The sequence below is a fragment of the Streptopelia decaocto genome (genome assembly GCF_964273445.1).
Source record: "Streptopelia decaocto genome assembly, chromosome: 4".
In the NCBI taxonomy this organism is placed as follows: domain Eukaryota; kingdom Metazoa; phylum Chordata; class Aves; order Columbiformes; family Columbidae; genus Streptopelia; species Streptopelia decaocto.
Genome location: NC_138658.1, coordinates 46,943,389 through 47,087,567, shown reverse-complemented (window position 1 = coordinate 47,087,567; position 144,179 = coordinate 46,943,389). Strand labels below are relative to the sequence as shown.

At 38.0% G+C, this 144,179-nt stretch overlaps 3 protein-coding genes across 12 annotated transcripts; 2 read left to right on the top strand and 1 right to left on the bottom strand.

The window, feature by feature from the left end:
* Window positions 1-29,773: 29,773 nt before the first annotated feature.
* FGF20 (fibroblast growth factor 20) lies at window positions 29,774-33,588 on the bottom strand (the record flags this gene model as incomplete). Its single annotated transcript, XM_082051393.1, has 3 exons — window positions 29,774-30,019; window positions 30,873-30,976; window positions 33,288-33,588. 3 exons carry the CDS (start codon window positions 33,586-33,588, stop codon window positions 29,774-29,776), a joined length of 651 nt encoding a protein of 216 aa, XP_081907519.1.
* Window positions 33,589-41,594: 8,006 nt separating this feature from the next.
* On the top strand, window positions 41,595-95,755 carry MICU3 (mitochondrial calcium uptake family member 3). 9 transcript variants are annotated; one of them, XM_082052048.1, is made up of 15 exons: window positions 41,595-41,913; window positions 54,087-54,240; window positions 58,174-58,205; window positions 59,058-59,136; window positions 62,073-62,120; window positions 63,508-63,590; window positions 67,680-67,751; window positions 69,089-69,127; window positions 72,768-72,863; window positions 77,930-78,027; window positions 79,812-79,983; window positions 85,631-85,739; window positions 86,721-86,820; window positions 89,472-89,546; window positions 93,390-95,755. In XM_082052048.1, the coding sequence occupies exons 1-14, from the start codon at window positions 41,632-41,634 to the stop codon at window positions 89,515-89,517; spliced, it is 1,410 nt and encodes a 469-aa protein (XP_081908174.1). In that variant the 5' UTR covers window positions 41,595-41,631; the 3' UTR covers window positions 89,518-89,546; window positions 93,390-95,755. The 9 variants fall into 9 exon arrangements, with proteins under 9 accessions (XP_081908174.1, XP_081908171.1, XP_081908172.1 ...); XM_082052045.1 differs by having other exon boundaries at window positions 86,721-86,878; window positions 93,390-95,754; XM_082052046.1 differs by lacking the exon at window positions 69,089-69,127 and having other exon boundaries at window positions 86,721-86,878; window positions 93,390-95,754.
* Window positions 95,756-103,238: 7,483 nt separating this feature from the next.
* On the top strand, window positions 103,239-137,421 carry ZDHHC2 (zDHHC palmitoyltransferase 2). Of its 2 annotated transcripts, none has more exons than XM_082052060.1 (13): window positions 103,239-103,467; window positions 113,610-113,636; window positions 116,703-116,797; window positions 120,179-120,299; window positions 121,243-121,312; window positions 122,890-122,922; window positions 125,343-125,463; window positions 126,179-126,311; window positions 128,714-128,840; window positions 129,017-129,109; window positions 130,218-130,327; window positions 130,798-130,875; window positions 133,857-137,421. In XM_082052060.1, exons 1-12 carry the CDS (start codon window positions 103,296-103,298, stop codon window positions 130,836-130,838), a joined length of 1,143 nt encoding a protein of 380 aa, XP_081908186.1. In that variant the 5' UTR covers window positions 103,239-103,295; the 3' UTR covers window positions 130,839-130,875; window positions 133,857-137,421. The 2 variants fall into 2 exon arrangements, with proteins under 2 accessions (XP_081908186.1, XP_081908187.1); XM_082052061.1 differs by lacking the exon at window positions 133,857-137,421 and adding an exon at window positions 131,478-131,542.
* The last annotated feature ends 6,758 nt before the right edge of the window (window positions 137,422-144,179 follow it).

Sequence of the window (144,179 nt, the reverse complement as noted above, 5' to 3'; positions counted from 1 at the left end):
ACTTTCATGTTTTTATTCACACACTTTTGAATTGGGATTTGTGTGTGTGTGTGATTTTGACATGAATTTTATAGATATTTTACCTCCTTTCCTCTGGGGTCTGTTCTGTGATTGGTTGCAAAGGAAAACAAGTCAGCCAAAGTTTCTATTCTTTTTACGTGAAAAATGGCCCTGTACTGTGCATAAACCCTCTTGAGAGTAGAAAGTAGAGCTATCTGTGGAAAGAAAAGGGATGTGTTTCACACCGGTTTATCTGTTTACAGAAAGAGAGGGCAGCTATTATAATGGTCAGAAAGCCATTCTCCATCAAGGAACAGCCGGTTCCCTAAACAAGATGCAGGCAGCTGGCGGTAATGGTCACTATATAAAACAGAGTTCTGAACACTCATCAAAATAGACAAGCCAGTTTTGAAAAGCAGCAAAGAGTCTTTGTTAGCCAAAACACATGATAAATAAAGCACAGATCTATCCAGGTTGGAAAAGTATTGAGCACTGAAGTAAGCTAAACTTCAGAGTATACATACAGATCCTGATTTTTCTTCCAGGCTGACTCTTTCCTTACATGCTGGGCAATGCTGCTGTTGATTCTGGATCTGATTCCCCAGACATTGAGCTCAGGCACTGTTTAGTTTACTGCAGCTCCTGTCTGGAAGCATACTTGCATTTTCTTTCATTAAATTCAGAAAGCAGGTAGTGTACATTATCTAAACTTGTGCTGTGACCACTTTTCACAGTAAAAAAAAAATACTAAGTTATCAGAACTTACAACAGATTAATTGCTATAAGAGAATTCACAACTGTAGCTGTTACGTATAATAAATAATGTTATTACCTGTTGTTCACAGCTAAGCCTGAAAGCTAAACAGAAAATCCACAATTTTCTCCAATTTTCAATTTTCTTTATATCACTGCAGGCAAAGAATTTTACTGAAGGAGAGCATGACAAAAATATTCACTGAATGAATACAATTCCAGTTGCTTTTTAAAACATATGGAAAGAAAGTGTTAGCTTTGGTTTTCAAGTGCATTTGCACTGAACTATACAACATATATAGAAGTTCTATTCAACCAATCATACTTTGCTTTTAGTGACCATTTATTCTCATCATAATGTAAATATTCATGCTTTTAATGAATTAATTTAATATGTGGAAGTATAACTGGCTTGAATATATTATGCTAATGAAAATATCAAGTGAAATATGATGGATATATGAAATAGTGACTGGGTCAAGGAAGCAGTTAAATGTCTCTGAGTGGTACGTGTTTCTAAACACATTTGTTATACTATATCTGGACAAGTATAAAAAAACAATTTTACTTAAACTGATACAGCTTCTGTTTTGAAACAGGATCCAATGTTTTTCTTCAATGATTTCAGGCTTAATAAGCTATCTTTTTCTTAATGACCTTAGGAAACTATGAAAAACCAGCAGTTCCACATTATAACATCTCTGGTTTACTTAGAGCCTAAACACTGTGCAGATAGCTGCACTAATGGCTATCTCAGTTGACCTACCAGTAACCCCTGCTTTGACCTGTAGGAATCACCCTCTCTCTAGAGGGCAAAAAGTTATTTTAATTATGGGGCTTACTGATTCATCTGTTTCAATTGAAAGCGTTTAGGTAAAAAAACATTTCCAACACTTGCCTGGATTTTACAGAGTTGCTCTGAAAATCTCTTTATGACTCTAGAAAGAATCTTGATTACTCTTCCCTCAGGGGAAGAAAAAAAAAAAATTAAAAAAAAAATATATATATATATATAATTCAAGCCATCTAACTTGAAAATGGACAAATTTGGAGCACAATGCATCTGGCTCTTAAGAGTTTGGCCTCAGAGGCTCAAAGGGACAACATACTTATTAAACATGTTTAAGAAAACAGTACTTTCTCAAAGCATGTAGTAGACCATGCTGGTTCAATATGCCTGAATAGTCTATATGAAAAGCTGTAGATGGTCTATGAAATCCAGGTAAGAAAATAATTTGACCCATCATTAGAGAGAGTTACCAATTTTTATGTTGGAATACTTTGGAGAACAGAGCACAGTATAGCCCTAGCAGAGACCACGTTCTATTGCAGTATAACAAACACACACTACTATCGTGTCTTGTCAGTGCAAAATATATCTTTAGAGAATTATTTCTTACTCATTTAACTAAAATCTTGTAAAATACATATTAAAAAATAACACTCGCCATAAGAAACAATGCAAATAAATCTTGTGTTACACTCGACATCTAACAATAAAATCTTTTTGGAAAATTATTTTCCTTTCACGGCATTATTCATTTGGGCAATAGGAAGGAAAAAGCAGTTGAATATTAGGCATGCCAGCAGTGCACAAGCACCTTTTTGTGTTTACCTGGTATTTTCTACTTGTCAGGTCTTGGAGCTATGAGAAGCTTCACTTTAAATTTACTTTATTTTTGCCTATTAAAAACATTGGGTCCTAGTCCTACTAGCAGTTCTAAATTTAGTCTGCTACTATGGAATGAATTTATACATAGTTTTGATTTTTTTGGCTATTGAACATGTTTAAAGAATGAGACATCAAACAGGGAACATAGCTCAGAGAATCAAAAAAAAAAAAAAAAAGTGATTATTTTCAAGTCAGAATCTCTTTCTCCTGGATGAACATCAACTGTCAATAATATTGCTGAGTGGAGAGATGGAAATTAAGTACCAAATACAAATTCAAAATTTATACATAGGTATAAGAAGAAATAATCAGGGAAGCTATTTTTGCTTATCCAACTCAGAGCGTAAAAGTGCAATTTTTTTCACTATTCGTTATTTTTCCTAAACATTAAATAACTATATACAATAGTGTGTTTTACAGTATTTTATGTAATTTCCTTTATACAGAGGGACATATTCTGCATATCAAGGTTAAGGTATTTTTACACATTTAATCATCAGCATATAATACTTACGATATTGGAATACGTCCTACTGTTTAACAGCTGTGGGTGTCTACCTTCTCGCAGTTAGAGTAATACCAGATATAATCTCTGATATCCATGGAACTATTCTGGTACTATAACTGATGAAACCAAAACCTCAAGCACTTCAGCATGTGTGGTGCCTATGTTACCTGCCCTCTTTAGTGTATGTAGAAGAGACGGCAGGAAGCAGAACCAGGGGTGCTGCATGGGAGAGAAGGTAAAGCAGAGGCTGTAAAACTGCTGGTTTCTTGCATCAGCTCTGTGCCTCCGCCACAAAAAGCTCATTTCAGTGCACCCTTGGACCCTGCTGAGTTTCATCCCAAGCAGCAGATGCTTCTTTGCTTCAAGGCCCTGTATACTACTCATCCCTCAAATGAAATACTTGGTTTGCTATTAATTAAAAAGTGGCATTTCCTGCTCATGTAGCACATCCTTTTAGCATGTGGTGAAGGCTTCTCATTCTTTTATATTCCTATTTCTACAAAGGATTGCTGTATGCAAGACTATTACCTAACATGTACTTCTGCAGGAAGTGAATTCCTTTAGCACCGAAAACATGATGGGTGACAAAAAACAGGACAATTAGTTGACCTCTTCCTTACTCCTTTAATGTCTATGAACAGTATAGATAGCTTTTTTTTTTTTTTTTTTCTATAGAAGGGGAATTAATGCAGCTTCTTCCTCTTCTGCCTGGTAACCTGTTTTCATGAAAATGTAAAGATCTTTTAAACCTCTGTTCCAGTGTCAAATTTGTTCTGCAAATTGATTTTTCTGTTTGAAAGATATTAGGGTCTTCCAGTACACTCAGTTGTATTTATCCACAAATGCATACCTTTATTATGCTTGCAGTCATTTACATAGCAAAGCAGGCTGATGAACCAATTGGACAATATTTTAAGTTTTTTTATGTTATCATATTATGTGGATATGTAAATCTCATTGAAGTGCTACAAAGGAATTCCAAGGGGTTTTTTGCATGTGTAGTAAAGCAGCTGCCAAGAATAATCTGAAGTGATCAACCACAAAAACCACTAGTTAGAAATTAACAGTGTAAAGTTAAATAACTTAGTCCTCTGCCTTGAATACAAGAACATGGATGCTTATTCTATGTGGGCTGAAAAACTAACACCAAAAACTTACTGTATTGGGTCCTACATGTATCCCACAGATTCATAATCCGAATAACTGCCTGTTTCCCTCTTCTCATAGCTTTTTATTCTGTATTTACCTTCAGATGTTTGAGTGCTTACTCTACCAGCAGATATACCTCAGAAAACTCACCACTGAGCTTCATAATAACACGATAATATAACCTAAGGTGATAACAATAACAAGGTGATATTTAGGCACTTAGCATCATTTGAGCTCAGAACTACTGGAAAACAAGTTTGAAAGTATGATGATAAGCTTTGAAATTCACAATCAATTATGTGTTTATAGTAATGTGAGAGTTTTCTGGGCTCATTCACCAGATGCTTTTAGCTGTTCCTACATAGCAAATTTTATAATTAAAAGCTAACTACAACATTTCAGTTTTTTACAAGGAAGGTAGATGATTTCCACTCTCGAAAACAGACATGGCTTTGTGAGGAAACAAAAGTATGTTACTGAATTGCAGAACTGAGTGAGGCTGATATTAGTAGCATAATTTACACCTACAGAAATTACTTATCAGATATACATATCTGATGTCTAACAGATAGAGCATGTGTGTGTGTGCAGATGTGTACGTTACAGTGGAAGGTAAATATTGGATTCTTTGGGGAAATTAGATGTTATGTAATTTCAAAGTATTTGTTAAAGAAATCAACATGTTTTATAATTGCAAATACATTTAATGTATTTAGTATCTAGCTGTAGGAAATTTATAAGCAGAAAGAGATTATTGATTGAAAATTGTTTACTTAGCTTTGAGGATTACATTAAAAACTAAAAACTGGAGGCAGAGTCCTGTACAACAGAAATAAACAGAAAAATATCAGTTTAATTTGAGTCAGAACTTCAATCTGCTTTAGAGAAATTTGCATATTTAATGACACAAAGAGTAACTGTTGGACTGAAATATATGAACAGTTTAAAAGATGTAAGAACCAGAAACTTTTTTTTATAATGCATCATCCAGATATGCACAAATTAAATATTTTATTTCGAAGTACATTTCAAAGTTCCCTAAATTCTACCATCTTGGCCGTTTTGGAAGTTCGTTTTAACGTTTAGGACAAAGTCAAAAGCAAATTCAGTAGATCTGGGGTCTATTTAGCTGCTTGCTGGAGTCTCATTGTAGGGCAAATACGCTCCAGGTGCTTCTGTTCTGCTCTCTGTCTGCTCTCTGTTCCCAGAATGTGACTGAAGTGAGTAGCAGCAGTTTAAGTCTTTAACCTTTAGACAGTCCTAAAAGCATTCCACATCCTCCTGAACATCACACAGGCCATTGTGGTGTCATAAGCACTGGACCCATAGCCACATCTGATTTCCAACGTGCAAACCCTTACTTGGAGGCTTTGATAGACTGTTAGAAATGACAAGGAAAACAATATAAATGCTGCACATCGATTAGCAGATCATTATTAGCCCTTTGCACACTAAAAGTTGAAACCTCCTTGATCCTCGACTATAAAAAGCCTTCTGAAGCATTTTGAGTTTCTCTTTGATTCTTGTTCCAAGCTTTAATTTTCTCACAGTGCTGCAGCTCTGGGTTTCATTAGGGTTATAATCTCAAATTCCTTTGTGCCTCTACTTGTTTGGAAGTGTTACTTCCACTCTCATCTATACATACTTCTCCATCTGTGTCAAAAGTTAACTGATAATATCAAAATGCTTCAAACAATGCCTGTTAATGAGCATTGTTTATTTTTTGCATCTGATACAATTTGGTTTTCTCATTCCGCTGTAATATAAAAAATTCTTATCATGTATCTCAAAACAATGGGTTCATTATCATATTATTCTCAATTTCTTGCCAAGTATTTATATTTTGATGCATTTTCAGCTAAGTCATTTTTTTCTGGAAGGTTATCTTCAACTAAATATTATTATTGATTTATGTTGAATGTGAACTCCCTTTGTGCAACCAAAACCAGGAAGACTTGTACCTTGAAAATGTGCACCTATTACTCCAAAATATAATGCGTTATACTCTTACCACCTTTAAATCAGTATGAATAAATACTTTCCAAAAAAGTCTGATTTGTGAACTGTTATTTAGCCATTTCTTATAACCATATGATAAGCACATAATAACACTCCTGTATATTAATGGAAAGTCAAAAGCAGGCAAACACCAGAAACCCAATTTTTTAAAACTACTTGATATTACCGATAAAATTATTATGCAAATCCTTTGGGTTTGTGTGGCTTCTGCTCATCAAAACATCTGTATGTCTACTAATTGACAGATTTCTGGAAGTTTGGTTTCTGACTCATTCTACTACTTATCACCTCACCTAATTCTACATGTTAATTAAAATACACACTATTTCTAGTGGTAGGAAGTGCTAAGCATCTTTCCAAGATATTGCAAGAGTCAGGAGCGGAAAGAAAAAAAGAAACAAGAATACCAGAGTAAAAAGCAATAGCAAGGAGGGGAAAAGACCATTTTGATGCCAAATTTTATTTTAAATGTCAAAGAAGAGAAGAATTTATAATGATCAGAATAAAGAGATAAGAAAATCAAAGCATAATTTTAATGCTAATAATTAATTTTTGCTTGTTTGAGATAGCTGTACTATGGATCTAATAAATTGTTTTGGTGAAATTTAGCCTTTGAAACTTTTTTTACTTTATAGTAAAAAAGATTCTTGAATTATTTGACTGCAAAGCTCCATAACTGGTTAAAATGTACTGGTTGCTGTGATCAAGACCGAGCATATGTAATATTAAAATAAATGAATTCTTTTTATAGTCTACTGGTGTCATAAAACTGTCATCTGAGGTATTGCTCACATTAGGTTTGAATTTGAAGCTACTTTATCTCTTGTCAGACTTTCATTTGTCTTTCTCGGGATGAACTGTTTGAGGAAGATTTCAGCTACAACAGCACAGCCTTTTCTGAGAATGAGATTTTGGCACATGTCAGTCTTAAAAATTCTTGCACTGAGAAGTTCTGTGCTCATATCTTCAAAAGCAGAAATCTAAAAATTGTTTAGGCAGTGGCCCTGATGTGAGATGCACTATTTTTTGTCTCTGAAAAATACACTTCATAGCAGTTGAATTATAAGCCTTTCAAAGACTTCTCTTTGCACATGGTAAGTCAAGGTTTCCCTGATTCCATCTGTACCGAGCATACTGTTGTCCAAAGATGGAAGGATGAAATAGGACTTCTTTATGATTGCTCCAGATAATTACTAAATTACGTGACACAGGACCCTGGAGCTGAAACCAAAACGTCAGTTTCTCCTATCCTCAAGTACCTTCCAGCTGGCTCCCACACAGTGCAAAAGAAGAGGAAACTGAATGCAGAAGAGTGACGAGTGTGGAGAGGCAGGCTGGAAGTTTGAGAGCACTTGCGGAAAGCAAAAATAGAGAAAGGAATTGCAGAGCTAGGGAGAAACAGTGGCTGCAGAAGGGGCTATAGAAGACACAAATATCTGGAGCTCAGAAAAATGCAGAGGAGCCAATGTGCTGGGAAAGATGCATACAGAGAAGGATCGTGAGGAAAAACTAATTTATTTCAGAAATTATTATAAAGTGCCAACTAGAAGAAGTGAGATTCAGGAAAAGAAAGAGCATTGATGAAGCTGAACCAACTCAGGTTTTACATGGTGCAGTTACACACCTAATGAGATGTCTCGATGAGACATGTAAAATTAATGAGAGATTGCAAATAAAATTAGTGAGCACTGCAATTGTGTACAAATTGCTTTCAAAAAATTAGGTATTCTTAAAAGATCATTCTTCATGTCTCAGTTTTGGTACTCAAAAATGGACGCAGAATATTTGGCTGTCATGGAGGCACCCCAGGAATCAGTTTAGGCAAGCAATACACTCCAAACAGATTTAATCCTAGCCAGAACTGTTTACCTAAGAAACCAGTTAGAAACAGGTTTTATCCGAAATTATTCAGCACTCTGGCAACATTTCATAAACTGCAGGTTTGATATACCAGTTGAGGCTATCACTACCATATGGCCACGTAAGAACAACAGGGACCCACAGCCGCATGCACACACAAAATGAAGAGGTCTCTCTCACTCAAGGGTACCCAGAAGAAACAATCGCTTGTCTGGGGTGGGCAAGGGCTCACTCAAGGATATATCCAGAAGAAAGTCACTCACCAAGTAGAAGGTGAGGGCACTCAACCCACAGAAGTCTCCTTAGATGGTGTCTCTGACCAGAGGGGACGTCTCTCTTCACAGACCCACTGCTCTGAGAAGATCACTCCAAAGGGGCCTTTGGCAGGGCCCTCATTTTACAGCCTGGTCAGATGTGGCTGTGGACATCATGTGCATGGGCGAGGAGCTTCCCAGCTATTCTGGGCCTGGGCACCTCCTTGTTTGAGGACCCTGTCTATTGACCAAGGATCCCAACCCTCCTGGCCGCAAAGCCGGGGGTAGGTGAATATGGTGAGTCATCCTGTCCCAGTGACTGTCAGCACCTTGGCACCACCCTAGGTATGCAGTGAGGACACACACAGTGGGGCACAAAAGGTGTTAAAGAGCCATCAACTGTCCTACTGAAGCCTCAGGATCTCATGGCGGGGGAGTGCAACTGCCACATTGGCCTTCACCTCTCTGCACTTGAATTCCATAGCTGCAAAAATGGCAGACTGATAATACACTCTCAAAGGGATAATAAAGGTAGGCTTAGGACCAGCCATGAAGCAATTAGCTGGTGTGATAAGAGAACCAGAGAAATTCCCAGGAAAATGAATGAATAATTCTGCAGTCAAGATTTTGGATGATTTAACATAGACAAGGCCTGAGGCTAAACCACATAGTGAACACGATAAAAAGAGATGTTAGATAACTATTATTCACTCCATAAGTTACAGGTCTACTGGGAGAAAAACTGTATGTGATTGTGTAATTAAAGATCATATCATAATACATATGCATGAGAGGATGAAATAAGGTTGAGCAGGAAATGTTCATTACTGTCTGTCCTCCTTTTCTGACTATTTCAAATATCCTGTTAGAATAAAGAATCATTTACAAGTTTTGCATAAGGATAGCAAAGGGAAATAAATTTTAAAATTTATTTAAAATAATGTTAGCATTTAAGGAAAAAACTGTTTAGTTCTGGAGTTAAATAGACAAAAGAATATTATTCCACCAAAAAAAATCAATTCAGAACATTTAGGTATGACTGAAGTCACCTGCCACTGCTTCATTCACATTGCAATAATGTGTTGCATGTGTTTCTCTGCTCCATGATGTTTGATGAATCGAAAAACACAGCAGACTGTAAGTTACTGGGAAGTCTGCACCTCACCTGTATTCTTAGACAAAATTCCATCAAATCCTCATTATCCTCCATGTTTCCCTACCATTTTCTCTTTGATGTTTTCAGTCCATCCAACGGCATCCAGAGAAATTTTCTCAGCTTTTTCTTGTCTTTGAAGTAACTTTGCCAGTGTCATCGTTATCATGAATATCAGAATAAACACAGAGAAGTCTGGAATAAACTTTTTTTTTTTTTTTTTCAGTCTGTAAGCATCACTTGGTTAGTGGCACTGAAGGAGGTCTTGAGCCAAGACAGATATAGTATAAACACATGCTGAAAATCCAACCACTGTTAGTTGACTGATGTCAAGAAAACATACATGTTGCACCTTGCTGTGCAAAAACTTAATTAAAGCATTCTTTCACTACAATCTTCCTAAGTGGAACATTCCTGTTCCTTGAGATTAGCTTTTTTTTAAAACTACACATTTGATATTTCTGTTAGAAGAAATAATGTTTAAAAAATGTTGTTGTTGTACTTTATTACACTTATTTATTGTTTTCCTACATGGATAAGATGTGGGTTGTATTGATAGCTCTCAGATCACTTTAGAAACTACAGAAGTTCTACTTTCTGTTATTTTCCAATCCTGAATTTTGTGTTACTGTCAAATACTGTGTTTTCTCCATTCTTTAAATCTGAAATACCTTTCTTCTTATTTTTTTTCTCAACTTCAACAATTCAGAAAATATTCCAAAATGTTCCTGATCAAAAGTATTTAACAGAATATTTTATAAATTTTTTATGAACATAATCTTGAAAATGGTTAATTAATAGTGAAATCGAAATCGAAATAGAAATAGAAATAGAAATAGAAATAGAAATAGAAATAGAAATAGAAATAGAAATAGAAATAGAAATAGAAATAGAAATAGATAGAAATAGAAATGTCCATCAACACAGAAACTAGGGCTACTCTTACAACAAAGTAAAACAGTACTCCCCTTTTGGCACCTGAGCTCAGTCTTAAATTTTTTTCTAATGCATTCTACTGAAAGTTAATGAAGTCATTCTGTGTCAGTCATGTTCAGACATGAAAGTGATTCAAAGCACAACATTTGCAACTTTCAGTTTAGGTTTCACAGGGCAATAAAACAGTTTGCTAATATAGAACAATTGTCAAACTTGTCTGATTATCTGAGGAGAGGGAAGATTCCCAAATGGACTCCACTGGCAGACATTAAACTGGCAGCTGGTCAGCATTACCAAGTGAGTAATGAACTACCAGTGACATCTGAATGGGTTCTAGGCAGGCTCTGATGTACCAAGATAATTTCTCCGTTTTAAAGAGTAATCCTTTCAGTGTCATTGACCTGACGATAAAATGCATCTTCACTTAAGCTGTGAAGTGTGTTATCAAAACACAGAATTACAGTAACTGCTAAAAAGATTTAAACAAGGAAATTAATCATAAATAAAATTTCTTCCCTTTCCACATCCAAGCCAAGTATTGGCATGACGAGATAATGCAGTAAACATCACAATAACATGACAGAAAGTCAAATTTAACCCCTCTAAGTCCTCTGAGCTTATGACACAGCTGACAAAATTTTCCACTCACAGAGTAACTTTCAGTGTGATGATTTGTCAAAACCACAGAACTGTTTTCAGGTAACAAATAATTGCTTTATAGATTTCCAGTAAGATATGTGACATAATTTTTGATTCAGTTCAGTGACACAGAACTGAAATTATAGAACATGACCTTGCATAGGAAACTCTTCCTGTGTTTTGCAGTAACAGCTTGAAAACACACTGATACCACAAATTTTTGGTCTAGTATTGTCAAACACAGCACTACTTTTGGAGTGTTATCTTTGCATTTGAAACAGCGTTTTACAAGTTAAACAGAAGTCAAAAAATTGTTGTGTGGGCTAGTTCCATAACTTCGCACTGTATTATTACAAGCATTACTTGAGTATTCAAGTGCTTAAGAACAGAATACCTGGCAGCAAGATCTCACTATTCTCTTCTTGCTGATAAAATATAGGAAAGTGTAACTGCTGCAAAACACTTTGAAAAGCTGTTGCTGTATTTCTAAGGTCAAAGTTAATCTGCTATCTGGAAATCACGCAGAAAATTCTAGTTATCACAGAGACAGAATGACGTCTTGACTCCAAGACAGAAAATGAACCAGCTCCTTGCTTTTCATACTGCTGTGTCACCCAGGAATACCAGGATGCTCTCCTGAAAGCCCTTTCCAGCACCAAGCCAATACTTGCAATGCAAATAAGAAAATTTTCATAGAAATGGGTTTAGGAATGAATGGAGGAACACTGGATTTTTTTTTAACAATTCTAATTATCAGACTGCTTCAAGCAATTTCAGGTAAGTCCCTGAGGGAAAGTAAACTTGTCTTAAACTTACTCTAAGTTTCTGCTCTGCATGGTCTATATGCAAATCAAAGTAAGTAATGAACAACAAAATTGTGAGAGACCAGCTGCTCAAAACTAGTTTCACACTCTTAATAGGAAGAGACCGAACTAGTGGTTGCATAAGTTTTATAACTATTCAAAAGGCCTTTGTTATACTTTGTTCTTCACAGAAGATATATCAGAAAGAGGCAATGGTAAGCTTTTGTATGTTTTAAGAGTTATTAAGTTGGGAAAAAAAGTTACTGTGCAGATTCTGTTGACATTGAAGGCATACAACCTCTGCTGGTCTAAAGGAAGAAGATTATTTAAATGTGCATATAATACATGTATGTACATATTATATATGTGTATAATCCGCATATATATAACATTTCTTTTGCATGTGTAATGGATTTTTAAGTTACATGAGCTTTTTATATCTTTCACTGTTTATTCTTTAATACCACACACATAATTCAATTAAAAATTATTTTTATTGTAAAGCAGAAATGTTTTCCATTTTGCCAGCACATCTATCATATTTTTCAGTCAATTTTACACATTATTTTTTATAAGTTCAGAAATGTTCTATAGGCATTAAACGCATAAAATTTGTTTGTCACATTTTTCTGATTATATATCAGTAATTGCAGGTTTCATTAATCACCCGCTTGCTGTTCTTTACCTCTTGGTGACTCTTGTCTTGTAGAGAAAGATCTGCAGTAATATAAACCATCAAGTTTAAAAAAACTCTCCACCTCTTATATTGACAGACATAGCTGTGCTAGTCGTTTTAAACTTAAGACCAATAAGAAATAAACTCTATTTTATCCTATTCTGACAAAACAACAAAGCAAGGGGGGTTTTCCTACAGGTTTAGTGTAAAAGTCCCCAGATGACAAACACAAAAGCCTAGATATCAAACAGGATGAAAATGCTGATGTTCAACACCTGCAGTGCAAGGAGGCCAAGAAGTAAAGCCTTTGCTAATCAACACACCTGCCTGACACTGCAGTTTTTAACCCTTTCCTTTTTCTTCTCAAATTCCTTCCTTAACATCGGAGAGGGTTCTAATAGAATGACGTAATCAAAAGAGATGTTAAAGCAGTTTTAAACTGGAAACTACATTCTGCCTTATTGTAAAAATGTATCAAATGACTGTTTTATTTATTTTAAAAGGCTACTTGGCTTGACAGATTTTTAATAATACTGAAAAGGATTATTCATGGCTACAAAATTAAGGAAAAATAATACAGGCTGTGTGGAACTGTTTTCTGTGCCCACCAAAATGTTTGCGCCACTGCATTATGACATCTGACCAGACGTATGCTGCTAAAACAACATAAGTAGTCTAATCTTTCGATCTGCTTTTCAGACAATGCAGTGATAAGATTAAAGGTCATCCAGCCAAAGCTGAGGCCAGGTATCCACTTTTGCAGTCCACGAGCACTGAGTATTCATGCTGAAGTGCAGGAAGCTTACGTGTAGTGTCACAAACACATCAACAGAGGCCCATGTTGTGGCAGTTCTTACACTCCATCATTTTTCAGTCCTTCAAAAAGAAAAACGTTTGTCAGTTTTTCTTCTGTTCTAATTAATACTAAACATGAGGGTCACATTATTAGGTCCTCAGTCACTTTTGATATAATCCACACAGGCTAACTGCCATTATAGATAAAAACAGTTTGCCTAATGATGAAAACAAGTGCAGTTTTAAGCTGACGTTGCCTTCTGCTTAGTTCACTGTTCTATGTAGAAACCACCTTCTAGTGTCTTCCATTATTGTTAGGAAAGTTCTAAATAAATTCAAAACCCATAAACATCTACTGGAATAATATAAGATATATACATGAGATATTTCTGCTTCATACAGCAGAAAGCAGGGTTGAGGTATAAAGGGCAGACTCTATTCAATATGGTTATAGCTGTGTAAACTCTGCATTTTCCCCACATCTCAGCTGTACGGGGGTATGATCACACCAATGAAGCAGCAGCAGGATCTGTGATCTTGTTGGAAGGATTAACAAAAATTGTTTATGTCTAAAAATAGTTGATCCCATCTAATAGCAGGTTTGAATGCAAGGCTCATTTGCATTTTATTCATCTTTGCCTCCATAAGAGAAAAAAATCTACAGAGCTGCTCACCAAGAGCTTTTAAAGTTTTATTCATTCATATGACACTTCAGTTAGATGAAGAGCTGGCTGTCATTTAAGGTAATCTATTTTTCAAGCCTGGACCCCAGAGGGGAATAAATTAAGCAATGAATAATCTGACGATTCATTGTCATCACTTGATATGGCTCAGGAAGCAAACTCACAGAAAGTCCTAAATACAGAGGGTGTCTTAAAAGCAATTTGAGAAAGGCTGACTGTTCCAGAAAGGAAGACATATGAATGAAGAGCAGAGGATGATGGTTTTCATTAGTATCTCTGAACATGGCTTTAAGAATGTTCAAAAGTGGTACAAAAACTGAAACTGAGGCTGGACACCCATGTGGCTGTTATTACATGATGTAGATTTGTATATTCTTGTGCTAGTTACAGTAAAACAAGGAGGATTTTAAAACACTTTGCAAAATCATTGTTGGCCAACTTCAGCTTTGTGTCACTTCTCCATAAAATCAGTGTGCACAATGTTGGAGATCTGAAAAAGGGTCTTGTTAGATTACATTAGCTAAAGGAGCTAAAATGAAAGATCTTACTCCTTTGACAGGGTAGCAGAGCAAAAACATCTACTTAAAAAATCCAACAGTGTGGTCAAGGAATTAAAGGTTCAGAGTTAAAGCCCATTCAAGGGTAACCCCAGAGCAAATAGTCTGCCACATTGGGACTTAAAACAGGAATCCTAGTTAGAGTCCCACTAAAAGGGACACATTTTCCAGCATGTTAGAAGTTAAACTGTTAGCAAGCAAAACATGGGCAAATGTAAGAGTTTAAGAAATATGGGGAATTCACCTCTGAGTTTGCCTCTTCCTTTCTTCCTGAGTGTATTTGGGTTACTTGATAGAAACTACAGAAATATTTTCAACAGTGATACAGCAAAAAGTGATTTTCACGCTCCAAGATCTCAGAGGCAAGGACACAGACAATTTTAATATTTATTACCTGACCAAAGATGTTTCAGGTTTTAGTATGCTTCCCAAGAATATTAATTTATCTCTTGCAAGACAAAATTATATCCCCAAATATTTGACTATACCTCTGTAGAAACAAAGAAATGCCAGAAAAAATTCTTTTGACTTGCCACCTTCTTTAGCCCATCCATTTAACCTCCATTTGAACTTTTGCAGTAGTTAAAATGTAGATTGATGCTTTAAACAGAGATTAAAAGTGCTGACAGTGTTGGAATAATGGTTTGAACACACTAATAGGTTTTACTGTCTGAAACTTTTGATAATCTGGCCCTGAGTGTCGTGGGTCTCTCTGAGTGGATTCCATCTGTCCCATAAAGTTATGTATTGAAACCTAACACAGCCCTTTGATCTTCCCTGTGTGAAGATCCTTGTGTTCCGTAAAATCAACAAGATGCTCTCATTCACTGAAAAGCCAGATCTCATACTTGGTGATTGGCAAGACTATACTACTTGTTAGTGTATGTGTCTTTTCCCCCTTTGTTTATGTCAGGTTCCAGTGGCAGGATGATCCCAACAACACTGGTGAATATCAAAGTCTTTATTATTATAACAGAACCAACTAGCATTTGGCCATGTTGGCATAATATCAATGGAGATTGTAAAATAAATATTAACTAACTCTGCAGTAAAATACACTGTAGTAAAAGTTGGTTGTTTGTCTTTAGTGAAGTGTTTTAACATCTATAGGTGTTCTTCACTATAGTTTGTTACATGAGGACTAATAAGGTTACTTCAGATTGGCGTTGCTGCAATAGAAACTGGGCTGAGAGCAGGATGTTTTGGTTTTTTTTTACCTGATCGCATATTTAGAAATACAACTCAGCAGATTGTTAGGTTTTGCTAACAAGATTGAAAGCCCACTTTCCACACAAAACACCTGTGCTCAGATCTTCAGCTACTCCTGATACTCTTGAAGAATAGCTCGGAGGTGCAGGCTGTCTCCACACCAAGCCCACATCCACAGTAAGTCCCCAGCACAGTACAGAGCAGATGTGGGCACTGTCTTTCCTTGCGGAGACACTCAGCTCTATACCCAGTGCTACCACCAAGCTACTAAGGAGCTCTGTGAGACCCCCAGAATCATCAGTACAGGGGAAATCTGAACAGGGCTGAATCCCAGCTGGGATTCAACAGTCCCAGAAAATGAAGTACTATAGGCCCTTAGGGGATCCCCTCATCCTGCCTCAGCATCCTCAGAGCAGCGCTGCTGTGTCTGAGTGCTTTCATGCAGACAAATGTAGGGCAGGATTTTCCCTTAGTGACTTATCAAGTTCATTCAAGAACTGTACTGCATATCTGCAATCAGAGCCCAGGTGCCTCTACTCCATACACCCTCATCCCCAAAACTCATTTAGGTCCTTATGTGTACTCTTTGGTGAAAACAACCTCTGGCACTGTAAACACTGTGTAGGATTGTTCAGCATCCAGAAGAAAATTATTATGACGTGTGAAATGCAACTTCACTTAATTTGTTTTTTATCTTCATGTCTTCAGAGGAAACCTTATTTGCTGTACTTGTTTAGTTCAGAGTTTTATTTAAATATTATCTGAAGATGAGCTTTTTTCCAGTTGCTTGTCATATCATCAGTTAATTATATTACTGGTATGATTCATCCATGAATAATTGTCATATTTTCCTACTATTATAAATGTCATTAATAGTGAAGTTGTATCCTGTATTATACTATCTGCTTCCAAAAACAGATAACAAAACCATGAAATGTTTTCATGTAATTTACAGTTGTCTCATTAGATGGCAGTGTAACATTCAGAAAAAAAAGTTTTATTCTTTCATATGTACGTATTTCATATTCACCAGGAAAAGTGGTTGATTTTATGTTAGGTGATAAATCTAATCCTTTCCTAAAGAAAAATTTGCTTTTACATTTTCTAATGTTCAAATCTAATATCTGGAAGTGCATCTTAATGTTAAATGATAAGTGTTACTAACTGAATCAGGATATTATTATTCTTGCCAAAAAGGTATAACTTTTAATAAATATTATTTACTGTCATCTTTAACTCCTAGACTCTAGTCAAGAAACCCATGTTGGAGAAATTAATGTGTTGAGAGGAATGTTTTGGTTTAAAACAGTCTTTTTATCTTTTTGATTCTGGGGCCAGCTGAGAATCAACTCAGCTCCAGATAAAAGTTTGAAACTACTGTAATATGTTGTCCTCTGTAGAAAGAGCCATTACAATGTCAGGGATCATTAGAGAAGTATGCCTCTTGTATCACAGATACCTACACTGACTGTTTCCTACACTGAAATCTGTTTTGTTCTGCTCCACACAGATTTGCTCTCTCAGTTTTCAGAAAATCTTATTTTTCTAGAACTGAAAGCATATCTGAGGACTTTTGTTTTTCTTTCCTAATTCCTTTATACTCCTTTTCTCCCATGCCTATATATCTATTAGGGAGGAAGAAAAAGCATGAACATAGAAAAAAATAACTTCTGCCTTAAGGGACACTAAATATAAGAAAGATAACATTGAAGTAGATGGTATGACCAGTAATGAAGTCAATCATACATCTTCAAAATACCTAGTTAAGCTTCATATACTTCTGTGTTTACAATTTTAATTTTATCAATGCAGACAGTCCTGGAATGGGTTTGCAGGACTATTCAATGGTAACTTGCTGGTTCTGAAGAATCTTATATTGAAATTCAAACACCTAATAGTTCTCACGCTAATAAAAAGCACAAGACCTCTGCCCTACTACAACTTATTTACAACTGATTTTCAGTATGCTGGGATGCATTCCTTAGCCTTGAAAGCTTCATGTGTGACAATTCACAGTCCTGAAGAAGACTGAGACAGTTTCCCTTGAATGCATTGGTTTACTTTGAATTGGTGAGAAAAAAAAGTGTTATCCTGATATGATGACACCCAGCCCTCCATTATAGTCAATTGAGTAACACTATTTTGCCCGGAAAAGAAGTTATTAAATGTAAGAGCCCTTTGAAAAAAGGTGCAGAAAGGTGCTGTTTTTATCCAGTGACCAGGTAATTGAAACTGCATATGAAATTCAGTCTAAAGAAACACACATGTGGAAAAAGCTATCTTACACAATGGTGGCTATGAAACAGCTATTAACAGTCAGGAAAAACAAGCAAACAAACAAAAACAAACAACAACAACAACCCACACCCTTACTGTTAGAACTACACTAATTCTTCTTCAGCATTTCTCCATTTCCAGCTATTCTGATACCAGTAGAACTCGTTTCAGGAAAAAAAAAATCCTAGTTTAAAAATGGGGTTTACATCTCTCCCTCTTTAAAATATGCGTGTCTCCAACAAGGTTACTGATGTACTGTTTCTTCTGATTGTACTTTCCAAGGTTACAGAGCCAGCACTGCAGGTGCCTGATAAGAGACAGCACAATCCTTAATGTTGTGCTGTCCTTCAATGCACACAAGTCTCAGGCAGTGTGCCAAAGTGGCCTGCTTTTGTCTCCCAGTATTCCTTGAGGGATTTCTGTTTTTCAAATAATGTCTGAAGTTACAAGCATTTTAAGAATCTCTGGTTCTTTAAAATTCCATCTATTCTTCTGGAAAGGCAAGCTGTCGACATGCCATGTCTTTTACTGGCATTTACCCTGACAGCTAGGAGAGTATTTCTGTGAAAGGTGGAGTTCTGAGGGCACAGAATTACAGTGGATGTTTTGCAAAGCCCTACTTTAGGGTAGTTGTTATGTTTGCAGCCTATCAGAGCTGACTGAATTTTCCTGTCTGTTTGAAATTAGCATGTTTTCCTTTTCTTCTGTGTTAAGCATATCACAGGTTTGGCCACACATTTTTGTCTCTGATAGCAATGTCTCTTTGGTGCCCTGTCTTGTTTTTTTGCTATATTTAAAAAAGGATTACTATTTGCCCCCTACTTTTCTTTTCAAAGTTAATTAAGAATATAGGATTCTCTTAATTTAATTTTCTGCTTCACTTTATCAGCAAGTTACTCAGTTCCAGGAAACTGGAAAGCAGCAAACCAAGGTTATCATTGGGCCCTTGGGAGCAGGAAGATGACACATAATGTGATGAGATGACATAGGTCTACTAAAAATAGAAGGAAAGCACACAGGCAAAAGAAGAAAACAGTTATCTTAGCAATGATAATATATGAAAAAAAAAAAATTGTCTTCCAGTCTTTTCCTGTGTTCTCCTGTCTACATGGCTAGAAATGGGTTTTGCTTGTTTTTTTTTCCCATGACAGCTCTAACCTAGCAAGCAGAAATATAACTTTCAAAATGAGGTCTTTAAAAATTAAATCCAGGGTGATGATCGCAGAATCACAGAATGGGTAGGAAGGGACCTCTGGAGATCATTTAGTCCAACCCCCTTTAGTTCACCCAGAGAAGATTGCACAGGAAGGCATCCAGGTGGGTTTTGAATGTCTCCCAAAAAGGAAACTCCACAACCTCTCTGGGCAGCCTGTTCCAGTGCTCTGGCACCCTCAAAGTAAAGAAGTTTCTCCTCAGGTTTAGATGGAACCTCCTATGCTTCAGTCTGTGATGATGATGATGATGATGATGATGATGACGACAATGACCATTAGTATTATATTATGACTGCTATTAGTATTATAGAGAAAAGATATCGCAGATCACATTTTATGAGTTCATTAAGATGCATCATAGGTGGCTACAGCTCCCAGTGAAGCTGAAGCACTCACTAATGGCTCTACATTATGTGTCCCATCATGCCTTCATGTTAAAATAGCTTCTGGCAAAGTTTGTCTTCTCATTAGACACAATCAGATGTTAACTCAGATTTGAAACATAACATTCTCTCATTCATGTTTCCTAATACATTCACGTTTCAAATTTTAAAAATAATTTATTGGAACATTATTTCTTTCTAAAATACTCGAAAAACATGAATGTGCTACAGAGCCATCAAAGGAATTTAGGAAATTTTAAGTGTAAATTGTAGACACGAAAAACTACAGAGGTGAATATCAGCATGTAACTCTAATATTATGTTTTATCTATGAGTGAATGTGTCAGACCAGGATAGAATAGATAGTCTAAAGTCTTTAGATTTTTTTAATATCAGTCATTGGTGACAAAAAAAAAAAAATGTTACTATTAAATTATAGTGTGATCCGCATTCCCTATCAAAGAAATTCATGCTCCTCATATAGTTTGTGTTCCCCATACAGTTTGTAGAGCATGAGAAAAGTACCATTATGTTTGCCAGTAATCACCCTTGTTTGACTATTTAGCTGGCAAATAAAATACAGAACGCTCAGGGATATGAAAACCTGTACCACAAGAGGCCTCAGGTGCCATAGTTCACAGAAAATGGGAAGCGGTGTGTAACTCTACAGAATGTTTTTGAAAGAAAACGGTTCATCTGCCTTTTAAGGAGACAGCCGATGAGATTTGCGTCAGACCAGACAGCTTCTGATCCTGCTTCCCAGCTATATAACCAAGGGCTAAATGCTCACAAAGCAGTTTGATCTCAGGCTGCCGTTTCCTCCCCTCCCTGCACACACCTTGTGCACAGCCTGTGCTCAGGCACCATCGGCGCTTCCCAGCCTGGCTCTTGCACCCATCCCAGCTGCACCTCTGCAGAGAAACACACGGGCGTTAGTGCTGCAGGCCAAGGCAGCCACCCTGGTCCAAGCCTTGGTGTGTCTGGGGAGGCAATACAATGGTTTCCTCTGGAACAGTGAGAGATGCCTCTTTGTGAAAGCAGGGGCAGCTGTTCGAAATCTGGAGTTGCGTCTGACAGTAAACATGAAACAATAAAGCGTCAGTGGCACAGCCCTCATCAGAAAAGTCCAGCTCTCTCCAGAGAAACAGGAGATATTGATTGATAAAGGAGTTCAGGCTACAGTTTCTAAAAATGGGAGGGTAACTGAGAAGACTTGATTTCCTCATTAAGCTGACTGTGGCTTGTGAAGGGTATGTGCATAAAATAATCGATGACTGACGGATCAACTTTTGGAGGGATTCAACTGTATGGAGAGAATAACTTGTAAAAATAGTCAGGGACATGGGAGTGGGAATTCTTCAGGATGTGTTAATCCCATCCTGCCATTCTCAGTGCTTTGGACCACTGTCTAATCCTGTTTTAGCAAAAGAGAAGTAGAAACGTTAGCCAATTATGACTTGATTAGCTGAGTGCTCCCATATATTTCCAACAAACTTAAAAGAGATTAATTTCCTGCTAAACTGTATATATCTACTTCCTGATAGCGTGAAAAAAATATGTTATACCTCATAAGTCAGTAGCAAAATACGTTCATTTTAATATCACTACACAGTTATTAATTTTATATAGAGAAGCAGAACACCAGCCAACTTCCTTCTCTTTTTTCCAGCTATGTGAAGGAAAACCTGAACAAAAAACATGAAGTTCAAATAAACCCAAAGATCAAATATATATATCTTTTGATTATTTTTCCTTTACTGTCAGATCTCTTCTGCTGATTTGAGTAAGCTACCTAGGAGAAACAATGTATAAAAGTCTGTCTTCAGATCTCTGATAGGAAATCCCCACTGCAGCAATAAATATTGTATCTATGGCAGGCAATTGGCAAGCTACCTTGATCATGATAGTCCCTGGCTGACAATCACACAGAAGTGAGACCAGAAAGTATATCTTAAATGTTTCAGCACTTGGATTTTCCTAACTACTCCTTTCAAGTTCTTTATGAACAACTTGTATATAGATCAAAACATGCTAATTTAATCATTGCTGGCCAGCATCATAAAAGAATCATATGAAAACATATGGGCACACTCACCAACTTTTTAAGAAACCGAATCTTTCATAGAACTATTGAAGTTTCTTCATGAGATAAAAGAGTTTTGCTGTTTTAAAACAATAGTACCTCTTTTTTAATACAAACACATATTGAGAGTGCTATGCATCATTCATCATCTGTCACTTTTTCATTTAAAACACTGTCAAAGGGCTGACTAAATAAAGGTAAAGGTAGCAAGGGCTAGTACACTGCACAGGCAAGATAGGTTTGGTTTTTGACCCTGGATGCACTGCCTAACTCCCCAAAGCAACAAGAAAAAAATATAAAAAATATACGCAATACCTGTTTGTGAGATGTACCTTATTTTTTTCTCTTGCTACAGTCTTTGAAGGAACATTGATGAGCTGCAAGTGATCTGTTCTCAGAGATGCTCATGGACGGGAAATGCATCCTAAAGAGTGACCTGAAGAATGTGAGAGGAGGCAAGAGCATTAAGAAAATACAGACTCACCATATAAAAATTGTCAACAGAGCAAACAGAATGGCTTAAGGCGAATTCTGCTAATAACTTAGAATTAGATTAATTGAGCTTTTCAAGGTGTATATGCCACAAAGAAAACCTACAAAAAACATCTACATATTCCTTATTGCAGTTGCTTGCCTAGCACCACCTTCAGAACGGAGAACACTTTACATAGTGAAGATTAGCAGACACATTCCTAGATAGAAGAATTAACCTCCTATTGTAAACTTGAGGAGTTAACTGAGGTTATAAGCCACAAAACCATGACCACTACACAAATGCAGGTATCTTAGACCAAAGTTTTAGTAATAAATCAAATGCAATGTGGTACTTGCAGTGGTACTTGAAAACAGCCATGGGACATTTATAACTGCATGAGACAATTTCATATTGCATGAGACAATTTCATACTGCACCTTACAGTGTTCATCAACCACAAAGCACAAAACTCACCTCAGGACACTTTATGATTTTGTAGTAGACACTCGAGGCATCATGATCAAAAAGAGGAAGTGTGACTAGGTACTATGCCATACACAGTTTAGGGTTAAGTGTTGGCATTTTCTGGTTTATAAATAAAGATAATAGTACAGAATTAAGAGCATTTTCTGACCACTTGTTGACTGTTAAGTATTGGATTCTAGCTCACTAAGGAGAGTTTGGACAAAGCAATCTTCTCACAGCAAAAATCTACTGACTGTTTATTCAAAGAGGAATTGGACTGTAGCAAGAGCAGGAGTTCTCTTGGATTAGCTGGAAAAAGAGCAATAAGAAGAAAAAAAAAGACACAAACAGGTATCCAGATCCCTGCCCTAAATCACGGAGGGTAACTGAAGTGTTTTTGTACAGGAAAAAAAAAAAAATAAAAGAGAGAGAGAGAAAGAATCCTCTGATCTATGTTAAGAACTACAGTTCTGAAAGTTTGACTGGAGGGCCAGCAATACAGTATAGCTTTGTAGAACCATGACAAGGAGTTTCCTGAACAGGGTAAGCTACCACCTGACATATTAAAAATCAAAACCCTCTCTAAATCACATCTGGAATACAGTAGGCTACAAGCATGCATCTATATCTTCATTTTAAAAGTTACCAAAGGTATAGATCATTTTAATAGGCCCATTCTGTAGCAAGCTAAATTTTTTGACAAATTTACACGATTATATGCGTTATAAGACTTTTCTGCATTTGTTTAGCTTAATAATTAATTAGAGACATTGTCCCTTTATAGGTGGTGAAATCGAAATATAAACACTTTAATAGACAGACCCAAGTTTGCATACCTAAAAGAAAAGACAGAACAAAAAGCAGAATACATTTCTGACTTTTCATGCTGTCATTGGATTATGTGACTTTTCAGAAAGAGTAGATGGCCAAAGTGGACCTAAATCTAAGAAATGAAGACATAGTCTTTGTCCAAGTGAAAAGAGAAAGACTTTCTGGCTGGAGTTCGAAACCTGATAACCCCCATATCAATAGACTCTCTAGTAGGAAAGACAAATAATAATGAAAAACATCTCGGAGTTTGCAAAAAAGTCCTGAGAATATTCCCCTTCCTATCATTTCATGTCCGCCATGTTCATGCCAAGCTCTAGCCAACTGGCTTCCATCCATACCTCTACTAGAAAATGAAATTATATTTTCTGGATCCAGCAAAACAGGAGACATAGAATTAGCATTATCAGGATATTGATTACTTGATACCTAACATTACATCATGCTCCTACCCAGAACCTTCAGCACAACAGGGGTCAACTGCTAAAAACTCTTGGGTTTAAGCATAGTTGCTTACCACACTGAGGTAAATCTACCCACCTTGAGACCCTTGTTCATGTCTATGGCACCTTATAGCCACTGGAATTAGAGGCGGATTAATAGTAAAGAGACTATATATACTATATATAGACTATAGTCATATATCATATATATATGTTATACTAAACATGTTCCCTGAAATAGTCAGCCACTGAGCCTGTTATTGCCAGGAACAAATGAAACACTTGTAATTAGTTTGAAAAGCATCATTCATAAGTATATGCTAGTGTAGATATGTATATATAAAAGACGACATTTGTGAGACAAACGTGACTTAACTTGGGTTCTATTCATAAATCAAGCAAAACTCATTACTTGAAGATATCCATGAAAGCAATATGTGGTTTGTGATATTTTCAGTGTGAATAAAATATTATTCCGTTTCCCTATAATTAGACAAAATATATAAGCAAGGACTTTACCACAGAAAGACTTTTATTAAGTTCACTTCCAAAATAACTGCCTTTCTAATGTTCTTACTCCTTTCCCTGTGAGTTGCATTTATTGGAGTTTTTCTATAATAGGAGAAAAATGCCAATAGTATTTTGGGTTTGTTTGAAATACAGAGAGCTAGTATCACTGCTACTTTAATTCAGTATTTTCTCTTTTTCCTGAACTTCCAGAATGGTTCTAGTGTCTGATCATGTTGCAGATGAAATAGTTATTTTGGCAAGCTGCCAGCCAATTTCTGTTTGAAACCTAATATCTCTCCAACTGGTAATAGAAGTAACTGTTTGACCTTTTCCCTGGGTTTTTTGCGGTTTTTGTTGTTGTTGTTTTTTGTTTGCTGTTTGTTTGTTTTTCTTCCTATTTGTACACATCTTATTCATAACAATGCCACAGTTAAGTATGTTTCACCTGAGAAGCTTTTACACGTTGCTGATTTTCTGCCCATGGATCTCTGACTGTGAAGAGCCCATACAGCATCGTCAAAAGTGCTGCAAAACTTTCTCTCAAAAACTTAAAACTAATGCCATAAACCAAACTTGATTAACATTTTGGTGGTATACAACAACTTCAGGATGTTCTCCTTCTCTCTCTCTAGCAATATATTTATTGCTTTGTACAGAGCTGAGAACATGTACTTCCAGATGTACACTGACACCAAGTACCCTAACAGCAACAACTTCACCACAACAGCTGAATATACTACTGCAAAGGAATTAAGAGAAATGTCTGATAAAGTGCAGGTGATGCAGACATCCAGGAAGTGTAGAGTTCCACCACCATCTTCTTCAATGTTGTGAAATGTTTACTTCATTTTTCTGCCTCATAAAAGGAAATGGCCCACAGGAGAACCGACTTCAGGTCCTAATCCTAGGTTCTACAATGAGGGCCCAGAATATACACCTGTCTTATTCTTACTCCCTTTCCTACGCAGTGGAGCTGCGGTACTGTCTGATCTCAGGCAGACATTGTTATGTTCATATAACTTGGGCCTTCAAATGGTCGCACCACTAAAAAAAAACACCAAATAATTGCAGAGAATTTAACAGCAGTGAAGACAATTGTTTTTCTCACATGAAAAGCAAAAGGAGCAAATGCAGAGATTTCCAAAAGACTGCCTTACTGGTAGCATCTGCATGCAGTACAGAGCAAGATGAGCAAAATGTAAGCATCTTAATGCAGTGTTCTCAGTATTTATGACACAGGCTTGGTCCAGTACATTAAGGCAATGCTGAAGACACATTTATGGTGTATAAAACCGCCTCACCTCTGTTTAGTTCTGTGCTGTACAGAAAAAGAAGTAAGGCTAACCTAAGGCAATGGTATAAGTAGAACCATGGTACAGTGGTACTAGTATGATTACATAAACTGGGGGGGGAGAGGAGGAAAAAAAAAATAGGCATGGCAACCCTAGCTCATATAGCTGCTGATAAAGGCCTGTGTTTACGTAAAACTTCACAAAGTTACTGCAGCAAGATTGGATGGCTATGAAAAAAGAGCTAAAAAAGTAGAGGAAGAACTTAAAATAGCTGGAAATGAAAGCTATTATGAAAATGAACTTGTTAAATGACTCTCACATGTCAGAAAGTAAATTCTGCACAATGAAATGCTACCAGAGGGCATGAGAGTAGCAGTGATTTGAACTTCTGGAGAATCAGTGAAGCTGGCTGTCAGGCCTGAGCATGAAAGATAACATCAATAATCTTATGACAAAAAACATGGAGATATGGATGGGACCGAACTGCTCCATGCAAACACAAATGGCTCAGACCAATGAAAGGACTGTGTGTCTTTTAGACTAGATGTCCACCTTCTCTGATTATATCAGCTCATCTAATAAAAAATACCCTTTTCCAGAGGTACTCAGGTTCTCCTATATCCTGTGGCTATCACAGCTAGAAGACTAACACAGAAGACTTAAAAATTCTACCTTCTGCATTCTGACCAAGAGCACAAAGATTGCTAAAAGTAACAACTTCAAATATGCTGAGAAGTTTATTCCTGGATTTCAGAAAACCTTCTGTACAGCTAGTGTATTGTTTCTGACACAACTTGGAAAAGAGAGCTGCAGAAAACAAAATATGTGACAAAATACAGAACTGGCATGGAGCACTCAGTTTCCAGCCAGCTCTGAGATCAAAGTGCTGAGTTTTACAGCTACGAGGAGAAGCAGTGGGAAGCAGAAGGTGGAGCTGCACCTGCTACACAAACTGCACAACTACCTTGAATGGTTCTCCTTCCCTGGAAAAAAAGTAAATAAGGTGGCCAATCATGCAGAGAATTATTTCAAGATGTGACATTTTCTCTGCCTTCAAAGATTTCTTCTGAACCTTGAACAACATCACCTCTTCCAGATTACCCTGTTCATGACATTAGTGCAGCCCACAACTTTCAGATGGATAGGGTTAGGCAAAATGTAATTAGTGGTAAACTAAATCATTAATTCTACTGGTTAAACAGAAGCAACCTCTCCCCCTCTATCCAGCTGGGTTTCCTGACGTGGGAGTGAAAACCACACAAAAAACCCACAACCATTGGCAGCTAAAGCTATAAATCTAATGACATCTGAAAACAGGTATTTTGAGGTGTTATTTTTGCACCCGTCGTTTTCAATCTAGAAAAACATTAACTGCATCTGAAGATCACGATAGACAGAATGTAACAGAGAGCAAATAAATGCTACAAGCAAAATGAAATGGGAAAAGGCAACATCTTTCTTAAGTGGCAATATACCAGAACCACAAAAGGTGGGTCTGACAGCTTTTCAGTGTTCTGGAGGTTTTGTACAGTTGTTCATCACCACTGTAAATGCTCCATTACATTTTGTTCAAGGATTAACTGGCATATATCTAAAATGGGAATGGGCAAGAAAAAGACAAGCATAAATCATTTTTCTTTTTCATCTATATGCTGGCTAAGTGTTTGGATCCAGAAGTTTCATCTGATTATTCAGCACTTAAAAGCTATCCTGGGTTACTGTTCTGGACTGGATTGTATCTGTGAAAAAAAATGCACAATGAAAATAATAATGAGGATGTTTATAGCCTTTGCCATCTTCAAAGTACTTTTGAGGTATTTGGATTAACAGTAAAATGCTAATCCCAAGAACGATAACTGTTTAATGGGTCTGAGTTAAACACTGAGCATGTTTGCCAGAAATGCCTGAGAATTATGTCCTGAGCAGCAGCCGCTGTTTTGTTACTTTTGTTTTGTTTGTTACAGTGTTTGTTTGTTTGTTACTTCTTAACATGCAGAGGGAAGTACTCAGCTACTTAAAGCATATTCTTTTGTCTTCAGTTATTGATCTATTACCAGTGGAACTTAGGGTCACCCATGAAATCATTATTTTATAGTAAGGCAAAGCACATTACAACATTATTTTACTAAACTGTTGAGTGCACAGTACATCTTCCACTGTCTGTTTCTCAGAAAAAAATTAATGAAGACTTTATTAAGTTACATATTGCTAGCCACAAAACACTGAAACATCTTTTCAGGTAACTGTACTCAATTTCTGTTTGGCAGAAAGTAAAATTATTTTGTCCACAGTCCATCAGTAATCTATGTTGATCCACTTCTCATTATAGATTGGAAGAGGTCCCGATACAGTGATGGTTCTAACAAGTGTGTTATATACTGGAAAATGCTTTTTGTTCATACCTTGATTTGATATAAATGATGTACATGCAGTACTTGAATTGTATATGCTTCCACAAAACTGAACTCAAACGAGTTAACTTGAGCTGGAGCCCACTGGGAGCATTAGCACCTGAAACATAAGACCACCTCTGGTACAGTATATAATACATATTGCTGCCCTCTCCTGGAGTACCTTTTCTTGCCTTTCCTGCAGTCCTCCTGGAGCAACCTTTCCCACAGAGGTGGCAATCATCTGACAGCAAGCTACAGCAGGTTTAGATCTAAATCATGTAGGGTCTGTCATTAACCATTAGTATTCTTCCAGAGAGCAGAGGCTTTCCTGTTACATAACTGACAGTTCTGAATTAAGTCAAATTAGTGCCATCTACCTGTTACATAGCTGTAGCTAGCATAAAGACATACCTTATCTTTGTCCTGACAGTGTTCACACAAAAACCGATGCTGAGATTATTCCCTAAATGAGGAGTCAAGATAAGAAAGTAGTCTCCTTACGCTCTGCTGTACTCAGGGGAGAAACAACCTTCACTCGCACAACCTTTTCACACAGCAAGACCAGAAACTTCTTACTCTGACACTGTTTCCCCTTAAATATATTGATAGAGAATATAATGAAGATATCTTATACATTAGTGAGAATCCTACATGAAAATTTTAAGTAATACAGAGAATAGTTATTTGTGTGTTAGTAAAGATAGTAGGAATCATTTGGCAAAAAAATCAAACATTATTTGAATCAAGATTTCAAGAACCAATACTACTTTTTCTTTCAAAGTAACTGCAAAACACTCTTTACAATTGTTGCAGGTTTGAATCACTACAATGCCAAGAGACTCAAGTTAAAAATGACAGTAAACCCGATAAAATGAAATAATTTTTAATTCCCCTATTAAATGTGCATTTGAATTCAATACAGATCTGTAAGGCACTCTCACAGGTAAAAAAAAAAAATAAAATTACACATTCTTTCCAAAGTAAGGATAGTCACAATGCAATGGTATGTGCATAAAATGTAACCTTATTTGTAACTGATAAACAATGAGGTACAAATGTTCAGGTTTACCATGTATTGCAATATAATGTCATTTCTGTATTGTGACACTATTAAGAGTAAATATTAGCACTGTAAATGATTTATCATTGGGGTTAGTTCCCTGTACTCTCTTCATATCCCAGTAAAAAATAAACTCTTTAATAAATAAATATATAAAATAAATATATGCTATCTGGAGATGTATAAATAGGTCCATCCTGAAGAAAAGTTCCAGCTCTGACTATGATGCATCAGCATCTAAGGTCCAGCACTAAAGTGGAGCCACAAAAACTTCATATGCAGTTCACAGGCTTAATCGCTACTTAACAGTCTATGTCTTTCTAATTCTTCCAGCTGTTGTCTCATCCACACGACGTAGGTAGTTCTTTGTTAATTTATGGACCACAGGTAATCCAGACAAAATTGCCAAGAGTTTGTTATTTTTCAAAAAGTCACACTCCACCTTCCCTCTAGTTACCAGCTACCACCAGTTCAGCAGGTTTGAAGGAGGCCAGCCCACTCTCAGCTTTACGGCTTTGTCTCCTAAATCCAAAGGTTAGAAAACAGAGGCTTGCCCATCACAAAGTAGCTTCTTCCCATCCAGCACCCTAGAGCTCTGCAGGTTCCTCACACTGGTATTGCCATGAAAGCAGGGGCAAGATCAAACAGCTCCAGTATAGGTTTTTTCCGAAGTTGCCTCCTTCCTCAGCTGTAGCCTAACACATCTTTGTACAGTTCTGGAACTCTCTCAGGATCCACAGGCCGGGGCAAGAAATGTGTGAATTTCTGGTGTCTTTTGGACCTTGCCCCATCTCTGGGAGTACCATCTTTGTTAAGTGCTACAAAGTATCGCCGCCCTGAATCTCCATGTTTGTACACATTGGATGAGTAAGTGTTGTACCAGTTTTCCTCAAACTGTTCCCTGAAGATGCATTCGGAAGTTAGTTTCTCCTACAGAAAGAAACAGTGAAGAAAAATAAGTCAAGCTGTTGCTAGATATCTGAACATACATAAAAAAAGATAAACAAAATGTTTTAGGATTTGTGCTGCTTTACTGTTCCTTTAGCTGTTAATAAGCCCAACCCAAAAAGAGCATGTGGAATATGTAGACCTGGCACTAAGTTTGGAAACCTGCTTCATCCTTTTGAAAAAATGGACCTGATAGATACAATTTTGGATTTAAACACGAGTTATGTAACTCTCTAAGGCAGCGTTACTCATTTATGATTTAAACAAAATACACACGACCTACAGGAACTGGATTATCTAGAGTTCTATTCTGGGGTATCCACCATTCAAGAAATGAGACTGGACACGGGTGCAAAGTAAGAGACCAGGATGGTACTTCCATGTGTTCTTTGTGGTATGCATCACTTGTCACATTTTATCAAAGATTAAATTTTATAGTCATGCTGAAGTTGTTCAACAGATACAAATCAACTGTAAGGAGTAACAAGCTAATTTTCATTCTTAAATGCAAATATTCCAGTGTCAGGATCTACACATGCTGCCAGTACTCTTTCACCATTCAGATTTTTCAAACAACAGAGGTAACTAACTGTAACATGTAGTATTGTCCCGTTTGTTCCAGCATTTGAAAGAATCATTTTATGTTAAAAAGCTGGCACCTGGAAATACCACCACATTAGACTATACATAAAGCAAGACAGAGTTGTTTATTTGTTCCATAACTAACTTTTTAACTTTTTCCAGCTGCTTAGCTAGCTACTTGAGGGGTTTGCATTGTGCTAAGAAGTGAATCAAACCCTCAACACATATGAGCTGACATGAAAGTGTTACTTACCGAGCCATAGAGTTCCCCCTTCTCATTCATTCCAAGGTAAAGGCCACTGTCCACACCTCTAATACTGACCAGTCCCACTGCCACACTGATGAATTCAAGGATACCTGAACATATATCCAAAGAAAGAAAAAAAAGAAGAGAGATTGATTTAACTCAACTTGTAACAAAAATAAATAAAAACATCCAAAATTGAGTTGAAAGCAAGTGGAAAATGCACATATTACAAAAACTGTGGCCTACTTTTTTCCTGGAGTTTCAAATATTGCATGGAAATGCATACAACATTCACAGGAAAGCAATCTCAGAAGCCTCATCTAGGAGAAAGAATCCTAGAAACCTTTTTTTTTTTATATACATTGAATATGAGAGGATTTTATTGAGTGCTGAGGCTAAAGCCTTCAGTACTATGCAGTTGCAATTTATAACGAGTATACACTATTTGCTAAACTGCCTATTCAAACATCGAAAGATAGGTTTGAATTACCTGAAAATATACTTTGCTTTCTCTATAGCATTATCTTAAAAAAACACATCCATTATTAGATCATTTGAATGGAAATCAAAGTACAGATGGGAATTTTATGTAACAGAATCTACCCACAGGGAAAAAAAATAATTTGCCAGACATCTTATCTAGCAAATAGGCCCACACCTCTTGACACAACTTGCTGTTTCCAGTGCAGGCTTTTTTGTGCATGAAATATGCTGCTCTATTTGCTAATGTTTGGATTATAGCATTATTTATATTACATTTGCCCCAAAATGTAATATATATTAATAATATAAGGTATTTGGGAGATGAGGCACTATTTGAAGCCTGAATTTGGCAAGGGTATGCCAACATATTTAACCAATTGATAAGAACGGATTACAGTACATATAAAACATGAAAGAAAGGGAACGTGTGAACTGCCTTTTTGGAAGTTATCAATGTAAACAAAGCCTCAAAAATAAGTTGTTCTAGAATCGTACATAAGAATTTGCTGTGCGGCAGCCCTGACATTAAAAAGAAATCTGAATGTAAGGTAAGTGGCTTTCAATAGTGCATTTGATTTTGATTACAACCTTTTGTTTATTTGCTGTATTTATGATTACTCTTTTTCAATCAGGACCATTTTTTACTCTCAGACAGATGGACTGTCTGTACTATACAATAATTTTAAATGTTTTTAATTTTAATTGAGCTTTGGCAGGTTTCTTATTTATGTTACCAAGCAGTAAAGAAAATAAATCCTTTACAAAGAGTAAGCATTAAAAAGTCTATTGCATGTAAATCATCCTGGTTTTCCAGTTCCTAAAGCACAAAGTCCCATAAAAAGAGGTGGAGGTATTTTGTCTTTCTGGTATCATTTTCAAAGCCACCCTTTTTCAAAATGATAATAAGCAGGTGACTCAACCCACAAAGCAACCACATCAGACAAACTTGCCGAGAATAGTGGTAGAATAAAGGAAGAACATTTCTTAAAAGCCCAGTAAATGTTTGATCTGGGGCTAACTTTTTTTTTCTTTTAAAGCAAAGATTTATTTCATGTTTACATGCTGTAGGAAATCTTCTTTCTGAGAACTGTCTGTTTAACTACTGCTTTTTTACTGCTGAAAACATCCATGTGTTATAAAAGCAACTAAGAGCCATTCCAGCAGATTGTTTTGACTATGGGGAGGATGATAGGAAACTCTTTAATCACCTTTTTATGACTGCTAAATCAATACACACAAAATCTCACATGTAGCTGCCAATGGCAGGTTTGTTCAGATGTCCAGTTCCTACAACTACTATTTAGGATTTACTTTTATATCACAGGAAACATTTACATTTTGGGGTTGTCTTCACCTCCTTTTGGTTTATTGACAGAGAAAGTACTTGGGAAGTGTTTTAAGTATTTGAGCAAAGCGGCATTTTAGGCCACTCTGCTCCAGCTTTCTGTCCTGCAAAACAAAGCAGCCTAATGCACCTAAGCGTCAGCACGTCTGAGTCCATGATCTATATTACTCTACAAAGACTCAAGAAGCTCCCATACATATACTGAAAAGAAAAAGCATCGGCCTGACTTTTGATCTTTCCCACTAAACCTGCAGGCATATGCACACACTTATAGACATCCAGCATAGGCTGAGCAAGGCATATGTGTGCATGTCTCTGGGCTTGCATGGGACGTGCAGCCTCCCTTCACCACCCCGCTCTGACGCCCCCGAGCAGCCCCCACGGTTCAGTGCTGAAGGGGAAGCTCATACACCTGCCCCAGCACGACGGGCACCGCACCTCCCGCCTGAGAGCACGGCGACTCGCGCCCCGGCACACACACATGCGCTCAGGTGCACACAGACACGTACACGCACACACACACACGCACACACCTGTGGATGCGCACACACGCACAGGCAGCACGCGCACACGCCCGCGGGCAGCGCGCCTACCGAAGAGGCTGTGGTCCTGGCGGGTGCCGCGGACGCTGCCGTCGGGCAGGATCTGCAGGTGGAAGCCGGTGCGGCAGTACAGCTGCCGCCGCCGCAGGATGCCCTGCAAGTGCGCCAGGTCCGCCGCTGCTGCCGCCGCCGCCGCTCCGCCGCCGCGGGCCGCCCGCTCCGCCGGGGCCCGGCGGTCTCCGAGCAGCGCCGGGCGCTCCCCGGCGGGCGGCAGCAGGAAATGGGCGCCCACCGGCTGCCCCAGGCCGTCCAGGCCGCCCAGGAAAGCCCCCACCTCGGCCAGCGGAGCCATGGGGGCGCGGGGCGAGCGGGCTAGGGCGCGGCGGCAGAGAGCAGCTGCCGGCCTGTCCCGGCGGGCATGTGGGGGTGCGCGGCGGAGCCGCAAGCATGGGGAGCCGGCAGAGCCGAGCCGTGCTGAGCCGAGCTGCGCTGGTGTAAGCCAGGCGGCGGGGTGGTGTTTATACGCCCCGCATGTGTACATATATATATACGGCGGTCCCCCTGACATATGCTAATGAAGCCCTCCGCGGGGAGGCTGCGTTTGAAATTGTAAACCGGCTCCCCCTCTCCTCGCACCTTCCTCTGATCTGGGAGGACGGCGGGGAGGGAGCTCCTGGCGCGCCTCCCGCGCCCCGCCGCGCGCCGCCACGCACCCACGGGCGCGGACACGCGTGGCAGGGACAGGCGGGGAGTGGGGGGACGGCCCCGCACGGAGCGGGCAGCGGGCAGCGCGAGCCGGGCCCGGCGGGAGGTGGCGGAGCGTTACGTGGACAGGTGCAAGGAGAAGCGGGAGGCAAGAAGGAGAAGGCGTTACCTGAGGGTTAGACCTGCCCAGACACACATGAAAGAAAGAGAAAAAAAAAAAAAAAGAAAGAAAGAAAAAAAACCCAAACCACAAAGATCTGACAGTTCTACTCCGTTTCTAAAACGCTAATAAAATGTACATGCATTATCCTTTCCTTTTATCACTTCAGCTACAGGGAGGGGAATTTCTAAAGAAATTGGCATCGTCAGGGAGGTGTTTTCCCTTCTGCAAATTCTCCCTCACATTTAATTTATCATTAACGTGACATGAAACGGATCTATAGAGTTTGGATATTGACACAACGTCTTGAAAACATAAATGGGCAGACCTCTGGTTTGGGATACTTTCAAAACCTACAGAGACGAAGAAAGAGAAATGGCTCATCTAATCCATCTTCTTTGGGGGTTTGCATTGGGCCTGTAAACAGAGTCTGTGAGCATCACAAATTAGCTACTTTCAGCTACTGAAAGATCTCCATTGTCTTTCTACAGTGTTTTGAATAAATTTAGGATTTGCTGTCCTGTTCCAGATGAGCATAGGCAATTTTTTCATCTAAGCAGAATGGTTCATGCGTGCAAATATGTTGGTGAAAGACATGTTCATTATTAGCAATGTTAAAACAACAGTATATTAAAACTAAGAGCTTGGCTTTTGCCTTCTTTGGTGTTTTGTGGGTTTTTTTCTGTAATGTCTAATGCATTTTAGGGCTTAACCTACATGACCCATCTTAGCATTGAAGATACGCAATGTAGTTCCTTGCCAACGTTAAAACACAGTACTGGAGTATAAAACACAAAGAACTTTCCTAGTTAATTCTTTCAAAAGTTTGAGAGAGTCACTTGGTGGTTTAAGGTTTCATTTAAACAAAAAAGTTGCAGAGAATCATGAAAGATTAGTTCTCCTGTCTTGCTCCATGGTCTTTTCAGTCACAGTCTAAATCTGAGAGATCAAATAGATTTGACTGCTTAGCTTTATTTGCTATGGAGAGTATAGGGCTAATTAATTGGCAGGTGCTTTAAAGCAGGTAATGCTACACCTTTTCATCATTGCAGTCCTAAGTACTGCCCCTGTGTGCACCTGAATTATAAAAAGTCTGCTTTAAAGCAAGTGATTTACTGTGGAGGGATTTAAAACTGAAAAAACTAACGCTAAATACAATGATCAGATAAATCACCTCAGAAGAGAGCACAGGCGGACCTGCTCTGAAGGCAGTTACAGATGGATGTTATATTATTTTACCTTTCAGATAACAGAAGCCTGTCATGTGGTGAGACCCAAAAATCCACCATAATTGAGATTTCAAAGCACATCTGTGTAAACATTATCACATCAGTGTAAAACATCAACCAATGAGCTTTTTCTTTGAACCAAATCTACTTAATTGCAGAGCTAAATCAAAGTAATAGATCAAAGTTGAATAATCTATATGGCACCTATTTTTCAAGTAGCCTGTACACCGATTACTCAAATATACCTAAAACGTTTGAAACACGCATCGAGTATTTTCATTGACATGACTGATAGGTCAAGATCAAACTGTTTATCACAGCTGCTAAGTTGCAGGACATGCACTAGGATGGTACAGCTAAATGGAGCTGAGCCTAAAGATACACCACTATGGATAATGTTGCCAGGAACAAGCACTACCCTCCAAGTCCTACAAACAGGAGAGGGTTCTTCTGGTTAGATGGCACCACTGTCCCCAGTAAAGAAGATTTAAAAAAAAAAAATCCTCAACCATTACACACTGGAAGACCCTTATGGCTAAATCTTTCCTATTATATAACTGAAAGGCTTAGAGTAGAGCAGAATATATAATGTGGATCTTTTCCGAGTGGAGTCTTTAATGTCTGGGCACTAAACCGGTTATGCTGTTTTATAAAGTACCAGAAAAGAAACAAAAAGATAAGAATTTTTTTGGTGTTTGCACTAGTCATGTGACAGGAAAAGATAACACTAAAGATTTTTTTTTTACACCTTCTTAGACTATACCATGGGAAGTTAAATAATTTTAAAGAGTGTTTTTACAAGAGTACATAATTCAACTTAAAGTATACAGTACAATCTAATCAACTCTACATATACTTCCTAGAGACCACACTTTCAGTGTTGTTGAACAAATACATATGTGGTAGAGTTTTTATTTCCATAGCAAGTAGTTAGGGCTTCTACAGACAATATAATTACTGTATATTTCCTAAGAATAGCATATTGTCACAGGCAAAACCTGCTGGCTACCAAGGGAGTGGAGAAAGCAACGGACTGAAATCTTTGATAGATCACAAATATAGAGAGAGTGAAGAGAGAGAAAGAGAGAGCTATACATCTATCGGGTTGATTTAAAAAAAAAAAAAAAAAGGAAAAATTGTTAGCTGTAAAACGTTCATGCCCTGCAATTTATTGCACCTTCATTGATTTTAGAACTCACTTACAACAGTGCTGTGCCAGCCATAAAATTTTAATTATATAATAAAATATTGGCTAGGAGAATGAAGTGGAGGCTCATGAATACATGAGAAAACAAATGCAGGGTGGAACAAAAACTACTGGGTAGAACATAAAGGAATATGTCCAGCTGGAGATACCTGTGTACCATGGTCATTTCCAGATTCTTCCTAGATTTGGACAAGAAAACATGTCAGTTGCTTTCAACAAGATGAGCAGAACATGCAGAAGTTACAGTGAAAGCCTTTCAGCACACTGCAGGTTTGAATAAAATAAGGTGTATTCTTGTGCAGGATTTACTAGGAAGAAAAGAACAGAATCCTTTTCAAGGCTTCATGTACAAATCAGGTCATAATCTGATGATCTAAAGCCTTATAAATGCAATACATACAGACTTCAAAAGCATTTGGAACTTTTTCTTCTAAACTGATATAGTTACAGGTATGTATGCATGTATACATACATGTATATGTAAATATATATGTATCTATTTACAAAAACTCAGAGGAGGGAAAAGTAATGCCGAAAAAAATATTTTCCTACGGAAAGGAAGTTCTACATTTCTCACACCTTCATTTTTTGTTTTATTTCTTTAAATGAAGAGAGAAATTCTTAGGGCTTTTTGAGATACATGATTTTGTTCTCCATGGCTTTGGGGCTACACATAAATAACTCCTGTATAAGCAAGATGGGACAGAGAAGCCAGGTAGTGACCACATGTTTACAGCCAGTTACATCCAGTGAGAATGGACCTTTTCCACATATATTAACATTCAAATGCCTCATTTGTCAGCTTTTTTATTAGTTCTTTAAGTGGATCACTGGGAAAAAAAAAAATCCACCTTGATTTATTTCAGTTAGATGCTTTCTGGATCTGTGCACGAAAGACGTGCAGACAGCTTGCGGTCTTTGACTTGCTGCACAGATAAACTGCACTCTGGTTCCTAAGCAAACACCTCACCAGGGAAGTTCTGACGAACAACTTACCCAGGTGTAAGTAGTTACAGATGTGTATTGGAGTTTTTGAAGTGAAAAAAAGATTAGCCTAAAGGTGTTATTGAAAGGTCATTAAAACATTAAAACGTGGCTCACCAATTTCAGGGGAACAATGTGAACAGGGAGATAACTCATGTCTACAGTTTAGGTGACTGATGAGTCATTCAGAATACAGGTTTACTTTGGGGCACTACATTGACCAAATGTCGTTTCTTTTCCAATCTAATGGAAAAAGTAGACCATTTAAAAAAAAAAGGTAATTGTATTGGCGAACGATGTCTTCTAATGAAGCAGCTAGAACTGAAAAGCTCCAAGAGCCATATTCTACAAAATTTTCCAAACTGAATGCTTAGTCATGTAACTGCAGAAGAAATACTTGAGTTCCAGTCATGCTAAGCATCTGAGAATATTTTTGTCTTGACACCTAAATATTGTCTTTTTTAGTACAGAGATGTAGCTCAGGTTTGGAGATGAAATGGGAAATGTACATATAATACACTGATAAATAAAATAGTAGACATTAAAAAAAATAGTAGAAAAAAATGTCAGTTTTTAACAGATGGGAATAATCATAGAATCATAGTATTATTTATGTTGGAAAAGACCTATAAGATCATCAGGTCCAACCGTCAATCTAGCACTGCCAAGTCCACCACTAAACTGTGTCCCTAAGAACCTAATTTATATGTCATATAAACACCACCAGAGATGGTGACTCCACCACTTCCCTGGGCAGCCCATTCTAGTGCCTGACAACCCTTTCCATGAAGAAATTTTTCCTAATATCCAATCTGAACCTCCCCTGGTACAACTTGAGGCCATTTCCTCTCATCCTATAACTTGCTACTTGGGAGAAGAGAGGGACATCCAGCTTGCTACAACCTCCTTTCAGGTAGTTGTAGACAGTGATAAGGTCTCCCCTCAGCCTCCTTTTCTCCAGGCTAAACAGCCTCAGCTCTCTCAACTGCTCCTCATCAGACTTGTGCTCCAGATCCCTCACCAGCTTTGTCGCCCTCCTCTGCACTCTCTCCAGCACCTCAATGCCTTTCTTATGATGAGGGGCCCAAAACTGAACACAGGATTCAAGGTGGGGCCTCACCAGTGCTGAGTACAGGGGGACAATCACTGACCTTGTCCTGCTGGCTACACCATTATTGATACAAGCCAGGATGCTGCTGGCCTTTTGGGCCACCTGGCCACACTGCTGGCTCATGTTCAGCTGGCTGTCAAACAACACCCCCAGGTCATTTTCCACTGGGCAGCTTTCCAGCCACTCTTCACCAAGCCTGTAGCGTTGCATGGGGTAATGAAGTCAAGGGAATTACTTGAGGGATTAATTGGCTTATGGTACTCTAAAGTATTGAAAGAAATGCAGTAACTCTGTCATTCACCCCAGATACCTGCCTTTCCAAACATAGCTCTGAGGTAATTCAACCTTGGACATGCTTACAGTTGTATGATCTGTCAGACTGTCAGTCAACAAACATAGTGACGGTTCTCCCTTGGTACAATAATGTAACACTGAAATGTTCCTTAGAAATTGAAAATGCATGGGAGTGTCTTAAATCTATTAAAGTGAGTAACAGTTTGTGTCTTTTCTGAAATCTTTTTCATAATTATATACAAAGCCAGCAAAGATTTAGGTTTAAAAAAGCAAAACTGACTGAAACTTGGAAAAAACGTGTTTCTATAAAGAAGAAAAAGACAGGCTGCACCTGACCACTACAAAAAAATATGATGTAAGGCATGCTGTAACTTGAAATGTCTGTCTACAGCTGTCGCGGAGGCACCCCAAAAGTCAATTTAGGTGGACAACAAGTTCCAAAATGGACTTTAATCTACCTGGAAAAGTCTAGCAAATAAACCAACTAGAAACAGGGTTTATATAAGTTATGTAGCACTCCAACAACATACATCACAGATTCGGATACCAGTTGAGGAGATTATTGTGGTATGACCACAGAACAATAATAAGGATCCACAGTGTGCATGCATTCGCTCACAAGAAACAAAACTAGAGGCCTCTTTCACCCAAGAGTACCCAGAATAAATAATCACTTGCCTGGGGAGGGCTTCACAGACCTACTGCTCCGAGAAGACCACCCCAAGGGGGTCTTTGGCAGAGGCCCTGTTTTATAGCCTGCTCAGATCTCACTATGGTTATTATGTCCAGAAACTTCTCAGCTACTCTGGGCACCTCCTTTGTTGAGGACTCTGACAATCAATGGAGGGTCCCATCCCTCCTGTCCCTCCAGCCATGTAGAGGTGAAGTCACCCTGCCCCAGGGTAGTGGAGGATGGGACTGTCAGCACCTTGGCACTGCTCTAGGTGTGTGCCTGGGGAAACCCACAGTGGGACACAAAAGGTGTTAAAGAGCCATCAGCTGTCCTACTGAAGGCTCAGGATCTCATCAGGGGATGTGCAACTGCCACAGCAGCTTATGAAATTTCCAGGTAGTGTACATTGCAACACAGGTTGTACCATGAGTGCTGTAACATGAAATGGCTTGACAAGGCCTGTAGCCAATAACCACTAGGCAGGGACAAAAGAACATGCTCATCTTTAACAACTGTTTTTTAACTAGTGTTTGGTTATGCTAAGGAGGCTGCCTGCAACCAAGAATATTTATGAGGACAGGCTGCTGACATGGCAGGTGCCTGTGGTTTCCTGATGACAGGGCTTCATAACACAAGGGTATAAGGTGGCAGGAGATACTGTAGTCTGAGGTTGCTTTGAAATGAAAGGAACAGCAAATACATTTGAAATTGGGGCTAGGAGAATCACTCTTTTCTGAGAACCTGAGGTACAGAGAGAGGTACTGGAGGGAGAGGTCAGATAGACCTGGGAAGGTTGAAATTTCCAGCCTACTGGTATTTAGAGCATTATACTGTGATACTGTGATTATTTAAATTGGGTCCAAATACAACAATGCAGTAAGCAACCAAACAGAAGGAATGTTATCTACATCAGTCTAAGATGGGTAAAGGACAGCATTACTCTCTAAGTTCTTCAGCTCTATTTCACAATTCATTTGTAAAAACTGTTCCTTGTGGAACTAAGTGCTGCCTATAGACACTTTACAGCACAGTTCAAAAAGAAATATGGAATAGTCTGCCAGACTATTTGTCAGCATTCAGTAAGTTTTAAAATCAAAGATCTGATACACCAAAGATAAGCATCACAGGTAACACTGTTTAATTTCAGTTTATTTGAAACAATCCTCATGCTTTTAGTTTCAGCTGTATATTGGGAAGGCACCAAGAGCTTTCAAGACTTTGGAAGCAGGTTTGGACACTACTAGGTTGTACAGGACTGATGGAGTCGCAGCCATCTTTATTCAAATATGGGTAACTAGGATCACCGGATGCTTCCAATCAAGCCTTGGCAGTAAAACAGTGAACAATCATGATGCTGCAGCCGCTTCCAGCCTTCAGGATTACAAGGCAAAGGAGGCACAGTTGGAAACTCTTCCTTTGACAAAGCTAGTGCTTCCAGGTTTCTGCAAAGACTTATTGCTGGGTCGTGGGACACACTCCCCTGGGAGCAAGGCTACAGAAGCACAGCGTTAGGCTCTGGAGGGTGTTACTGAGCCCACACAGCCTGCACTCCACATGCCGAACTGCAGCAAGGCCCACGCACGAGTGAAGCCTCAAGTCTCGGCAGCTTCCACGCGTCATCCTTCCCAGGCACTCTGGCTTTAACTGCCCGGGTTCGGGCCCGTGCCTGTTCTCCACGTTCGGTCTAACCACTTCGTATCTCCGCTAGCTCGGTTGCACCCCGCTGCGGGCACAAAACGTCCCGCTGCCTGCCCCGGGAGTCACGCTCGGCCCACGGCCGCCCCTCGGGCACCGCCTGCCGCAACCAGCGCGGGAGCCGGTGCCTCCAGCCCCGCCGCTGGCTCCGAGGGTACGCCGGGTGCAGACCGCACGCCCGCCTACAGCGCCGTTCCCGGCGGCGCAGCGGGGCTGGTGCCGTGGGGCGGGGACTGCAGGGCCCTCTCGCTTCTCCACCCCTTCCCCGCTTCTCGCGAGGCTTCTGCCGGCACCCCGGGGGGCTCCGTCTGCCGGTCGCCGGGGCGGAGCGGCGGGTATGGCTGCCCTGCGCAGCCTCCTGCGGTGGCGCCGCCGCTTGGGCCCCTCGCCCGGTCCGCAGCCGGGGCGGCGGCTGTGGTCCGGCGGCGGGGCCGGGGCGGCGGCGGTGAGGCGGTGGCGGCGGGAGCTGGGCTGCGCGGCTGGGGGGGCTCTCGCCGGGTATATGGGGTACCGGCTGTCCGAGCGGCGGCGGGAGCCCCCCCGGGAGCCGGCAGCCGCCGAGCCGGGCGGGTCCCGGGCGCTGCTCCCCATCCCCGTGGCGGCCGCTGCCAGGGAGACGGTAGGTGTGTGCGCGCCGCCCCCGTCCCGCATCACGGCCCGGCGGCCTCTCACCTCCGCACCGCGGCCTCGCTCGGTGCTGCGCTCGGTGGGGCGGCTCAGGGTGCCGGGGACCCCGCCGGGCGCTGTCAGCTGCCCGGGGAGCCGGTGGGGATGGAGGAACGTCGGTTCCCGCCCTTTCGCTGTGGAGACGTCTCTGCGAGGCGGCGTCTGGCGGCGGTGGAGCCGCTCCCCGGGCTGTCGCGCAGAGGTGACCCTGCGCGGAGCCGGCCCTGGGCTGGGAGGCGAGGCAGCCTGCTCGGGCAAGTCCTCCGGGAGACGGAGGCAGAGGCAGGAGCTTGTCACTCGGCCTCCTTCGGGGGACAGGAGCTGTCACTGAAGCGCCGTGGGTAGGCAGTGGACGCTGGCACACGTTCGCTGCACCTCAGAGTGTGAACCGTGAGCTTCGTACTCTGCTTTTCGTCTCTGGAGCTGTCCTAATCAAATCTTTCTTTAATGGAAAATATTATTTTGAAGAGGGAACAGCTGCTGATAGTGCCAAACCTGTCTTCGTCTTCTTTAGGACAGTTATGTGTAGTATAATATTTTCTGTGGGGTGAAAGGTTTATGCAGAGCTTTGTAACAAGTGGTAGGATAGCCCTTGGTGCAAGCAAGTGATGCTTCAGTTGGACTAATTAAACGAAAACATGGGTTGATTAACTACTTACCCATGGGTAACGAAAAACTGTTGACGTGAACCTGGAAAATGAAGTTTCCTGCACAGTGCCATACATAATGTATGGTAATGATAGGCGTTTTTCCATTAAAAAAATTAGATATTTCGGAAAATGTCAAGAGCTGTGGTTAGGTGGTTTGTCAGTAGGGCATCTGGTAAAGCTGGAAATCAGTGGTGCAAACAGCCTGCTTTCTATAGACTAAGTGTATGTTATGTTTGGGAGGAGGATCTGTGTTTTTGCAATGGAGGCCTTGGGCTTAAGTGAATGTTGTCAGGCCTTTTGCTCTGAGTTGTTAGCCTGAAGGCAGATTCTGTTGGCAGCATCCTTTCTGCAGGGAGGTTGAGCCAGGTAATTTTGATTATTCATGTACTTTTTGTCTTGAGCGTGTTGCTGTGGCTATAAGACCAAAGACAGAGTCTTTCAGTCTTTCGTGCTGTTTTGATTTGACAGAACTTTAAATTGTTTTATTTATCCAGTCTTAATTCTTGGTTGTCTTTCCAGGCAAATAAGGCTACTGCACCCTTGGAAAGTCAATAAATTTAGTGTGATGTGTAATTGGAATTTTCACACATATCACTGTAAAAGTGTTGAGGTTGCAAAGTCAAAATTAAGGTTTTATTTGAATCAATGTAAAATAATAAAATCTATAAAATGTACCTTCTATGTATACACAGACTATTTTTTTATGACAAACAAGGGAAAAAAAGGAAAGAAATAATTTTCTTGGCTTAATGGCCCTGTGTGGAAAAGGGCTGTAATTAATTAGGCTTTCCATATGCATAGCAAAAAATTAAAGATTAATTTGAAATATGTCCACTCAGATTTTGTCATCAGACTAAATGCACAGACTGACATCTCAGAATACTAGCTTCATGTTGCAATCTTTTATTTTTGCATGAGTCGTTTCATTGATTTCAAATTGCAGATCTGAGCACTCAGCATTCCTGGAAAAATATCCTTTCAATTGAACCCTCCCAAAAAGGAGGATTAAATAGCTGTGGAATTTTGAATCTGAAGTAGTGGGTTCTTGTGCTTTTTTTATTATTGACTGTTACACTGCAGAAGGGCTTGTATGGCAATGGGGAAACACCGTTGTTTGATACTGGATACTTGAATCAGCAGTGTTATGGCCATGAGCTTCAGCTGGATCTGTACTCCATTTATGATTGCCCACTAGACCTGTGATCAGCATCAACTCTTTCATTACAGGTTTCTAAAACACCTCCAAAAGTATGCTCCAGGGGAAAAAAAGGATGCAAATACTGTGTTCAGATTGCATTGAATAGTATTCTTGGTATCCTGCATTGGTATTGTATTGTCCTGTATTAGAAGGCTGAATTAATGTTGCCCATGTGACAATAACTTTTTTAATTCTTAATTTTAAGTGCCGAGCTTAACAACCGTAAGAGTGTTTAACAGTTTAAAACCCGTAATAATGTTTAAAGTAGAAAATTCTGTCATGAAAAGTCATACGTCGGTATTACTAGGGTCAAGGCTGAAGCTCTCGGATTTACTGCACAGTGTGTTTAGAGTAATGACTGGAGAATGATAACCTGCAGTTTCTGTATAGATGAGTTTGATGGAAATGCGATGCACATTTTGCTACAAGGTTTTTATGGTTATATCATGTACTCACCAATGAAGAATGATGAGGCTCAAGTATCTTGGGATCCTCTCCAGCTGCTTTTGGAAGGTCAAGGAGGAGTCAAAGACATTTCTCCTTTATTCCTGATGCACAAAGTCTGACACTATTTTCTATGGCTTTCTAGGTCTCTCCTTCTCTCACCTCTTTCCTATTTCCCAAGCTCCCCATTTCATTTCCAGTCTCAGTCTGCTTTTCGTTCCATCAAGGCAAATCATCCAACAACCTCTTTTTTTTTTTTCCCTCTGCCATCCAACCCCAACTTTTCTACTTCATCCTAATTCCGTTTGCATCCTTCTGCCCAGACTTCCCTCCAGCAGGATGCTTTTCCCAGGTGATTTTTAGTTGGATCACTGGAAGCAAGCAGCAGGTGGTGTCTATGTTCACAATGCCTTGCTATAGAGATCTACCACAGTTTGTAGAAGCAATTACACTGAATGTCTCTTGTGTCACCCCTGGGGCTCTGACCTGGAATGACTATATAGCAGGTTTATATTTGGCGGGACTTAGCTAACAAAATGAGTATTTTTGGATGAGGATTTGCATAGGCTCATAACTTATTTACTCCTTAACAGAACAACCACTAGAAAAGCCCGGTCTGGACACTAAAGTGACTACCCATTGCAAAACCTGAAATGCTTTCCTTTAAAATGTGGAATTGCTGGAGATTCTTAAAAAAAAAAAAAAAAAAAAAAAAAGTAATGTTGGCAAAACTAACTCTTTCTCCTCCCATTGTTTTTGGTTGCATTAAAAAAATCTATTCTGAAACATTAATTGGCAATGGATAATTTCATTTTTAATGGTTAACATATAGGAAGTTTATAACAGAAAACAGTATTACGGTGTGAAGTACAGATAGCCAAAGAGTTCAAGAGTATTCAAGACATCTGTGGCTGTCTCATCCATAGTGTTGAGTTTAATCCTGGCCAGCAGTTACCACACAGCCCCATGCAGCTGCTTTTGCTCATCCCCCCTGGTGGGATGGAGGAGAGAATTGGAAGGGTAAAAGTGAAAAACCTTGTGGGTTGAGATAAAGGCAGTTTAATAGGTAAAGCAAAAGCCATGTGAGCAAGCAAAGCAAAACAAGGGATTCATTCGCTACTTCCCATGGGCAGGTAGGTGTTCAGACATCTCCAGGACAGCTGGGCTCCATCATGCATAAAGGTTACTTGGGAAGACAAATACCGTAAGTCTGAATGCCCCATCTCCCCCTACACCCCATCCCTTCTTCCTCGCATCTTTTATTGCTGAGCATTATATCATATGCTATGGAATATGCCTTTGGTCAGTTGGGGTCAGCTGTCCCAAGTGTGTCCCCTCGCAACTTCTTGTGCACCTCCACCCTACTTGCTGGTGGGACAATGTGAGGAGCTGAACAAGCCTTGACACCGTGCAAGCTCAGCAATGGCTGAAACATCCCTGTGTTATCAACATCTGTTTGGTCACAAATCCAAAACTTAGCACCGTACCAGCTACTGTGAAGAAAAATAACTATCCCAGCCAAAACCAGTACACATACTTAGTTTTGAATTCCTGCATCTTTCTTATTTCTTGACATGAATTTTTGTAAAAGTGTAATAAATGGAATGGCTGCCTTATTTCCAGCTCCAGCAGACAACAGAATAGGTTTCTGAGTCCCCCAAATACTAAAAAGGTGTGTGGGGGGGCTAACCTAGTTTACATCTTGATTTCCGAAGAACATCTTCTTGCAGGTTACCTGCTTCCAGATAATGTTTATATGGCCCGTGAAAGTATCTTGACAGTTGTGCTGGGCCCAGTTATTATCCCTACAGATTACTTTTCTTCAGATCCTGTCACTGATTTCAAATAATGTTTGGCAGTAATGATGGAATATTTAAGGATATAAGTTTAGCATATATACCTTGATATTTAGTTGCTTTGTCCTACTGTTGACATCTGGTGTTTACTGATGCTCTAGCATTTATTGAACCAATAATGCTAGGGCTTTTAGATTCCGGGACTAACTCTGGTGATTAGACAGATGTTGGTGGGACACTTTCCCATTGGCCAATTCAGAAATGAGATACATCAGTTGAGGGTAACTGAAAAAAAACTGTTTGAGTCTCCTAGAGAAAAAGAGCATCAGAATGGTCTGCAGGTCTTTCTCCCTGTTCTATGAAACTCTTACAGTATTAAACCTGCTGAGCAACGTGTTTGTGAATTCATGTACAGGTGGCTAAGAAGTTGCTGTCTGCTCAAAGTAAACTAAGCCATGGTTTGTGTCACCAGCATGGAGTCAGCCGTGCGGCAAACTTTTTGAACAGACAAATGTCACCTGGTCAGTACAAAAATACTTGCTTGACCAAGCATATGCTTGGAGGTGTTGTGGTAGATAGTATTTGTTACAGAAGCAGCATGAAGCTAAGCTCCCCAGGGGAAAGGATTCCCTTTTCCTAGATGCTTTCTTAGAATAATTCCAGTCCTACGGACTGAGGGTTTATATGTGATTACCTGGAACAAAATATTGGACAGTATAATAAAGTAACAGTTTTAATTCCAGGGTTAGTGCCACATAATGTTTCAGAACGGAAGTAAAATTCTACTGCTGGTTTTGTGTCTGAAGGTGTTGGTGAAGACTGGGAGAGCTTTACTAACAGACAGCTCCTTTAAAGTCTAGGAGATGCTTGTGCAGAGCAAGAAGCTATGACAGAATTGTTAATTTGATACAGATTCTCTCTGCTGACAATGGAGTATGCTATTGACTCCAGAACAACCCAGATCCAACACACTGCTATCAAGTATCTACCTTGTCAGAACAGCTGTGTGTCATGTCTTTTTCAAGAGAATTATAACGATTTTAGAAAAACATAATCTAGTGTCAGAATTCCTCAGAGGAATTAATATTGACTTCCAGTTCCTTGCTTCCATGTTCCTTCCTTCCCAAATTCCAGTGTCATTTGTAAAGCTTATTAAAATGGTGTGGGAAATACCAGTGATGCCTCTTTGCACTCCAAAGAGATCTTTTCTATAATCATGTTGTCCTTGTGTAGACATAGTGAACTCCATGTCTCTATTTATTTTTACAAAATATTCCCTGAGAATCACTTCCTTCAGAAGTGATTTAGGAATTAAAGAGAGTCAGGGAGAGACGGTCACAGAGTATGTACTTAATCACATTTCTTGAAGGCACGCTCATTTCCAGGAGAAGGAAGCTGCATACTTTGGATGTTTCCAGAGCTTTTTTTCATAGTACCTCAGCAGTTCTGTCAAACTCTCTCTTTGTGAAAATACTTAAAAGGTCAAGTTTATTTGTAGCAGCACATTTCTAAGTGGATTACATAACGTATTTCCATCTCTCTGCAATGAACAATAAGACATTAACTCCAAAAAGTAAGGCAAACTCCCCTAGGGAGGAGACTCTCCGGCTTGCTTAAAGAGGATGCTGTTCCAAGAGATGTGTAAAGGATCATTTTTACAAGAACCACTTCTAGGCAACCTTTTTTCTTAAGCATTGTGTGTTTAATGTCATAGATCAATTGCCAGATGTAGGAAGATGGTTTGCTCTTTGGCTGATGACATCTGAAACTCCTCACTGTCATCATCCTGAGGATACTGTTTCCAGCCAGCTGTAGTGAGAGCCATGCTGAAGGAAAATGAAGGTTTACATCTCAGCATTAATTCTGTGTTCCTTAAGATATTGAAAAAAAAAAAAAAAAAGATGATACCTTTTTGGGACAGACAAATCTAGCTAATAGTATGTTTTAGTCTTGCATGTAGTAAAGCATATGGATATGTATAGCAGGATATACACACCGACTGAAGCTTTTTAAAGAACTGCTAGAGGTTACGTAACTTCCATGTGAAACTAATGTAAAAAGGGCTGGAGAATATTTTAGTGTAATACTTATTTTGGAGGATTTCTGGAAGAGCTGTGCTTACAGATAAACATTGCTACCCCAAGGATTTCCTGTAACAGAATTGTATTTGAACAGGGCCCTTTTTACAGCATTTTAAACACATTCCAGCTTCCTATGCTTGTAAATATTTTAATATAATAATGTCCTTATCTCAGTGAAGCGAGATCAACTAACAGAATTGTTGGCTGTACTACATCTAAGCAGTCTGCTAGAAATATAACTTCAGTGAGCATCAAAACAGCTTTGTCTACTTTGGGATTTTCCCACACTGGGAACTTGACGTTTAACCTTTTGGCCACCCAGCATGAAAACAAAATTGTGCTACTTTTATCTACATGGGAGCGTATTAAATAAGCCTGAAGTCAAATATAAACAAAGGAAGTAAGGAACAGCATTGCTTTGAAAACCTTTTTATTTTAATAATTTGCACAGATTCTCATTGATGGAAGACAGATTACTTTGCAAGTGAAAATTCAAAGAAACTCACTCACTTGAAATAAATTGGTTAAAGATTAAACTGCTGTAACAGAACATATTTTTGACTGCAAGCAAAAGGTACTTTTAGCAGTAAATGTTGGCTTCTTTAGCTAAAATAGTCTCACCTTTATCTTAGTTGGAAGAAGCAAGAGAACACTGATTTGACTTGGAACACAGCACAGTTGTGGTTTCTTATTGATATTGTTGGAGCTTTTTCCCTCATATGCATGCACAGACAGCATGTATATTTTTACCTATTTGTTTTGTGAAGTATTTTGCATTATTTGTAGATATTTTCAGAATATGGGAGTTCAAGTATTGTTCTGGGTTTTGATAATAGATTCTTGTAGATTACTTCTGCAGAGTTTTATGAGCTTGTAGGCATCAGTTTTTCTAATTTTCAAGTGAAAAATCCTGTATCTAGCATTTAAGTTTGTCTCTATGGGAACACGAAATCTTTTACCACAGAATGTAACTTCTGGATTACTAATTTAGTGTAATACAAGACTAACACTTGGCAAATAACATTTCTTTTGTGTTTTTTTAATAGAAAGGTTAATGGTGTCATATTTTATCTTCTGCACCTTACTTCCACTGAACCTGAGCCGTATCATTACAATTTTATATATTCAGATAGCTTGGGGTCATAACTACTGCAAAATTTTGGTTATTTTAATGTCTCCTCATGTCCTGTGTTAGACCGTCTTATGGCAATGTAAAGTTATTGCATGGGTTTCACTGGAAGGCCATAAAGGTCAATTCATGTTATACCAAATTCAGACAGCCTGTATCTCTGCAATAAGAGAACCAGTAAGACAAACATGGGACCAGCAGTGGAGATCAGCCCACGCTTCAAAGAAGTTTGAGTAATACGAGGAAACCTTTGGTGAGAGCACCAGACTTTCAAAGCATTTTGACTTGTCTCCAATGGCAGACACAATGCATGAAAGATGACCCTAAAATGGGAATCAGTTTTGAACACTAATTGTGCTCGATAGAAAGCCTAGATTTTCTTCACTCAAGTTTTTGCTGTGAGTAGAGGGAGAAGATACAAAGGGGTATCACTCTACAAGAGGTTCTGCAAGGAAAGCTTTCAAAGTTGATTGACTTAAAAGTTGAGTTTCCATAACAAAGACCTTTGTCTGAAAGACTGCTACTCTGTGAGACACATGGTGGTGTTGTTATAGCTTTACACAGCCCTCTGTAAATGCAGTACTTCTAGAAAATAGTTTTTAAGGAATTATATTAACTCTTTGAAGTATGTATTTTAGGCTGTTTGTAATATGTTTGTCGTGTAGATTTACAATGGAGGCACATGTAATGGAAATGCGATACCCTGCATTCAGAGAAATACCCTGCCAAATTAGTATTTGGTCTTCAATTTGATTTTTACTTACCTTGTTTTGATAAGCCGATGTTAAAATGGACTTCATATGGGAAACGTTCCCCTCTGTTTCCTTTGCCTGGTGGTGGTTTGCATATAAGTGCAACAAGGTACCAGAGTTTGACAGGGGAAGGACAGAAGAATGATAACATGAGTTATTTGATTACAACTATTTATGCTTAGACTTTTTTGAGAATAGGGAAAAGATTATATATTGTTTGTGCATGCTGATGAGCTTCAGTCTTGCCTCTTTTTATTCCCAAGTTATGAAGTTGGGAGAATGGAAATTCTGGCTACCAGCTAGATTTGTGATTTCAGCTGTGGGCCTTTTTTTTCCCCCTGAAAGTTCTAATAGCAAAGTAGGTCGGTATACATGTGCACGTAAACCAGAGCTAACCTGCTATGCCTAAAATTAAGACAATACCACTATTGGGAGATTCGTGACATTCTACTTGAAGGAAATGGCTGTGTCCAGTTTTTAAAAGGCAAAGAACCATAACATGATACCAGATCATAGTAATTAGTAGGCAGGATTACCAAGAGGATTAGTAAACAGAAGCATAAAAAAATCTCCCCTCTTTTGATTGTCAAAGAGATGTACTTTCAGGAAAGTTTTTGAAGATTGTTGATAATTACAGAGAGATTTAGTCAGGATAAGCTCTTGAAACTTCAAATAGAAATTGGAATCTTATTGAATCCTGTTCACTCTTTCACCAACAGTACCTTGCCTGAGGTATTCAACACCTACTTTCTCTGTCTTGTTCATTTGTCCACTGGATATCACACTATTGCTGCTAAAATAAGATTGCCTAACCTGAGCATAAATATGAAATAAATCAATTGAGAGCAATTGGTGTCACTAAGATTCTCATACTTGTCTCACTGTATTGTGATGTGCTAAATTTGGGCAAAACAGGAGACGTTTCATATTTGTGTGTTGAGACAAATTTCTTTAATGCCTGAAAAGGTGTGAATTGAGCTCATACTTTGGAATGGTTTGGCTTTTAATTAGACAAATTTTAGTACCTAAAAATACAGCTTTCATGCAAGAGACTTAAAGTTGCTGTATGTTACATAAATTGATAAGCAGTAATAGAAGAAGGAAAGCTCTGAACAAGAAATTTGGACAAAAAATAATATTATTGCTAAAGACAGTTTTATTTATCAGTTTGGTAAGGTGTGTGCCTGGAGTCTTCTGCAAACAAACCTTGCTTTTATTTGGTGATTTAGTGTATGGACCAGTGATCTAATACACATTAAGCCATATATACATTTGTTTGAATTAATGTTGGATCAATAGCAGAAACAACTTGTTTTGATTCTTTCACAAAGAACACAAAGTTTTGAACACAAAGTTCAAAGTAAAGTGGTATTTTTTATTCCTTAGAATAAAATTATACTTAATCCTGCAGTTTTCTCATCCCTTTACCTTGAAGTAGATGGAGCTTGTTGCTGTAACAGCTGCTATTTTATTTTCCTTGAGCTGCAAGTACCTGTGGCCTAGGTTTTGAAACAAGTAACCATTCCTGTGGGGTAGATCCAGGCATTTATCTGGCTATAAAATAACACCACAAACACAAAAGTTCTTAGTCAGACCAGTTCTCTTATCCAGTTTGATGCTTGGAAAAATGAACATAAAGTGCCAGAGCAAGGGCATGCAAGGTATCGAGCCTTTAGGGAGGTACTGCTCTTTTTGGTGGCAGGCTGTATTCATATCACATTACAATGACTTGGAGCCAGAGTGTGAAATATGTAGCAGTCAGAGGCAAATTCTAGGTTGGCTAAACTGAGGCAGGAATTAAGCTTTTGCAGACCTGAGTACTGACATGAGTTAAGTTTAAGCACATCTTGACAATTCCGTGTTTGCAGTATGCTATTTTATACTTAAAGTAGCATAGGATTCTTAAGATAATGCTGAAATATCTGTCTGAGAATGTAGCAAATGCTTTTCTTAGTGTCTCAAGCAAAATATTAAGCAGTAGTACCTGAGATAGTGTCAATTTCTCGAGAGAGCAATGAATCTCAACGTGCTCTCCAAAAACTAACAGTAATCACACCTAAGATGATATTTCTTGGGTGATGCATTATCTACAGCTTCTCCTGATTATGTATGATTGATTATGACTGATTACAATCAATTATATACACTGTATGTGTAATATGGCCTTGAAGCAGTTTCTTTTCTTAAAATTGACTTTGCAGAAATACTGCTTTATTACAACCTGCATGTATTCAAAAGCATGCTTGTAGTAGTGCTAAAATAACATATGTATCAAAAATAAAATAAATTATTAAACTTAAACAAGGATAATCAATTATGTTGCTACAAGCTCTACCAAAACAATTGAGTCATATAAAACCCGCATGAAGGCACAGCTTGAATGCCACTGGACTGCTGAAGAATCCTAAGACCATAATATTCTAACAGTGAGATAAGGCAGAAATATTTTGGCTAGCATGTGAGTATATCAGAAGATAATTCAGTCATGTTAACATTGTGATGATACACGTGACTTTTTGTTTTCTTTTGCTTTTCCGAATAAAAACTGTTTGACCTCTTCCAGATGTATTAGTTTTTGATGTGTCAATTTTACAAACATAACTGAGGCCATAAAATTTTGTTTCACTGCCTTACTAATGTTTTATTTTTTAAGCACACTGTTTCAAAAGCAGGAGGAAAGTGAGCCCAGATATTTTACTGACCGATATAAATGTGCTTTTGCTTCTAATTGCTGAAATCTGAAACCTACTCTTAGAAAGGTTTTGGAAAACTGATTTCTGTTTGCTGCTGAGGACTGTTATATCTTGGTGTACGTCAACCGCAGACATCTCTCAACTTCTCTTGGTGTTTAGATGCCTCTCTGAAAAAAGGAAAAAAAAAAAGAAAAAAAAAGTTTTTGGCTGTTCTCTTAGTTGTAAAAAGAAAACAGACATTAGTTAGACCATGCGCTATTTGTTGCCTTTTCTTAGTTTGACACCTGAAGAATTTTAGGGATACTATAAGAGACAACAATATTGAGGACAATAGCAACTTGGGATATTTCATTTATAAGATGTCGCATTCCTATTTTAACATACTGAGAGAAGTTAGCTATATCTTTGCTCTTCCTTTTATGGAACAGTTAGGGTTTGGTTTCTTAATCTCTGAAAAAAGGTTCAATATACTTACATTTTCTATAAGATACTGATTCAACAGAGGAGCTTTCCTCTTTATAGGCTAAAAAAAGTTTTTGGATAGTGGTAGCATATTTTTCCTTAAAATGTCTGACAGTGTAACACAAAGATGTAATAATTTAGATCAGTTATAGTTTTGTGCTGCTAAGTTTACATGTAAATCAGCTGGATGGCAAATGTACCAGAAACTCTGGACATGTATAATGAACATGAGATGTGAACCTCATGGACATGAGGTGGGAACTATATAGTACTTCTGTAACTCTGGAGGAATAATTACTCTCTTCTGTTCACCCAAGTATGGGAGTTTTAATTGGATTGGATACTTGAAATAGCAGTATCTGCAGAAGATTTACACTGGAGTATATTATGGAGGTGTATTGCATATTATTGTCAACAGCTGCATTCTGCACTAGGAAGCAATATAAACATGGCGTTATTCCATTCTCTTCTGGAAATGTCAGACAACTGAAATAATTTTAGCAGAGTCATTCAAATCTGACTGCTGAAGTTACATGGACTTCCTTGAGTTAAAGATGCCACCCCTTTTTCTGTGATTCAAGACCCTAAGTTATCTTTTTTTTTCCCTGTTTTGTTTGGTTTTGAGTTTTGGTGGTGGTTGGTTGTGTGGGGCTTTTGTTTGTTTTCCATAAGCATGGAAGCTTGGGCAGTGTCAACAATTTCAATGCATTAAGATTTATTGCTAAAATTGTAGAAGACTGAAAATGATAGCAGTGAAATTCTGATTGCAGTGTCAGCTCTTACCATACAAAAATATTTGGATGCATTTGACTTGACAAACTGTCGTCTTTACATTTACAGTTTCTTTATGGTGAATGGCAGTGGCAAATGTAAACCAAAACTCTTTTCGTACATTAAAATTGTTTCCTTCTGTCTTTGAAGGTTGCAGAAAACAGATCAGACCCTGAAGATTTACATCTTTATGCAACTCCTCGGGAGCAACGGTTTCGCAGGTTTGCCAGTTTAGAATTTGAAGGACAGCTCTATATGACTCCATATGACTTCATTCAAGCTGTCACAAATGATGAACCCAAATGTAAGCAGGAGTTTTATATTGATAAAGTTGCTAGGCAAAATACCAGTGGTGTATGTTATTTTTCCGTTTGCTCTTGATTACTACTTCTGTTTCTGATTGTGGTGAAAAGGTACCGCATGCATCTTCTAGAATTTTATTTTTAGTGATATCCAAGTGCATACAATCAGTATCCTGATTGTTAGATTGTAAACCTGTAGCATGTAAACATGCTAGTCATCAGTTGAATATTCTTTTCTTTTCTTAGAGGTCACAGACAGCTCAACAGGCATGAAAGACAAGAAGTTCATCTGTCCCATTTGCGCTGACACAGTTATAGTTACGGTTTCTTTCTGAGCAGGCTGATATTGCTGTGAAACTCTTGCCTCCTCTTCTGTATAGTTGCTGTGGAGATAGGCAGGCGAGATATGAGTTCTCTAAATAATTTAGGATATCACTGTTCTGCAATTTTTGCAACCTTAAATTGTCATTTGCTATCATGCTGGGGTTTTTTTTGCCCTACAGAGATTTTATAACCCTATCGTGGTTTTCTAAATAACATGCTTTTGTGTAGGAGTTTTGGTTCCCCAGGGGATCCACTTTCTGCACTTAACAGTTGCCAGAGTTAGCGCTGTGTGTTAATTAAAGTAATGAAAAATAAACTATCAACTTAGTTCACTTATTGTAAAATTTTTGCTTTAAGCATCAGAGAGTGACTACCTAGTAAGGTGATCCATTTCTGATCTAGTTTGATTTCCTGGCCCTCAGGCTTGCAGTGCATTGGTAGCAGCACACAACTTCTGCGGAAAGCGAATATCTTTGCTCAGGTGTGATGTGTCTTAACCCACTTCAGGTCTTTCTTCCTCAAGTCTACATCACAAAGCTAGTATAGAGAACAGTCAAAAGCAGCTAAAACAGTCAGAGGAGAGCTTAAATCTCTGTGCAGATGTTGGGCTTTTCCCCTTTGTTCTCGTAACAGTAATGAAACAAGAGGAAAGAATTCAGCCATGGCACATCAGTGATCAAAACTTCTATAACTTTTGAATAGAGATATAATCTCATTGTAACAGTGAAGACAGAATATAGAGCTGAGATGGTGAAAACTTGAAAAACTTTGAAACTTACCAGGGAAAAAAATCTTCATTCTCTTTTTTCTTTGCTCTGCAGTTAAAAGAGAGGAAGCAGATTGCTTATCACAGCAGTGAATACAAATACACAGCAGCACTTTATATTTACTTCCTCTGCCAGATCTCCAAGTTTTCCTTTTGTTCTTACTGTGGAATTGAGTTTCACCACGTATGGTCATGAAGCATTTGTGCCATATAGTGGACATCAGTTAAACATTTTGTTTTAACTCCATTTTACCACACTTTGGTTTGACCACACTGTATGTATGGTGTGCCGTTAAATTTTTTCCATGCTAGTGAAATTTATGCTTCCTCCTCTCTTACAGCAAGTATTGAGATTTTAAAAAAGAAACCAAAAAGCGTTAAGCTCACAAGGACATTCTGTTAATCTCATGCCAAAACAGATGAGATCTGGATCTGAACAGTCAGGCACCCTTCTGAGTTCAGTGTGGCAAACCTTGTTTGTATCAAAATCCTTCTGTGCATCCAGTTAATCTCTGAGACTGAAAGCAAAACTAAACCTGCATGTCCTTTAGTTTTATAGACTAGTATCAGAGATTACATGACTGAGATAATCATTTTAAGGGATAATGTAAAAGGCTGTAGCTAAGTAGAAATTGATTACTTCATTTGAAGGGAAGTTGTATTGTCTGGGACATTTGGACAGAAGGCTGACAAGTAGGAAGTCATAGGTGAAGTAGATGACCTGCAGATTATGACTTCCAGTTTCTGATCTCTGTCTGTGTTAATTTTAACCTTTGTACTGCAGCTTTGTCAAAGTAGAGCTTTGTTTAGGCAAGTCTTAATTTTCTGTCTTACTCTGTTGAAGATAGTAAGTTTAAGGAATGTATTTTTCTGAACAAATCAGTACATGCTAAACATCATATTTGTATTTTTGCATAATTTTGCAAAGAAGTTACGAGTTGTAAATAATTGAACCCATTCACGCTGACGTACTAGACTATCTGTATTTTGCAGGAAAAAAAAGAATATACATCTGGGTTTTTTATGGATGAAGACTAGAAAGGTCTTGAGTTTTGTCAAAAAGCAAACCAAAAATGCTCTTTGAAGAGTAGTAATAGTAGCTCTTTATGTCTGCTTTATAGAAAAGCTAATAATGCTAGACCTGAATGAGATTTGTGATGGAGTGAATGCGTCTATTGTAATTGATTTACTTTGGAAATCTTGTAAACCCTACAAAAGTCAAGAGGGTGTTCACTTCCTTTTTTGATAAACCACTAAGTAATATGGTAAGAGTATATTTTCTTTTGTAAAATGTAACTTTCGAATCCAGGCAGTTATTATAAAAAATATAAAATCCTGTAATTAACTTCCTGCTGCCTTTATGGTGCAGGCTTTTATTTGGAAAAATAAAATATTTTTAACAGTCATGCCTGATACATTTTTTATCATCTGAAGATAGGTTTATATATTTAGAAAGCCAATTAAGAGAAGAGGAAATATATATATATATATTCTAAGTATAGTAACTTTAACCTAATACTGAGCTTTAAGAAGTATCTATATACACATAAATCTTGTTTGTCTAGAAAGAAAAGCTATATATAATATATGAGACTGGGAAATGATCTGATTGGAAACTTATTCCCCTGTTTTTTTTTATGGTAGGCGTAAACTTATATCAATTTGTATGGCAAAGGAGACTGTATTGTTGAGTTTTATGTAGTATTTTGAGACAAGACTTTAACTGATATTAAAAAAATTAAACTTAAAAGTACATGAAAATCTGTTAGCTCATGTTATGATGTTGCTTGAGCTCCACCATAGCTGGAGTGGGATTTGCAGGCAGTCCTAGTGCTAACCTTTACCCAGATGTAAAACTAAAATTTCGGTGAGTTTCTTACTGTGAGCTTATGAAAGACCATAGTGAGTAGTTTCTGTATCATGACAATTATTCAGTGGAGCGTTGAGTTCATCATGAGGAAGGGATTTCTAATACCACAAGGTGTTTTGCTCTATCGTATACCAAACAAAAAGTTACAGATTTGACCACACAATACATTTGTACCTTTGTGAATTCTGATATTCACAGTGCTTTATCTTAATAAAGAATCCAAGCAAATGTTAGTCGTGAGAGGGTGACGATGAACCTCAAGTTTTGAATTTTTGGATGGATGTGAACAACTGTTGTCAAATGCCAGTATCTTTTTCTGCTTCTGGAGTCTGCCATGTAAGGCACTAGGAAGAAAACATCTGTTCAGTCTTACTCATCATCAGTTTTCAGTGTTAATGAGCAGTTACACTTCTGAACTGGAGACCCTCTTCAGCTTCTCTGTTAAGATTACTTAAATTGAGCCTGACAGACACTGTAAAAGGAAGCATCAATCAGAGTTATTAGGAATGGCTGAAAAGAGTATCTAGTGTAGTTTCAAGCTTTATTTGCTTTAAAATGTATGGGTAGTTCCTGAAGCAGGGCCCAGAGTCCAGGTCTCCCTACAATCTGCCTTGTAATGCTACTGCTGCTAAATGATTGTTCCTGAATATTGGTACCACAAATGCGCATTTGATGTTTCAGTGGTGTATTTTGGAGGTGGAAAGTATTTTCTCTTACTGATGCGGAATAAGATTAAAAACTGGACACCTGAATCGGTTCTTTAAAGTTAGGAGTTTGGTTATGTACTAAGCTAGGGCTTTTTTTTAATAACATAAACAGAATTTTTGGAACTGGGTTGAAGATTAGCCTCATGCATAAAGTAGGGAAAATACTTACTTGTTTAGAAAACACGGAGTGTAGATGTACTTTATTTTTTATGACACCACATCGCCATAACTAAATTCTGTTAATTCTTAACTTTGTCTTTTGTTGCAGGTGCTAAAAAGTGGCGATCCCTTTCAAAGCAGGTGGGCAATAATTCATGTGCTATCTTACAACCATAGATTTTGCTACAGTTACTTCCTTACATGATGGAAACTTGGAGTCACAGAAGAAAGGAGTTTATCCTTATCCAAAAAAAAAAAAAAAAAAAAAGAAGATACTTTAATGTCTTAATTTTTGCCACTTCAGAGTCAGTTGAATGAAACTCAGAATCTCAAAGATACTTGAGCAGCTGTGCCTGTTTTGTTGGATTTACTGACTTTCTGAAGCCTCAGCCCGTATCTGACTGAGTTTCCCTAGTGCAGAAGTGTAACAGGTGTATCCACAGCTACCTGAAATACTCAGGCCACTCTCTACCTTTTGTGAAGTTGAAGTGCCTCTTATATTTTATTTTTCTTACATTCGTGAAACTGCAAGAAGACTATGTCTGTATCCCTGTATTTTAAGTAAAGCTCGTCCATATTCATGGGTGAAGTTTGCTTTAGTTCAGGTTGAGTGTTTTCAAAGAATTGCTTGGAGCTTGTATGAAAACCTTACTGAAATGCATGGGGTCTTATCCTTGGCTTCAGTGAATATGAGCAGTGGTGAGTAATTTCAGCAATAAATATATTACATGTCTCTCTCCAACTCTGCAAACACTGAGTATTCATGCAGATTTGCTCAGATGTGTAATTGTTGGATTAATTGTGTTCAGAATTAATATATATGCTTGATTACTTCCAAAGTCATTGTGGCAGACTGAAGTTAAATTAACTGGTAGATTTGCATGCGGTTCCTTGTCTTTTGTTTTGATTTCCTACCATTTGCTCGTAATTTGATAAGTACTTCATTGAATATTTAAATATATACTTTTATATTTTCCAAATCATATTTTTTAGGAACTGAATCAGATTCTTATGGAGACACCACCAGTTTGGAAAGGATCATCCAAACTTTTCAGAAATCTTAATGACAAAGGTAAGGGATAAGAATTTATTTTCCTGAACCAAATGATGACTCGCAATAATTTATTGTCCCTAAAGTAATGTTGTACTTTAATCTGAGTCACATCTTCAAAAAGATAAAAAGTGTTTGCTTTGCATTTTACAGAATGGAAAAGTTCCCTTTAGTCTCTCCCGCGTTTCATTCATGCCATCTTACAGCGAGCCTCTTTGAGTGAATTGGTATCTCAGAGTATTTTAAGCTAATGTTTGAATGTTTCAAGTTCAGATGGTCGTAATGTCAGTCTTGATTCAACAATATGCTACTCCATGTTTTCTGCCAGTGAAATTCTACAGAAGTTGATGGAATTAAGGGGACTCAAAACTGGCATAATAAGTTGGTAGAACTAGTAATAAACTTTAGCACTTCCATAGCTTTTCAGCATGCTTTACAAACAGTGATTCTGTTATCTCATTTTATACAGATGATGAGTCTTATGACTGATAAGGTTGTTCAGTAAGCCAGTGACAGGAATGGGAATCAAATTCAGGTCTCCTTCATTCTAATTTAGTGTATATTTGTACATTACATGAATAATCAAAGATTCATTTACTCATTTTCTTTAAAATGTGAACGTTTTAATATGGAACAAGTGGCAAAGACCTATGTCTATATGTTTTGCCATAGATTCATTTAAATCAGGTAAGTTACACAGATTTACACCAGTTTTTCTTAAATCGTAGTTCTATGTTTTACCCTTGAGTGACCTCCACCTCTTCTTTCTGATCTTGGTGTAAGCTTTTCTTTCTGTTCAGTCATGATTTCGGAGCCTCTGTCCCATAACACTCAGAGCAATCACCCAGAACGGTCTGTCTACAGCTACAATATACCAGTACAAACAAAAGGAGAGAAAGCTTTCAAGGCCTTTTGTATTGCTGTCTTCATACCTTGTCATAGACTGCTTCACAATTGCACTTCCTTTCTCTGCTTTACAACAAAGAAGGTGTTATCAAACAAAAATACGTATTTACATTTATTGACTAGCTATTAAAGAACGTTTTACATCACTGAATGAGAACCTTTGAGGTGTCTAGTTTCTTGATAGCTGCTGGTCAGAACTGATTCAAGTAAGTCTTAGAAAACTAATTTCTATAAGCTGCTGTATAAAATCAAGAAAATAAAGCACAGAGCATGTGTTACTTAAATGCCTGCATTTAATATTTGCTAATCTTCAGTGCATAGGTATGTGTAAATTGAGGAAAAGAGTAGGTGGTATTTAAAATACTTAGTGGCAGTAGAAAAATCTTAATTCTAGAGACTTAAATTTTTTCTATGAATGGAAGGGATGTTAGGAGGGCAGCATTTCAGCTGGTAAAGTTTGAGGGATTTAGTGATTCTTTCTAGTATGTGATTTGGTTCCAGCGACAATTCAGTTAACTGCCTTTCTTTTGTATCATCTTTATACTCCAGTCTCTGTAATATCTGAGGTGATCTCTGTTGTTGGTTATTTTTTGCTTTTATTTTCGAGGAAGTGAGACAGGATTCTCTTGAATGTGCTGCTCTTTCAGGACAGTTGGCTCTTACGGAGGAGTATTGTGTGATCAAAGGTTCGAGAAGGCATTTGGACAGTGGTATCCAAGAGGAATACAGTTGAGATTTTCATATCTCAGCTATTCAAGAGGATGGGAAGTCGTCTTGAGTATTATTTCAGGACAGAATTAATTTGGAACTTCTTGTGCAGTTAATATTAGTAGAAAATGCCAAAGTTTCTTACTTTGGCAGTGTTGGAAGTGTTGGTGTTAAATGTATTCAATAATTGTAAAATCCAAATGGATGAAACCATGTTTGAGTTTTTTCAGTGAAAAAAGATCAGATCACTATTTACATAGTTTGTCACGTATTCAGTTAAGTCAGATTTTTAAAGATATGTAAACATCCAAAGATGTAGATGTTGTTAGAAAAACTTTTGCACCTGACTTGGACTGAAATCAAGGAGACAGTCAGGAACTTTTGAAAATCCCAGCTGATAAACATCTTTACTTTTAGGCATCTAAATACTTTTTTTTTAACTCCTTTGAAATAATCTAACATTGGGGACTGACTTAACATTTTGGTTTTGCAGGACAGAAAAAATCAATTTTTTAGAAATCAGGAACCAGTTTTGCTAGGTCGGCCTTGAAGATCATTAGAATTAATGGCTTTTAGTGGAGCAGCAAGTCATTGTTTTCTCTTCTTACTGAACTGTAAGATGCTTCTCTTCATTTCTGCTATGGGCATTCCTCAATGTTGTCTCTAACCCAGAGCCAGAAAAACTGAACTACATCTTATGGTACCAGACATACTATTTGAATGTTGACTTAAGTCCTAATTTAAATTTTGCGTTAGTCATTTCTGACGAGAAAAGGTAGTGCCATTCCACACTGTTTGCTTTTTGACACCTAACTAAAGAGGAAAAGCTTAGAACGTGTTCCTTACAGATCTTTTGAATGGAGAACAGGTAATACAAATGTCTTTATAACAGGCATTAAAAATATTTAACTAAATTTACACATTCATTTAGTAAAAGTTTTAATATGAATTTCAGGTGATGATTATGAAAATATGCTTACAAAGACAACTTAAAAGCCCAAATCTGTGCTCTCGTAAGTAACATGAGGCTAAGTTTTCAATTGATATAGGACATGCACTTACAAAGCACCTATTAAAGTCAAGAACTGTATTCAAATAAATTCAAATATTTGCCGTATTTAATGTGTTCCTTCTCTAAAATACTGAAAAACAAACCCAAACAAAAAAAAAAAAAGCCACCCCATAATCAATATTTTAGACAAATAACTCATTGACCACAGTGAATACAGTCACATGCACGTGTTCAAAAATTCTCCTCCTTATACATAGTTTTAATATTTTCAAGTTTAGGATGTGAAGACAAGGTGAAACTAATATGGCATAACTCTTTTTTTTGTCTTCAGGCGTGATATCTTACACAGAATATTTATTCCTCTTATGTATTTTAACAAGTAAGTATTTTTTGAGACTGAAACACCCAAAACTTCCTTACAGATTTCTAAACCCTGAATGCATTACTGTGCATTACAATACATTTTTTTCTTGTGCATATACCAATATAGAAAAAAATGTATCATGCATCTCTTAAGTCCATTTGAACCTCTCCTGTCCAAGTGGAATTTTTGTGTTTTATTTTTCTTAAGGGCTTTATAGTCTGGAACAACATTTACTGACTGTTGAGAAAGTTTAGCTTCAGCTGAACTCCAGTTAAGAGCTTAAATTTATTTTCTTTGAAATTCTTATAGAATTTCTAGTTGAATTTACTGAGGTTCATAAGTCATATTGAATACAGGGAGAAGATAAACATTACTGCTGGTTTGTTTCACCTGTTAATGCATAATGGGTGACATAAATGAAAAAATTATAAAATATAAAATCTGTCAAACTAAAGTAAATGTTTATTTATGTTAGGAGACACTAACAAATTTTAATACTTATTCTTCTACCAACCATAAAAACAAAGTAGAAGAACTTATAGCTACAGTGTAAACTAAGCCTCATAGAGACTTTGTTTTGATATTTTATGAGGTGTTTTGTGGGATGGAGTGAAGAATTTTACATGTCTTTCCTTTGTATGTAATTAAAACATTTATATTGGATTCATGAGGTTTTTCTTCAGACACGATTTGGATTCTTTTTGTGAATCAGAGTAGGAACTTGACCCTGAACCCTTACAATCCATAACTGCTGGATCGATGGATATTCTTCCATCATTTCTTTGTGATTTGGATTCTTTTGGCTGTGATTCGTCCATATTGCAAATTATTGAGTATCACCAAAATGTCGCCTAAAGGCTTTGCTTAAAGTTATTTCAAAGTCCCCATGTTTCAGAAGTGATTTAAAACTCTAACCTGATTTCAAATTTCAGTGAGTCAAAGTGTGTAAGGAAATTTTGAGTCTTTGTTTTTACCAGAAGTTGCATCCTGTACATTTTCCGAAAACTTTCAGAAGTGTCTTTTAGAACACTGTATTTTCATAGAAAATTTATTTTCTTGAATTTGTGTTTTGTAATATAACAGGGATTCTAGTTATGAAATAACACTCTTAACTACCTAACTAGCCATTCTTGTGAGATTTTTTTTTCTTGAATATTTCATGTTCCATTTCTACTGTATATTTACCCTGATCTATGAATTTGAGAGCATGCCCTGTTTTCATAACATGGATAATATTGTTTTATAAATGTTAGGATTTGCGTTTATCGTGTGTACAAGTGTACTAATTTAAATTAGTTGAGGATATGGCTTTTGTAAGCAGATACCAAATAATTCTGTGGAGCTTTATACGTGTTTTCTTTCCAAGCAAATAAATAATTGATTGGAGGTTTTTTTTTGGCAGAGCCACACGCAGGTTTTAGAATCGCTTTCAACATGTTTGATACTGATGGCAATGAGATGGTGGACAAAAAGGAATTCCTAGTGGTATGTATATTTTCAGTCTTTGAATATTTTGATGTAGTCTTGAAATTCATTTTTTGTCTGGATTGAGATTCATGATGATGTCAGTGATCACAATTGCGTTATTTAATGTAAATAGGAAATGTAACATAAATTGTAAATGGTAGCTCCTTATTACAGTGCGTGGGTGTGTTGTGTATAATGTTTTTGGAAGCTTACCTCCAGTTTTTATTCAGGACTGTTTTAATTGCTGCTACATTCCCAGATAATTAGACTGTTAATGTAATATTGCTGTATCAGTGGTCAGCAGAATTATTTAACTGCCATAACGATGGAGTGACTTAGGAAAGAATCTTTTCCTGGGAGACGACTTCACTGTGTCATTCATTCTGCTTATGGTCCAAGGTGACCTGAAAATACTGACTAACATAATGTAACACTGTCATCTGTTTCGGACAAGGAAGTGTCCTCAACACACTGCACTTCCCTGAATTCTCCTTTTCGAGGAAGTGAAGTACAACCAAGTGAGGAAGATGTGAGATCTGGAAGGACCTTCTGGTGGCATAACTTAAACAGAACAGGGCTCATTTATTTTGGAAGCTCTCACCACTTCCAAACTATGACATGCTAATACTTTTTTCTATTCTAATATTAAATGGACACATTCTTACATTTGCTAATTCCTACTACCCATCTCGTCTAGTGGAAGGAAAAAGCCAGCAAACATTGGATTAATTGGCCAAAGGAAAAACAGAAGAAGAAGAAAAAAACAATAGAATAGAATAGAATAGAATAGAATAGAATAGAATAGAATAGAATAGAATAGAATAGAATAGAATAGAATAGAATAGAATAGAATAGAATAGAATAGAATAGAATAGAATAGAATAGAATAGAATAGAATAGAATATTTCAGTTGAAAGGGACTTACAGTGATCATCTAGTCCAACTGCCTGGCCACTTCAGAGCTGACCAAAAGTTAAAACATGTTCTTAAGGGCATTGTCCAGATGACTCTTAAACACTGACAGGCTTGAAGCATCAACCACCTCTCTAGGAAGCCTGATCCAGTGTTTCACCACCCTCGCTTTGAAGAATGTCCGGTCCTAATGTCCAGTCTAGACCTCTCCTGACACAGTTTTGAACCAAATAAGTCTTTAATAATTCCATAAAACAGAATGTGGTGGAATAGACTGACAAGTTGGGTTTGTTTTGTGTTGTTTGTTTGTTTGTTTGAAAATAAGGCTTCCATTAGAACAGCTAAATGAGAGGAGATTGAAGCAGGAGGCTTTGTCTTGCAGAAATTGATGCTGAAAATGAAATCAAATAAGGATATAAAGCAGGAAAGAAAGACAACATTTAACGATGGATATTGCACCTTTAATTCTATTGTGCTTTTATAGTCTTCTTCATGTCCTGCTTCTTATTTGCTCTGTTTCATGGTCCCTGATAAAAATTTCTCCTCCTTAGTCTCTTCCTGTGACCAAACTTGGTGGACAGAAGGAGAAATTTCAAACATTAGATATACTGTTCTCCACTTTTTGTTGTATTTAACAAATTTGTATAGATTAAACCAGACCCTTAGGCTGCCTGATCAGCGTGTCAGTGACCGCCTCAAAAATTACAGCAAAACCCCTAAGACAGAATGTTAGATCTGAAGGGACATAGACAAAAATAGATAGGTAACACAGATAGATAGTGTCTGTGTAAGTAAAAGTAAATATGAAAATAAAAGTTGATTTGGTGATGCTGCAGGTATGATAGACCTGGCCCCAGAACACATATTTGACATCTGTACTGACGTTGCTTGGGTGTGCAGCATCTCCTGTGTGCCTGGAAGCAGAAGACTGTAAATGTGCCACTTGAACTCTTATCCAGTGTTTGCAAAATACTTTTTCATTGATTAAAGTCAGCTATCATAAAATTGGAAGTATAGTGAATACTATTCAGTTTGACAAATAAAGAGACTTTCAAGAGATGTTACGTGAATTCTTGAACAGAAGAATATGTGTAGGGAGTGTTGAAAAATACTCAGTTTTTCTGATAACAGCTTTAGACTTTTTGTAAATTAATTCCGTGGTGTTTGTGCTTTTCTCTTTGCTTATGTCATAGGGCTGAGGTCAGAGAACAGAAGGATTGTGTTCCCTTGTTACAGGAGATCTTATTTTTGCTGCTTTCAGCAGTCAGTCTCATTATCCTATTTCAAACAGTGCTCCTATGAAAGTACTCCTAGATCCTTTTCACATTCACTTTTCTATTCCCTGGTATCCTATAGCACTCTTTCTGAACAAAAGATCCATTTCCAGAAGTTTAGCAAGTGCTTTAATGATGAATGCAACAGAATCCTACTCCCTTTGCCTCTGTGGCAGGGGAAATACACCCATGGGTGCATTGCTTTTTACCAATCTTTTTTGATTTTTCAATTACTGCCACTCTTCTCTCCTACTTGATGGCTTGTCACAAGGTATTTTCTTTCTACTTCTCTCTCTTAATTTACCTTTCTTCTTTCTGCAGTTTTGGGTTGCAAACTGTGTAATACTTTAGACCATCCAGCTAGATGTCCTATCGTGACTCTTTCCGTGTCAGCATAGGTAGGAGTAATTTGTGCCTGTAGGTTTGCAAAAAATAGAAAAAACATACCAAGGTCTGTGAATTGACCCTGTACTCAAAAAAATATACAGTGACCCACAGAGTATTCTGGTCTGAATCTGCCTTATAGGCAGTTCCAGAACACAGTAGTCAATTTTGGAAGTTCATAAAACATTATTTATAGATGTGTTTGCTATTTAATCACCAGACGCTGTATTCATTTATTTCACCCCTACAGTAGTGTTTGATGATCCCTTTGTCTTACTTATTTGCCTTCTCTGAAATACGGTATTCTAGAATTTAATTTGGAAAATTTGCTTGCAAAATTTATCACACACACTTTACCTTTCACATTATGATCTCCAGGGAGCTCTGTGTGTGTGTCATTACAGTATCAGGTTTTTATCAAACTTCCGATAGGTAAAATCAGGTCTTTGAAATGACTGCTACAGTGCATATTTGTGGTACCACCATCTGTATGCCATGATGTTTGGTTTTGAAAGTACCATATTCTAGATAGGACACATTTGTCAGCCACAGCTTTTTTTCTTTTTCCAGCCCACTTTGAGAACAGCAAATGCTGCAAGTGGCAGTACAATATTTTCATGTGCAGTTTTTGAAAAGCTGAAGTTCAGTGGTAGAGATACTGATGGCATCATAGTTAATACCGCTCTCTCTCGCTGTGAAGGGTAGACATTGTGACACTTTCTAATAGTTTAGGAATATTAATAAATATTACTATAAATAAAACCACGTAAAGAATACAGATACTTAAAAAAAGATAAGTACACACCAGTTCTTACTCTGGAGACTTTATAATTTCCAAAAATAAATACACACAAGAATCTGTATGTTTTAAATCTTGTATTTGAGGTTTTCTCAGAAGTCATGTTTAAAGCTCTTAATGTAGATAAAGTTGTGAAAGGGGTATTTTACAAGACCTGAAGGTATTCTTTGAACAGACTTGAAAAAAAAGGGTACTTGATAAATTACTCTTGAGTAGTAGTTTGTTGCTGCTGGAGGGAAATGTTTTACCCCCACCAGGTGTTTCCACCCCTCCCTTGTGCCAGCAGAGTAAGAACTGAATCTGGTTGGAAACCAGCAATAAAAAAAAAGACTGATCCAGCTGACTACACAGCCACACACGTACTAATTAGTACCTGACAAGAAAGGATGTGCCTGGAGGTGGTGGAAAAGGCTGAAACTCCCTCTTTTTGTATAGACTGCCTTGGCTAAAATATAAAGATAAATAGAATGTTGTTCTTATTATGCTCTCAAATAGAATTACTAGCCTTACTTTGTGAAAAAAATACTTCCTTTTTCCTTTCTGTGTGATGGGTAAGGTCACGGAAGGAAGATGAAGGCATGAGTATGAACAATAAAGCATCATTGAAACACTGGTATTTTAATAAAGAACTACATTTAAAAACTGTTTGCAGTGTTCCTCATGATGAATCATTGTTACGCTTGTGAAATAACCTGAAAACTAAATAAGGATAAAATGTTTTGGGTTGTTTTCTTTTAGCTACAAGAGATTTTCAGGAAAAAAAATGAGAAGAGAGAAAGAAGAGGAGATGAAGAAAAACGTGCAATGCTGGTAAGTTAAATTTAGAATGGTTGCAGCTGGTAGTTTTTTTGTTTTCTTCAATGTTGGATGAAATTGTGGGTGTATATATTCCACTAATCACTTTCAGTTATTTTTAAACAATATATTCATATAATTAAAACAATATGTACAACTAAATAAAGAAAAAACCCAATATTTAGCCTAAATTACAGTTATTGAAAAAAAAATCAAGTCATCTATAGAAAGGAAAAAAAAATGTTTAAATATTGTATTACATACTACGACAGTAACATTGATTCCATTTTGAATCTATAAATGAAGGAAAAGGGAATAGTAATGCTGCAGTGTTATTGTCTATGTTATACGTCTATATGTGTGAGAGATCTCAGGGGCAAGACCAAACTGTACTTCTGCCCTCATAACTAACTGAAACTGTTCATGTACTGATCCCTATGCTTGTTATTGACACAGTAATTTAAAAATAGCTAATGTTGTAAGTGAACTTTGATTTTTATATTCAAATTATTTGTTTTATTAAATAGTGCTTATGACCAATGCAAAATGTTTTAGTTGCTTATATAATATGAATAGATTTTTGTGGAATATTGAATACTCATTTAATGTCAAATTTACATTTCTTATGTGCATAAGAAAGGTAAGTCAGAAATAGACAAGTCTGTGGTTGTTTGTCTGGAGGATGGAAGCAGTAGCAGGAACTTATTTTACTGTTGGACAAGTAAAAATCAGGGACAAGTCTCTGTCAAGCCCACTGCAGAAAAAAACACCTTGATTTCCATGTTTATTGCAAAAATTCCTTATTATAAAAAACATTTTGACATATATGCAAAGCTTCTTATAGTGCCCATTATCCTGTTGGCACCACAGATGCTTGATCTCAGATCTTTGTCCCTGAAACCACAGGAAGTTTGTATTTCAGGAATTAATACTTTTTAAACCTTCCCTGAGCACAAGAAGGGATATTTTCTTCTGATGCAGAGAGACCTTCTCAACTTTTCAAAACTATAGGTCAATTGTTGAATCTCTCGCACACTGTTTATTCTGAACAAAGGAAACTTAGAGCCACAAGAAGAGTTTTTGGAAAAGGTAAAGAATACAAAATGGAACAATTATCCTGAGAGTAATCTCTGTAACTCTGTACTTCTCTTTTGAAAATTTAAAGAATGAAATTGAAAATAAACCATTTTTTCTTCACTATCATTTTATAAACAAGCAAACAAAAAACTTAAATATATATAAAATAAAGATTTACTTGTCTTAACCTATTCTGTTGTTTTAATTTTTTTTCTTTCTTTTGGCTTCACTCTGACATGTGATACTTGGCTTGGCCCGTTTTTGCTGTATGTCAGCGTCTTCAACTTTATGGATATCATACTTCTACTAACAGTGTATGTACTCTAATTATTTTCAATTTATGCAGTCTTCACCAGTCAGGTGAAATAATATGCTGTAAGATAATTTACTATATGTATCTTCTTCATCAAGTAAATAACTTCTGCTAGTCAGTAAAAATGTGATGGATCTTTACTTGCGTAAAAGTTTGTGCATGCCTATTGAATACATTCTGAAACAGGCAAGCCTACTAGGAGGAAAGGTTGCTCTCTCAATTTATGTAAAATGAAGGAAACAATATCTTTAAGGGACAGGACAAAGTATATATTAAGAAATTATAGACGTGGTTTTAATTAACATTTGTAAATGAAGTCATCCTGCATGAATCATATGAGACAGGTCTGTCTTTTCTCCTTATGTATAATCTGAAGTAAGAGCTCATCAAATTGAAAGAAACCAGAAGAGAGCTTCTATATTCTTGTGCTTCAGTTACAGAAAAAATAAGTAAGAAATTTCAGTGCTGAACTAGAATAGGATTTAATAGAAAATAGTACCTGTATTTATGGAGGTGACAGTAACCTTATTTTCAAACATTTTTGAAGAGCAGGAAAAAGAATCAGCCAGACAGAGATCATCTGGGTTTTTTAATGTTTTCACCCTGACTTGATTAATTTTTGGATCACAGCAGGAGTAAAACTGTTGTAAAAAAATGTTTCATGTGATGTTATAGTAGAAGAATTAAACTCGTTTTGGTATGATAATTGTGATATTCAAAGCAAGGGAGGGAATGTACAAGAATTGGATAACTAGTGCAATCACAATTTTAAAGTCTGTTTCTTTATGTACCACTCACAGGAATGCACAGACTTATTTTCTGTGCAGTTAGCAAATACAGTGTGGGCAGTATGCAGGAATGAAGTCTGCAAGAAAAGGTGCAGTGACATGGTGTAGATGCTGCAGTGTTGTAAGAATAGTGTAGGAAATGTGAGGCTGTAAGTTTTGATGGATTGTAGATCAGGCTTTACTGCAGTGTAAGGTGCTGCACAGTGGTTGCCATGTTCCTGTACCGCCTGTTTCAAACTGAAACCCAACTATTTAGTCTTTCCTGCTCATATAATAGTTTCCAGCTTTAGGAAAAAAATCTCTTTCTAGATGTGGTCCACTCCAGCCAAATCCTAACTCTGTATCAAGATGATGCCCCGGTGTCCACCATCTTTTCGTGCCCTCCTGAATGGAGATCTCCATGGAAAGGAGACTCAGATGTATAGGAATTCACAGTATCCAACAATTCCCTCACCCCAGAATACTGATATTTTGGATTTCTATTTCTCCTATGGAAATGAGAACTGTAAGAGCCCTTTCAGCTTCCCTTGATGTCCTGGGTCATTGAAGATACTCAAGGCCAAGGAGATGCAGTGCTGAAATGCCTGGAATAGTCCAAGGTGCTGTGTTGGGCCCTTTTCCTCACTTCATCTTTCAAAACCATTCTAATTTTTTGAAAAATGTCTAGGTCTGTAAGCCATAGGATGCATACAGTGAAGTTTTAAATAGGTTGAATATTTTTGTCTTTTCATTTCCGCAGGTTAATTCTTTCAAGTCATGTTCTGGTGCATACTGCAGTTCTGTGTTAAGACTACTTCAGCATGTATTGCATGAGTGCTCTTACTAGCCAAATGCCAACTGGAACATGATAATTGTGATGAGATGCATGTAAGGAAAATAAAGTGTGCATGCCCAAAAATACTAATGCCATTGGCTAAAGTAAACCTCCAGTAAGAGAACAAATTCAGTGAATACTTGAAATAGTTATTTTATGGATAAAGGATTGAGGTGGTGTTCATACACATGACCCAGTAAATACCACAGGGAGAAATAAGTGTAAGAAAGAAACTGAAGCCCTAAGGACCTCATCCTGTACCCACTGAAGTTTAGCTATTTAGAACTGAGTGGAGTTAGATATCTGAGAATATTGTGGCCACAATGTAGGCACTGTTACTCCAAAATATGAGAAAGATAAAACCAGAATTTTTCAAAAAGGAAATGAAAGTATAATATACATAAAGCATAGATATAATTCCTGGTAGTTTTCGTGTTTCTTTGATGACGATTTACCGAAATAGCTGAGTTGAATTGCTCAGTGGAGAAAATACAGAATAGAACTTGCAGAAGCAGTACACAGGTTGGAAAAAAATTTCTATTGTTTAGCATACTTCCAGCAAATATGTTGTGGTGTTCTGAAGCCAGACACTTCATATTCAATATCTTAATGCATTTTTTATAGTTTTTTCCAAATTAGATATTGACTTACGGCAGAAATACTGTTTCTGTTGGACTAAGGACATTATTTGTATACAATGTAAATTTATATAATAATTCATGTACAGAAGCATTTTTATAAATATGTAAAATATAGCTGAAGCAAATTAATACAAGATGGATCCGTAAACACTGAGCCTCATTACATTGGTAAGAGCCCTTACATAATATCTGCACTGTGTGTCACTGCTGGATGTACTGCAAGTACATTGAAGACCTGTTACCCAAGGAGATACTGTGCTAAAGAACATTGAAGGAAAATGGAAACACAGAAATCATACTACATTTTGCTGTTTGAAGAATTAACTTTCTATTTCCATGATTGACATAATGTGGAATATATAGAGACAATAAACCTTTATGATAACATTGTGGCTTTACACATCATACAGCAGTCACATCATTGTAAATCGTATAAGAGAACAGTTGACTCAGTAACCAGTGGTTTTCGTTTGTAGTTAGAAGACTAAAATTCTGTCTCTGTCTTGCGTGCCCAGATGGATGTGAGCGGGAAGCCCTGAAAGCAGAAGACCTAATTTACATAGACTTATGGAGAGAAAGGGGAAAATTCATTCGGTTGCAATAACCTTAGCCAAGTTCAGATGGACTTCTGCTGTATATAGGATCACCTGCCCTAGATTCTTTGGGGGAGAAAACAAATAATTAGGTAGATCTTCCAAGACTAATTGCAAGATAAAGGGAAGCCTATTTTAATAAGAGAGGATTTTTCAGGCTTCCAAATATGAAGCATCTCAGAGTAAAAAGGTAAGTATTTTTTCCTTGGTGAAATTAAACACTGATTTTTTGTTTAAACAAGGTAAGTTTGATCATCAGATGTGCATAGTGTTCTCTTGATAAGTATGTTGCAGTTGAAGTTGGGCTTATTAGGCTTGGGTTTTGCTTTTCTTTACTGTTGCAAGGATGGCATCCTGATTATTGGATGAAATTGATTTTTCATAATGAATTAGATGGTAGCATTTTTATTTTGACCAACAGGGAAACAAATTTCATATCATAAGATTACAAATCAATACTGTATGGCAAAAAAGAGTCATTGGGAAAAACAACAGCAAAATACTGAGTTCAGAAGACATTTTCACATGTACTTTTAATAAATATTTTCTCTGTTTTGTTTGGGAAGGTGGAATCTGGCAATACTTTTGGCACAGCCAAGTATGAGCAATAAGCAAATAGCTGTAAAATACTAGTGTTCCTTTGATTTACAAAGTATTGTGTAACTGGGTAGAAATTTCTCTGTGTAGAAGGAAAAGAATCAAGCCATGCTTTTGAAGATCAGTTGGAAAATATGTTAAAGTCTGTAAGTAGCTGTTTTATTGTTCTTTGGTTTTCAAACGATTGTGCTTCTTGAAACTTCTGCAGGTTCTTAAAACAGAAGGAGACGACCTTGTCCCCAGAAGCTATTGGGACACTTTGAGACGTAGCACAAGCCAAGCACTCTTTTCGGACCTTGCGGAGGTATAAGACAACCTCTGTCTCTGGTCCATAAACAGACTGCTATTTCATTTGTTTCTTTTCTGATTGTTTTCCTATTTTATGTACTTTTCTTCTTTCTTTTTTTTTTTTTTTTTTTTTTTTTTTTAAGCCTGAAAGTTCTGAGATGAAATGGATTTGGTTCCACACAGTGCAATAATTCAAAGTTGTCGTTTCTGAGTAAAAGCAAAGTTACCTTTTCAAAGAGTTGGAAGATCAAGCCCTCTTCAGTTCTTATAATAAAAGCATTTTCTGACACTAGTAGTGACAATATTTCACAGTTAGAGAAGTAATTCAGGAAAACTCTGTCATTTCAACTTGGTCCAGTGATGTGACAACTTCAATGAGAGTTGCAACCCTTTAAGATTTTAATGTTTAGGTCCTTATTGTGCTTTTTCTGTATGTTATCATAGCTGATCTTCACAAAAACTGTATCATGCAAAGATTGTTTTAATTGTTCAACTGTACCAAAAATGTTTTAAGGTAACCAAAACAGCCTGTGGATATTACATGATCATTATTGAGGATTAGCAGTATCACTGTGCTGTCAAATTAATTTCCATAGTTCTTTGACTTCTGATCAGATTCTTGTTTTGTGATACGTTTTGAGACAATTGAGTAAGACATTTATTTGTACTGATCATTTGAGAGCATTAGAAAACTAAATAATTCAGGCTTTTCTGTGCCCCCTGCATTGAGGGTGATTGCTCTGCTGGTTGCGGCATTAAAGGACATAGAGCAGCTCCCCATTGACTCTGGTCTCAAGTCCCGTGCTTCATAAACAGGATCATAATGAGAAAAGAACATGGAACTGAAACATACCTCCAGGGTAAAACAATCCTTTTCATTGCTTCATAAGCAATGTGTGCTCCATATTAAAAGTAATTAGTGTTTTGTCCCTGCTGTTCCTCTGCAGAAGCCATTGAATAACCTGAGGACTTGGATGGACTTTCCAGGCTGAATTTACTTATAGTCCCTTTGTACCAGTCTGTTGCCCCTTAATTTTCACAGGGCTTTTTCTCTTTAGTCTTAAACTTCTTACTCATGGTTGTGTTTAAAAATGCAATCATAGCCCACAGTTTTAATTAGCATAGGCTAAGCAAAGAAAGGTCTTAGACTTTTCTTTTAGGGTAGAACCTACATTTCCCAGGTATCAGCTAGGTCTCTCTGTACCTCTCTCAGCTTGAGTTCATTTGCCTCTGAACAGAAGAAAATGCAGTGTTACAGACCTGAGTTTTAGACTAATCTTTCTATCAATATTCACAGTAATAATATGTTAACAGTAATCCAGCAATAAAGCAGTATACCAAGCCTTTTTTCTTTGCTTTTAAATTGATGAGGTCCTGAACTGTGAGTCCCATTGTTTGTCCTTATTTATTCCACCAAATTTGAAGGCCCAGAACATCAGTGTTCCTGTCTAGTCAGCTAAGGGAGACACAGAGGGGAGAGAGGGCTGCTCTTTTCATTGACTATTTAAGGAGCTTGAGGCACCGAGTTTTCTGAATTAACTGTCATCTTAATCCACAGTTAGTAGTCCCAAGTATAGATGGACTTAAGTTTGGTGATCTCTACTCAACTTTAATTTGAAGAGAGAGGTTTTTTACATCTGATGCCTCAGGCTAGTATCTGTAACTACAATCTACTTGCAGCTGAACAGCAGTTAAATTAAACATCAATTTAAATTGTCCATAAAATGTATAAAAAGTCTCTCTGCTCACTTTTAATTCATTTTATGAAAAAAAAAAAAAGTATGTCCTTCATTTGCTTCACTGAGAATTTCCCACTTCTCACCATAATCATCTTTGTCTTGCTTGGTTCAAGTTTGAGCCAGCTGGCTTTCATCCATATTCTTATCTCCCCCAGGTACTTTAACATCTGAGTGATGTTATAGGCATCTCTACTAAGAAAGTGGCATAAAGCTAGGTGACATTGGAGTCTGTGTTGTTTCACAGCCTTTTGAGAAGGCCTTGTGTAAGTTGAAAAGAAGTGTAAATAAGGTTCGTTGTTACAAGAATCAACCTATAAGGTCTCTTTGCAGGGGGCAGAAGTTATTTGTCACATCCAGTTTCTTTGTAGGACAGTTCACAAGATTGTTTCTGGCATTCCTGATTTAAAGCAACTACACCATCCTGTTGGAATATGCCACTTATCACTGAGTTCAGTTTGTGCGTTTATTTTTAAATTACTAAATGAAACTGGAAATCAGTATGGTTGTTATCACTATTGAAAAATCAAGGACTTACAGTAAGAAAGCTCTTAGGAACTCAAAACATAATATGCATACTTCATTCGCAGAATAATGTTGCTACAAGTGGACCATTGCTCATGAGTTTGACTTCCTTTTAGTTGACCCTCTTTAATCAAAAGCCTCAAATGAATTTTGCAGAATGTAAAAAAAAAAAAAAAAAAGAAAAATTTCCTGCTGTTCACATTGGGAGATAGAGAGGACAAGGTGTTGCCATTATGCAGCAAGCCACTAATGTGACTGAAACATTCATCTCCTGTTTGTCTCTGTACCTGTATTTGTATTGCACTTAGTGTAAAGGTAAAGAGAAGTGAGGCAGGTTTTTATTCTCATTTAGAAGAATTCTAAAATATATTATATCAAAATAGAGCAAAATAGAGTCTCGTATTTTTATATATGGAAACAGGTGTGGTCATTGCATTTTCACTGATCAAAAATACAGATTTCATTTTATTATGAACAATAAATAATAGTTTGAAATTATTAAGACTTGCTTTTACCATTACCTCTTAAGAGAGAAAATTTATATAATGCTCGCAAACCAGAAGGAGCACAGGAATAGTTTTCAGTTGCCTGCAGTTCTGTGGAAAAGCATACTGGGTTGAATTTCTGGGGTGCAGGTTTTTTTTCATTTAGTGAGAATGACCAAGTGGGAATTGTGAAGACTTACAGATTGTATTTTTTTGAAATGGTTCTTTAGGTATTGGTGAATGCAACCTGGGTCTAAGGCTTTGGAATGTTTTTGCAAGATGAAAGGCTGTAATTTAACATCTGATATCTTTTCAGTGTACTTGAGGGAGATTGTTTGAATGTGCTTAGGGATTTATTGCTTAAAAGACAGAAGAAATCAGGGTATCTGCATTTCAGTATATTCTGTCCTGTAGTGGAGGATAACAATATTCAAAGACAAATAGTGATTACTTTTCTTAAATAGTTTGCTCACTTGAAGCGCTGAGCTGTCTCAATTGAAGGACATGAAATATCTCTCTACCAATATGTACACTATGTCATCTTATTTCTCCCTGGAGAAGATAATGAGGATAAAGAGGAAGCTAGAATATATGAAATACAATCTTGAGAATCTTAAACTGATTATACTGAAGTACAGAAAAGTCTCTCCCATTTCTTTAGCTCTTGGATGTTGAAAGGAAAGGATTTGTGTTGTCATTGCCTCAAGTTTTTCCTTGTTGATACATAAATACATATGCATTTTACATTTTTACAAATCAGTATGTAAATTTGAAATTAATATGGTATATTTCAGAGAATGTAGATATGAAATGGTTTTTCATGGTACATGATGTCAAACTACTGCATACTGTTCGAAATTTCTTCCTAGTTTCTTGATTGAGACTTTCTCCACCTGTTATAAATTTGTGGCCTCTTCAGTTATGAAATAAAGTCAGATTTAAAGGACTCTGAGTACAGCTTGCAGGTTTGTATATGTAGATCTTTATAGACCTGTATAAACAGTTTTCTATACTTACAGTAAATCTCATAGGTTTGAGATCTAACATTATGATGATAAACTTAGCACTGTTACATCTCCCAAATACTTACTAGGTGTCTGTACTGTCCGTTCTGTTTTGTACTTTAACAGTAGAGTTGGCAAACACACTTTCACAACAGCACGGTGGTGCTGATAGGGGGTGGCTTGCCTAGGAATACCAGAGACTACTGGCTCCCAATCTTTGCTTTTCATAAGATCTTGTCTTTGTAAGAAAAATGAGAGCTTGGGCACAAGGTTCTTCCTAGGCAGGTGCAGCAAGGAGACTATATGTATTACTTTTTGTATTTCAAATGTTGGCAGGTGCTCATTAATGCCAGAAGGACATTGCCATGGTGGAATACTATGGCTTATTTAAGAGCCTTATGTTACTGAATTATTCTTCTAGCTCTTCAGTATACCAAGAGTTTCTTTGTAAAAGAGGTAAAATCAATGCACATATACGACAGTTAAGGATAATTAACATGTTTGAAAAAAGTGGAATATTGCGCAATCACTATATACTGATGATAGTTACTTCTGTTTATATGCATGTCTTCCTATTTGCAACTCTTGCTATTCCAAATGGTCAAAATTAGTTGGTTTTACTACTCTAATTCTGTGCCTTCAAAACTGATATTCCTTAAAGAAAAAGTACTCGTACATGTTCAAAGATTTCTGTCTGATGCAGAGACCACATACTCGGTAGATGAGGAACATTCTTAAGAGAATGAGTCAAAATATTATTTATTTCAAAATTTCTTACAGTTCTGTTGTTTTAAATGTCTTTGGGCAGTAAAATTTAGTCATCTGCTACTTACAGAAAAGTATCATATAAAGTACACCTGACTGATCTGAGTGATTTTGGAATACAATCCCATACTTAATTTTGAAATATAAAATAAGAACATAGGAAGTAACTTCCTTTAATTTCTTTGTAGTTGCTTAGTAGAAAGGAAAGGAGATAGTGTACAAAGGGAGTTATTTTTGTGTTTTATCTCAACTGACTAGAACTATTTTTTTATCAAGAGTTTCTGGTTTTATTTTTCATGCTTTCCCCCCCCTTCATTGCAGCTTCCATTAAATTAAACTGTTGATTTAAGCATTTTCTACTAAATGCAATTAACAGCCTAATGCTATTTTGTGTGAAAATTGCATGCCTAAATTAATTTAATGGATTTTAATGCTAAAATATTTTTAATGTTATGTGAACATAAACTCTTTTAATAGAAGGGTCTATTGTGATGACAGGCATTCTCAGATTATACTTCTGTAACTGATCCAATCACGGCCTTTATTTTTTTTATTCTAATATTTAAGCGGGATGATCTTTCAAGTTCACTGTCAGATACCACACTGCTTGTACACTTTTTCGGCAAAAAAGGAAAAGCTGAATTGAACTTTGAGGATTTTTATAGGTGAGTCGCAACTTCATTGTTTCCTTGTAAAATGTAGTTGCATGTTTGTTCTAATTAATGTATATTTTATTACTATACACATCATTTATGCAGACATGTGTACAAAATGTATGTTCCCTTTGTGTGTGTTATATATACAACGAGCAAAATAAAACAGTAAGGGGACCAACAATAAAAAGTCCTTTACCGATGCTGCTGCATTTGCAAATTTTGTTAGCACTTGTGTGTAGTTGATTTGGAGAGGTTATGCCCCAATCCTGTTCTTATTGGTATAAAGGATTTTTTTCATTGTTTTGAATTATTTCTGTTTTTTCCCCTGTTTGTCAGTGCTTTAAAGCAAATATGTGTGCGTCTCTGCTCTTAGGGACATATTTAAATGTAAAGATTTTTCTGAAGATATCATGTAGGCACCTAGGAACAAGCTGCTTCTGGGAAAAAGTGAAAACACGGTGGAAGAAGCTATTTGCTTAATTATTAGGCCAGTTAAAACAGAATTTAAAAATACAGGGAGAGTGCCATAAAAACAGAGCCATAAAACTGTATTGTTTTGTGTGATTGAAAGAGATACAGTGCTTGGATATTGTTTCCTCAGAAAATACTCCCAGTACCTGTTATCATTATAATTATCGCTTATCTGTGCATTCTAATCAATCAGATGTTTGCAAAATATTTTGCCTTAAAATTGTGTATGTCATTAAAAGTATTTCACATAGCATAAAAACCATGTCTTCAAGTGAAATCATGGTGTGAGTTCAGAACAAGAGGCAGAAAAGAAGGTACTTTTTCAGAAGGCTTCTAGTTAAAATGTCCATCAGTTGTCATAAGATGTTGTGTGTACTAAAGAGATCAAAACCTAGTACACATTCATGAAAGAGGGATCCATCATATTTTATTTAGCACTTTACCAGCTAAAAACCACATTAACCTATGATTGGTGAGGAAAATACTGTTGTATGTTTACCTTGAACTTATACTTTTGTCTATGCATCCTTTTGATTTGAGCTCCTTATAGTTCTTAGAAGTCAAGTTGTATCTTAGGAAGGAGTGTTACGGGTGGTGTCTAAAGGATGGGAACTCATGGGAACCTGTAACAGGTTGTGGTTGACAATGAGATGAACATGAACTCCCAGTGCAGTACTGTGACCAGAGAGCTAATTTCATCCTTGGTTGTATAACTAGGACATCAAGAAGAATCAGGGAAGTTGTGTTTCCTTTTTATATGTAGCTGGTTGTATACTTTATCCAGTTTTGCTGTCCAGATTATACTAAATATGTTCTTAAGTTGGGAAACATTTATAGAAATATCATAAGAATAGTGAAGTATTAAAAAAAAAAAGTTTAGATCAAAAGGCTGCAAGAGTTCATCATATTTAGCTTGTTAAGAAGAGAAAGGTAAGGTTTAATCACAATCTGTAAGCGGCTATATGGGGAATAAATTTGGGGAATTCATTTAGTACCATGATGGAATTTTCAGTCTAGCATATAAAAATAAAGATCAGTGACCCACTGAAGAAGAAAATAAGCAGACACAAACTAGAATTAAATTAGAAATGTATTAAGTTATTTTAATCACTGCTAAAACACTTCATCTTTGAGTTAAGATTGTTATATAGGTTAGAAAATATGTCTACACAGATAAGGGATTTGCCTGATTTACCATTAGTGCTATGAAAAGATAAGTAACTTGCATAATGCTATTTGGCTTTTTATTCTATGAATCTTGTAACGACATTAATAGAAAAATGAAGTATTATTATTTCTTCATATTTATGTTTGTGCTTTAGATTTATGGATAACCTACAAACTGAGGTTTTAGAGATAGAATTCCTCTCCTACTCTAATGGGATGAACACCATCAGTGAGGAGGACTTTGCCCATATTCTTCTGAGGTATACAAATGTGGAAAATACATCCAGTTACCTGGAAAACATGCGCTGCAGGATTCCTGAGGAAAAGGTAATTGTTTAGCTGGGACAGCAGTGGGCCACAGCATCCAATCCTAGTGTCACCAAGATGAAAACATAGCCTTGTTGGGCTGAACGGGATTCTATTACTGAATTAATTAGCACTAGGATTTTACTCTGATCATAAGATGCGTGTCTCATGTTTTTCAGATTACTTGCTGAATAAAAGGTAGAGGAATAAATAGCATAGGATTATGTTTCATAGGATTTAGCTAGTAATATTTTTGAAGTTTAAATAACAAAGCTTTATATTACATTAAAATTCAGTTTAAACTGCAAGAACCATATGAATTGAAAATGTACAATTTTGTAGCAATGAGTCATTAAAAAAATCTTCTTTTTTCTTCTCTTTTGCACTGCCACTGGGATAGCACCTCTTCAGAAAAAACATTGATACCCGTTGTCTTCTTGTTTTATAGTCTTAATAATGGATCACTTGTATATAGTTATTGATAGCTATGTGGTTCTTATTAATGGCTGAAGAGATAGAAAAGATAAGAAAGACAGTAAATGTGAAAAGGTAGATAGTTCTTCATTTGTTTAACAACAAATGTTTTGCCAGAAGTGAATCAGAGAAATGTAGTGGCAACTATGCATCAGTGGTAATCAATTGGGTAAGGTTAAATGTAGCTCTTCAAATAATGGATGCTTTGGATATACTTCTTCCATTCGTGTTCACATAAGGAGATCAGATTAATCTGTCCTGGAAATCTAACTCTTTCAATAGCTATGTATTTTGATAGCATTGACAGCAGAACTTGTGAAGAAAAGTAATAAACTGGCTCAGAGGGGTTTTTGTTTGGTTGGGTTTTGTTTTATTATGTTGCGGGGAGGGAGGGTTGGTTGTTTGTGGTGGTGGTGGTGGTGTTATTACTATTGTTATTATTATTACTGAAGTTATCTTGTAATTTCAGTCTACAGATTGAGATCAGTCAGCTGACCTGATAGAAACACACACCAACAATCTGTTCAAATATCTGAGTTATCTGATTCTTCCTGTGGTTGTACAGCAGTTAGGTCCACTGAGAGATAAATATAGCTGGGAAGTAGAAAGGGAAAGCAGGGCTGTCTGCTTTGCACCAGATCAGGTGTAAGATGAAGTGACAAGATTGGGATCGGAGTTCCTGCTCACTGACCCTTTCTGAGCTCCTGATCTAGCTGCTGAAGGGCTCAGTTCTGTCTACTCTGAAAGGTCTGTACAGTTTGCAATATTCCAAGACAGTGCAACAGAAATGGTAGCAAGCTTTTTTTTGCAGGGTTCCCAGATGTTTTTCTGTAGGGTGAAATCAAGATTTCCACACATATGGAATCTGAAAAAAAAAATAATCACATTGTGGCTTGTATAACATCAATGATATAAGTGTCACTTGGGTAACTGAAAAATAATGACAGTCATAGGTATAGAGAAATACTTCTTTGAATGGCAAAGGTGAAGTTGATTAAGTAAATATAAATACTGACGCTTTCATTTGATAAGAAGTATTCTTTGAAGTTCATCTCTAAGCTGTCCAGTGCTACTGTTCTGATAGCAAGTCTTCCACAGTAGTTTTTTCTTTTTGATCTCTGGTGGGACCATCAGCTAAGGAAAAATTCCACGTTAGGAAGCTGTATCACTCATTAACAGGTTTGCTTCTGCTATGTTCTGGGAATATCCTGGCACTTGACCAGTTCCATTTATCTCCAGTCATATGCTATACCTCTTTGAGTTAAAACAAGACATTGCCATTTTCCATGGCTCCATATCACTGGTGAGGTAAATGTGCTGTCAGTGCAGTGGAAGAAGTAAATCCTGTGACATCTCCTGTGCTGGCCATGGGCTTTTGAGAATGGGACTTTGCCTCATATTGTTACGGAGGCATTGTTCATATGTTTGCACTTTTTGTACAGTTGTAATAACATACAATTAGAAAACTATAAATTGCACTCTCTATTTTTATCACAGTGATCCACTGTAATACTAATACAAACTAGAAGATTCCATTTAGAAGAAAAATTAGTCTAGCCTGTAGAGTAATAGACAGCTATTCTCACAGCTGTCATGGTTAATCTTCATGTCACCGTATGTAGGAGCCTCTAAAACAACACGATGATCATTTGGCATATTGTAGTCACGTTAAAATGTTCGGCTGGCACGCTGCCTGCTCGCAGGATGTTTTCCCCATTTTACTAACTAGATGTCAAACATTGATTCATTTAAGCTGGTATATGGAATTACTACAAATATCAGCTCCTAAAGAAAGTCTATGCATTTTTAACAGCATTGGTGCATTAACATAACAGTTTTCTTTGCTGTAGTAAAATATAATCTGTCCAAATAAATAAAAAAGTTTGTTTCCTTTTACATACAAAATAAATAGTGTCCAGTAGGAAACTTCTGGGATAGCTACATGTAAATAACTAACTTCCTATCTCAAAATGCAAAACATGGCAAATACAAAATGTTATTACAGTTGCCAGTTGAACAAAATATGGTCCTAGGAAGAGAGAGAGATAGTAGAAAGCTGTATAGCCAACTCTCCAAGTGTCATTTTGTCTGCCTTTCTGCCTCTTTTGTGTCCTTTGCTGTTTTTCCTTGAGAGGAAATAAACATGTATGATTGCAGATTATTTCAGCAGAAATTATGGAATTATGAAGTTAGCTACTTTTCTTATTGCTAAAATGTTATGGAGTATGTACAGTTTAGCCGTGAACTACAGATGTGGGTCCTTTATCTCCCAGCCTAATCTCCAGTGTCAATTCTTGGCAGCAGTTTTCATCACTGCTGGAAACATGGAAGCTGCAAAAAGGCTTGTTTGAAGAACCAGCGGTTCTCAGCCTTTCCTACACAAAGGCTATTTTCCATCTAGACTGACCACCTCCTCTCTCATTATTTGGAAAGAGCCAGGATTTTTGCAGTAGCCTAACCTCTTACAGTATCTCCCACATTCAGAATCTTTACAGACAAATTGGTGCAAATTAAGGATTTTTAAAAAACCTTGTGAACCTAAAAATGTTAGCTCAAGATGTTGACAGCCATTCTGTATTATTGCTGTTTTACCATAGTACCTGAGGATCCTAGTTGGGGACTGAAATTTCACTGATCTAAGTATTTCACAAATAAGTGACAAAATTACTCCAGTCCCAGAGGGTTTTTAGTTTGAACAGGGTGCGAGGAACAGAACTTGGATGTAAACCATTAGATGTCAAATGCAATGAAACAAGAAGACAGTATTGATTAGTATTAGTAAATTAAGTTTTTAAGATAAAAATTCAAAGGAGAGTAAGGAGGTAGTTTGCTTGTGTCTATGAGAGTTTTCTCCCAATTGTGAAGGACAGAACAGAGAACAAATATGCTTGTTGAGAAAAGCAATTCATGATGGAGATCGGTCAAGCTCTCCAATCAAACAGTTTATAAATCTTAGCTAGAGCTTAGGTAGGATCACTTGAGTAGTGGTTTACATCTCAAGTGGGTGGAGGCCTATTAAAGTATTTTATTTTAATGATGTTATGTGGCATTCCACATTTACCACAGTACTTGTTGCCTCACCTGTGTTCACACCCAACCTCTGCCATTTTCTCCTCTGCCACAAACCTACTTAGTATTTCTGTGTTCCACCATACCATATGATTATGGATGTCATTGAGGAGAGATGTGGGTCAAGATTTTGGTTTGAACAGAAAGGCTTACAAGTCTTTCAGTTTTATTCAGGTTTATTTTCAGAGAAAAATAGTTAAATAGGATAAAAGGCTAAAAACAGACAGAAGAATAGCCAGGAATGATAGTTACAGGAGACCGGGGAAATCAAGGTTTGAAGAATGCCATCCCATAGTCAGAATGGCTGACAGACTGTGGAGAATGAGACATAGGCAATGGTCCTGGCTTAATTCAAAGTCTCTGTTTAAGGTCTTTTTCAAAATTGATTTAGAGATAGTTTATTGGGTCTTTGGATTTGTAGCTAAGATGAAAGAAATCAGAACAAATATCACAAGAAAAGGTGAGAAAATAAGTTCTTTTAACAAAAGCGCTTTCAGAGGAACTTTCACAGAAGATATTCTGAAGTCTCATCAAAATGCAAAAGATGGCGATACTTGATTCTTGGGAGTATCAGCTGAAAAGACCTAGATGTCTAAATTTGGTTATGTAAAACCACCTTAAAGTACAAAGCTTAAGTTACGTCACAACATGTATCTATGAATTAATTTCACAGTATCACAGTATGTTTGGGATTGGAAGGGACCTCAAAAGATCATCTAGTCCAATCCCCCTGCTGGAGCAGGAACGCCTAGGTGAGGTCGCACAGGAACATGTCCAGGCGGGTTTTGAATGTCTCCAGAGAAGGAGACTCCACAACCTCCCTGGGCAGCCTGTTCCAGTGTTCTGTCACCCTCACGGAGAAGAAGTTTCTTCTCAAATTTAAGTGGAACCAATTGTGTTCCAGCTTGATCCCAGCTCCCTCAGCCTTTCTTCATAAGGGAGATGCTCCACTCCCTTAATCATCTTTGTTGCCCTACGCTGGACCCTCTCCAGCAGTTCCCTGTCCTTCTTGAACTGAGGGGCCCAGAACTGGACACAATATTCCAGATGAGGTCTCACCAGGGCAGAGTAGAGGGGAAGGAGGACCTCTCTCGACCTACTAACCACCCACCTTCTAATACACCTCAGGATTCCATTGGCCTTCCTGGCCACAAGGGCACAGTGCTGGCTCATGGTCATCCTGTTGTCCACCAGGACCCCCAGGTCCCTTTCCCCTACACTGCTCTCTAATATGTAATCTCCCAACCTATACTGGAACCTGGGGTTGTTCCTGCCCAGATGCAGAACTCTACACTTTCTCTTGTTAAATTTCATCAGGTTATTCCCCGCCCAACTCTCCAGCCTGTCCAGGTCCTGCTGGATGGCAGCACAGCCTTCTGGCGTGTCAGCCACTCCTCCCAGCTTAGTGTCATCAGCAAACTTGCTGATAGTACACTCTATTCCCTCGTCTAAAACGTTAATGAATATGTTGAATAATATGGGCCCCAGTACTGACCCCCGAGGCACTCCACGAGATACTGGCCTCCAACTAGACTCCACACCATTGACTACCACTCTCTGGCTTCTCTCTTTAAGCCAGTTTGCAACCCACCTCACTACTCTGTTGTCTAGACCACACCTCCTCAACTTAGCTGTGAGGATGCTGTGGGAGACTGTGTCAAAGGCTTTACTGAAGTCAAGGTAGACCACATCCACCACTCTGCCATTTAATGGCAATTTAATGTATTTATGTGAGCACACATACTCACATACATATGATAGCGGTTTGCAGGTTTTCAGTTGTAAACATATTCCAATATTCATACAAACTTAGACTCTTATTCTCAATACTAACTGCCATATTATAATAATTCTGGAATTCTTAAAGATTGCCTTAAACAATGAAACTATTTTTTTCTGATTTTAGGTCAGAATTGCTATCTGTTGCAGTGGCAAAGAGGAAAAATATCTTGCATACCTCAGGAAATTCCAATTCTTTATTGACTTTCAGTACAAATCTGTTTTTTTCAATGGGAGTATTATCTGTGCTGAAATGAAGTAGGTATTTGTAACTGCAAGGCTGGTTTATTCATTTGTCATCACGACTGTTAATTCTTATGGTGCATATTGTTCTTTTATTTTTTAGGGTATCACATTTGATGAGTTTAGATCATTTTTCCAATTCTTGAACAACCTGGAAGATTTTACAATTGCAATGCAAATGTATAATTTTGCGAGTCGTTCCATAGGTCAAGGTAAGTATTTGTATTTTTATGAAAATCCGTTGTTAAAGATACAGAACTGTTGACAAAAATACAAAAATGTTTTGTAATTCCTGGTTTGCAGTTTCAATGTCTGAGGTAAAAGGCTAAAAAGGCTGGGACTCCAGCTTTGAGAGGAGAAGGCTCAGTCATGGCGTAAGAGATACGATAAAGCTTTACAAGTCATATAAGTGGTGGATAAGCTGAATGCAGAATAGTTGGTCACCAAATCCTACAATACAAGAGTTAAGAGACGCTTGATGACACCAGTAAGAGATCAGTTCCAAGCAAACAAAAGCATTTCTTTGCACGGTGAAGTGTCTGGAATCTGGCCTTCTGCGAAGGTTGTACAAGGAAACAGCATCAGAAGGTCCAAAGAGGGACTAGACAGATTTTTGAACAAATCAGTAAGTGCATGATGAAAGAACTAGGCAAGTGTGTACTTATTAAAATCCTTAATATAACAGTTGATATGCTTGGGGAGTGCAAGGTGAAGAATATGTGAGGTGATCAGACTTGTGCGCTCTCTTCAAGTAGCATCTTCGTGGGTCTGATACAATAACAGCAGCATAGTCCTACCTCATGTGGCCTTGCCAAAGGAGTGCACTATTTTCTCTGTGCTCTGTTTCTTAGGTTCTGCTTTGTGTCAATTAAGTAGATGCCATCAGTATATACGTAACATAGGTTTATATTAGAATATGATTTTCTAATTTTATTACACATAGTATAGCATATGGACTGTTATCTCTTGTGTAAAATAATTGATATCAATTAAGCAGTATCATTTTATATCATTTGAGAACTACTTGGTTTAGAACTGTGAAATTCAATCCTAATTTTCACATTTTCCTGGTTTTGAGTGTTTAAATGTGAAACCTCAAGTTAAAAATTTGCTTGTATTTCAAATTCTGTTGTCCACAAAGTAGGATTGCATTCATGTATTCTATTTTTTCTTCTGATGTTCTCCTTATGCAGATGAATTCAAACGTGCTGTGTATGTAGCCACAGGTGTGAAGCTTTCTCCACATTTGGTGAACACAGTGTTCAAGATTTTTGATGTCGACAGAGACGACCAGTTGAGTTATAAAGAATTTATCGGTATTATGAAAGACAGACTCAATCGAGGGTTTAGGGTAAGGATTCTAAATTTTATAGTTATCTTAGTTGACTTTGCTACTTACCTTAGCACCTGTAGCACCAGTAGGCTGCAAACCAACAGTGCGTATGTTTAAAGGCAAATGTTTTGTGGAAATCCTGAAGCAGTCTATAAGATAAATTTCTTCTTGATATTTTTTAAATGGAAAGCAATACATAGAGGATGTAATGTACCCTCATAGTACACAAATCAAATTGGAGATGAGAAATCCTGTGCATACTGTCATTTCTTCTGTATTGTGTGATAGATAGATTGGCATTAAGGATTTTAACAAAGGTATCAATTATGGCTGGGTTGTTTGCAGGGAAAAGAGAGCTCATCTCTCTTAAACTCTGGCAGTTTAATTAAAGGTCAACCACTGGTTCTTCTAAAATGCTATTTAAAATACCAAGTATTGATCATGACTGTTGGAAAGAGTTGCAGCAGAAGATAGCTTTTATTTTCAAATAAAGAATTAATGAAGTGGTGCTGAACAGTGCTACATTTTAGTTCAAAGTTGCTTTTGAGAATTTAACCCTGTATCTAATATAGTAAATTACAAGAAGCTAGAGGGCAGGAAGTTACTTGCAGAAAATTTTCATAGGGAACAAGCTTTTATATCATGCTTTACTTTTTAGGCCTTGCTGCCCTCTTCAGGTTCTGTGGAGTACAGGGAAACTTCATAGTAGCAGAAAAATTTTTAATTAGAGCATGATCAAGAAAAGTCACTTTTTTTTTCTTTATATGACAGGTGTTAACATTTTTAACTAAATGTAAAATGGTGCTCTTACTGATAACCTAATCCCTTAGACATAAATCTTAAACTGTATTATGGTTCCTAAATTCACATTTCAGTATGTTATTTCTGTAATGTAATTTTAGCCATTTTTAGTTAGCTTCCTAAATATAATTTTAGAAATTTCTGTGGTGTTGAGTCTAATAGCGTACCTGTCATTTTTGTAATATTATGATTGAACGTAATATGTGGATAACAACCACTGCATTTGTAACAAACTTATTTCCTCGTTGGTCATCAATTCCTTTTATTATGGTGTGGGAATGATTGTTTCATAACCGTTTCAAGATGTTCAGCTATATGTTTTAATTGTTTATTAATTGTAAGTGTGCAGTGTATGTTAATTGAACCAGAAAAGTCTGCTTACTAAGTAATTCTTGTAAATGTATTACATTTTTATTTCACAAAATGCATGACAGAAATCACCTGTTATCCTTAAGAATCTCTATCATCCAGCACTATTCTGTCTTATGCTTTTTTTTGCCAAAGCCACTATAAAATATTGCAGTGGACTATAAAAGAATAGCCAGTGATGTTCAGAAGAACAGCACTGTCTTTCTTAAAAGCTATGTCTAATTTTAATTAGATGTATCTCCTGGATTGGATAGGACATGATCATGATTTGGTTCTATAATTCAGTAATATGCAGACATGTTAGATTATTCAGAAGCATGCATTCTCTTCACTAATCAGTAGTATTCTAAGAAATTTACAGTACAGTACCAAACTTAGGAATTACAATTTCCTCTAAGTTTCCATAAAGGCAAAATTTTGCCTTTTCACTTTACTAAACACCCTCCCCCCGCCCACCTCAGTCTTGGTTTAGAATGAAAAGAACACATAAGAACCTTTTGCCCAGAATAAATGGGCAGAAAGTGTCATTAATTGCTTCCTATAGTTTGTACATTAAAAGTTAACAGTATTTAATGTGGCCAGAACAAGTAGAAGTTTGCCCTCTTGCTCCTACAGTGTGAAGGGCTCAAATGTTGTCTTGTGCTACATCAAAACTAACAAATCACTAACCTTTTCTTTGTTAATAACTGTCTTTCAAATCCATATTAAGATTTGGTCAGTTCAGTTGTAGAGATAAAAGAACACTATAGCTTTTGCTTATGCAGTATTTTGTGGCAACTTGGAAACTTTTGGCCTGAGAAATTTGCACCTGTTTATGAAATGTAAATACCTGACTTTAATGTTAAGTATCCTACAGTTAACGTCTGCCCAAATCAATGTAGTCTCTGATGATCACTCTAAAACATCTAAAAATAATATTTTCAAATATTATATTTTCAAATATATTTTCAAACATTAAAATATTAATTTTAACATATATTTAAGGTGTGCTTTTGGAAAAGTGTCTTAAAGAGTTTATCAAATGAAATTTCTCTCATTTGAAACCTTTTTTGGTTTAATAGTTTGAAACAAATTAGTATGTTAATCTGCCATCAAGCGGTCAGTTAAAGTATTGCCATAAACTTATTAAAATGTGCAGACATGAAAAGCTGTATTTTTGCTGGCTAGTTTGGTTTAAAATAGCTATTTCCTCTTTTTTTAATTTAAAAATATATAAGAATATTTCCTTTCCTTTATAAAATCCATTTTAAAACTGAAAGATTTAGAACTTAATGACTAAATGATAAACATCTTACCTAGCACATACTGTACTGTATCTTCTAGCTATTTGTCACCGAAAGCCATTTTTTTGTATTTTCACAATACCGTTGTCTTATGCTTACCTCTGGCTGCCTTCACATGTTGTCTGCATCTGCGCACCTCTCCATCTTCTGCTCCACAGGGCTACAAGCCTGTACAGAGGTACACTACTTTCAAATCCTGCGTGAGGAAGGAGCTCTATAGCAGATAAATGACGGTATGTGTTAGCCGCCCCGTCTGAGTGTGCTGGCATGCTTGCAGGAATGGCTGAATGTTAAACTGTCACTGCTTTGTTCTTTGTTCCAAAATTCAGGAATAGGTTCTCTGACTGTGAGCAGCGTAGTAGCTCAAAATGTCATGTTGTGTTTTCTGACTGAAGCAATGGAATTTTACGCTGGAGCTGGCAATGGCTGACTCGCACTGTCACTGTTTTGTAAGCCAGCTGCAATTTTGTACTATGTTTGAAATAGGGAAAAGTATTCTTTCATAATTCCTGTTGCTGTTTTCTGTCTGTCTTGTGACCACTTTTCAGGTAATTTCTCAGATACATGTATCTAATAAGTATTTATCAATGCAGATTGTAGAGGCAGATTTTTCTTCCTGCGAGACTGTTAGTAACTTGATTGATTCTCTTTTGATTTCTACAGTTACACTTTCAAAAACAATACTGTGTCATTGGCTCGGTTAATGCTATACTGGCAATTTTCAAAAATAGGCACTTTGCCCATATGTGATGACCATGGCTGTTTCTGCATATCCACTACATGAATATTCATTCTTACAGTTAGATTGTACTGTGGGTTTCAGTGTAAAAACTGGGGTGTGCATGTTCTGTAGCCATATTACAGAATCACAGAATCATTTCAGTTGGAAGAGACCCTCAGGATCATTGAGTCCAACCATAACCCAACTCTAGCACTGTTGTGAAACTGTTTGTCACATGGTGGACACAGCAGAAACGTGTCAGTACACATTTATCTTCTTACATAAAGCAAGAATTTGTTCTTTTGCAATTTAAGGTTTTGGTGCCAGCACTTTTTTCCTGTTTTTATTTGCCGACTTTTCAGCAGTTGCTAGGAAGGCTGATAGCAGTTAATGTAGGTTCCAGATGTCATATTGTGCAGAAAGGAGGAACAGAGATGTGCAAACCATGACAAACAAGGCCCAGGAGTGGACCTGGGGGGCAGCCAACACATTTTGTGTGCTCCCAAACCAGGAGGGTTTGACTGTTGTTCTTCCACTTTTTTTAATTCTCAGGCATAATATTAAGCTGAGATTTTTTGTTGAATAACCATAGATGCCTCTATACATCATCATACTGGCATCTGACCTTCTGGATCCTCCCCTTTCCTATCCTGTGCCTCTCTGAGCACTTGTACGCCACTGAGTGCGCCGGGCCTCTGGTTCCAGTCTTTCTTCCCTAACTCTCAAACAGCATGGCATGAAAACAAAGAATCTTGGATCCTGTTTATCTGGGGCAACGGCTGGTTTCCAGCAACAGTGTAAAATCTAATTCTGTAAGGATGAGAGGTGGGGTCTGTTTACCCAGCCTGGAGCCCACTAGCTCTCCAGTCCCACTAGTATTTTCCTTTTGTAGACCCCTGTGCAAGACAGGTAAGAGAAGGGGAATATAGCTGAACTGTTGACCTATTCCCATGCCACAACATGTCACGTATCACAAACTTTGTTCTTTGAGACTATTCAGACCATTTTTTTTCAGTGAAGTGTCACAACTTTTGAACAGGGTGGTTCTCTGAAATTCAGCAGTAAAGATGGCTTGGGACATGTCCAGGCTTATGCAGCTGATTTGTCCTCCTAGAAAGAAGACAAGAGTTCTGTTTGATCTGCATATGCTCTTCTCCTGCATCTAGCACTTAGCATCCATAGGATTATTTCTTTATTATTTTGATTAATTATTAACATTTTTAAAAAATTATACTTCCTTTTTAGAAGTATAACCCAAATATTGAAGCATTGTACTAATATGTGAGGAACAGAAAAGGAAATTTGATCTTAACAAACAAACCGTCTAGTTTCTCCACCTGGTTAATGGGAAGTGTAAATACTAATGAAATAGTTAAAACAACACTTTAGTAAACCAACTCACCAGTCACGCAAGAGGAAATTCATGGCTTTCAGTTAATTTTATGTAACTTCATCTCTTTGAAACATGGGTCTCTCAAAACATCCTTTCTTCTTTTCCTATTTCTTTTTAAAATAATTTTTAGGAGTACTTTGTCTTTTTGTCCCCAATAATTCTGCTACAACCTACATTGTATTCATATATCAAGTTTTCTATAAACTGTAAATTTTTCAAGATACAGAACAGCTATTACAGGAAACTGGTAAAATGCTATACAGTCATGATGCTTCCCTAATAACTTCAGTGAAGGGTATGTGACCAAGTGGAAGAAAATGCAGTGATGCAAAAGAATCCAATATCTCATCATCAAGCCTAATAAAATTAGCTTGGTGACAAAAAGAGAGCCTGTGGTAAAAGCATCAAAGTTTACATACGTCAACACCTTGACAGAGATCTGAATACAGGCAATAAATTCATTCATTCTTTGTTGAGATGGATTAAACTGGGGAAACAATATACAGTAGAGATTTGCAACGTTTAATAATAGTATGTCTACACTATGCAGTGGGAGAACCTTAAAAACATATGTGGATACAGTGGGAGGAAGATGTCCCAGTGACATGTGAAAGCGTTGCAGAGTATGTGGGTAAAATGTTCTTTCTATGGATTTTGTACACTGAGAGGAGATACAACAGTGCATCCATTAGAAATAAGTAGATGAACATTTAATGTCCTTCAGTGTTTCTTCTACTGATTTTCACAAACATTTTTCTGAACCTGTTTCATAAAGGAAAAAATAAATGTGTACCTTAAAGAACTGATTAATCAACTGACTGTGCTTTTGTTAAATAATGCAATGCATTTTGCAAGCAATGCATCTTTTTGTAAGATTGTCTATAAATCTCAACTAAATAATGCATTCATGTAAGTATTTTTTCTAATATTTCATTTAAAGTCTCAATTATATACTGCTGTGGATTAGATTCTTTTCTGAATATATACAACTTCTGCATCATGTTCTATGCTTTTTAGTTATACAAGATGAGTAATAAGATTAAATGGAAAATGAGCTTTACTCTCTAATGGTTGGTTTTAACATAGTGCAATGTCACAATATTTTTAACTTCTTCACTTAGTTCAACCAAACCAGACAATCTCTCACCTTGCCATGGTAACCATTTATATCTAGATACTGGACTTAATTTCTAAGATGGATGACAATTTAAAATTACTTGTAAATCCTTCTGATGTATCTACAGTTAAAATTCCTGTTCCTTATTTAGCTTCGTTCCCCAGTTGATGTAATACTTAGCTCCTCTCCATCTTTCTGTACTTACCATCAAGACAGGCTTGTGAAGGTAGGAATAGCAGAAGAAATAATGAGATCCAGGGGTAACCACAGATGACACAGAGTGCAGCGGCTCTCCCAGGCCAGCTTTTGGCCAATATTCCTCTCCTTTCACTGAGCACTTACTCATGTCAATGAACTACAATGCAGTTTAGTATTAAAGTAACTTCCTATAACGAACCTTTCGTATCATCCACCTATTTTGTATTTGGCTTTTGCTCCAGTTTCATGAATATCAATAATCTTCTATGCTTTTTACTTGGTGTTAGAGGTGACTTTTTTAGTCCAGAGTCAACATGAAGAAGCAAGAAACAAAACTAGAGAGAGAGCAGAACATACCTGAATAAAGAGGAAATCCTTTCTTGCAGCTTTTACTATACACAGGCTCTTTGTTGAATGCTAACTGTGTGCTGTGAGGTGAGGATGCATTCTGAATACTTAACCTGTCTATGGATTTATAACTCTTATTTTACAGAAGTGCTTCTGAGCCATAGAAGTATTTGATCTTTCGTGGGTTTAATATTAAAACAGATATGTAGTTTGTATGAGTCTGAGTCAATTTTAATGTAATATTAAGGAATTTAGTGAACAATATCTTTTTCCAATTGTATGTTTTTCACTTTTCACAGGAGACTCCAAAGTATGGTTGGAAGGAATATTACTCTTGTGTGATGACTGTAACCAGTGAACATCTCAGAGATCTGTGGAAGCAATTTCGGAGACGAGATATGCTGAGATAAAGGAAGGAAGAAAGAAGGAATATCTGCACTGGGTAGAACTATTACTCCCATGAATTCTTAATGAAGAATAAACTAACCCAGGTGAATTATGAATCTTCCAGCTGCAGTAGAAAACATGGGACTTCTTTTTCACTTAATGTAGTGATCAACAGCTCTTACAACTCCTTTTCAGTATTTTATTTAAAAAACGAGCTATCACCTGATTGGCAGAAGCCTTTTTTTAAGAATATATTTTGAATATTGTTTTTTCAGGTTATGTTTGTCATTTAAAAGAAAACAAAAATAAGCGTTACACCTGGGTAGGCAGGTGTTTTGGCAACAAACTGCCCACATCAGCTTAGACTGTGAATTTGCTCTCAGTTTGTGCTAAATTGATAATGAGAAAACGTTATATACAAGTTGAATGTACAAATTAAGCTCCTAGAAGCTAACAGAGCTGTTATTTTAAAAAGTATAAAGCTGCCATGGTTATAATGTGAATGATGGGTATTTACCTAGGAATGGTACTGTATGGACTATAATGTTCAGATTTTCCAAGTCTTACTATTGTGTTTATTAATTTATCCTTTAAAAAAAAGTACAGATTTTAAAATGTCTTACAAGTAGTTATGTTGAAGAAAAGTCAAAATGTTCAAATTCACATAAAGTAACACACTTTGTAGTATTTATTATAGAATTATTGCCATATGTATAAATTCACTGGTATATTTCTGGTAGAGTAAAACTTCATGTGTTTCTTGTGAATAGTGCACTTTTATACGAAGTAAGATGTGGCACTGAATAGAAATTATAGTTATCTAACTTGCTACTTTGGAATGCAGTATCTGAAAAATAGATAAATAACTTGTGTCAAACAAAAAACCAAAACAAAACATGAATGCATGCAGCAAGACACAGCAACACTCACCAAGTGATATTATTTGAATATTATACATCAAATAGCAGACATAAATTAGACCTTACAAAAGCAATCAGTAGGCACCATGACCTTTCACGCCTTTCAAGTTTAGATGTTACTGAAACAGTGATAAGGACACTGTTACATTTGGTTTTCATTCTCTAAACTTTTTCTTTGCTATTCAGCAGTAGTGTTTTTCCTTACTCCCTTTCAAGATTATTGTTAGGTGGTGTGAATTAAACCCAATCAATCACGAACATGTATTTCTTATCTCCTCCTTGAAAAGGTTCACTAGCCATTAAATAAGTCAGTATCTATTTAGGAACAATCTGTGCCTTGAATCTGTGCCTATTCTAGCTGAATACACACACTAAAACTAATGACAGTAAATTGTTATTGGAAAGGCAGATACTGGGTGGACTATGAAAATTAAAATATAACCAAAAAGTGGTTTTAAATCCTCTATTACTCAAAATACATGTAAGCAAACATTTCAAAATTGTATTTAGTACACACGTTGCTCAGATACCATCTTACATTACATATGAATAGAAAAGATGTGTAGCATCTGTGTAAGTACACTTACATTCAGAAATGTGTAATTTATAGTAAGATTTATCTCTGCTAAAAAATCAAAACAAAATCCAAAGGAAGATATATTTTTAAGAAATTCCAATCAGTAATCTTAGAAATAAAATAATGTGCTAGGTGTGGCTCTTTTTCTGAGAAAAAGCCAGTTCAGAAAGCTTTTGAAGAATGCTACTTTAGTTAATATTTCATTATAAATACTTAACAAATTTCCACCATGGAATCCTTAAACTACTGACAACTAGAAAAATAAAATAAATTGGGATAAAGACACAACAGCACATGGATAAGCTGCAGTCCCTGTGCTATCATTTAGGGAATTAATTGTATTCAAGGTGTCGTCTTGGTACGCAGAACTGTCTTGAGTGCTGCTTTATTGACAGGGTTCCCCTCCTTCCTTGTCCCTCACCGCTGCCCGTTCACAGAGACCCTCCCCTCTGAGGAAGCAGCGGCACCATCATCATCCAGCTCCTCCACTGCCCAAGGCAATAGTGCACTTTGCTTTTACGGCTGGCTTGAGACAATTTTATCATTTTTCTATATATTTCCTAACTATAGTCACTTAATATAAAATGGAATGTGAAAGTGGCAGATTAGTTTTTAAGAATATTTTTTCTCATGTTTAATAATAAGTTATTTAATATAAATATGAATATATGCATATGATAGTCTTGTTTATTTCAAAATAAATGCACTTGAAACTAATTTTCTTTGCAGTGTATATCATTAAAATTCTTTTGTCATTAAAAAAAATCTTCTTTTGTTTAACATGAACGTACAAGTGCTTTGAATTAGACCATCTCACCATGACAAAAAAATTAGACTTTTTGGCTTCTTTCAGTCATTTCTTTAGATAGCTTTGGGGTTTTTTTTGCCACAGAATTCTCTTTACAAGAGCTGGAAGTACAAGGACAGACAGGTGAGAACAAAGCAGGGTAATGGGACACGCCATCTGCTCTGGAGGCACCCCTTGGACAGGCAGCACTCAGTGTGCTCCAGAAAACCTTGTTCAAAATCCGACAGATTCCTGGCAGCAGAGAAAACGTGTACACTGCAACTGAGTCATGTGATAGTTGTGTAGATTAAGGCTTTTAGTAAAACCAGTTCTTGTTCTCTTCTGTAAGCTAAGAAAATAAGAAGATCCTCGGTTGATGCGTATGAGCTGTCCAGTGGTGCCCAGAGCAGCTGTAAATTGTGATGAGATGGAAACTGTCACACCTGCAGCTTCGGGTGGCTTTGTGATACCAACTTTGATCTGAGCTCTGATGAATTCCTCATTGCCAGCAGAATATCCCGTTGTGCAAGCTGCTCCCTGCTAATCTTCTGATGCTTAAAGTCACACAGGCAGTTTCCTTCCTTGCACGTTTTGACACTAAGTCGATACAAATTACTTGCACTGCAAGAGCATGTATTGTGTGCCACAGAAGAACGTTAACAGCCTGAAAAAAATAAATAACTATTCAATGGTGACTTGAGGCATATTGTTGGTCACACTGCCTGTTTTTTTGTAGTTATTTGACCTCTATTCCACCTAAATATCGTCAGGGATAAGGATGCTTTGAAACAAAATGAGGAAAAAACATAGATGAATTTTTCACTTTGCTTTGATTCAACATTGCATAATATTCTTCACCTAATGAGGTGGTTTGCTGTCTTGTCCCTCTGAGGAGACTTTTAAGACAGTTTCTAGCACAAAACTCCTGACTGGTATTTGCAGAAGGCAAAGAAACAGACCAGGAGCTCACTATTCAAAAAATGAATCTCAAATACGACTAATTTGTAGCAATACCAAGACTGAACTCTCCTTAAAATCGAGCCAAAACTAACATGTTTTCTAAAATATGTGAGGTCTGAATGTGCAGTATTTTTCCCTACATCTGAAAATCGATGAAAGCACTTGGCACCCTGAACCTGTCAGCAGATGGTGCCCTTGGATATATTATGTTCTTTTTCTTACACAATTAAATACAGCGGGATGTGCTTTAATCTTGAATGGGTAATGTTAATTCTTACCACAATGTTGGCTTACAAATTCCTCCCACAGTGGAAGATGATTATTAGCTAGGAGTGTTCCATAGAAATATTAGTACCCACTTGAAAAATCTTAATATAAAATACCTGATTTTATTTATATAAACATGCATGGAAACAGCAAAATACTAAACATATTTAAGTTTTAGTAATACATTTGTGTTTATTCAATGTAAGCAAATAACTATTACACCTGGTTTTGTTTTTGTTTTTTAAAGTATGCAGAGCTGAGTTACCTATTTATATGTCCACCATAATTTAAAAATAAGTGAAGTGAAATTGTCATTACACAGGAACTTTCCAGTTTCTGCTTCATAGCTATCCATTGCAAGTAACTTTTCATTTACAGTTTTCTTCTGACAATAAATGTATAATCCTTCTCCTTTCTAAGCAGACATACCTAGACACCACAGTTTTTTATTAAGTGGTTTTACTGTGAAGTGGCTTTAGGTGATTTGCCTGAAGTTGTACGTTCTGGTTTGAAACAACGAACTTGAACTCACTGTAACCCTGATTCAGAAGCTCCAACCTACATTCAAAAGAGTGTAGTGCTGTAAAAATAAATAAACTTTTAAGTATTCAAATCTCTTCAGTAAAATACTGAGCCTGACGGCAGTCACCTAGGCTCTCCAAAAAATACATGCAAAGAATTGCACAAGATCCAGAAATACTACAAACTCTTTTAAATCAGCAAACTAGCTAAACAAGTTAGCCACTGACTATAGGGACATCATACGATGCTCCTGGGAGCTGTGCATTCTCCTGCGCTTTCTTTCCTGGCCGGTAGCACATCTGTGACAGGGATGAGATGGCTCAGTTAGTAACACAGCAAAAAACCCCACACGTGTGTACAGATGTGATTCCACAAAAACAGCGCCTTGTTCCAAAAGTGATGGGGACAGCAATGAGAAGGTGTGGAAATATATTGCCTGGAGCAGAGATGAAGAGCAGGATAATGGCAGGCTGGATTCAGAGATACTTGAGCTGCTGTGGTTGTTGCTATCAAATTATGCTTCTTGTCAGAGGTGACAAAGCTTGTGAAGAGATTATGCCCTTGCACTTGGAAAGGAGCAGGGACGGTAATCCAGAAGAGCCTGTTTTGGGCAGATGCCCCTAAAAGGCTGCCGAAGCTTTTACTTCCTCTGGTCCTCCAAATCTTCCATCCTTTTCTATATTATTTCATAATGGCAGTGGACAAATTCCCAAAATTGGCATACAGACTGGCAATTAAAACATTTCAATTGGAAGTGGAAAGAGAGAAATTGTGGCTGTTGCTGCGTTTTGTGCAGAGACATATCCTGAGGACTCCCAGCAATAGAAAGTGTGAACATGAGCGGGTATCTCATCCTGGACAATGGCCAAACCTGGATGTGTGACCAAGGCACTGAGCGGTTCAGCTCTGTCAAGGCATTTCAGGACACTACCCAGTAAAACTGCGTTTAAATTGTCTGCAGGAGAATCCTGATCTAAAAAAAATGAGAGAGGTTGTCAGACTGGTACTTTTACATTTAGATGCCTACTTTTGGAGTCAACCATTAAGCCAAATAACTTCTCCAAAGGGCAGAAACCACTGGTTAGGTGCACACAGCATGGCATGGCACTAAATGGGATAAGGTTTTGTGCATGCTACTCTTCAGGGGCTTTCCACTCGAGTGGCTGTGATTTCTGCCTAAGCAGAGACATGTACAATAGAACTGGTTTAATTTTTTCCCATGTTCCCCACCCTGAGCAGTAGAAGGGGAAGCAGCAGGAGAATGAAAACGCCAAGATGAATGCATCTGGGAAAAAAAAAAAAAAAACACAAATAAAAACTAAAAAATTACTGCTGAAAGTGACAGAATGGTGGGTGAGTGATAAGCCCAAATAGGACTTTAAACCACTTCCCTGAAGGCAGGCTGACAAATACAGTAGTATCAATCCAGAGGTAGCAATCAAGAAATTCCAGGAGGGATTTCAATCTTGGAAAATTGCTAAATGAGCCTCTGCTGTGGAGAACCAGGTAAATTTCCACATTGTGGAAAAGCAAGAAAAAAAGAATAATCATATGACAACAGTTAGGCTTGGGTATCTAAACAGTTGGAAGTAATTACATACCTAACTAGGATGAAGGGAGAGCAAGAAGATGAATATGTCTGGGCCAGCCCTTCATTAAAATACATCTGACAGCTGGACTGAGACTGGATAGGCTGCTAGGCTGCTTGTTTTCACGTAGCTGGGAGCCAAGAACTATACCCAGATGGTACCTGTCTCCAGCTGGGATGCACCATACGTTTTCAAAGTGATATCTTATGCCAGAGACATTGTGGAGAGATTTCTTTTTCTGTGAGTGGTAAGTGTGGTCCAACACCCAAACGTTCTGCAGAAAGCAAACGGCATGGTCACTGTCAAGAAGGTCAGAGAGCATCCCCATAGAGCCACTGGTTTACCTAATCAGTTCTGTGTGTCTGTGTCTCCGTGTATTCCTGCTTCTAGCTGCTGGGATGTGTATCGCATTTGTGTGAGAGCAAATACGTATACTCCTGTCCCGTTGTCCCTCCTTCTGTTGCTGCTTCTTCGACGAATATGTGGGACCTGGTGGGGGAGAAAGTATTCCACCCTATCAGATTGTTTACATAGAGATGTTCAGAAGCTACAAGCTGTTAGTTCCCAGCCAGGTTCTCTGAAAAATACTAATAAATTAAGAGCATTTTGCTTGTGTGTTTATCACTCCCTGTATTCTTCACATAATTATTTTGAGATTTTTTAATTGAACAAATAATGAAAGAAATACTGTGCTTAAAATCATCGGAAAATTATTATAATATTACAAAATGAGTCATGCTTTATCATTTTGAAACTGTTCCAGCACAGTAAATCTCTGAGATCTGAAAATGATCTAACAACATGAAGTCTTATTTTTCCACACTCAGTTGTTTTAATGATAGTCTTGAGTTGAGTGTAATTTTATAGCTGAAATATAATGAGCTAGATACACATATGGTATTTCCTGCTACTCATCATAACCTATGAATGGACAGTAAATGTGAACATCTGTGGCTGCCCTTGGATATTAAATCTGCAAGAGGCTAAATGAATGCTGAAGTAATTCCTTGACAAATGCTCTTTTACTGCAGTACTGTTGTATTCAAATAACATATACATTAAGAACACTGTTAATTCACACAATGACTTTTGTGGCCCATTTAACTTTTTTATTGTTATTGTTCTGAAACTTTATGACCTCTCAAACTGGTACAAAACTGAGCTCTGAAGAGATCGCTATGCTAAACTATCGATAACAGATAATTTTTCTCTGCCATATATTAAACATCTCCCTTGCTTGAGTTTTCCTTTTATTTTGCTGCCATCACTTTATGAGATTGATTATCGGGACCTGTTTATCACATCTTAATAAAATACATTCAAGACATCTGTGTAACTTCATTAAATGTGTACAAACCTTCTACTGCTGTTCTACATGGACGTCTTACTAACATCAGATTTCCTAGTACAGTTCCTTCCTTCTTAAATGCACCAAAATGCTGTTAACAGCAGTCTATATACAGTGAGCATTGTAGGCATGCAGCATGATCTGGTTATAAATTAAATATCAAAGAACTCTTAATGTCAGCAATTAGAACCACAGCGTAGTTCTCTACCTAAAGGTGACTCAACAAAGCAGAGCCCCCTGGACTTGCCCAGGAGTAGTGTTTAATTAGGACTGCATGCTAGGGTACCAAGATGACTTCCTTTAGAAAGAGGCACTGTTTGTGCTCTCCACTTCTGTATCTGAACCCGGCTGGAATCTACCTGTCACGGCATGTGGAAGGAGAGAGCATCTGCTTTGTTAGCATCATCTGATCAAGGACCTTGTCAAGCAGAATGATAAGGAGAAGCGGGGAGGACAAACATAAAGAGGCACAAACCCAACCCCTGGACAAGGTTCATAAAGACAACAGCATGGAGCAACCTGCCCAGCCAGACTGACCAGTCAGGGTATGTGGAACAGGAGGATGCTTGTTTCAGCAAGATGAGCCGGACAAGGACCTTGTCAAAATGCAGCGAGCACCGAGCCCTGACAGCCAAAGAAGAGAAGGGAACTTGGCTGTCAGTACTTGTGCAAGTCCTATATGTAGGTGATATTGAAACTGATGCTGGTTGACAGCGGAAAGCAGCGGCCACGTCCACCAGCCTGGAATGGAGACACCAGGTCCTCAAGCTGGGCTTCAGTAGCTGGGCAGGAGGACACACGGTCCTGGAGCTGCAGGTGGCAGCCCCTTCTTATAACCGCCCTTCAGACTACCTAGGTTGCACAACCTCATACAGAAAGTAGTCAGATATAGTAATGTAAGAAATGTATTCCAGAAAAGACACTTTTAAAAAAGAAAAATCCACCAGCAATACCTTGCATATACTTTGCCTGAGGGGAAAAACTGAGTGGTGCCACTTATGACAAGAACATTTTGTTTCAATTTGCCAGACACTCCAGTCTCCTCCTCAAACCCCAGCTACCTTCAACCCAGCTCCTGACAAGAAGCCTGTAAATTACCTTTGTTTCCACTACTATTTTCTTGTGAATGTTTAATACAAGCATGAAAAAACTCTGCCCCAACTAACCTCTCCTGTTGTAGAGAGAGGCTGCCCGACTACAGTCATTTGGGAAATGTGTCCATGAATACCTGTGGTTTAGATTATCCCAGGATTTACTTCTGCTGCGATGCAATGCTCCTTTGGATATGCTCATTCTTGAGTTGTTCTGAAAAAAAAAAAATCTGCAGGTTGTACCACAGAGGAAGGAGAAAAGGCATGGAAGAAAGGGTCTCTCATGACCCATCTGGAGAGTGATGAGAGTCGTGGAGGGAACAGAAAGCAAATCTATTTTTTCCATAACATTCACTATACCTCTACTTTTTTAATGTATAATATTTAATTCCCCATCACACAAAAGCTTTTCTTAAGTTATTATATTCCAGCCTTTTGATGGTATCATATTTTGTTCATTTCTTTTCTATAATGACTATTCATTGCAGAGATGGTTTCGCTGAGCCATTCACAGTGATATATGAGTCTTTTTCTTGAATAGGCAAAGATCATTTACTGCCATGGGATGTGTAATATTCCTCTCAACACATCATTCTGTATTGCTCATTCACATGGCTCATCGTGGCTAACTGGAATTCCTTGGCCCCATCTTACCGTAATGAAGGGCACGTAATTTTGCATTATGTGAAAACACTGCAGCCATACAGTCAACTTCTTTTTCTGGGTCTTCAATGAACACACTAGCAACTCCGTTTCGCACTCTGGAACCTGGCAGTACACCTACTATTGTTGTTGTCATATTTTCTCTGTTCAGTTTTTCTCTTTCACAGCCTGTTTCTTAATCTATGGCAGTTGTACACCTTCCAGGTTGTGATTACATGTAACCTTATACAAGCCTTTTTTCCGAGCCCTAACACATTTTAATCAGCCACCTCTTTCCTACTTACGGTGCTGCCAATGCTGTGAGAGACTCTGGCAGATTGCAGGAATACTGTGGGCCATGCTCTGCATTTCTAATTCTGGAAGGATAATTCAGCAACAATTTGGGTGCACCTACTGCAGCGCAGTCTGGGTTTACTATGGCATTCCACAAGCGTTTGGTTACGATGGCTGTAACGTGAAGCCTCATCAGGAAAGTGAGTCAGCACAACCCTCCCATACCTTCCTTTGGCCAAACACCCGCCATGCGCAGGGCCAGTCACCGAGACCTCCCAGACTCTCTTGCACACTTGTTGTTCGTTATGTGTCATTCTGAAACGTTATTTGCAGACAGAGCAGCGCTTTTCTTAACCAAGTGTTTTAAAGTATTCCCAAGGTGTCTCCATCCCCGCTCCAGAGGCGGAAAAGATGTGCTGGGCACCGGGAGTTCAGCGGGAACAGATGGCCACGTAGCGCCGAAAGGCTCCCGCACCTGCCGGGTGCCCGAGGCACGTAACTCATTCTCTAACGAGCTGAGCTGCCCCGGGGCCCGGCCCCAAGCTTCAAGGGAGTGCTCACAGGCGCCAGCGGAACGTTCCCCCCCCGGGCCAGGCCCGGGGCGCCCGGAGCCAGCCGGTCCCGGAGGGGACGCTGTGGCCCCTCGGCCGGCCCTTCCCCCCTGCCCTGCCCTGCCCCGGAGGGGAGCGGCGGGCGGTGGGAGGAGCGGCCCGGCCGGCCCTGCCGCGCCGGCGAGCCCTGTCAGCGCGGGAGGGAGGGGCCGGGGCGGGCTCCGGCGGGGAGCACGGCCGGGGCGCGGGCCCCCGGAGCGAGCGGCCGGGATGCGGTGCGGGAAGATGGCGGCACCGCCGCCGCCGCCACCAGCCGGGGCGCCAGGCGCTTGGGGGGGCGTGCGGCGGCGCTGCCAGCGGCTGCTCTACTGGGTGCCGGTGCTCTTCATCTCCAGCATCCTCTGCTGGTCCTACTACGCCTATGTCACCCAGCTCTGCCTGCGTGAGTGCCGCCGCGGCGGGCGGGGGGCGCGACGGGCTCCCGCGGGACGGCGCCGGGAGCAGCCGGGCTCCCACCGCCCGCTCCTGCCGGGACGGGGCTGGCGGGGCGGGGGGCGGTGGCGGCGGCGTGTGTTGTTTATCAGCGCTGGGGCCACCCCTGGCCGCCGCGCCCGCGGGCCGGGGCTGCGACACCGCATGCGGCCGGCGACCGGCTGGACTGGGCGGGCTGGAGCCTGGGGGAGCGAACCCCACCAGCAGCCCGGCCCCCCACCCGGGACGGCCGGAGTCGCGCTGGGCCTCAGCGCTGCCGTGTTCCTCCCGCCACCTGGTCACGCGTGTTTTCCACTTCCATGCGAGGAGGGAGCCGATCGCACCAAGCTTGTCTGTCACGAGTGTTTTCCTCCGTGGGGTGTGGAGCATGTGACACTCCAACCCTGAACGTGGGAGCTGGAGGTTCTCTGTGCAGGTGGCATGAGCAAAGTTACCTGTCTCTTCCCTTCCGCTGCGTGACAGCACACACATATATACATACACGCATATATACAGGGTCTTCTGTCAGCGAACATGGAAGCAGGAATGAGTAGCAGAAAATCCCAGAGGATACCAGCACCACTCTTCAGTCATCTAGAAGATGCCCAGCTGTCACAACTTCTTTATCCTTCTTTGGCATCAGCAGCCTGCAAGTCACTGGGAAGTCATCCTGACTGTGCCCCTTGGCTCTTCCTTAGCGTTAGGCAAATAATTAATCACGTACTGGAGATCTGGGTGTGATTTGAGTGATTGTGTGAATATGAGTAGTTGACTCAAAAGGATTTCTTGAATGACAAACTTGCTAAGCTCCCTTGAATTATTTTCAGTTTCTGTTGTGGTATATCCTGTAGCAAACAATCTAATATTTGAATTTTAGAGGCTAATGCATAGCATACTGATGTTTCATAAACAGTTTTATAATAATGTCACAAAGGAATACAAAGTAGCTGTTGTCGTCCCTTTCCCCTCGACTGTGGCTGAGGTTCATAGGGACTGTTGGTCATTTAGTGTCTAAGGAACAGCAGTGAGGGGAAAACACCCAACTCAAGCTAAGTGCATTTATATACCTACTTAACTTTGCCAGACTTCAGCTGTTCATGTTGAAAATCTCAGCAGTCTGGTACCTAATTTTGGATATTTATTTTTCTTTTAACAGAAGACTGTGATAAAATTGGTGTCCTACAGATGCTTGGCTGAGCAGCTGAGACATTAAGCAGAAAATGATTGCCAGGCCTAGACACTTCTGTTTTGGAGGGAGATACCAGCACTTGGTGTGGTTCCTTTATTGGAGGTGGACTTTTTACATCTTTTTTTCACTAACAACGTTCAGATCTGCTAGTGTTAAATGCTGCTCTTCAACTAGGAAGTGGGACTTGAGTTGCTCTCAAGAGAGGACTGAAGTGTCTGCCTCCAGCACAAGGAAGCGAATTGTCTGGGAGGTTGTGGGAGAAGTTGACCAAGAGAGCCTGGAAAGGGGACCTGTAAGCTGAATTGAGGAGGGCAAGGACATTTCAGGGGACAGTGACCCTCTAGTTAAAATCCGTCCAGTGTACACAGCCCCGTGATGCTGACACAGTACAGTAGCCTTGATTCAGACAATAGTGTTTGAGTGATCTGCTGTATTTTTTCTTCTGTATAATTCGATCTAACAGAGAAGATTGGGTTTTAGCTTACCTGAAAGCAAATTCCTCTTAAGGAAACGGCATGCTTGAAACTTGCTTCAAACTATAAACTGTGGTACCATAATTCCTTGATAACCACATAAAGCGAAAGGCCTTCAATGGGTGGGGAGGAAGAGGGAATCCTGGGGCTCTGCTAAAACATCTTTTACTGAATTCCTTTCTATGGACAAAGGTGATTTTTTTTTTTTTGTTCCCTGCCTTTCCTCCCCTTCCCCATTCTGCCTGGTCCACCAGTTTTCAAATTCAGCATAATAGTTGTCTGTGACTTCCGCTAATTCCATGTTTTATCTTTGTCTGGATGTTTTCCCTCGTTTTTGGCAAACTAAGATAAAATAAACATATGTCTCGTCTTATTAATGAATATTTAGTGTAAACAACAGAAGGAATAGCTAACAACTCTGAGAACGAAAGCCAACGGCAGGAATAGCCTGTAAGCATTTTAGCGCTTTGAAGCCAGCCTGTCTGCTCAGTGCATCTTTCATTCCTGCAGCACTGACTGCTAACGAGGACATATATAGCTGCTTATTTTATTGCAGCTTACTGTCATTGATGCTGATGACAACGTACAGGAAACAATGTTAACCATTGTGCAGTAGGACTTAGCAAGGACTTTGCATAGTTGTAATGTAAGTGGTTTCTTTGAGCTTTCAATAATGAGAAAGTGTTGCAAATGTAGTATTTTGAATGTCTTTTGCAATTTCAACTGAATGTTGTAGGAGAGACATTACATTTAAAAAAAAAAAAAAAAAAAAGAAAAAACCTACTGAGGTGACCCCCTTCACCCCTAAAGCTGAGTAGTTACAGTATGGAGTAGCATTGTAGAAACAACACAAAAAGTTTTAGAAACAGAAAAAGGAATCTGCAACTTTTAACTGTACTATTACCATGTCTAGAATTCTGACTGCTTTTTTAAATTAGTTGATTCAGTTAAGTGCTCATGCTGCTTTAACCTTTAAGGAAAAGGAAAAAGGTATTGAACACTAACAAATTGTTGTCTTCTTCCTGCTGGTTATAGAATGCTGGACATAAATATGTAAATGAATTGGTTTTAAAATACCTGACTAAAAATTGCCTCTCTCTAATCCAGTTCCATTCTCTTCATTTTGCCAGTATTGTCATCTCATGGCCCCTGTCTGGCAGTAGCAGTTGTCTTTTTTCTCCAAATAATTTCCTTTATGTTTAAAATTAATGGGCCCTTAAGTATTCTTTCCCTTAAAAATAATCAAGTATGTTTATGAAAACTTGAGGGTTACTGATTTATTGTTCTTCCTCTAAAAAAGATGAGGAAATACAGGCGACATACAATGAGTACATTGAACTTTGATACCTGAGGCTACTGAAATGTCAACCTAGGATATATGGAACAACAACAACTTGAAGTGCAATTGGAATTCTTTCCCCTGGCCCCTACATCCTTGCTCCTGTACTCTGAAAATACATACTGGATTCCATAAACTCTGCATGTGAAAGAATTTTTTTTTTCTTGTACCTTCCTTCTTATGTGTATCTCTAATCCGGGTTAGCAGAAATATTTGGGACTTAGAGTAGTTACCCACTTCATGCTTTGGTAAGGCAGAACCAGTAGTTATTTGCACTGTTTGTGACAGTTGTTTGTCAAATATGTTCTTGGCAAACTGGGATGTTGAGATCCTTTTGGTTTTTGTTTTGTTTTGTTTTCCTACTGGTTTGTGATTTGGAGTTGCATGTAAGAAGGAAAATGTGAAAATTTTACAGTGCTGTGGCATGTTTTTAGTGACAATATCAAGTATGCTGATGAAAGGACTATCTGAAAAATACAAATTGGTTGTGTATGTTCAGTTTTGATCTGTTTTTACGTGTCACTGATTTTAATTCTAAGGATAATGTGCTTGGTCAGGGAATCCTGTCTGAAAATGCAGCTTGAATTTGTAATTTTGAAGAAGGGAAATATATTTGCTGTGAAACAAAAATAAGCAATAAGTGTTTCCTCACTATTTGAGTGAGGGGAAAGGGAGGAAATACTCCTACCTGCTGAGTGATTTGACTGGTTTGGGAGAGAGGGACTTCAGCATAGCTGAAAAGGGGGACAACAAGACATTCCCGATACAGTCAGGAGACCTCATAAGCTACGTCTTTGCTTTTGGAGTAAAATATGTGACTGGGATCTTTCTGCCCCTACCTTCAGTGTGGAACAGAAAAACATGCAGTGACACCCAACTGCTAAAGGTGTTAATGACTGTGAAAGATTTTTGCTGGAGGACCATATTGGTTAGTGCTGAATTCAGGTTTTTGACTCTGTGTAACATCAGTGGAATGGAATTATAGCAGGATAAAAGGTGCTTCATTCATCACAGTTTAGAAGGAGAACTAATGAGTGCCCTGGAGGCATGGCACAGCATGATCAAGGGATCAGAAGCAGCAGAAAGTATGAAGATGGAAGCTGACAGCCAAAAAAAAAGAAAAGAAAAAAAAATTGTGGGACTCAAGATTTGGTCAACTGGATTTGAGTTCGTTGCTCAGTATGTTCTCCAAGTGGATCAAAGGATTTATGGTACTTACTGCTCATGTCTTGTAATTACAGCTTACATTGGGCTATAGAAATACAAGTGCATTGTAACGCTGCAGTTGGCTGTTGTCAAATACAGGTTAAACACCCTGCCTGTACATTGCGGTGCTAAGGCAGCAAAGGATTTTGTTGAAAGCATATTTGTATTTTTTACCATGTTTTGCAAACACCACCTTTTTTATCTTCTCAAATCCCTGGGTACTTATAGAAAAGTTTCCCAACTGGCAGCTGAAGTAAAATAGGCTTCTGAGTTTTAGCCAGCACAACTCCTTGGTGTTTTTAAAAATGTCATTTGGTTTCTTTCTCAGATTTTCAAAGGCAGCTGCCATTCTCCACTTCTGAAGCGGAACTGAAGTCTTTGTTAATTGTGACTGGTTGTCTCTCCTATAGTGTCTAGTCTGCTAGCTATGGGTTTTATGTCTTGAAATTTAAATCATGGGTTTTAGTTGAAAACCTAAGGTCTGTGGTGAAGATAAAATTATTAGATGAGATTGTCTCTTCAGTTAAAGATTTAACACTGCTTGATACATAACAGCTTGAATAGATGTACTTGTCAGGGTGTACTCTTTGTTTGCTAAAAAGGATCTGGTCATACAACTTCTGTAGAAGTAGCCTTTACTCTTCAGGTAGTCCCTGTGGCTTGGAAATTAAATGGGAAGATTATAAAGATGAAAATTAGGTCAAATCTTGGGCATACTCCGTTCAAAAGCAATGGTTTTGTGACCTTACTAAAAAGGTATTGAATAGCAGCTTGCTGCCGGGTAGGTGGTGATGTAGTTTGATGGACACAGCATTAGAGGTGAAAATGAACTTACTGACACTTTCACAGATACTGTCAAATCCAAATGTCTGGGTTATTGACAACTATTTATGCCAACATCAAATCTCCCAGAAATAATTATTTCTTTTACTTTTGTCATTAAGTGAAGTGGTGGTGTCCAAGTCTGCACCTTGTCACTGTGAATCAATGCAAATCATTGCTCTGTCTAGCCAAAAGGTAGTTTTTATTGCAAGTACTGATTTTTTTTTTTCTAAAGGACTACTGCAGACAAGGATAGAACACTTGTCACACCTATAAAACACTTCTATATGTGCAGAGAGCTGAGTTAAACTGCATCTATAGATCAGTGTTTTACAGTTTCAAGTATGCTATAAAGATAAAATATGTACTTAGTTTTGTGAATCAGATCCAAGATGTTAAATTGTAGAAAAGTTTGAGAGTATGCTATTTATAGATGTGGCTGCAGAGTCTCTGAATCAGATGTATCTTATTTTCCCGTTTCAGAGTTTCAAATATTTTAAAAATGTACATAAAATATGGAAGCAAGATTTTGTATATCCACTTCCATCAAAGCTTTAAAAATTAATTGCTTTCTCCAGTCTTTTATCTAGTCATTACATTTACTGTTCAGGAACTTTGATTTTGGATTTAGAGGTCATGCAGAATTTAATGTTAGAAAAACAATGCAATTTTTTTACATTAATTTTGTCTTCCAAAATAATTTGGGGTTTTTGGTAGCAATGTGTCTTGCCATGTCCGTGGCTATATGGGGATAGATGCTGACTTAATTTTTCCATGGGTGAGTGAGAATAAAGATTTCTAGAGAAAATGAGACGTAACTCAAGAAATGGGAAATCCGTTTCTATTACTGAATTGAGGTCTGACCCAGTGCAAGGTGCCTGGCTATGTGATTCTCTTCCTAGCAAACTAATTTGGTGGTGGAGTTCTAGCAGGCAATTTTGAGATACTATGGTGCATCTTTGCCTGCCAAGGCAGCATTCCTAATGCTGCATGACTTTCTCCCCATGAGGAAGACTACCAGCAAGCGTGGGATGAACTCCCCAGGCTTCTCTTCGTGTCCTCTTCATCCTAGACTTTTTCTTGTCTTCTGTAACACAGCTTTTTGTCCTCAATCCCAGTTGTTTTTTGCAAGCACAGGCTGTTCAGCAGCACTGACTACTGAATGTGCAGTCCCTGCTTCTGGCTGCTTGTGGCTCAAGGAAAGTGGGGAACGATGTTGCTGGCTCAGGAAATGGGCATCTGCATTGGCCGAAGTCCCATATATGTCCCAGCCTGATCCCGAACTCTGATGAGCACTGTCTGCAAGCTGCCTAATGAAACTGAGAGGCTCTAATTATGTGATAGTCTGCTGGAACGGAACTGTAAATGGCATCCTGACACTTCAGCAGTGGAAGGCTGGTTCTTAATGAAATTGGCCCCTGCAGAATCTCAGGCGAGCAGAGCTGTAACTTTTTAATGACTTCTTGAAGACAGGTCATGGTTTTATAATTATCTCTATCTCTAAATATACATAAGCTATCATTCCATTCCTCTCTCAAAGGGTTTTACCCTGTTTCCTCCCAGATTGTAGAAATTGCTTAACGGTTGGGATTGGTGTGTCCTTGGTGGTTATTTTAGTCATTGTAGACAGAAGTACTTTTTACTTTTATTATTTGTGTGCTATTCGACTACTGGTAAGTGAATTTGCAACATTTAAGCTGATATTTATTAATGACAGGCTGCACAGCCTGACCTACTTTTCTGTGCACTACCAGCAGTGAATATAAACCCTTCGAAGAGAAATGAGAAAATTGCCAGAAAGACTCTTATAGGTGATTCACAGAAGACTATGTGATCAAATACTATTGAATAATATAGCAATGCCGTGTCACTGTATCTACTGAAAAATATAAAATTTCGTTTAAATAAATATATCCTGTGTGCTGTTCAGAAGGTGGGAAAAAATAGCAAACATTTATTTAATCAAATCCAAAATGAAAGGTTTTTTTCTTGTTAGAAAATTACTTTCCATGCACTTAAATAGTGTGATTTTAAACTTACAAGTGGTTACCCTAAGAAGCCATGCTACAAATAGAGTGAGTTTAACCTTTAATAAAAATTTAAGAGAGAGTTTGATTTGCAAGGGCTATTTTTTTTTCTGTGAGTCAATTCTGCTACATTTGTGAAAACAAAACAAACAAAACCAAACAAAAACCCCAAACCAACAACAAACCAAACCAAACCAACCAAACAAAATCCCCTTTATAACCTCTGTGGTCCTGCAGGTGCCTGTCTGTTACTTTCCCACATATTATACCCCCCTTCAGGGAGCCATCCTCAAAGGCCATTTAGAAGGGTATTTGCAGGAGTCATACTTCACTTTGGGAAAAGCTGCAGGTTATTGGATATCTTGCATATTCCTCTGTGTCACTGTGTGACGGGATGTTCGTTAAGCAGCACAGCCAGTCTCCTCCTAAACACCAGCTGCAGTAATTGTGGAGAAAATCATGGTAAGATTGAAGATCTGGCATCCCTCTTCAGCCTGACCTCTTCTGCCTTGGTCTCTTACTGTGGTTGCAGCTTGGGAGGATATGAAATAACTCTGAGTTATGGTCAGGTGGTAAAAGAGGTTAAAATGACGAGATGTATCCAAAAAGCTCATTCTCACCCTAATGGCATTAACTGGATGTCTTTGGGCACTCATGTTGTAGCCTTTGTGGTGTGCAGCTCCTGACTGTCAGGAAGATTTGGCTTCTAAGCTAGATACCACAAGAGTTGAAAAGATTGTCCACCGAGCAGGTGCAGACTCTAAAGAGGGCATTTCATCTGGGCAGTGGACAGAAACTTTGAAAAGGTGTAAGCTTGCAGTCAGGTAGAAATTATTAAATTTGAATTTATTAGTTGTGTTGGTCCCTCACAGATATGTGGATTAGTTATTGTTGGGCAGAAAATAAGTCTAAAACACATTAATTAATACATTTTATCCAAGGTTAAGGGGGAAAAAAGATGACAGCTGCTTTCACAGCAGTGCCCTGTGCCATTCCCCTGCTAGGAGAGGAAAATACCACAAATCATTGTGAAAGGTTGGTTAAGTAGATACAATTTTGAAACTGGTAGTTCTGCAATGTATGCTTGGCTATGGCTTTTTAATTAGCAGAGAGCAGTCATTCCAAGAAGACTGGCAAAATTTCTGCATAACTTTCTGACCATACCAAGTGGAGAAAGAAAAACAGAATCTGAGCAGTGACTGGTTTGTCCTAATCTGAGAGCTCCAGCGCTTTCACATTGCAGGTTGACTCCAAAGATGTCTTTTGCTTTTTTCTGGTGAATGGCTGTTTACTTATAATTTTACAATTTTTGTGCATTGTTTTACTGCAACATCTCTGCTCCTCAGAGTGAAATGTGTATGCATGTTCCTGCAGTTGTCTAGGTGGATATTTAGTTTATCAAGCTCTAAAGATTTTTCTTAGGTGAAGTAGAAAACTGAGGACAGAATAGAGTTTGCTTGTGCAACTTCTGTGATGTCTTTCTGATTTTTTGTGAGGAACTTCATAAACATGCTTATTTACTGTTTTTCTTCTGGTAAAATAGATGCCCATTTTGGTAGAGCTATAGTCAAATATCCATTTTAATAGACCTATTTTATAATGATATACTCATGGAATGATTCATGTTTGAGGGGACCCCAGCTCCTCTAGTCCAACCTCCTGATCAAAGCAGGGTTAGCTGTAAGATCAGTCCAGCTTGTTAAGGATTTTGTCTGGTTGAGTCTTGAAAAACTCCAGAGATGGAGACTGTGAAACCTGTGTGGGCAACTTGGTCCACTGGTGAACTGTTCTCATGGTGGAAAAGTTTTTCCTTGTATCAAATCCAATCTTCTCCTTTCAGCTTATTCCTATGACTCTTGTCCTCCCACCCTTGCACCATTATGAAGAACCCAGCTGCTCTTCCCTGGAGGTCCTGGTGGGCCTGTTCCTCCAGCCTGTCTGGCTCCCTCTGGACGGCAGTCCTGTACATGAGCATACCAGCTGGTGTCGCCAACATGTTGTCATCTGTAAACCTGATGAGTGTTCATGCTTCCAGAGCATTAGCCAAGGAGTTGAGCAGCACTGGTCCCACAGTAGATCCCTGAATTGTGCAAGATAGATTTAAATAGTCACATTTACTCTTCTCATCAAGCCTAGGTTTAATATGCCGAAGTAGGATGACATGGGTGGTTGGCCTTTCAACAGGAGCTGCCTTGTGCTTGCTCTTTGGAGAGCAGCCTTGTGAAGCCTTTTTTGTTAAGAAAACAAGCAGATGAGACATCTATGTAGCCACTGTCCTCTTGCTTGCAATTGTAGTTGCCAGCATATTTCAGTTTGTAGCCTGCTTAACTGGGATGGATAAATGTGTGCTGGAGTGGTTTGGGTGGAAAGGGAAGAGTTATTTTTTTCAATAATACGATCGAGTTTCTGTTCTCTTTCTGTGATATCTGTTGTGGGTTTGTTTTTTGTTTGTTTGTTTTTAATAATATGACTGAGAGTGGAATATGGGTGTAAGAAGATTTATTCTCTTTCATAAATGTGGTGGCTGATACCTGTGTACTCCATTCCATGCCTGACATACCTGTGCTGTTCTTACTCTCTCACGATCCCCAAATCCTGTAATCCATGGGCAGTTTCTTAAAGGAAATGCAACTTTTATCTGAGATCTGAGGTATCACTGAGTATTGGTGGCAAAACCAGTTTTGGAGTCTGACACCTCCACCTCAAGAACAGAACATATATAAACAGTAAAACCTGTACAACCACAATTAAAGAAATAACTGTTCTTCAGACATGGCTTTTCTTGGGTCAAGCTTGGGCAACTTCAAGGCGTGAGTTCTCAGGAGCTGAGCCTGGGAATGGGAGCCAACAAACCTTACAAGCAATTAGCATTGTCTACCTATTCTTGTGATGAATGTAAACAGCATAAAAGCTTGATAGTGTGTGGCCTTAAACTTGTGTTCTTTAATAATTACTCTTCCCTCTTCAGTTGAAAAACAAAAGTTTAAATTATTCAGTTTCATAACTTGCTATTTAAACGTAATTTTTACTCTTCTTTTTTTTTTTCTCATTTTTCAGTGACAATGACAAATATTGGAGAAAAAGGTAAGATTTTCATTAGCAGTTTATAAGTGGAATTCATATATCAGAGTAATATAGTAGTTTACTAGTAAAATTGAGATACAGATCTAACCTATTTTAAGTAGGTGTATTTTTTGTGTTCTTCAGCTCTTTTTATTATCTTACTGTTTCTGTATATTGCTTTAGCCATTCCAAATAGAAATTAGAAAAATTAGAACTTTTTACTTACTGTCTTTCTGAAGTGTCAATTAGAATAATCCTTATATTCTCTTTTGAAAAAAAAAATTATTCATAACAAAGAAAGCTCTTGTAAAACCAGAAACTCTAAAGATGAGCAAGGTATTTATGCAGAGTGCAACATACTTAAATGGGAGATGATTTTTTTTCAGCAGTTTAATTTTAGCCAGTGACTTTGAAGAAACAGAATCCTTCAGATACATAACCTTTTCAGAAGAGAATAAAACTGCCTGATTAGCTGTCATTAGACTTCCTACCCCGAGGCTGTAGCATATTTAGATTGCTTCTTCAGATGCTATTTTAATACACAGCGCAACATGGAAGTGTAAAGTGTGGGGCTGCAGAGCTTTTGGAGGAAGGGGTGGCAGTTAGGAGCCAAGCTATTTGCTTTTTACATTTGTGTAATTCCAGTAGGTTTTATTAAGTCATTTGAGACTTCCTCACTTCAGAAAGTGTGTGCACCAGTCAAGAAACATTTCCTTGAAAAACTTTTTTCAGTTCAGTGATCTTTCCTCTTCCCCCCATATGCGTGAATAAGTGTATGTGCAAACTTCGGCACCTAAAAACTTTGAAATAATTCCAGTTTATTGCCACTCTATAGTATGTATGTGGGGAGACCAATGTGATTTTAGGCTTTGCTCACAAAGCAAATTAGAATTACCAGCAAAATGCACTGGGGAACATTAAATTTCCTTATTTTTAGCTGCTCAAAGCCCTGGTGAGCATCAGCCAGTCAGAAGGTCTTTACTTTGGCTGTACTTCTGCCCTAAGTGTTTTCAGGGGTGGAAACTGGGCAAATGTGGCTCAGCCCTATTACAGGTTGCTGCATATTTTCAGGCAACTCTAGCTCTGCTAGCTATTTGTAAATGGGTTGCCTTCAAACCATTGGTTTGGGGGTTTTAGGTTTTGGGGTGTTTGGCGTGTGGCTTTTGTGGTTTTTTTGGTTGATTGTTTTTTGTTTGTGGTTTTGTTTTGTAGTGGGTTTTCTGTTTGTTTGTTTGTGTTGGTCGTTTTTTTAAGTGTAAAATAGAAGGATTTCTGCCCAGGGAGCTGCAGACAGCTCTTATTTTTCTGTCTCAAGGGAACTGTGGTTCTTCTGTTGGACCCTCAACACCCACAGATCCAGTGGAGCATATGGGTGGCTCAGGGTCTCCATTGCGGGGCAGGGACACTGCTGGGTAGGTCACCTGGCAGAAGAGACCGGTTGGGACCTGGCCTGGATTGGAGAACTGAGGTGCAAAAGCAAAGAAGAGCTTAAGTCTTATACAGACTTTTTAAAGGAGAAACATGGGATAATGTTGTTAGGCTAAATTTTTGTCTTCCTCCCGTAGTCTTTTTTTAATGCATGAAACAGGTATTTTCTTACCAATCACAGTTATTATTATTCTCACAACAATAAAATATAGATGCAGATTAGTAAACAAACAGTGTACAGAACTGATGTAACTTGCCCTACCTTGTGCTCACCTTACGCTATGAATATACTGTTGTTTAAAAAAATAATCATTTTGCTGGAGCAAATAGGGATTTTTTAGGGTTGATAGAAATGTTGTGATGAAAATGCAGAGCACTCCTGCCAGATGCTTGTGCAATAACAAGATGGTAATTTAGAGTAAGCTGGGATATTGTGCTTGATGTCGAGTCCAGTTCTGTCACTATACTGATGAGATTTTTTTTTTCAGTTTATGGACATGGCATATGGCTCTTTTCTCTTGTCATCCCAAAAGCTTTGTACAGTGCTGCTTTTCAGATTTTGTTAGCTTTTGTTTATTGGTTTTTTTTTAACTGCCTAGTGAGACTAAACATATGAGGACAATATTTCAGATTGTGTAGTGAAAGTACACAAGTTTCCCTTTATAATTTTTTCGATGATCTTAGGAATTTATAGAAATTGTGTAAAGACTATTTGACCATATAGCTTCCATATAACCATGAGCTCTCTATGATCTGAGTTCATCTGTACAGCAGGGAAATAATGTTTTTCACTGTTGCTGTCCTAGCTGTCCTTTATTTGCAGCTTCTCTGCCTGAGGAAATAAAATCCATGGAAATACACTTTCTTGTGCATTAGAGCATATTAATCAGGGGATACAAGTTTTGGATTTACTACTTACTGTAGTGAATTGCTTAGTACAGCGAGAGTTTTTAAATGGAAACACTTATCCACCCATGGCAGGCTCTCTGGAAAAGTCGATGTTACCTTCCATATTCTAGAAGAATAATTCAGCTGACTGGTGTCTGTTAAAAAAATCTTAAATCACTGGCTGTGAAGAATACAAAGCAGTGAGTTAACATTTGGATTGAAAGAACATGCACGTTTTTAAAAAAACATGCTGCTGTCCTCCTTCCTGAAAATCTAGCAAAACAAATGAACTGGTTATGGTTACTGCTCAAGTATCATGTGCTTATCCACTCAGAGACTCTCTGCACTGTAGCTGTTGTTCAGGCAGTTATGCTTCCTTTTCAGGGGAAACTGGGGGTTTGGAATTTATGTGTGTGTGTGTATGGCTAGCAGTGCCCCTACATGGTTTATAAAGCTGAAAACCAGGGACAAAGCAGTTAAATAGGATTTAACAGATGCATGAAGGCAGAGTGCTTGCTTGATAGTTATGGGGCTGCAATAGGCTATTAACCATTCCCCTCAGATTTCTGTAATGTATGTAGCCTGTATCATGACTTTCCCCGTTCATTCCATATTTGTCTCATGTAAAGTTGCTGTGCAATATTTTTGTTGCAGAACCAATGTATTTTACATTTGTTAGACTAACTATTTGTGATACGTACGGCATCTGTTTGTAAGAACTATGATATCACTGGCCTGTTTGTATTAATTCTGTTCCTTTTTTTATTTTAGTTGTGTGCCTGGTTGCGTACCACATATTTTTCGTGCTGTTCGTCTGGTCATATTGGAAAACAATCTTTACGCTACCAATGAACCCTTCAAAAGAAGTAAGATAAATTAACTCTTGTTTCTGAAACAGCCTAGTCAAATGCCTGATTTTGTAGTATTTGAATAACTTAGACATGTAGTTTTACTCTGTGTAGAAAAATACAGATGGCAGTTACAGCTTCTGAATAGGAGTCAGATTGCAAGCAGTGTAATGAACAAGACAAAAAAAATTACACCAGCTCTTGAGTTTTAAAATGATTTTAATAGATTTGAAAATTTACCTAATGTTGATGATATTAAAAAGAAAAAGCCTCTGCACTTGAAAAATACGAGTTATTGTAACTAGCAGCTTAAAGCATACTTTTATATGGGGAAAAAAAAGTATTTTTGTGTTTAAGACTTACATTGCCTGTCAGCATCTGTCTGTTGCCCTCTAACTTAAAGCTTCTTTCCCATCTGTTTTGGTATGAAGGAATTTGGTTGTGATGTGAACACATAATCAGGTAAGCTGACAGTAGGAAGCCACGGCTGACTAAGTGGGAACAGAGCTAGTGTAGAACAGCTGCATGGAAGAGAGGTCTGAGGTAAATATATACGCCAAATCTTAAATCCATCTAGTACATGAATGTTAAAGAAGGATCCAATTGTCTTGGAGAATATTAAGATACAAAACCATATTCAACATGATGTCACCTCAAAATAATAGCTTGTAGTTCAGTATTATTTGTATTTTAATTTCACATTCTTCTTAACATTAAAAAAAAAAACCAAAAAACTGTCATGGTCTTGATGGAATTCTTCCCCATACAGCTTGGTACAACCAGAACAAGCTTTTGGCCTCTTCCATCCAGCTTCTGTAGAGAAACCCCAAAGTCCTCAGCAGCTGCTATGTCACACAACCTCTAACATCACAAGGAATCATGCTATGGCAGCTTTGGAGTTTGAAATATTCACAAAGCCAATACTTCCTTCAGAATGGACTCATAACTGTAGCTCCTATAACTATCATGCCAACACAAAATAAATAGCTTGTGATTTCTACTGTCTGTTGTGCAGAGGTTTTAATTCACTAATAAGATATGTAATTGTGGAAACAAGTAGATCATTCAAAGTATTGGGCATCTTCCTTGAATTTGGGGTGGAGAGCAGGGAAACAAATTAAGAAACTGCTTCATTTGATAATTACAGAGCAAAATATATGCATTTGTATGGTGACTGTAGTGGTAATTAGAAGGGTTTTCAAATCACTGGGCTGATGCCAATAAAAGACTTTAAAAACATTTGGACAAATCCTTAGTAATTATAGTGACATTCTAAAGCCACCATACAATGCTACTGGAGAACCTCAAATGAGATATTCAGAGTATTAAAGCTGGGTAATAGAAAGCAACATGTGGTGTTCCTGTGTTCTTTGAATTTACAGAGTGTTGCTGGCAGTGACATCTTTTGTTGTTTCGTGTCATTTTCCTGATCTACTAGAGAAGTATTTTTAAAATTTAATTAGGATATTTTGTAATGTTAAGTTACTGCTTGGCTTCCAGTTTCTAGGATGAAGTCTGTAAATGTAAAAGGATGTCCTTCCAACTAAACTGAACTTGACTTATCAACTAACACAAGTACTCATTTGAAGACTGAAAAACAAATACGGCTTTTGTGTTTTGCTCTTATTAATATAGCGGCTGGTGCAGGCCACACTGCCTATATATTTCTTTTTAAGCTTATTTCACCTTTTTACACCTATAAAAAGCACTGAAGTTCCATTGCTGTGGCTTGGAATTCAAAATATTGCTAATCTGACATTTTTCTTCTGAAGTTCAAAGTGCTATCCCCAACCCTCCCATATTGGAAATTATATGTCCAGAGAAACACTTGAGACTCAAGCAGTAGTGTACTACCCCATATGCTTTGTAGAGCTTTTGCATAGAAGGTTTTCTTCTCTCTTGTGAGAGCTTATGAGTTAGGAACTTCTCTCAGTGGTAGAAGAGGACTGCTGTAGTTGAGGATCTGTGGTGAAGGAGTCTTCTGGCTGCAGTGTCTCTTGAACAGAGTTTGAGAGACTTCCCTGTAACGTGTGCTGTTCTGCACCCGTGTGCACCAGCTATATACAAGCATTGCATCAAAGTGGGAGAGATTATGATTTCCCAGGCAGGAAGGTGGTGTAGACTTAGGACTACTCCAAGAACCAATACAAAATGATGGAGCAATAGCTCTATGTATGTCATACAGGAAGCATTGAAAAAAAAAACTATTCTGAAGCAAGTTTCTGCAGTGAGAAATCCTAGGTATCCCCATATAAATCAGTTCCATTATTAGCAAGAGTGCATTCTTGCTTGGGAAAAAATAAGAAGTGACCTGAGAAAGTCATGCTGAACAGTGAACCTCCAGCTTCTGCTAGAAGATGGGGAACCTGTTCAGGGAAGTAGAGTGGTGCCTTCTCTATGGAGGTGAGAATAGGCTCCTAACCTGTATGTTTCTGACTGCTGTCTTAGTTTTACATGCATCACTTTAATTTAGGAAAAAATTTAATATTATAATGACTAGTATTTCTGTAGACATAAGTGCTATGCAGAGGGCTTCTATTTCTGGCGCAGGTTAGAGACAGCCACTCCTCCTACCATGTGTGGACTTCTTTTCAGAGGTGATTTTGTGTCCTGTTTCTCTGATAAAGACACCGAAAACTTTGGCATCTGCCCATTTCTAGAAGCAACAAAGCTGACTATGTTGTTGTGTTACAGAGGACTTTATAAGAAATTTGGAAATAGTGTATACCATGCTTCTCTCTCAGTTATTTTTCCCCTCTCAGCTCCTTCTAGAGCAATGTTTGTCATTGCCATTTGGGCAAGGACAGAAGTTGTCCTTTCATACAGGAAGATGTTTCAACATGGTTTTTATGTCATACAGGACACGCACCTCTTCCTTCCCTCAGCCGGTCTCTGAAGTAAAAATACATCCTAACACCTGTGTGAAGAAAACAGCAGCTCTTCAGTGGCAAAGAATAGAAGGGAAAATGCCAGACACCAGAAGAGAAATAAAGAAATAAAGCTATTTTTTTCTGCTATTACTAGTACTGTATTTCAGTTGAAGACTGACATCCCTAGCTTATATTGACAAGCTAATATTTAGTATTATAGAAGTAAACTAACTCACTTTTCAAGAGAATAGTAGGCTCTTGATCCTCCTCTTGAAAAGTGTCATTTATTACTTCTGGAAGCGAAGCATTCAGCATTGCATCAATACCAAATCAGAAATATTATTAATTTTGTCTTCAATTGCCATAAACTAAACTAGTGGCCTTAGGAACACTGAGTTATTTGTTGTAATACCTTGCATGTGCTGGTAATCCATCTTTGTGTAATGAATGTTTCTCTTTACATCTCTACAGGTATTTATTTAACTTGAAATTTGCTAAAACATATCTTTGATTTTAAAAATTATTCCAGTTTCATCTATCATATTCAGACAAGGAATCCCTAGAGAGGGAGCCTAGAGGTGAATCCCAGCAAGAAGTCTTAAGACGAGCAGCCAAGGATCTTCCTATCTACACACGGACAATGTCTGGAGGTAAATAGGTGTTCAGGAGACCACTGAAGGCAGGTGTCTTGATATACTTGGCTACCTAAACTCATTAAAAAAAAAAAAAAAATCAAGGGTTTGGGTTGCTGGGAAGAACTACTTTTCATACTTCAGAAAATAAAGAAGTGGCATAAGGACTTAACTTTTGTGTAGCTTTATGCAGCTACTCTTACTCAGTGAAAAGATCATTGGAAAGTGATTGCTGTGTACAATTTATGATTTTAAAGTAGATTGGCAATACCTTGCTAAATGTTTGCAAAGTGAATTTAAGAAATACCTTGTAATACAAAAAAGATGCAGAGGAAGCTGTAGCAGTCTTTAATTGCATAAACTTCACTTCTCCTTTTGTAAGTTAAAAAAATAACGTAATAACAAATTAATCACTTTCTGCATGTCATGTATAGCTAGATAGATCATAGTAAGAAACCATTACTGTTTTAGTTGTTGGTTGTTCAGTTTCAGGAACAAAAGTTTTTCCAAACTAAGAGTTAATGTAATGATATTGCAAGTTTGTGAATGCTGGCTAGGCAAGCAAATGCAAGAGATAATCTCATATAGTAAATTAAATCTGTTAGAATAATAGCTTAAAATAGCTGTATTGTTGAACAGTCTTTAAAGGTTTTCCAGTCTAGTGAGGGTTTTGTTGGTTTGTTGGTTGGTTTGCAGAGCTGAAGTGTTTGGAAGAAAAAACCCTGATCAGCATGATCAGCAGAGATTGCAGAAACTGAGCTTTTTGGGTTCACTCTGCTAAATTTCAGCATTGCAAGTACATAAAGAATGCTTTAGCATTCTGCAGCTGCTTCTGATCGTGCTGAAATGCTTTTCTGGGGGTTCTGATGGACTGAGCTTCCAGTATTTACTTCTGATCAGACTTTAGAATCAAAATGTGTAACTGTACATTGAGATCTAATCTTAGAACTTTTTTCTTTAGCGATCAGATACTGTGACAGATGCCACCTTGTAAAACCAGATCGTTGCCATCACTGCTCTGTATGCGACAAGTAAGAAAATATTTTAAATAAGTGGTTTTCTGAATAAATGTGGGGGTTTTTTTCTTATTACAAAAGCATTTATTTTTTTGATGCTTAGTTTTTTTCAGATTTAATATTTTGGCAGATAGGTTTTTTCCCCTTAGATTTTTTTTTAGGTTTAGTTTGGTTTTGTTTATGTATTTCTAAAGAATCATAAAATACGAGGTTGAAAGGAAGTCTGTAACTTACTCTAATTCATTTGATGGCTTTCTTGATGCCAACATGGATTATGTGGTCTTAACACATCCTATACATAATGGTTAGAATTATTATTATTAATGAACTTTCCATAAGAATGTAACTAAAAGTAGTTGATGAACAAAAAATTGCTGCTTTTGTTAGAATCTGAAAAAGGTCACTACCCGTCTTAAGCTAATTGTGATGTCACTTGCCTCTCATCTGAGGTAATAAACTTAATATCCTGTTTTTCACTGGATAACCTGCAGGTTATTTGTGTTTAAAGAAAGAAACAACCAAGCATCCCCCATTTCTAACTGAAGCTATAAAATAAGATTTTGTTTGTCTAACACAAAAGGAAGTTCACCTCCATATTCCCTAGAAGTCTAATTGCTTTCTAATTTAATCTTTCCTTGAGCCATTCCTCTCTCTGACCTTTCTCCAGTTAGCTTGGATGTCTGTGTGTTCCTCCACTCTTGCCCCCAGTGGCTTACATTTCGAACTTTAAGAGAAGATGCTTCCTCAAACATTGATTTATTCTTAGCTTTAAGGCTGTTCCAGATACTCTTCAGCTGATAATGCATCAAACTTTCCAACATGGTTGTGAGGGAGAGAAGACTTTCCATTTTGTTCAGCAAAACAGCAGAGGCACTGAAAGAGTAACTGAGTTGAGGCAGAAAGAGGATCTTGGTTGTGTTGTATGGGAAAATAGTTGCCATGTAAGATGGGAATGGTCTCATGTCTGAGCAGGGTAGATAAAAAGGGTGACCTGTGATATCCTATGAAATATGAGTGAAATTTGAAGAATGCCCTTAGCTAATGTATTTTGCAGAATACTTAATCATCATCTTCTCAAAATTCACTGGCTTCAATTATAACTGATTTTCTTTTGAATGTTTCATTAATGAAGAGCAATTTATTGCAAAAAATGTTTAGGATTTTTTCACACAAGGTAAGTTCTTAAAAACCTCATGTGTATATACTTTGAAATATATTTAGTTGCCTTATTAAGTATATAATAATTGAATTAGCTCAGTTTCTAAGTCTCTATCAGAGAATAAGCAATAGTTGAAAAACCTGTTCAGATTGAGGACCAAATCCTAAAACTGAAGTTGTAGGTAGCATTTTATTACATCACTAAGTTCCTGAAAGAACAGTTGTTTTGGGATTGGGTTGTCTGCAGTTTACTTGTAGGTAAATTGTCTTATGTGAATTTAAATAGGCATCTTTAATAAATAGATTAGGTAACCAATAGTACATATGGGCAATTCTTAATCTGTATGCGAGTGATTTAAATCTGACATGTAACTCTGCTTCTGACTTTTTTTTTCTTTTGCCTTTTGTAATGCTTGGAATTCTGTTTTTGTAAGATGCATTTTGAAAATGGATCATCATTGCCCATGGTGAGTGTACTATCTGCTTTCTTTTCTTTCTTCTGATTTGGTAAAATAAACTCCTGAGGAGCCTGCTATGAAGGTGGTGCTTCACTATTCTAGAGCTAGATGCTTATATGAAGTTACTAGTCTTGGAGGACAGTTGGAGTTACTTACTGTATGTCCTCTTTTCCTAGTTGTGAGATATGGGAAGAAGTTCATACATGAGTTTTCTTAGACCTTTTGAGTTAGATAACTCCGTATTTTAACAGTTAGGATGAAGTAGACTTCTGGTCAATAAGAAAACTACTTTTAAGAACTGTATATTTTCTTTATGGACTTTGAGTATTATTGTGGCTTAGTTGCACTGAATGATGAAATATTACCCTAGGTTAAAAAACAAAGGGGAAGGACTGCGCCTTGTTCCCCTTAGTGGAGCTCCCAGGACAGCTTGAGTGGGCTTGCTGGAAACAGCAAGTTAGCTCTTTTATGAGTTCTTTGTTTTGTTCCATTTTTTCTTTCATTTTTTCTCTCCCTCTCCCTCCCACCCTTCCTCCTTTTGCTGCTTTGTGAGCCTGCATAGCGGTTTTGTTTTCCTGTCTTTTCTCAGCAGCCGTTGAAACCAATGGGTAGGCAGGACATGTAATTAATTTGTGTAATTAATTAATTAATAATATATCAGTTTGGCATGTACCTCACAGAAGTGATTGAAGATAATTGTTTAGTAAGGTCCTGCTTTTCCTTTCATCTTGGTGGAAGCAAGTTAGGTGGCAAAGAATGGAGAAAGAACCCATGTGATACTTAGGGAGAGCAGGCAAACAGTAAAGGGAATTGCTATTTTAATGTTTTGCAAGGAGAAAGATTTCTGGAGAGAAGACAGGTAAAAATACCCTGGGAAAAGTAAGAGCATTTGGAAGGCAGAGGTAGTAAGATGGTAGTCATGTCCTAGCCCCAGGTCAGCTGTCTTCTGCTTTTTGGGAGGTTTTATTTTGGCTATCACTCCTGCAATAATGGAAGTGCTCTGATAAATGAAAATATTTAATGTTAATTGCCCGGTAACTACTCTAAAAGGTTTAAGTGATGTGGAAATAAAAGCATTAGTAATTTCTGTGTTAGTGCTCCTGCTACTCACACTGTTGGTAGAGCTGCAGGCAGGAATGTTATGGCTTGACGCATCACTCAAAATACAGCAACGCTAATACTAACAAGGTGCATTAGAAAGACCTTAGGAATTGTTTGAAACATCTCTTCTCTGTCTTTTGGGTTATCAAAATCATTTAGATTCTCCTTTATTCTGTAATGCTTTTTGTTAGCTGAGTTGCATCACCTTTGTTTTAAATGTTATCTGTAACCACATTGTTAACCTGGGATGTTCTTCTGTATGAATGTTTGACTGCAATAGCACACCATTATTTAGCCAGTTGTTGGTACGTTGTTGCCAGTTTTACTTTTCCTCAAAACATTAGACTTCAAACCCAACCACCATTCTTGGGTGATATGATTTGATATTACGTGTTTAACTTGTACAATTACAAAATGTTGGTGTTTACTTTCTCTTTTAATCTTTTGATGAACTAGTCTCTTCTAGTTAGAACCCCTCAGTCTGAGGCTTTGTCAAAACTGAGGGGAGCAGGATAATTTATGAAACTTTGTTTTAATGTGTGTATGGCATGCAGTAGTGCAAAAGAACAATGAGAAGGAAATCTGTCCTTGATTCAAGAAATTTCCTCTCTGATGAATAACATTTCACTTTATATTTCTTTTCTAACAAAATAGTGTCATAAATTAAAAACTGTCATAAAAGAAATACTATGAACATAAAGTAGGGTGTTCATAGAAACCTTGCAGTTTATAATGAAATAGCTAACTTTGACATATTGAATGAAGAAGACACTTCACTGTGGAGAATTGTAAATTCACTTTGTAATTAGAATCATGATGATCTTAGAAACATATCTTCTGGGATTTTTGTTAATTAGAACAATCTCCTGTGAGTCCATCTTAATTGTAGTTAATATCAATGCTTAGCTACTGCTACATGTTTAAGTGGCAATGCTAATCTTAATGTTTAGCCAAGGTGGCATATTTTGTAAAAACAACACACAAACAAAACTATCCACCCTGAGGATGGATAACAGAAGTATACAGTGAAAGTTTATTTGGAATTTTAAGATTTACCCTATTCTGATTACCATCACTGTCTCTCTAAAGAAGAGAATTGTTGCAATAACTTGTCCTGCACTTCCAGATGCTAAAGTTGGAATTTCTACACTGATTTGGGAGTTGAAACTAAATACATTTGAGTAGCTTGAGACATTCACAGATAGGAAGCAAAACTTGTTTACATGCTGATATTAACTTTTTTAGAGTAAATATGTTTAATTTTAAATTGGATGAAAGCAAATCTTCACATTATATTTTTATTTTTACTTTTTTTTTTTTTTTGTCAGGGTGAACAACTGTGTAGGATTCTCCAATTACAAATTTTTTCTTCTCTTCTTGGCTTACTCTCTACTGTATTGCCTTTTCATTGCTGCAACGGATTTACAGTATTTTATCAAGTTTTGGACGGTAAGTACATACTGTCTCTAAGCTTATGAATTTACTGCTGTGCAAGAAGTCTGATTTGAGGCTTTACATAGTAGTCTAGTATCTCCTAATATGGGGTACAAAAGCTCATCTAATAATCATAGCCCTCTATTTTTTTCCTTCATCACAGATTATGAAATTTCACTTATTCACGTTATTTTGAGGCTGTGTAGTACAAGGATGCAATTACTTAGAAAATATTTTACAAGGAAATTTAAATTATACATAAGTTTTGTTAAATTCCTTTAATGTTATGCTATGAAAAAGCTTCAGAGAAATTTTCCAGTATTTTAATTATAATTATCTGCATTCACAACTTAGGATATTACCTTCTTAGCTGTACATTATTTATGCTATTATATGATTGTTCGGAAAAGGCTTATTAAACTAGATAATTTTTGTAAAGATTATTCTTCTCTGAAAGACAGTTCAAAGTTCAGATCCAAATTGCAGGTTCTTGTTGTCTGTATTTATACTTTCTCAGAAAGAGTCCATTTGTTTAACTTAGATGCTGTCAACAACGTATTTGCATGGTCGTCTGTATATAGAAGGTGTATAATTCATTTATTCAGACCCTTGTTGCGTGGTATGTTTGTGTCTGCACTGAATTCGATTTGGCTGAATAGAGGATTATTAATAATCAAATTAAACAGCTATTTCCCCAATTCTAACGGCATGATTTTTTTTTTTTTCTTAGAATGGCCTTCCTGATACTCAAGCCAAGTTCCACATCATGTTTTTATTCTTTGCTGCAGCTATGTTTTCTGTCAGTCTGTCTTCTCTCTTTGGATATCACTGTTGGCTTGTCAGCAAGAATAAGTCTACATTAGGTAAGTGTATTTAATGCTTCTGTGTTTGACAGCAAGAAATAAACAATAGATATATATTGTATGTATGAGGTTAATGGAAACAGTGGGCGATCCTCTGCAGGTTCCTGGATGCTGTTTGGAAGTTCCCAGGTCTGGTGGTGTCCAGTACTGACTCCCCAGTTCTACTGCTCCCCAGAATTTCTGACACTTTTTCTCATGCCCAAAAGGACCAATCTATTAATGAACTTATCCTCTTCATCTCACTTCCTCCGTCCACAGCTTGTTAACAGAAATAGAATAAATGTAGAAACATAAATTGAGATCACTTTGTGATAAATATTGGACACACTAATGGATGCTTGCACAAGTGCTTCTTGTTTGGCGTTCCGCAGGTCAGAGTCCTGTGCTGTGGTGTCTCAGTCAGGGCAATGGCTCCAGCGCTTCATTCCCACCCTTGCCCCCTGCAGAACCCGTGTTCCTCTGTTCAGTTTGGCTATAATTTTGTTTAAAAGCTCTGAAAGGCAGTTATTAATTCCAAAACTTTGCCTGTATTGGTGGCAAGGAGAGAAAAAAAACAAAGATCTATAAGGTAGGCTGATGGTGGCCTTGCATTTGTTATTTTTGATCAACGTGACTGAGCACAAGAGCCAACGTCACAAAATGATCTGATACAGAAGAACCGATTTTAAGGCAGCCCTTCTATATTTAGTAGTAACTGAACAGAGATCTGAAGGGCAGTTTCACAGTTGTGAGTCCTGTCTACTGCATAATCAAAGATGAATAGAAAGGAGAATGTGTTATGAGTTAACTTTAAAAACCCCAAAGAAGGTGGCTTGTACCTCTGCTATGGGAGTGTATATATAACTGCATCAAATATCAGTGTTAAGCCAGGATTTCCCACCACCTGGATGCATGTTTGTCTGGTTACAAATCTTAAAAAACAATGAGTAGAAGTAGATGCAGAAGATTTGAGTGCCTGTTCTATACTATATCCCAGGCTGGAGTAATACCGATTTGTGGTATATTCATTAAAGTACTTTAGATGCTTTTCTGTTGATATAAGCTGAATTAGACTAAGCCAATGAACTGATCTGCTTTTTTCCCATTCTCTTGGGATTTACTAATATGTAGATGATTAACTTGGAAGAAAGCTGGTTCACTTCAAGATTTCTCTAGGGTTTGTGGGTTTCTTCAGTATTCTGAAAAATCATCTCCTTAGAAATTGGTGTTGGAAGAAATCTGTTAACTCCAGTTGTAAGTGCAGAGAAGTTTCATTAATGATGCTTAAATAAATGGAAGTAATTAAGTATTCAGTTTATAAACTGCTCTTATAATTTTAGTGCAAAAAATATTGTTCAAAGGTAACTATAATGCCTTATAGTTCTAATTCAACATTTCATGTTTTTAAAACTAAATTTATTCCATGCTGGTAATATACCATGTTTTCTGTACACTTAGCTGCTCAAAAAGATCTGTTTGTCTCGTCTTCCCATTTTACTTTGCAAAATTCCTCAATATGTGAAACCCTGAACATGCTGCTGACAGCTTTAAGTATGACTGTGCTTAAATCATCCTGGGAGCTGATTTCCTAGTCTAACATGGACCTCTGTAAGAGTATCGCTATTTTCCCTTCCCTCTTCTTTAAAACACCTCGTAACTAATGCACACTACCTGTCAAAGGTGATTTCCAGCATTTCATAGCTGAGGATTTACTGCAGAAGGACAATCTCTGCACAGTTCTGCCATGATTTGTGTGAGCTGTACTGTCAGTGCATAGTTTGCCTGCTATGTGTAGCCAATTAAGGGAATTAAATGGCTATCAGTCACTTGGTGGAAAGTGAATGAGTTTTGTGCTTCAGGCACTTTGCAACACTTGAAGCTGTATTTAGCTCTCTTCTCCAGAAATTTAGGTTGAATGTACATGGGGAATAATATGGATCTATGGGTAAAGTGATTTCTTTATGCAGCTGTAAAACCAGAATATTTTCATACCCCCACGTGTGAAAAGCTAGTCTTAATACTGAAGCAGGTTAAGCTTTTCTTCTTTTCATTACTCTTACTTTAGCAAACCCTTAAGTTTTTTTTCTTTCTTGAACACTCCCTGTGGTATGGTCACACGCTAAAATCTTCTTATAACATGTAAGACCTTCTTAAAAAGTGAGTTGCTCACTCTTCCTTGCCTTGATAAGGGAGGAGGGTGGAAGGGACTTCATCCTTCCTCAGCCATCGGACTTGCTCTGCACACACAGTGGCTGCCCAGCCCTGCCCTTGGCTTTCAGGAGTGGAGTAGCTTTCCTCAGCCACTTGAGCAGCACAGTTGTTCCTCTCATGTGGTGGCATCACCTGTGTAATTGCCTAAGTACCAACATGAAACTTAAATGTGCTATCTTGTGAAGAAATCTGATTAATTTTTTCCTTTTAAGAGGTATTCAGAGCTCCCATATTTCGTCATAGAACAGACAAGAACGGCTTTAGCCTGGGTTTCAGCAAAAACCTAAGGCAGGTGTTTGGTGATGAGAAGAAATACTGGTTGCTGCCAGTGTTTTCAAGGTATGCTCATCTTTTAATGCTTCATTTGTTGAAACTGTTGATTAATCAGGATGCACAGGGTTTGAGGGACTTAGCTTATTGAAATAAGATATGGTAGTATTCACTTTAGAAAAAATACCAAACAGTTCCTGGAAGCATTTTTTTTCTATGTGTGACACTAATTCTGGATTTTTCAGTCTAGGGGATGGTTGCTCCTTCCCAACTTGCCTTGTTAATCAGGATCCTGAGCAAGCTTCCACACCTGGTGGTCTTAATTCAACATCGAAAAAGTAATCTGCTTTTTGTTTCTTATTTCAAATAGTTGATATTCTGGGGGTTTTTTTCCAGTGCACATATAAATGGTACCATATATAAGATACTTAAAAGTGGTAGGCAAATGAAGAGTCTCCTATTAAGAAATAAAAGTCAAATTTTAAAAGGCTAAGCTGTAATTCAGCTAGTCCTCAGACTTATATTTAAATTTATGGAAATATGGTGGGGATTTTTTCCCCTGATGTGCTTTGTCTTGGTTCAGTGGCATCCCAGGACCTGGATTTTCCACACCTGCCTACCATTCAGTATCAGCAATATTCTGTTCTGCATACGTAGGAGACGGTCGGTGGACCTGCCTGTGATACGAATGGGTTACCTTGCCAGGGGGAGGGCGGCTCCTTCTTCATATCCGGTGAAAGATGCTTCACTGAAGGGAATCCCCAGCCTCAGCACTTGAGCCAGAGCACAAAAGCTGCACATTAAATGCACATATTTTGTTTCTGCTGATAACAGGATATATTTTCTTACTTCTTATCCTTCATGGATATGACATCTTTGACGTGTGAAAAGTATGCAGATGCTTCTTAAACTAAATAAATATAATAGCCTGGTGTTTCATATTGTAACTTTTTTGCAACAAGTATGTAATGAAGAGTGTGAGAAGTATAGTAGACTTGGATATGTGACTAAGAAGTGATAATGGAATTTTATTGACAATCTTTTATTCATGAAGGAAATACATTATGTTTCAGCTAGGTAATTATTGACGTTTTAAATGTTATTGCTTATATTAGGCAAGAGCTTTTGGAGATTTCTCTCCACTGTTTATCATGTCAGGTTTGTTGTAGTGGGAGAGAATATGGATAGAGTGCATTTGGAACTGAAGTACATGTATTAATATATAATAGCTGTCAAAGGAAAAATCAGAATGTTTCCCTGTTCTGTGCTAGGGAGTTGCTTTTTCGATTGTGCTTGCATCTGTGACAAATACAATGTAATGATAAAAGTGTGAAAAAGATGAAGCAAGGTCAGGTGGGGAAAATACCGTGTATGACAAACTGTTTGTAATGTGTGGTAAGAGAATGAAAATTACTGCAATTTACTACAATTTTATTGGCATTACAGTGAGAACCACCTGTTTCCTGCAAAGCCGTTGCGTGATTCCCAGAGCCACCTTCTTACGGATACATCATCTTGGTCGGAAACTAGTGCGAAGGCTGAAAATGGCAAAGTTGGTAAGGAATTGATTTATGCTACAATGATCCGTTTTGTAATAAACTAGTTTTGGAGGATATAGTGTAAAAATGACCCATGTCACTTGGTTTGTATTCATGAACCAAAATTAATGAAGCTTATTTTAAATGCATGTTTGTAGGATGTTCCATGTGTCCAGCTGCTGTGACCTTCCCTGTTAAACCTGACTGAGAGATACTGAGAACACTAACATCAGTAGGTGCTAATTATCTTTTAGGCTGAGCCTGAGAATTCTTTTGGTGACAAATTGCTCATAGCAGAATGTGATGACACCTTGTTACAACTAGTGAAAAGTCATGTAGTGGACACAGGACAGGAACAGACTGGGTAGTAGATTCATAGTAGTAGAAGATTCATTAAGATGAATTGTTATTTAAAGGTTGTATTAATTTGCTGAAGTGAACATGTGACCTTTTGTTGTGGAAATATTTATTTATTTATTTATTTACAGGTATGAGCAATCCTGCACTAACCATGGAAAATGAAACCTAATTTCCCTTAAAATAAACACCTGATTATGTAAGGAAAGGTATGTTAATATTCTCTCTACTTAATATGTTATTCCATGATTCCTTACCACTTGAAGAATGCACAGAAGAACATTACTAAAGCAATTCCTATGTTTTATTTTCTTCAATTTAATGGTTTTTACCATGACTAGCAGCACATGATTTCAAAGTTTTAAACTAAACCTCCTATTTCTTGATGTCTTGTGTCTGCAAAATAGTTTAATCTTTATACCCATTGCTTTTAGGAAATATTCCAAAATATTATTATTCCCTGTCTTTAGAAAGATAATGAAATTGTGACTATTCAAGCTGTGCAGCAAATATTTGTCAAGTTAAGTTTGAAAATGGAAGTTAGTTCTAAACACAACACAAAGACCATAGTTTGGTCTGCTATAGCAGGTAAAGGTCTATCAGATGATGAAGGAAAAAATATTTATTCTAATTTGTAAACTATTAGCAGCTTGTTCCTCTGTGCCGAGTACTTAGCTGCATCCTATTTAATAACAAGGTGTTGGCTACTGAAGACAAAAGGTGTCCATCTGACTTCCTGATCATTTAGTCACCTATTGTTAAAAACAGCTGAGATTTTTTTGATTTCTTGCATTTATATCTTGCAACATAGACTTCTCAGAAGGCGTGTTTGAGAAGCAGCTGGTAAATTGTGTTATGTACATAAGAGGAGGAAACCTTAATTGACTTGTGGGGAATGCACCCAATCGATCACCATATTCACTTTTGTATTTGAAGATTTCTAACTCCACCAAAGCTTAATGGAAATCAACTATTTCATATGTAAAGCTGGATAAAAAATTTCACTTCAACCCGAAGCATTTCAGCATGCCAAATAATTTAGAGTTTTTCCAATGACGTTGGACGAGTCATTCCAGCAAGGTCATTTCCATCTCTGCTACTGGCAGTTCCCTTTCAGTCAGCCTGAAGAAGTGTCTCAAGGGGATGTCCTTCATTTGTGTGTGACATGACTCCTGGACATGCTGTCACGGCTGTCAGGTTGCTCTCAGTCACTCCTGGAGGAAGTGGAAGGCCTGGAAAGCCATCAGAGAACTGCAGTGATTGTTACTAGGCCCATTAGGCATGGCATTGCACTGTCAAGGCAGATAACAAAAATGGTCAGTGTACAGATCGCACCAGGTAGCCTGTAGCTTCTACCAAAAGGTCCCAAAAGTTCGGTTGGATTCATCAGAGAAACAAGAAAATTCTTGACCCTTAGATTCTGGCTTTGTGTTTAGTGGTGAATGAAGACAGAGATGGTTCCAGATATAGGTGCATCTACAAACTTGATGATGGTGTGAAGTGTTAAAGTGTTGAAAATGTGGGTGTCAAATGAAGAGAGTTAAGAGATGAGGAAATGAAACTCAGCTGGAGTCTGCAATTTTAGCTGCTCTATGTAGGTTTTTCTTAATAGAACCAAAACTCTCACTTCCAAGATTTAGTTCAAAATGTAAAATGACGTGCTGCTGCCCTGTTTAATCCATCAGTTGTTTCAACAAAACAACAGCTTCTGAAAAATAATAAATTTCAGTTAGTTTCATGTCTTTTACATGTGGTCACTGCTCAAGAATAAAGCACTGGAGACAAGCTTTAAAGAAAACAATTTTTTAATTATGTTACATAAGTATCATTAATTGCAATTAGTTTTGTCAGGTTGGAGTTCTAACATTTTTGTTAGATTAAATGTTGGAGTCCCAACATTTTATTTACTTAAGTAATAACTTTTAAACTTTAATCATTCTTTGAACCCTGTGTACATTTTATCAGAACTTTGCCATTCAGTTTATTCTGAATGTCAAACATGGTCTGCGATTGTTCTCAAGATGCTGCAAGTGTGTAAGAAAGGGTTTTTTTCAAGCTGTTTAACTTGATAAAAATATCTTGCTATTTTTTTAGTTGTTTTTTGTTTGTTTGTTGTTTTTTGTTTTTGTTTCTGTTTTTTTCTTAGTCAGGTCAGGCAAAGTAACAGTTTTGTGTTTATAGTCTGATTACCCCATCCCCAAGGTTTTTGGGGGGGGGGGTTTGTTTGGGTTGGGTTTTTTGTGGGGTGTTTCTGTTTGTTTGTTTCTTTTCCTTTTGAGAGCATCTATTTAGAAGTGCAGTTTTTATAAAGACAGCCCAGCTTCAGACAAGGTTATGTTTCAAAGAGTGGACATCGTAACTCTTTAAGCCACATAAAGAGGTTCCTGGAAGCCAGTTTTGTCTTGGACTGCATGCACATGTCCAAAGGGCAGTAGCTAAGGACAGATAATTTCTCTGACGTGGGTGTTAAGTGCCAGTTTGATTGTACCCTTAGCTCTGTCTGAGGTATTTCTATGTGGCACGTAAAAGACTTTCTAGAGATGTAGAGGAAAGCTAGTTTAAGATTACTCTGCGTATACATAGATAGCTGACATACAGTTCTTGGAATAAGAGCTCTTATATAAAAAACTTTTTAACCTTTTTTTTAAGCTATGTTGCATTTAACTTCATTATTTTACTATCAGTATTTGAGTAATAAAAATGCTGAAATCACAACGACAAAACCAGCTAATTTGATCTTTGACATGAAAAATACAGCCCACAGCCCCTGCCAGTTTGTTAGTAATTTGAAGTTCTGTCCCAATTAAGGTTATTTTCAATATCCTGTATCCTGTAATCCTTTATAGTTAATCAGAGGACTAATTACTGAGGGTGCGTATGTGCTTTACACTGATGTAATACAGAATTGTTTTTTAATGATGTTGGTACCTGGAAGTACCCTCAAAATAGCTCACTTCATTTTATAAACTGGTGGCCTGCTTGCTATGTAGTCGGTTTTTAATCACTGTCATCCTGAAGCGGATTAATAACAAAACTGTGAACAGTCTTACCGTGTTCCTCTTCAGGGTCAGATTTCCATTCAGCTGTTGTTCACTTTCCTCTTTGAGTTGATGAGACTTGTTGCAATAACTTAATTTTTAAGTATTCTTCAATTCTGTTCATGTATTTTGTGATTAATGTTCTGTTCCAGTTCAAGAAAAAGCTGTTGTTGGAAGGAAGATGCGTTCTTCCAAGTATCAGCCCTGCTGGCCAGCTGCTCCTGTGTGGATGTGCTCAGAAAACAGACTGACATGATTAGCTGTCTCCATGTCACTGCTTGAACCATGAAACTAAACATACTATTTCTGAACCATATAAAGAATGTTTCAGCTTAAAATTACTGGTTTTGAATGGCGAAGGATGATTCTGAGTATTAGGAAATGAAGGAAAAAAAAAAAAAGGCATCTGAGTTTACTATTGTAAAAATTCAATGGCTTGTTTTACTTGGATATTCAGCACAAGAAAAATGTGACCTCCTTACATATCAGTCCATGTTCTAGCCTTGGTTTTGGAAATTCACTCATTAATTCAAATTGCTATAAGTAGTTAACTTTAAAATCAAATAGTTGTGCTACTGGCTTTATGAATTGGGAGAACAGCCAGTGCTGATTACAAATAATTTAGTGGTTTGGTGGGCTGTATTTTGTTTTGAGCCCTTGATAAGCAATTTTTGAAGTTGAGGAGACCCAAGTGAGGTGTCTATTTTTGGATCATTTTTGGAAAACATTATTGCAAGAGCTCCGTTTTCCCTCAGATCTGTACTATCAGTATTTTGAAAAGTTGCAGAGGGAGGAAAACACTCCTTTGTTAACTGAATGTTAACTATATAGCTACAGTGGGTCACTGGTAAATGGAGTGATAAAAAGCCTGCGTTCAGATGGCTCATACTTAAATGAAGTTGGCCAGCTGGGGGTTTTGGTGGGAGCTGTACAGGACACTGCTAGGAAATGGGGATTTTATTGTCCTATTTGGAGCCATTATCCCCTTTGGGAAATGAATGTTGGCACTTAACTTTGATCCAAAATGCTTTTTACCAACCTGTGTTCCTGAGGGCCACTGTCTTTCAAGATCCTAGTTTCTTATTAATCAATAGTTGTCTCGGATTTCTTTTTTTTCACTTATTCTTTATGCCACTGCCTTTCTTACTGCATAATTTAACAGATATCATGTACAGTCAAGGAGACTTACTGTTATGACTTGTGATATTTGCATTTACAGAACGATGAACATTTGATTGCAATACCAAAAAGCCAAGCTGCTGCATGTAGGAAACCCCTTTTAGTTAAGGTAGGAACTAGCAGCTTTCTTAGGATCAGAGTGTACCAGACAGATAATAAAAGATGCTTTATCATCTTTCAAAGTCAAGGAAGTTTCAGCAACATAAATCTACTTGTCTTGTGCCTTTTGTATACACTACATTTATGGTATCAGTGTTTACATTTAAATGCAAATTGTTATTCTGAGAACAATTGTAGGAGGAACTTCGTCATTTTTTCTAGGTGGCTAGATAAAAAGACTAGTCAAAAAAAGAAGTTAAAACCTCTCAGATTAAGCTCAGTTCAGCTGAAGCAGAAAAGTACTTCTGTTGTCAAACCTCAGTCACTTAGCAGGTTTGTTCACAGCATAAATATGCCAGTTGTCTAGAAAACTGGCAGCAGGACTGACAGATTTCTGAAAGCAAAAAATCTTATCAGTAACTTTTCTACAGGCAGGTAACTTTAAAATTTGTCTTTCCTGGGTATACAACTTCAGTGAGAGCTGGTGGAGCACAAATGTGGCTTTTTTTTTTTTTTTCTAATGAGGAAAAATGCATTTATTTTACTCCTTTTTTTTTTTTTCCCAAAATGTTACCAGCCTGAAAACATCTGTTTCTTGCCAGAAGTGCCAGAGTATGGATCCCTTGATGTAGAACACCTTTTTTTAAAACTAGCATGGAGGTAGCATACAGTTTACATGATGCCTGCAGACATCTAGCAACCAAAAGTTTTTGCAGCTATTTATTCAGTGTTGTTCTGTCAGCTTACCTCATATTAGCATTTGTGTAAAGGCTAACTTGTCAAGGGATAAGGGGGAGAGGGAAAATATATTTTTTAACACTTCCAAGTTCTCTATCTGTATAGTCTCGGTTTTTGGTTTTTTGGGGTTTTTTTACACAGTCACAGGGTAGTTTGTCATGGAGCCGGCATTTGAAAATACTGAGTAAAAAGTTGAAATTCACCTTCAGTGTAACTTGCTCCGTATTTTTACATAAAGTACAGATTTCTTCCCCAGGAAAACTCATAATGGAAAGGGGGTCTCTCTAATACATGACTGTGTCCAGGGCTCCAAGAGCTCTCAGTGAGGCTGGGGATCAGTGTAGAGAATGGACAGGGTAAGGGCACTGAGAAATGCCTGGCTTCTCCGTGTCTCAGGAGTCACACTTGGAAAGCACAATAGCCCTAAACAATCTGCAGGTTTGATGTAGCCAGCGGCTGTCCCTCTAGCAGAAAACTGCTGGAGGTGTGGGAGACGTACGCTGTTGAAGGGAGGAAAAGGAGAGAGAAAAATGAGGGTGGCTGGGAGGGAGGTCGGTGTTGAGCAGCTCTGAGCCAGAGGGCTGTAGGTTGAGCAGCTCTCAGGAGGGGTATGAGCGGTGCCTCTCTGAAGAGCACTCTCAGAAGGATTTTGAGGCAGTTCTCCCTGTATAGACAATGGACAAGAGTGAGCTAATCATGCTTCAAAGTATAATTTGTGATGAGATTATATTTTTGGCTTTAAGCTCTGTAGTAATACTCTATATAGCTAAGTGAAAATGGTCTTTCTGACATATTGTCATTGAGCATCGATGCTGTGACAATGCACACAGGAGAATTTGTGAAAGAGGTAAGGGAGCAAGGATGCAATGTTGTTTGTCTGCTCACACTGATTCTCCTGTTCTTTATAAGTCTTGCTAGGCACTTTACTACAGCCTTTTGTGTAATTTCAGTATTTTTTTTAAAGACTGCTTTTTAACTACTGTACAGTTATTAATCCACTTTTTTGCTAAAAGAATAATAGCCCTGATATTTGCCTGGCAGTATGACTGCATTTCAAGCTTTGGTGGAAGTTGGATGAGTTCTACAGACTTCTCAGGTAGACCTGAGTCCCTAAAGACAACAGAGTTCAATTTATTTTGTATACACGTAAACAATTGTATGTATTGTAGCTCTCCACATGTATTTGTAGGTTAGAACAAATCCAGTACATGTCTGCACTACAGCTGGTCTGCATGTATTCTGTATCAGTTGCTGCACTGGTCTTCACAGAGAACTATTTTTATTAGGTAAATGGAACACCTAGATGGTGGTGAGCCCCTCCCGCTGAGCACTTAGACACTGCTGTTGCTATGCACTTTATTGCTTTAATTTGAGAGAAAAAAGATTGTCCAGTTTAACTTGCAGATTAAAAGCTCTTTAGTTACATACACCTGTGGGCAGGTAGTGAAACACTAGTCATTATTTTTAACTGTTTGCCTACTGAAAATCTGGGTGTTCAGGCAAGACTTCAACATGGTTGGTTCCAGGAAGGAAGTTTGGGTTTGTGTATGATATGCTGGAGCTGTTGTTAATCCCACATTTGAACTGATTCTGTTGACTGGTGTGCTGGGTGCAGGGAGGGGAAACTTGTTTCTACGGAAATGTAGTGTATAACTTTGCAACTTGTTCATGTATTGCTCACATAAATAAATGCTTCATGTTCAGCAAGCCATGTACATAGTCATTGACACATCACCTTTGGTTTTACTGACAGCATACCTGAACAGCAGAACAGCCATCATCTATACTGTGGCTTCTTTAACAACATAGTTGTTGTAAATGCCCCCCTTCACCAGGGACCTTTGACTTTTTCAGCTAAGTTTTCCCTCCCCAGTTTGATTTCTAGATCCATAGCAGTTCAAAAAGCACCTACTCTATGAAACCGGTTAAGAGGGAACCAAATAATTTTTCATGGGTGAAACACTCCCTGTCTTCATAGCGGCAGAGCAGACACAGCCGCAGTCCTTTGGATACCGTTGAAGGTGGAATTATGTCCTAAAAAAAAAAAAGGGGGGGGGGGGGGTGTCTTAAACCCTGCTTACTTTATAGAACCAAGGAGGTGCAAGGACTTGGAGTTGGTTACTCACCAGAGTTGTCACCCACAGCCGCTTTGCTTCATGAGGGCTCTCCAGTCCCTCCCATGCCCTGTTCTGATCTGCCTGACTTGCCACTCTTTGGACTTTGCTAACAGCCTCCTCTGGGAAAGCGTCAGATCCACCCCTGGTGCAGAAAGGAATGAGGCTGCTCAGGGACCTCTCAAAATGCAGGAACAGTTGTGTAAAGAGTTCCAGTTCAGACATAAGCACCGATATATGCTCAGAGCATTTCCCATTTTTTATTAAAAACCCTTTCATAAATATTTGTATTGAACCATATGTAAACATTGTCATTCAAAACAAGAAGACTAAAAAAAGAACATGCTGCTAATGCTGTGTGGGTGGTAGGGTGTCTTCATTGCCACTTCATTGCTTGCAGCTATCGCTTCTTCATCAGCAACTTGGTAAGAGGACAGGAAAAGCGGCAGCCGTCTGGGGTGAAATTTTGAGCAAGTGGCATCTGACGTAACCAAAAGGACACCTTGCCTACTTTCCCTTTGCAGTTTTTCAGTTTTTACATTTTTAAATTTTTTATCATCTTTCTCTCTTTCCTCTCCCCTTCCTTAGAAGTCCAGATTGAAGAGTCTTCCATTTTAAACATACTATCACGATCTCTATCTCTCTCCCTCCCAAGGTTTATTCTAGATAGATAATTCCTTCATTTCCCCAAGTTTTCCTAATGGCACCCATCACTGAAATATAGAAACTCAGTCATCCTGAAATTTGGCTGTGTAGTTTCCAGTATTTGGGGCAGTAATTACATGCTTTATCCCAGATCTCTGAAACATTCTCAAGCAGATGGGCTCAACAGTTTGCCGGCAGCAGTTGGAGGAGCGTGCTGTAAGCCATGTCCCCTTTCCCACCTCCTGCCTGCTCACAGCTTAACTGATGGGCATAACTGGAACAGTCCCAACACTTTCTGACAGTCATCGTTTTATGAAGTCATTTTCCTTTTTTTCCTCTGAAGACACAATCATTCTCAATTTACCTCAGAAGAAGCCCCAGTTATAAGGAGAAACTGTAACAGCCTGAACTGTTACAGCCTGAACAACAGGAACCTATTTCCAGTTATTTTCTCTATCGTATCAGAGACTAAACTAGTTGGCCAGTAGTGCAAACAGACACAACAGAAAATCAGTAGCTTAGTGATGATATAAGCACATCAACAGTTAGCCTTCATACAAAACACTACCACAGATACTACAGATGCACTCCAGACCATGCAGAGGGACGAGAACAAAGGAAAACAGGGAACTTGCAAAGCTCAGCTATTCTATGATGAAGGGTAAATAAAAAATGCTGCCAACTGCAACCATAGCTCTTGACGTGCTACCCTATAAAAGATAAAGCATATTCCCTGTAAGGCAGCTCAGAGTTCAGCTGTTGCCAGTTTGTACCTGGTGCTCAGAGAAGTGAAGCCTTCCTCTCCCTCTTCCCCTGCCGTTACCCACCAGTGTCAGCTGAGGCAAGGATCTCGTCAGCACAGGAACGAACACACTCTGGCAGGACAATTCTCCCACTTCAGCAGAGGCAGAAAAAAATATCTGTGCTGGCAGAAAAAGGAGAAGAGAAGAGGAAGAGAAGAGGAAGAGAAGAGGAAGAGAAGAGGAAGAGAAGAGGAAGAGAAGAGGAAGAGAAGAGGAAGAGAAGAGGAAGAGAAGAGGAAGAGAAGAGGAAGAGAAGAGGAAGAGAAGAGGAAGAGAAGAGGAAGAGAAGAGGAAGAGAAGAGGAAGAGAAGAGGAAGAGAAGAGGAAGAGAAGAGGAAGAGAAGAGGAAGAGAAGAGGAAGAGAAGAGGAAGAGAAGAGGAAGAGAAGAGGAAGAGAAGAGGAAGAGAAGAGGAAGAGAAGAGGAAGAGAAGAGGAAGAGAAGCCTCTGCAGAAATTGGGTCTTCACAGTTGGCATCAATGAATTCATTTCGTTTCCAACCCAAGACTGTTAAAATAATGCAGGAGAATCCTCCTAATTGCTCTACCATACCCAGTCAGGCAGGAGGGAAGAAAACACCAAAGCTATCTTGCATAAACCAAGCAAGGTACACTAAAGCTTAGATCTACCAGAAAAAGAACTTCATGGTATGAATGGGAAAGTATGTTGAGACAACCTAGGTGTTTCACTGCTATGTAAAAAATGAGTTTTATTATTTGTGAGCTTTTGTTCAAAATCTACAATTTGTGGTAGTCAAACAAATACCAACAATTCTAATCAAGGCTTTTGGCTTGCTTTGCCATCACTGACTTGTGGTGTTAAATAAAAATATCGAGAAGTCTATTTTATTTAAGAATTCCCTTCTTGTGAAATAATTATTTTAAGTTAATAAACTGCAATGAACCTATGCCATCCTAAATCCATTAATATCATGTGAATATTAACTTTCAGGGAAGTTCTAAAAACTGATTCACTACAGAAGTAATTCCTTTCTTTCAGTGCACTCAGCTAGTTCAGCTGAGTTACTAGTTAATTCAAGGCTGAGAAAGCAATTGGGAGTTTAAAATGGAAGACACAGAAACACATGCTCTCAAGTAAAAATGACACTTGAGAAAATGGTAAAAAAAAACACAACCAAAAAACATCAGCAAAACAAAAACAGATATACCATTGGGAAGCCTAAGTGAAGATGCAGGGGCTTAAGTTTGTGGGGTTTTTCCTTTCTTTGGTGTATTTGTTAATACATAGCATATTTAAAATAAAATCAGCAATACTTGGCCTTACAAAGCCACAGTTTCATTCTGTGACTGGTCAAAGAACCCCTTTGATGGAGGAGGGACCAGAGAACACAGGCAATGATGATCACATACACGATCACACAATGTCCTGAGTTGGAAGGGACCCACAAGGATCATCGAGTCCAACTCCTGTCCCTGCACAGGACAACCCCACAGTTCACACCATGTGTCTCAGGGTGTTGTCCAGTCTCTTCTTGAACAATGTCAGGCTTGGGGCCGTGACACCTCCCTGGGGAGCCTGTTCCAGTGCTCCACCACCCTCTGGGTGATGTGCTGACAAAGCTCAGAAAAGCCACCCACACCATTATGGGGACATGTATATGGCTCAGCTCAACACAGAGTATAAAAACTGAATACCCAGCAAGATCACCTTTGAAGAGAGCAATGGGCTTGATCTGGCTTCAAGCCATGTGTTCCTTTCCTGTGACTGGAGTCACCTAGCACTGTGACAGTGAGCACACTATAGAGATCAGTAAAGGGAATATTCGTATTGTGATTCAACTGCATATACGATTGCTATACTGTGTTTGTGTTGTGATTTCAGTATATTGCTGTATCACTTTTCTAAATCAAAAACCCACATAACATCTTCACCTAAGCAAGTTTGACACTAAAGCATTAAGCCTTCCTCATGTGGATTATATCAAAGAACCTGGTCAGAGAGCATTGGACTAAAGCACTAGCTTTGCCAGCTGATTTAGTTAGCTCTTCACCTGTTCTTCTAAGCGACTGCAAAAGGATCACACACAAAAGTTTTGTAGAGCTGAACAAGTACTACTGCTCAGGAACACAGTTGAAGGCAAGATTTCCTAAGCAGTAATACTTACAAGCTATGAAATTTTACTTGCAACTATTAAATGAAAATACTATAAAAATGATGCTATCTGTGGTGTGGGTTTCTGTGACAAGAATGCCTCAAAAGACAGGTTTGATCCTGTAACTTTCATTCTCAAGTACACACTATTACTTAAGGCAGTGTTTAAGGTTATCCCCCAGCGTGAAACAACACTATTGGTGCTGTGTAATTAATAGAAATGCAACTTGTAACCCAGTGGAAATACCTCTCAACTGGATTTATGTACAGCTAAACATACTTGTTATCAACCAGCTTCTCCCACTGTGACTAATCATCCTCCTAGGACGTTACTCAGACCCACTGTGCTCTGCATTGCTTAGGCTCCCACATCACAAGCAATACTACTGGAGTTATCTTTGGTAGGGTAACTTTAAACTAAAGAAAACCAGATAAACTGTCTCTTCTTGCTTCAAGAGGTTAACATGCCCCATTACCTGAAAGTGGAATCAACCACACCTCTGTTCCTTCAGCAAAACACATTGCAAGAGCAAAAGCCTACCTGAGGCAAAGCGCAGACCTTACACAAAACATGCTCTCTGCACAAGTCATGTCTTCCAGCCCATGCTATACAACATGAAGTAATCACTCTGTCTTCACTGTCTTCTGGGTGACTAATAAGCCCACGTACCTTGTGGGTGCAGACACCCATACTCACGCCTCACCTACTTCAGACACAAGGATCCAGTGCAGTCTGCCTAAGTGTGCTCTAATATCAGAGGAGTTAGCACCGGAAGGGACGTGTGGTGACCATCTTGTCCAATATACTGTCTCAAATGAGGGTAAAATACAGCAAAGTGGTCAGAAATTATTTCCCCTTCAAAAATCCACACTACTTCCAATCACCTTATCCATTACGTTTGGAAATGGTTTCTAGGATTATCTGCTCCATCCCCATCCCAGGGATCAAGGCAAGGTTGACTAGCCTGCAGTTCCCTGCCTCCTCCTTGCCCTTCTTCAAGGCAGAAGTGACATCTGTTCTCTTCCACTCTTCAGGAAACTACCCTTAATCACCATGATCTTTCAAAGATAATGAGAATGGCCTCACAATGACATCAGTCAGCTCCCTCAGCACTTGTGGGTACATCATATCAGGTCCTCTGAACTTCATGTCCAATTTGTGTATTCCTAATGCGATCCTCCTCCACCAAGGATAAATCTTCCGCATTCCAGACCTTCCGAGTTATCTCAGGGACCTGGGATTCCCGAAGGCAAGTCTTACAAGTAAAAACCAGAACAAAGGCAGCATTGAGTATCTTGGCCTTTTCCATGTCCTTTGTCACTAGGTCTCCTGCCTCCTTCCAGCCAGTGGTCTCATGTTTTTTCTGATCTTTCTTTGCTCCTGATGTAGATGCTTTGCTTGTCCCTCACCAGATTCAACCCAAGATAGACTTTGGCTTTCTTAACCCAACCCCTGCACACTTCAGACCTGTCCTTGCTTCCACCTTTCATACACTTCCTATATTTTTGACTTCAGTCAGAAGATCCTTGTTCACCAGTGCAGGCCTCCTGCGACTTCTGCATGAGTTCCTGCAGGAGGGAATGAACCATTCTTGACCTTGGAGTAACCAGTCAGACATGATTAAAGAAAGTTCTTGGATGTCAGAGGTTATAGGTCATCCCCAAATTCATACAGGAAAAAGCCTCAAATACTCTGAATATGTTCCAGACCTAATTTCTTCCATCTCAAAGATCCTTCTTGCCTAGTTTCCATAAGCAAATGGATTGAATGTTTTAAAAAATGTGACAGAGAACATAATGTTCCTGGAGCACTGATCTGACTCCAGAAGCCAAAAATAAAAGTGAATTAAAAAAAAGAAATATCAAATATAGCAGGTTTTGATGTTTCATTTCTTCTGACAAACCTACTCAAACAATATATTTTAAATGGACTGGGAAGAGCAGAGGCCTGGGAAGAGAATTGTCTCTGAGTAAAAAGGTGTATGTCTAGACAGCTGGAACTGTACCTGAACATTTGTTTTTGCGAAAGCAATTAAAGCTGTCCACTTTGGAAACAGATTCAGATTTCAGGCTCTGCAGTATACAAGTAACAGTCCTACACATAAGAAGAAAGTATTTTTTTCATAATCTCTACAGTTCACCATTTAAGTCACTCCTAAATGGAAACTTAAATCTAATTTTGCCACAGAAACATGTCTCCCCCACTGTAACCAACTCTCAGACAGATAACATTGGTCAGACCAGTTCTCACACAAAATAGAGCAAAATCTTAGTTCCGTACTGGTCAGTGGCTTTTGAGAAAAGCTTTTCTTCCATGAAGAAAATTAAAGAGTAGAATTGCTCAAAGTCAAATGCCCACAAGAATTTTAGGTTAGGGCTTAAGCAAACTCAGCCTGATCCTGCAGACTGCATGCTCATCAGCAGCTGGGACATGAGATGCAGATCCATAGTGTATCTTTGGGTTTAGCTTTTTTCAAAAGGAGTCCAAGCTCTGACAGGTTCATGATGGGAAGCAAAGCACAGCACAGAGCACATGGGATGCTCTGCAGTTGCTTCAAAAATGCATCCCAATCTAAACTAAAACTTTTGTTACTGTAGGCGCACATTTAGAAGGCTCTAAAAACTTCCTTTGGTACACAACTAAGAAGTTACTTCAAAACAAAAACCCATCAAAGTTCTTCAAAGAGTCATTTCCTTCAAAAGTTAACCCCAGATAGCTGTATCATATGCTTTAGACAAAGCCACTATGCAAATGCATATTTTCCACATATGCCTACAGTTCAAGT

Bases quoted from the DNA above. Each gene is read 5' to 3' on its own strand.
- MICU3 (XM_082052043.1), top strand. From the start codon at position 41,632: ATGGCTGCCCTGCGCAGCCTCCTGCGGTGGCGCCGCCGCTTGGGCCCC. The intron at 41,914-54,086 runs GTAGGTGTGTGC...CTGTCTTTGAAG, and splicing joins CGGCCGCTGCCAGGGAGACG to GTTGCAGAAAACAGATCAGA. The intron at 63,591-67,679 runs GTATGTATATTT...GTTTTCTTTTAG, and splicing joins ACAAAAAGGAATTCCTAGTG to CTACAAGAGATTTTCAGGAA.
- ZDHHC2 (XM_082052060.1), top strand. From the start codon at position 103,296: ATGCGGTGCGGGAAGATGGCGGCACCGCCGCCGCCGCCACCAGCCGGG. The intron at 125,464-126,178 runs GTAAGTACATAC...TTTTTTTCTTAG, and splicing joins ATTTTATCAAGTTTTGGACG to AATGGCCTTCCTGATACTCA. The intron at 130,328-130,797 runs GTAAGGAATTGA...ATTTATTTACAG, and splicing joins GGCTGAAAATGGCAAAGTTG to GTATGAGCAATCCTGCACTA.